We start from the raw sequence: 114,531 nt of genomic DNA, 5'->3' as shown, positions 1-114,531 counted from the left end.
TATCTCTATGGGGATCTAGATACGGAATATAATGAAGGTTCTTGTGGACTTCATTTACCCAAGTCAAGTGGCTCTAGACCACGGAGCGTATTTGCAACGAGGTTGAAATGCTCACTAAAATGACTACTTGATTGGGAAAGGATATGATGAACTATGCCCACGCGTTTCTGTGACAAGTTCCGGATTTGCAATTGTCGCGGTTTATGTTGATAAACATAATTGGAACCCTTGAGAGTTAAGGGAAACCGCTGAACACCTGAAATCCGAGTTTGAGATGAATGACCTTGGGAGAACACGGTTTTGTCTAAATTCAGAACTTGTATACCGTGTCAAGAGACATTTTTGATAAAGTCAAAAATGCACTCCCATGGTCGTCTGTAGTCTTGGCCTTAAAAAGGATCCATTTCGTCCCAGGGATGATGACGAAGACGTGTTAATAGCAGAAGTGCTTACTTATGTACAATAGGCGCATTATTGTACTTAGCACAATACAAGACCGGACACCTCAATTATTATGAACTTGTTGGCTAGACATAGCCCCGCGCCAACGCAACGCCATTAGATTGGTATAAAGACAATCTTTCGATATTTGAGAGGTACGATTGATATGGGCTTGTTCTATCCCTATAGAGAAAACAGATGACGGAAGTGTGGGATCGGACCCCACAAGGAAAAATGTCACCTTCCGTGCTCCTCTCCCCTCCATCAAAATGACAACAAGCACTTCTAAATACTGAAGTGAACCAAATTCGATAAGAGGATAATGTAGCGGACTTATTTACTAAGTCGTTACCAAAATCCATCTTCGAGAAATATGTGAAGAGCATCGGATTGAGTAAGTTATCCGAACTCCCATGATTGTAGCAATCAGGGGGAGATATTGACATCAGGGGGAGGCATGATGTCTACATGTTCGATCTCGAAGAGTGAATGACGTGTTGTGCTCTTTTTGTCCTTCGACCAGGGTTATTTTTATCCCACAGGGTTTTTGTTACCTGGCAAGGTTTTTAACGAGGCAACAATTAAAGCGTCATCACCAAATTTGAGCGGCACAAGGGAGAATGTTGAAGGATATCGACATAATGTGTGCCTCTACAAACTAGGGTTTAGAGTTGTAATAGGAATGTGTTCTAGGTATTCAATTGTAATCAGATTCTATTACCTTTTTGGGTACCTTGTAACTCCCTATTTAAAGGGCTCCTATTATCAATGATAACACACAATTCTATTCTCTTACAACATTTTGAAACTTTTTTGCCCTCTCTTTCTTTCTCACTTAGAGAGAAAAGTCATCCTCCACCTTGCTGTGCTCCGGTGACCAGTGGCCGGCCGCGGACTCTGGAGACCGGAATCCAGCGACCATTCACCGGAATCCGGCAACCATTCACCGGACTGGTGACCGGATTCCGGAATCTGAATTTATTGTCCCCCAGTAATCATATTATTGCCCCCCAATAATTAGTGAAAAATGAAGATATTTTGAATTTTGAAAGCTTTTGGAGGTTTATCCAATAAATAATAAGATTATTGCCCCCCAGTAATCATATTATTGCCTCCCAATAATTAGTGAAAAATGAAGATGTTTTGAATTTTAAAAACTTTCGGAGGTTTATCCAAATAAATAATAAGATTATTGCCCCCCAATAATCTTATTATTGCCCCAAAAAATATTTTATTGCCCCTCAGTAATCTTATTATTGCCCTCCAATAATCATATTATTTCCCTCAAGTGAATTGCATAAACTCCCAAAACCAAAATGAACACACTACAGACACAATTGATCAATTTATATGTTCAATTGTACACGTTCACTTTTTTTTTTTTTTCCCTTCCTCATTCTTGGAGGTCAAAGTATACCAAAAAAAAAAAGCTCTAGGCACCCATCGGAGAACCCCGATCTCCGGCGACCTCATCATCCTTGACCTCAGCAGTTCAAGTACATGACTTGCTACAAAGACTCGTCGAACTGTTGCTGTCTATCCTCACACTTTCCACTTCCCTCCTCCGCCGGAAAAGCCAGACCCTGCTCCGCCAGACAAGGGCAGGAGATCAGACAAGGCGTCCCCGCCTGATCGCCTTCGGCTGAGCTGAAATGAGTTAAGGCCGGAGTTCTATCTGGGGACCTGGTCTGACGGGCCCTACACCGTCGCAACACTCGCCGCCATCCACACGTGATTGGTGGTATTTGGGAAGAGAGACTGTAAGAGCGTTGAAGGGGTGCGGTAAGTCGGTGAGTCGACTCGACCGGGAAGGAAGAGAGAGAGGCCGGAGTTCCATCTGGGGACCTGGTCCGACCGGCACTGCACCGTCGCAACACTCGCCGCCATCCACACGCGATTAGTGGTATTTGGGAAGAGAGACTGTAAGAGCTAGGGCTGGGCACGGGCCGGGCCCAACTATAATTTCACTGGGCCCGGACCCGGCCCGTTTTTTATTGGGCCCGGACCCGGCCCGTTTTAACAAAAACAGGGACCGGCCCGGAACCGGCCCGTTTCATTTCGGGCCGGGCTTGCGGGCCCAAAAACCTGTATTTGACCATTTGCTTATGCCTATATGGCTATATATATATATATATATATATATCCAGATTTCATTCATATATAGTTGCAAATTTCAAGCTGTTGAAGATTTGAATCAAAACACAATATCAAGATACAAAGTTCAAGCTGCAAATTCGAATTCAAAGTGTCCAAATTCAAATACAAATATCCAATGAAATATAAAGTCCTAAAGTCCTAATTCAGATGCAGCAATTTAGCAAGCCATTTTTTTCAGTCTCCTATCCAGCAGCAATGCAGCCATCATCAATTGGCTTCCACAGTTTTCCCTACAATAGCCATCCATCATTAGGCAGAAACCAAAAGCCACAAACCCGAATGCTCGATGGCCAGTAATCTGTCAAATGAAAAACAACAGTGAGATCATTTCAATAGTAACAATAAAACTCTGCTGGGTAGATCAACTTCCTAGCTTATGAAGTACAGACTTTACAGAATCCTTATAGTTCCAAGAGTCATTTAAATGGTTTAGGACTTTTGACATCTATTTGGTTAGACTAGTCCTATTCTGCTGCAGCAGCAAGCTTATGAGAATTTTAAGGGTGTAAAAAGCTGTAAGAAGGCAAACTCAAGCAGTACACATAACATAATTTGAGAAGATATTTTCAGGAGCATGATTAATGCCTACTGGCATCATGTGTAGAACCATCACCTTCGCAATTGTACAATCATGCAATATCAACATTTAAAATCAAATTTAATAGTAGAAAATCAACCTCTATGTCCATTCCATAAATGTAACGTGATATTTTTATTTTTATTTTCCAATTTTTTTTAGAAATACAAACATGTATACCTGGGCACTCAACAACTTCTTTGCTAAAACCATACCTGTGAAACAATAGTGAAAAATTTTCAGAATAAGTATTATGTCTCTCCTTGGGAGGAAATATGTATACATGTATATATAAATATAGGTTGATCGAAAGCTGATGTCTGCAAGTCAGACTCATGAAAATAGTAATACCATTCCATCAGAATCTGCCCTGAATGGTTCTGTGTATGTGTGATATAAAGATAACAATACTACTATCACAGAAGTCATGCATGAAAATAAGAGTAAACTTTAGTTGATTACTTAGTTTGATGGATAGTAAACCACAATAACTTTTTGGTTGCAATTTTAATTGGCGATGCATCTTGTATGTTTGTAAAATAGCCTCAGTTACCTCATGAATTTAGATGTCACTAGTACAGGATACTTTACGAGAAGATGCAATGCCTGATTGAGCTGCTGAGGATGCTAAGACTGATGGCGGGGGTGGTAGATGGTGGGCGTGAGGTAGCGAGCGATGGGGACTGCACGTAATGATTGTTGGAGGCAAAAGTTTGGGTTGATGAGATTCAAACTCCTGAGACTCTCACTGTCCTAACTCCTAAGTGCTACTTCAATACCAATATTCAAGATTATCAACAAGTCAATATACAAAAATACCAGAAACTGCAGATCTCTTAATATATAAACAAATACCAATAACTGCAACTCAACATAATCAACTTTACTCATTCATTTCAGAAACTGCAGGTAGCAAATAAAATAGCAATATGCAGCAAGCAAGCAAAAATTAATGCAGTAGGCAATAAATCAAATACCAGCAGCCATCTTTGATTTTTTAGCTCGACAAGCAGCCTTTTTTGCAAAATACAAAAAGCAATGAACTCAACAAAAACTCAAATCCCAGTTTAGCTACAAACCAAATAAGCACAAAAAGAGATCAAATTTATCAATAAACTAAGGAACCCATGAAGCTAAAACGAGTGGCAGACCTGAAGAACAACGATCTCCTATTCTCTGGCTTCGAGTTGGCAGATGAAGTGAAGAGAGAAAGAGAGAAGGATAGAGCAGTCCTGGGCGGCGTCTCGATCTGAGAGGGAGAGAGGAGGCTTCGTGCAGGTGAAGTGAAGAGAGAGAGAGAGAGAGAGAGAGAGAGAGAGGGACAGAGCTGGGCGCCGTCTCGGGAGCTGTCTCACTCGGTGCGTCGATCTATGAGGGAGAAAGAAGGAGGCGTCGGCAGCGTCGTGCAGGTGCAGTGAAGAGAGAAAGAGAAGGATCGGTGTCTCGACCTAGGCGGCGTCTCGATCGGAGCTCGTTTGGTGTCTCGGCCTCACAGCTATGGCGGAGGAGAATGAGCTCAGTTTCGACTTTGTAGATGGAGGCGCCTCTTGTGTGTTCAGATCGGGTAGAAAATTAGAAATGGAAGATGAAGATTACGTTTAGGTTTTTGAGAGAAGAGTAGAATCTTATGTGTTCAATCCTATGATAAGGATTTTACTCTCTATATTAGTACCAATAATACATGGCCATCTGTCTTTTGATGTCTAATACGGGCCTGACGGGCTTTTTCTATTTTCAAACACAAGGCCCGGCCCGAACCGTTTGTTTGAAAGTCAAGGCCCGGCCCGAACCGTTTCGACAAAAAAAATAATTGGGCCCGACCCGTACGGGCCGGGTTTTGACGGGCCGGTCCGGGTTTGCGGGTTTTCGGGCTTAAATGCCCAGCCCTAGTAAGAGCGTTGAAGGGGTGGGGTAAGTCAGTGAGTCGACTCGGCCTGGAAGGAAGAGAGAGAGAGAGAGAGAGAGAGAGAGAGAGGGCAATACTGTCAAACACTGTTGGATTGGATAAATGGGGTTAAAAAAGTGGAGTAAGTGGGCATTTTTTAGGCTGAATTGAGTAAGCGGTCACGGTTTATGTGTTGTTAAAAGGCTTTCACAAAAAATAAAATGAAACTAATTAAACATGTTTTATCTCTGCTAATGAAGAAAAATGAGTCCACTTACTCTTATGCAATTGCGAACTAAAATAATAAATGAGTTACATCACTATCATGAAGAAGATGACGTAAAAACCATAACAACATGATGGAGTGTCATAATTGAGTTCCCGTGTGTGCATTATAGAACATGCAAGTAGCTAATCGAGTCACATGATGAGCCGTTAAAATCGAACATCAAGTCACATGCACACGCTTGCTACTCTTTTTTCTTTTTTCTTCTTTATTTGACAATAACTAAACTCTGAAAATTAGCATGTACAATAACTTCTTTTGAAATTATGTTCATGTGCCGGTGAGTTGTGACATGTTGGTGAGTTATAATTCTAATATTGTAAAGGTTATAAGTTCGATTCTCACTACCATATATAAAAATGGAGTGGGCTAAATGTTTTTTTTTTTTTAATCTCCTCAACAATGAGTCATCATCTTTGCATAGGCACGCAAGCGGCTACTTGAATATGTTGGAGCAAAGTTATCAAATGAATTTAATTTGTTTTCTTCTTTTGAAAATTTTTTAATTTCAATTTTCATACCAGCCTGTAGTCATGATATGAAACAATCTTATTAGGAAAAAAAAAAAAACCTATGTTGGGAAATAGTCGTCATTGCTTACATCTATATTGCAAAGCGTCATTGCTTACTTCATATCAACAGTAAAGCTTATATTTCATAAATGAAAAACTAAATTTACATGTTATAAGAAAAATGCAATTACAAAATTCAGATCAAACTCCACATGCAGTCCCACAGGTGGGTAATCTGCCACCTAGGTCGGTGGAAGCTTTGGCATTATTGCATGGTCTAAGGTTTGCAGCTCATGTGGGTTTTTCCAATATTGAAATAGAAGGTGATGCTCTCTCCATTATAATTGCTTTGCAAGATAGTTCAGAGGACCTTAGTCTAGAAGGCCATATCATTGATGAAGTGAAAAGTTTAGTTCAGTCTTTATCTATTTGTAGTAGCCATTTTGTGAGACGTGAAGGCAACAAGATTGCTCATCGTTTGGCAAAAGAGGCTTTAAAAGTTAGTTGTCCTTTACTTTATTTGGAGTCGGGGCCTTCATGGCTCCATGAGTTAGTCAGTATAGATTTCCAGGGTGGAGTGTAGTGTGGTCAATCTAGCTTTAGAGTTTCCGGTTGGTTGTCTCTGGCAGATTGTTGCCCCAAAATCATTGTAAGAAGTTCATTATGAATGAAGTTCCTTCTTGATAAAAAATAAAATAAAATAAAAAACTCCATATGCAGTACAGAGATGGAGTTGGCTTGCCACTTGCTCAAAATCTAAGAAGAAATATCCCAACTAATGTATATATAAGTAGCACACTTAATTACTAAAGAACTTGGAATTTCAGCAAACCAGATTAAGGTTCAAAACTTGGAAGGATGGAATTTTCTTTGTATTCACATGATGTAGTGGTTTCTTGATTCCCTCATCTCTTTTGGAAGTTGAATGCCTTGATCGAGAAGGCAAAGGTGAACCCGAAAAGCACTGAAATCCCAACAAGCACAACTGCAACAATACCTACAAAGTCGTGTCTGTAACCAAAGTAGTTCCTCACAAAGTCTTCCACACGTTCACCTGAATCCATTACTTCTTTTATGTCTCCAAACTGTGAAGCAACAAGTCCATACAATGTATATGAGACCGGGCAGATCCAATAGTACCATCTCCACCAAATTGGCATTCTCTGTAAAACAGAAAACAAATTTAGGGTGTAATGGTTTAGTATGATTCATAACTCGGAATTTTAGTAAAAAAAATAATGAACACAGATATTGTAGGGACTTACTGTTCGGGGAACAATGAATCCTGAGAAAAGGTTCCATATTGCATAGAAGGCAGAGGACACTATGGCGGCAATGTTGTGGTTGGGTGTAACAGCCACGGTCATCATCCCATAGAACGTAAAGTATAAGAAAGTGAAGTACATGAAGAAGAGATACCAAAGGAACTTGCTCACTGTCCAGTCAAATCCAATCATGGCGTATACTATAACTCCATATATGACAGTCTGGACAAAGATGTATGGAAGCTCAATCACAACCTGCAAATCATACATTAGGAATTTGGTGAGTACTTAAATTGATTACCATTTGAGAACGTAAACTTTTTGAACTTCTGTACTTCAGATGAGTAAAATACCTGTCCGAAGGCATATGGCAATGCTGAGTACATTCCAGCAGCCCTTTCTCTGTAAAAGACTGTCCTCTCGATAGCCACAACAGGCTGCACCGATGAGGCATTTTGTACTCCAATGAAGAGAACAGCAGCGTACATGGAACCCATAGCATTGAATAGATCTTGTTGGTTTTTCCTGCATTTTCAGGAAAGTTCTTGTCAAATTAAGGCCTAAGAGATTAAGGGCTCCATTTAATTCTCACATAATATGTAATATATTGTGTTTTAAACTTGAGGTGCTACTTACCTTTTGGAGCCAAGATCCCAGAAAATTGTTCCAAACATTAAGGCTATGAAAGTGGTGAATAGGAGTCTCACTGCACTGTATGGTGGGTTTCGCCAGTATGATAGATGCTGTTTCCATAAACAAGCCATACACTGATAGTAGAAAGACTGAGAGTATTTAGTAGAGAAGTACAAGTCTTTTGTGCCTTGCGGAGGAGTACTCAGTTCCTTGATCAGGTCCTTGTTTCTCCTAAACCATTAAAAAGTTAATATTAAGCACCATTGGCTTCAAGTTTAAAGACTAAATTTGCCTATTGAAGTTAGCATTTCAACCCACAAACAACTTCCCATACTAGAACTTGGTTTGCAAAGGCAATCAGTAGCAGGTCAAGATTCTAGACATGCATTTTGAATTACTATTTCAAACATCAAGGGTAACCTACCTATATAGCTCTGAGCTCCTGTATATATCGGTAAAGTTAATACCGAGAACTACTTCCTGTGCTGCTGAAGTAACCTCCAACATCCAAGTTGCTGGATTGTAACCATCCTTGATTTTGGGAACCCCATCAATTTCCTTGAAAAGACATGACTATGTCAGCATCTCTTTTGATGAGAGGGAGAGGGGATATGAGACCTCATCTAAAAATGTCAAACTTATATGAGCAACATATGTTTTAAGCTTTACCTCAAAATACTTGATCAACTGGGAAGAATGTCGGCCTAGAGGGCCAACATATATCTCTTCACCTCCCCTTTTCAATAGAAACAGCTGCAGTAGAACATTGATTTTTCAAGAACTGAAATATCAAGTAGCATATTCAAATTGTCTAGTACTACTAAAGAAAAAGTATCTCACCTCATCAAAAGCATCAAAAATGTCGATGCTTGGCTGGTGGATAGTGCAGACTACAGTTCGCCCTGTGTCCACAGTATTCCTCACTGTTCTCATTACAATAGCTGCTGCCCTTGCATCAAGACCAGAAGTTGGCTCATCCATAAATATTATGGAAGGGTTAGCAACAAGTTCTACAGCAATGGTTAGCCTTTTACGCTGCTCGGTTGAGAGACCATTTACTCCTGGCAATCCCACAAGAGACTCCCTTATCGACGTCAGTTCCACAAGCTCCATGACTTCCTCAACAAACATCTGCAAGCCATTAATCAGATTTATGTTTAACAAACTTGACTGAACAGAGAGCACATAATTCATACACTTATATCAACATCTAAACCCCAATGAAAACAAAAAGATACGTTAGGAACATACCTTTCTAGTTGCGGAATCAACCTCAGGGGGCAACCGGAGCCATGCAGAATAAACCAAAGACTCATATACTGTAACATGAGGAGAGTGTATATCGGTTTGCTCACAATATCCTGATATACGAGCAAATGTTTCTTGCTTTTTTGGATACCCAGAAATGGTTATGTCCCCCTCAATATATCCACCAGTTTTTCTGCCTGCCAAGACATCCATTAGAGTAGTCTTTCCAGCACCACTTATGCCCATTAGAGCTGTTAAAACTCCAGGCCTAAAAGCACCAGTCACGCCCTTTAGAAGTGGTAACCGTTCCTCAGTTATTCCTTGAGTTTTCATTTCCTGCAACCATGCACAAAATTCCGGGTTCAGATGCATTCAGCTCTAGGAATTAGTTCCTGCTTTACAATACTTGTACTGATACTTATGTGTAATGAATTTCATTAACAATCAAACCCAAGGACACTTTCTTCATGGAAATACTCCAGCATAAATTGTTCAGAAATTTTTGTGTCTTACAAAACAAAAACAAAAACAAAAATACCTCGGGCATGTCCACAGAATATTTGATTTCATTAAATGTAATCCAAAGGGGTTCAAAAGGAAGAACCATTCCCCTCTTCCTGTTTTCATTGGCTTCATTAAAGCTGCCCACTCTAGCAGACAGTGTTCTAGATGAGATACTTCTTCGACTATCATTCTTTGCATCTGCATTGTTTACAAAGAAATCATATTATATATTGAACACACAAACAAGAAGGGAGACAAAAGTTTAGGAGCTTTTGGAGCCACGGACACCTGAAGAGTTCTTTCCTCCTGATGATAGCTCTATGTTTCCTCCAGCTCTAGCAGCGTTTTTATCTGCTAAAGCTTCTTTGGAGAGTACAGCCTGAGGTTTCCCAAACGCTGCAGGAATATTGTTCAGAGTATTAAATTTTTTTTATCATTTAGAGTTTTGAAGAGACTAAACACATATTGTAGGTACTTACGATCAAGATAATGCAAGGCCACAGTGTAGAAGAAATTAAACAGAAATATATATCCAATTGTAGCTCCTACTCCAATCCAGTACCAATATGCTTGTACGAAAACCCCACGAGATTTCAAGACCATGATCCCTAACGACTCTGTTGAGTCGGGAGGAATCTGTAATTCAAAAACATCCACAAAAATATCAGTAAAAATGTTTTCTAAGTTAACTCCCCAAATCCTGTAACTTTTATGCTTACATGACTCCAACTGTCTCCAAGAAATTCATTGACAGCTATAGCATTCTGGCCATACATCATTGGTGAGATCCAATAACCCCATAACCACCACGCCTGCACATTCTCTGATGCAAAATAACATATTTTAAGTCATCAGTAATATTTTACATATGATCAGGATGAAATGAAAACTCTTGATTGATCAAACTCATTTATATTCACCTCGGGACAAGATAAAGCCACCCATAACCAGAACTGCAAGTAGAGCAAATGAACCAAATGTGTTGGCAACAATTATATTCCTCCCTAATGCCCCCATAAATCGGAATAATCCGGATGCCATCTGGTTAATGCATAGGAGCAAAAGATATTGCTTGAAAAACCTGCCATTGAGGGGTTGGCATCAAACTCTGAGACCAAAAGTCTGAACTATAAATAGGAAATATGATGTTTTCTTTCTCACCTTCCGGGGTTTGGATCAAAACCAATTACATAGTATGTCATGAACACCCAAATGGCAACTTCTACAAAGGTGATGGGAATCTTAAGGATCCATGCTGGTAAGGAATATGCCCAAGCTGGATAGAACAGAAGGTCTCTTTGCTTGAAAAATACAGGAAGTTTCATGATAGTCAATGCAAGCTCGGAGAACCCATTGAACATAATTATGATGACTGTGAAGAACATAGCACCCATGTAAATCCCACCATCCTCAACTGTATCCCGGTGCATCTTCGTACGGAAAAATAGTGTCATTGATATAAAGGCCAATAGAGTGAGCTGAAACCAAACACCACAAGAAATTATTATGCATACTTCACAGGATTTCATATGTTGAATGTCTAGTGATTTGAAATATTTTCCAACGGATCATGGAAATCCTCACTCACTAAAGGTTTAGTGCTTAAATACCACATACCTGGGTCATTTTGAAAATGTACACAAACGAATTCCTCTTCATCAGCAAATATTCTCTAGCAATGCAGGCTTTGAGCAGTTGCCTCTTGCTAACACCATACTTCTTAGTTGTTAAAGCAGCAGGGTGACCTTTGGACTTGTCAAATGGAGTAGCAAGATCATCACCTAGTTTTCGACCAATATGAAATGACTGAAATGCTTCAGCAAATTCCTTGGAAGATATAAAATTATAAGGCTCTTCTTTCTGTATCCAGTACTGCTCCTGATCCTTCTTTGAAGTCACCTATGGTGCACAAGAAATGAAAGGTTAAAATGAAGTCCAACCTTTCTAAAGAACAATAAATTGGTAAAACAAGAGAGGGGAGTCTCATTTAGAATATTACTTCTTGAAGGAAGTCAGCAACTCCTTTCCTCTCTGGACATTTGAAGCCCATATACTCAAAGAACTCGAGCACATTTTCGCGGGGACCTTGGTATACAATTTGCCCATCTGACAGAAGAATTATGTCATCAAACAGATCATATGTTTCCGGTGCTGGCTGGAGAAGAGATATAAGAGCAGTTCCATTGAGGATGTGGATAGTTTGTCTGAGGGAATTCACTATCTGAAATGTTGTTGAACTGTCTAAACCAGTTGATATCTCATCCATAAAAAGTGCTCTTGCTGGTCCAACCAGCATTTCCCCTGTTGTGACTCGCTTCTTTTGTCCGCCAGATATACCTCGGAACATTTCATCCCCCACCATGGTGTCAGCACAAACTTCAAGTCCCAGAATCTGCAAAAAGTTTCTATTAGCATCTGAAATAAATAATTCAAATATCGTAATATATAGGATCATACAGAACCATACAGAATGATAATGAACCAACCTTGAGTATGTAATCTGTAACTACATTGGCCTCCTGCCCTTCTAAGGATGCAGCCTGCAAAAGTTGAAAAGCAGTTCTAGTTAGATGAAAATGGCTCTTTTAAGAAGGTTTGCATTAGGTGAAAATATATTACATAAAGAAAGTACTAAAAGTATTAATTTTTCTCTTCCAGCCGTTTCATACCTTCATGTAGATATCAAGATCTTTCTCTGGCATAATATTTGCTGCCTTTTCTCTCCTTGATAACTCTGCCAACATTTCTGAAAATTTTCCAGAACAAAATTTAGATTCTTAAATTCTTCAAATTAGAACCCGTAGTTTAAATATCTCAATATTTCAACTAACCATAACGTCCTCCAACCCCTTGACACCTTGCTGAAAAGGCCAGTGTTTCTCTTACTGTCATTTCCCCTATGTGGAGATCATACTGACTAATATAAGCTGATGTCCTCTCCGGTACAAACTCTTCCATCCCATGTCCGTTATATGCAACTCTCCCAGAAGACTGGAAATTCATGAACAAATTTATAACTCATGAGATTAAACAACTCTGAAATTGAGGGATTGTAAGCAAGACTGGAATTTAATATCCTCACCTTTAGATCTTTAGCAAGTTTACCAGCCAAAGCCAAAAGCAATGTGGTTTTTCCAGAGTTTGGGGGGCCTAAAAGCAGTGTCATTCTGCATAAATGAACCAGAAAAATAAGAAATGGACAGTTTAAAGGAGTAGGCATGGTGATTATATCAGTAATTAGCTCTGTCCATTTACCTTTTTGGTTTGATAATTCCACTAACATCATCAAGGATTGGTAATGGATGCTTTCTAGTTGGAATAATGCGACAGAAACTCAGGAATCCCTTCAAATTTGACCAAGAAAAAAATGTCTTACACATTAGGCTCGAGTCATATACAAACGAAATTAACCATTTTCAATTGCATGATTTCAAGAGGAATTACCTCCAAGATATTAACAGAAAAGTTATAGAGTGTAGGCAGCGCCCTCCCTCCTACATAAGCTTCTGCTTCAACATTCAAATGCTCAAACCGGACTTCAATCGTCGGAATATCAAGTCCAACCCTGAAATCAAAAATTGAAAAGACACACTTTTCTCAAACACCATCAAAACACAACTAGAAAAGCTCATTGAAGCATTTCAACCTGCCCATGAAATGCACAAAAGGTATTCAGTTGTTGACTATACAAGCAATTAGCTAATCAAGATTTGAAACTTTACCTATCAATCCGGTCCTTGAGCTTCATCAAGAACCTCTCATTATCTTCATCTGCAACTTTCACCAGCCTCTCCAACACATTCTTCCTTTCCAACAATCCAAGATTCTTGATGTCAATCTCTCTCGCTTCGCCTTCTTCCTCGGTGAGAATGCCTCTCCTTATACGCAAGTAAGTTGGCAGTTTTTCAATGGCTGCCCATTTCAGCGCTTCTTCATCGTCTTCATCGTGTGAAGACTTGGAGAAAACATCCATGGTACTGTTCCTCCAAATGTTTGAACTGCTCAGACGAGCACTGCTCACTCTATATACATCTCCACTACTACTCTCCATATTTACTATTTTTTCCCTTCCCAATACGGTTCAGAAAGAGCTTATAAAACCTTGTTTAATTTTCATGCAAAGAAAAAGCATGTATCCATGGGGTTTAGTGCTGGAGCAGAAAGTGTATCCAGAAGTGGTTTTGAAAATTTATGAAACGGGCAGAAGTTGCATAAATATTGTATGTTTCAGACTGACAGCTGCTGTGGCTCTGTCTCCTCCAATTTTAAAGAAGAAGGGTGTATATATAGCTTTAGGAGTACACAAAACTAACAGATCGCTGGTCAACTTCTATACTCAAATATTTTTTGTTAATCTGTATTTTTGCAAGGTTATAATATATATAACGGCATGTGTCACATATAATACGTAGCTCACATGTTATGTGGATAGAATTAATTAATTTTGGACTAACACATAAGAAAGTGGGATAAACATCATAGCAAAGTGGTATTACCACTCACTAATCACTAATAGTAACGGTCAATCTACAATCACTTGTTCTAATGTCTTTTACTGGAAAAATAGGTAAATTCATAAATTGACTTATTTGGGAGGATTAGTAACAACCCACCGAATTCTAGCCAAAGTTTATGATCAATTAATCAAGAAATTAGACTCTATTCATTTATTTATTTTCAGTATTGTAATTGTATGTCACGATGCATGAAGAATGGGTTTTGCATTCCAAGTCCTCAATGAATCTAGGTAATGCAAAAATCAAAAGTTCTATTCCAATTCATCAATTAATGAATTGCCATATTATTTGAGCTGTCCAATAATCCAAAATCCTAACCATATCCTGCGAATGGCCGACCTAACACATTATAGTAATGGATGAGAACTCTAAGAGCAAAAAATTATAATTAATAAGCCAGGAAGAGGAAAGATTCTGTCGAGAAAAAAAAAAGGGTTCTTGGCCAAAAGCCCCAAAATGAACAAAAATTATCTCACTTACCCCAGCAACAGATTTTTGTTCTCACTTACACATTTTAACAGAAATTGACCATTTTATCCTCAACCCAACTAAAAAATTACAAGCACGCCACAGTGTTCTCTCTCTCTCTTGTTCTCACTTACACATTTTAACAGAAATTGACCATTTTACCCTCAACCCAACTAAAAAATTACAAGCACGCCACAGTGTTCTCTCTCTCTCTCTCTCTCTCTCTCTCTCTCTCTCTCTCTCTCTCTCTCTCTCTCTCTCTCTCTCTCTCTCTCTCTCTCTCTCTCTCTCTCTCTCCGATCACTCTCTCTCACATCCTCTGGCGAGTCCGATGTACTCGCGCCAGTGGAGCGGAGGTTCGAGCAGCCCGGGCTCATCTCCGGCGATGTCGCCGGCGCATCCTCCGTCATGGCTCAATCCTTCCGCTACTGGATTCTCCACCGTCAAGCGGAACCAGAACCTCACCGCCAAAGCCGCCGCGCAGCGGCTTGCGCAGGTCATGGCGTCGCAGACGACGGTTGATGACGACGATCTCTGATTCCGATTCCCTAGCCAGCCGCCTCATGTGCCGTCTTCCCCTCGATTCCTCTTCTCCGCTCGATTCCGTTGTCGACGCCGACTTCAATGCCAACGAAGGCTTCTCCTCGCTCGATTCGTTGTTGCAGTGAGCGTTGGGACTTCGATCTGAACAAGCAACGGCTCGAGATAAAGCAACTCCGGTGAATTGCTCTGGCAATGTGCTCGAGTATGTTGACTTCACTGATCTGTCCAATAACTCATTGGATGGGTTCAGTATTTGATCGGAGTTGGCATTGTGATTTGAAGGTTTTGTTGAATGGGTTTAATTTTACAATGACAAAGAAGTTAGGTTTCTGGTCTGGTCTGCAACTGTCGAAGAAGAGAGAAGAAGAAGATTGGGTGAGCAGCAAATAGAAAGAAGAAGAAGTCGACTCCGACTGCAACAGGAATGGAGAAGAGGACATGGGTGCCCAGAGCTTTTCATTGGGTGACTCAATCAATTTCTCTGTTTTTTTTTTTTTTTGGTAAAATGGTGCAGAATGCCAGGATAGAAAGAAAAAATGAAGAAAAAAAGTTCTATTGGGGCAATAGACATATGTTAAAGCGTCTATTGGGGGGCAATAGATGTTTTGAATTGATATAATCTCCTCTTTTTTTTCTTTAATTAAAGTTTTATTTGTGTAGTTTTAGGAAGATTAATTACCATTTCGGTAATCTAAACGTCTATTGGGGGGCAATAGACTTCTACTGGGGGGCAATATATGGCTGATAGTCGTCTATTGGGGGCCAATAGACGTCTATTAGAGGGCAATAGACTATTGGGGCAATAGTCGTCTATTGGGGGGCAATAGACGTCTATTGCCCCTCTATTAGGGGGCAATAGATGTCTATTGGGGGTAAAAAAACTTTCCGGTGAGATTTTCAGCAAGTTCCTGTGGGTGGCAGCCGGTGACCGGATTCCGGGGAAAGTTGGCCTGATTCCGGCGAAAGTTGGCCGGATTCGGGCGAAAGTTGGCCGGATTCCGGCGGCCGGTGACCGGATTCCGGCGAACGGTGACCGGATTCCCGCGGCCGGTGACGAGCTCCGGTGAAGTCTCCTATGATTTCTCTCTCTTCCATTTTCTCTATCTCTCTCTCTCAGTAACAAAAGGGTGAGAGGGGTAAAATGGTATTAAAAAAAATTAAAAACAAAAAAAAATCTTAATGGGGTATTAGGGAAGACTCCCTTAGAGTGTATTGGGTAAGAGAAAATTAAAAAAACTTAATAGGGTAAGTGGGAAAAAAAATCCCTGAAAATGGGGTAAATGGATAAAACCCCAAAAAAAAAAAAGACCCGATTGAAATAATTGTGTTCTCTATAATCACACTAATTTCAAGGCAGCACCATTAAAGTAGGTAATAATGTCAACTCAATGCTTGATTTGGCTCTGTACAGATCTTGCATAATGATATTGGATATTCACTTTAAAATCAAAGCTTTATACTTCTCAAAAAAAAAATCAAAGCTTTATGATTATATGTCAATACTTAATTCCACCAATAAGATAGAACAGTAAACTAGAAAGAACAGTAAACTAGCACATGCAGTCTAGACAATGATGTAGTTCTTGGTAAGATCTTTTTTGATGCGAAAATATGAAGCAGAAGAATACAACTTTTGATTGGAAAAGCAGTATCTTCTATTCTTTAGTGTTTCTTTCTTGGCAGACAATCAAAGCCTCAGGGTTTATGATCGTGTTGAACGGTTTTAAGGTCTTTTTTGATGTGTCATAAAATTCTTTTTTGATGCGAAAATATGAAGGAGAAGAATAGTAGAATACTGCTTCTCTTTTGCTTGGAAAAGTAGTATCTTGTACTGTTTAGTCTTGCTTTCTTGGCAGACAATCAAAGCCTTAGAGTTAATGCTTGTGTTGAACGGTTTTAATTCTTTTGACTATATAATCGTTTCTACATCATATTCATATTTTTTCTCTTTTTTTCTTTATCGACCCAAAATTGACAATTGCTCATGTGCTATTTCATTAGTTTTACGCCTCCATTACAATTTCAATCATATTATTGGATTTGCGTAATATGAGTTTTGTATGTCATCACTTTTTTAGGTTTCAATTGTTGATTAATGGTTGTTGCATGGTTCTTAGGATTTTTTTTTCCCTTTCTGCAGAGAGGTAAAATTGTATAAAAAAAATGAACGAGCTCTAAATATTAAATTTAGAGGTTTGAATATAACCACCTCTCTGTCTCCCCTTTGTAATATTGAGGTTGTAAGTTTGACTCACGAAAGACTAGTTGTAGCATTTAAGTTATTTATCTGATTAAAAAAAAAAACATTCTCTGAAAAATCAATATATCACATTATCTTTGATTTATTATTTTTATAAAAATAAAAAATAATTTTTCTTTTTCCATGTGAACGTGAAAGGGGAGAGAAATTTCTTGGTAAAGCAAGACCTTGCTTTCTTGTCAAACAATCAAAGCTTATACAAGGAATCCCTCTAACCCTCTTTGAACTTGGTGCAGGAGAAAAAGGGCACAGAAATGTTAGAATCAACATGGACTTGTCACACATTAACATATAGTAAATTGATAATTAGCTTAATGTCAAAACTAGTTCAACATGGACACAAACTGTAAATCAATACTAGAAACTTAATGAAGCAGTGTATCAATTCATTAAGGATAGTAATCCATTGCTTAGTCTACAAGAAAGGCTACAAGATTGTGATACATTAAGAATCTAACTAGGAAACCTAATCCGATAAGGAATGCTTTAATGGGAAGCTTCTTGAGGGTTAAGTCACCTATATAAATAAGATGAATTACTACCGACGTTTTGCATATTGTTCTGTCCATTGAGAAGCAAGTTGGTAAGTAACAGAAGACCATATTCAGTGATCGTGTTTGTAGCTGCAAAGATGGAATCCATGCCTATGATTGCTGAATGTAAGCTTTAGTTCTTTTGTGATTGTTGTCAAACCTTGTATGCATATGTTGTGAGCATGTATATGGTTCTAACAAGAAAGTCAAAAGATAATCAAAACAAATGAATCTCAGTTAATCAAAAAAATAAATAAAAAATAAAACACAAGACAAGGTAATTTCATTGTCAACCCATCTTGGATCAAAATCTAGCTGGAAGTGGGATTTGATTGAGGGTGTAGATCATCCCAGCAAGACAATCCAAATCTGGAAAAAGATACTGCCGTTGCATGCAATTCATGTTTTCATGTGCCTTTCCCACTGACACAAACCAACAAAACAAATACAGTTTTGACTTTGGAACTCTAAAATAGGTTCCTCAAAGATATTTAGCACCAAAAAAGATTTTTACCACCAAATTAAGTTTCTGGGAAGCAGCTAAGGGTCTCCTGCATGTTTGAAAACATAATACTTTGGGGTACATTAAACCGACCCTAATCTTTACGGAAAGCGATCAGAGCCGGATTCGAGTTTCTATTAGCTAGAGTGACAACACCCTTTTGACAATTTGGTTATATTCCACGTTTTATTAGTTAAACGTTTAGCTTCCATCTGCATTCTTTGGTTGCTTATATTCAATTTGAATGTGTTCCTTGAGCGAGAAGCGAAGCAAGAGTTGTACACGTTATTGGTTATATAACTTAATTCAGCGTCATCACTTACTTCACATCTTCCCATGTAGTACGTACCAGGAGCTGTACTATATTTGATTAAACCCTAAAATCTAGTTTATTCGATCTCGATTAGTATCAGTGGTGAGTCGATCGTGAACCACAGAGCCATAAAGGCATAAATGATGATGAATCATATATAAACTAATATATTCGTTGCTGGGTTTATTAATCTTGTGTTTGTAAAAACCTCAATTTGAAATCTCTATATTTTTTTTTAAAAAATACATTTTTCCTCCAAACAATGAATAAACAAATAATTCTTTATATCACCTATTGTTTCAACCCCCCTCTCCTTTTTCTTGTTACATTAATGGAGAAGCAGTAGCACGTTATAAACAGAAACCAGATTACATATATAGCACTAGAGAACAGAGATGAGTACATCAGCAAGCCAACTAGACTACTTCAAACGTGAAATTGCAGCAGTATAAGCGCATGCCTAGCGCCCTAGCTAATTGGTACGCTACCCCATTACACTCGCATAAGACAGGAAAACATAAGACGGAATTAAAATAACGAAATAAAGTCCTAATTAACTTCTTCCGATATAAGATCATTAACAATCAGCCTCTCCAACTAAGAAAATTAACAAGCGGCCTCATTGATCAAAGGAAAATTAAAGAAAAACCTGCCTCTTTAGGGCAACTCCAACCATAGGCTCTATTTGGGGGTGCTATTCTCATTTTAGCATCCCCTTGTTGCACTATTCATATATGACTTAATTCTCATCTCCAACAATGAAGTGCTATTTTCACTATTCTTGATTAAATATAATATGAGTGTAATATTGATGAATATTATATTAAAAGTATGTTAATATAGTTAAATAAGGTAAACAATTGTGAAGGAGATGGAGGATATTTGGTGTGAGGAAATAGAAAAGAATGGGTTGATATTTATAGAATTTCCCACAATTTACTGTTTCAATAGTTATATTTTTTTCCCCCTCAATTTTCTGGTAATTTTTTAAATTTTTTTGGAACAAAATAGAAATAATAACCCTTGATTTAATAAGAGCCATTGATTACTTTTTTTCTCAAATCTGAGCCGTCAGATTAAATATGGTCAATTTGAGTAAAAGTAAATAATAACCCATTTGCTGGGCCTCATGAACAGTATTCGAGTCTTGGTCTTGGAAAAGTCTTAAATATACAACTTGGGATGAGCTCAAGTCCTATAATTTTAGGACCAACTCCCCCTAAAAAGCATTGTTGGAGATGAAAAGTCTTATAATTCAACAAAATATAGTTTTGAACCCTATGGTTGGAGTTGCCCTTAGCACCAGTTGTAGACTACCAAGACAACGATTTATAGTTGGAAATGATGATGTAGATGACAATATCAGCTTAATTGCCATGATCTCTTCCAATTATATATCAAGCATCATGCATGACTTCATGCTTCAATCGTTCACGGGGTTTTGAGCTATTGCTATATATCTATTTTACGGAATTGTCAATGTCATAGAAGCCTTGGTCGTTACACAATGCTAGCTCTTCTGATTTTCTTATTTTGAAAAGAGAGAGGGAGTACGTTCTTTTATTGAGAAAGAGAGAAGTCCAACATATTCTAAATACTCCAAATTCAAATCCTTAGCATATAATATACTTAAGGATGTAAAACACCTCTGAATGCTAGCATTATGGAAATGCAATTAAGCTAGGTCATTTCAGTGTCTGACCCAAGCCGGCCAGGCCAACACAAATTTCTCTATATATTTATTTTTCATTTTTTTTTTTAAGAAATAAGATGTGATTCATATATATTTCCCATGTGTAGAAAATCCTCACGCAGCCGGAGAAGATACGTCGGCCCATGGTCAACCATTTTTTCTTTTTAAATTATTTCACAAAATTATCGATTTATATATATGTGCCTATTTCTTGGGTACATGCATCTAAGTGGATGTGAATCATGTGATTCCCCCCTTTGCTGTTAATTAACAAACCTCGTTTAGTTTTATCAATTAATTAAACGAACCCCAAAAATCTCCTACTTGGTGATTCCCCTTAATCCTCTTCATGTCAGCATGACAATTAAATATATGCAATAATGCAAACACAATTTTCTCAAATGTTGACATTATTTTAAGAGATAAAATCATTTTACAACCCTGAACTTTACACTTAAAATCAGTTGTGCTCCCAAATTTCTAATTAGATCGCATGTGCCCTTGTACTCTCCAATTTGATCAATTATGGTCAATCCTTCACTAATCTATCAATTTATTCATATATTGTTGTCCACTCAAATTAGTTTTTAGCCTTTAATCATGCAAGAAAGACACTATTTACATGATCAAGGCTAAAAATTGACCCTAAGTGGGCATGCATTGTCACTAATTTATGAAGAAATTGAGGAATCTAATGATTATAATTGATCATATTAGAGAGTATAAGGGCATATGTGATTAAATTAAAAGTTCGGGGGCACAAACGATTTTAGACATAAAGTTTAAGGCTGTAAAATGAATTTATCTCTTATTTTAAGCTGTTAAAATTTCACAAGCTGCATAGAAATTGTGGTGCGATTAGATCACTTGCGTTTACTTTTTAGACTTGGTACTTGATGAACGAACTATAGTTGAAGTTAATTATTCTTACATCTTAGTAGTGACTAGGATCGATACCAAGTACTAATTATTAAGTTAACAACCATTTTGTTTACCAGGAAAAAAAAGTATAATAAATATTTTAAGGATGATATATAGCGTTTCTTCAAAGAAAATTGATACATTAATTATTTGAACTTAATTAGGTGTTGATGTTAGTTGACATGATGAGCTCATTTCATATATGTTTATGCCTATTATATATATATATATATATATATATATATATATATATAGAAAGGATCAGAAGCGGACATCCGCAGTGCCGCAAAAGTGTGCGGACGTTCATGCTTCTGCCGTGATTAGGTGCCGACGGCGGTGCAGCTCTTGCAGGACGGAGGCCACAAGTTGATCTTGAGCTTCTTCTTGCCGGTGGACTCGCTGGTTATTAGTTTGCAATCGAATTTGATCGAGCTTGAAGTTTCAGGTGAGGTCGCTGCTCAGAACCTTCGACCTTGATCTCCTTGGCCTTCATCTTCATGTTGAAGCCGTCCAAGATGCCCCTAGCCTCCGTCGGACAAGAGCCGCGCTGCCGCGACGCCTAATAGCTGCAAAAGCATGGACGTCCGCACTTTAATTTGCGGCAGTAGGGATGTCCACCTCAGAACGGGCGTGTGTGTGTGTGTGTGTATATATAAGTTGTTGATGGAGTGTGTTTAACATATATGGGACATCAATCTGAAAGCACCACTACAAGGGAAAACCCCTTTAGAGACAAAACTGTTTTGTCACCAATTCATACAATTTTGTCACTATCCAATATGGGTGACGAAATGATTTCGTCGCTAATTTTGTCTCCAAAACAGCGTGACAGATTCTCATCAGTGACAACAGGTAAATTTTGTCACCCAATCATAAGGGCGACAAAATCCATTTTGTCCCCTATACTCCTGCATTTTGTCACCTAAAATCTTTCACAGTTGCCGGGAAATTCCAAATGGCGGGTAACTAGATTAAGGGTGACAAACAGAATTCGTCACCCATATTTGGAGCCAAGCAATTTTTTTATTCCATTTAGTTTCGTATATTTAATTAATAGATAATATTGCTGATTTTTTATATCACTTTATTTGATATAATAGACAATCTTGAAATGAACTAATAGTCAGATTGAAACACTCACTTTAATTCCAATAAAAGAATAACAATGTAGCATTAATCAACTCTTATCCAGCTTCAAAGTATTCTTTAACAAAGACTAAAATGATACTAAGGTGGCATATAGAAAAACAACAGCTCCTAATACATAATCTACATTCTCATCTTCATGTTCTTCCTCATCTGTATCCCGAGTTCCCGACGCATATCACCATCGCCCAAACAGTGAATGATTCTGCTCTTCATTACGTCGATCTCAACATCATTTGTCAAGATATCTACCTGCATAGGGACAGGAACTTCAAGCTATCTCATCAACATAAACATTTGGAATGCAAAAAATTAGGTGGACTAAGTATAGGTGCTAGCGGTAAGTTACAAGAACGTATCAAAAACCAAGTAACAGAGCTATTCGACACACAATTATTTGGACATAAATATGGTCTGAATAATTTACCACTTTTGATTACAGTTCATTTAGTTCTTCATTTAAGAGACTAGTCTTTCGTTCTAATCGAAGCTTGAAAAGCGTTGTATCAGAGATTAACGCAGAAGAGATATCATTCCCCTAAAAGATCATATGGGCTCAAATTAGTTGAGCAAACAATGGAGTGAAATAAGCAGTTACAAAATAAGAATAATATTGAAATGATGTCAATAAAATATTTTAGCAACTGATGTTCAGTAATCTGAACCCAAAGGTAAAAGAGAAAGAAAAGCAACAGATCATACTAAGCCTTGAAAATTGCAACAGTAACATAAATTGACAACTTGGACTGACAGTACCAACTCAAATGGAAAAAAAGAACAAGAATGTTGCTTATCTCAAGTCACAAAAACAGACTAGTGTATGCAGGCATATAATCTCCACTTCGGCAATGTTGAAGCACTGACAAGTCCAAGTTCTTGAAGTCTGAATACATAAAGAACACCATAAAATTAGATATGTTGGCACGCTCTGTAGCATGGTGAATGACAGGATTGAGAACCTAATGAACACCAAGAACTCAAATATAATACTAAGTGAAAATGCACACGAATAAGTTTCAATAGACAAGAGATGCTCAAAAGAGGCAAATATGCATTGCAAACCTCAAGGCGAAAATGTTTCATTTTCACTTGCACTTATGTTATGAATAAGGTTTATTGCCAATAGCAAAGGCAAATGCATCTAAAAGAAGAGAAAATAATCTCTTTAAATTGGCTTTCGCCAAAGACCCTAGAAACTTCAAGGCCACCCTATAGTTGTCTATTTGAAACCACGCTACCACCAGCCTATAACAAGTTAAAAGCATAAAGGAGTTCACAACATTTTAAGTAGATATAGATAAAAATACTACACAGAAGGTTACAAATGAAATAATATATTAGCAAGATACATTATTTATACTTGAGAAATACCACATCGCAAGGTTAACCTTAAGGGATCTTATCATCAAGTATACTTTCAAACTAAATAGTAGCTACTCCTCCAATACCATCACACAACTCGATCCTAAACCATTACAAAAAGCATAGAACACAAGAGAAGCTAAGAGAATGTAAGTGGACATTAGCTTCATAATATATTTTGAAGAACAAATAAGTCGATCTTGATGACATACTAAATAACAAGATATACTGATGCATCTCTTATAACTATTCCTATTCTATACCAAGAGAATCAAGACTTGTTATCAACAGGTAAGCCACACATACCTTTCCACTTGAAAGAGAGAGAAGTTTTTCTGGACTTATTTGGCTCTTGAATTCATTCACGGTGACTCCGGCTCTCGATTTCAATGACCAAGGAAACCATTATGAACATAAAAGTGCATTGGCAGAAGTGAACCAATTCAATCACCCTTTATAGGTCATGGCCATCCAATTAAACTAATCCCAAAATTATAATTTGAAAAAAGCTAATAAACCAAGAATCAAACACATCAGGACTTCGTGAAGCCAAAAAATCAAATCTAGACTATAGGGTGATGCTGATCTAATTCAATAACTAAACATCGATCCAAAATCCATTCCAAAAGTAAAAAGACTCACAAACACAAACATATAAAACACAAACCTGGTGAGGAATCCCACTTGTCTCTTTGTAATATCGTTATTCCTGAAAAGAAAAGGTAAAACCAAAATTTATATTAGATCATAAATTTTTTGCAGAATTAAAATCATAACACAATGTAAAATTGGCATGTCAGGTTTCAAATATATTTAATCGTTTTTCACCCAATATAAGAGCAGCAACGAACAGAGGTCCAAAAACTGTAACGCTTAGGGTTTACCAGCACCTACAATACTGTGGATCAAAGTAAAATTACCCGTTCAATTTAACAAATTGAAAATACCCAGCATTAAAAGTAAAAGCAAACAACAAAAGCCCTGAAATCGTTTACCCTAAAATACTTGATATGGGACTGTCTGCTGGATGGTACAGAAAGGATAGAGGAGATGATACGGAGGTGGAGGTCAGAGTCGGTGGTTGCAAGTTCGTGTGTGAAGGTTGTGCTGTGAGAAAGGGAGATCGTGAATGTGTCAACTGGAGAATGAACCCTTATTCACATCTTACCCTACTTTTCCTTAAACTACGCCGTTGAAGGAGGTTTAGATCTACTTCAAGTCCCGCTGAATTAGTTTAATTTTTCCGCCAATGCTTTTCCAAAATTTTTACCTCTTTTTTTTTCTTTCACGAGGGAAAATTCCCCGCTCTTGACCGCCCAATATTCAGTGACAAAATTGGTGTGTCACCTATTTTAATTATTTTGTCTCTCAAGCATGTCGCACATGTAAGCAAGAATGACGACTTTTAGGTGACAAAATAAATTTTTTTGATGCTAATAACAAGAATTAGTGACGCAAATTTGCTTTGTCTCCTATACTTTTGTCTCTAAAGGGGTTTTCTCTTGTAGTGCACGAGCATATAGATTTGTAGTGTTCGTTCGGAGATTCCACTACACCCTTTTAATTTGAGAAAACAACTCTAGCCTATATTCTTTGTCTTGAATCACTGAGCTTGCACCATTAGTAGTTGGATGTGTTTACAACTTTACAAATAACGTGCATGTTTTACCGCCTACTAAACATAAGCGGTAATTAAGTTATCAACAATATCAATAGTATGTGATGGTGGTGTAATTTAAATATAGTTGATACATGTAAAAATGAAAATACCTAGCGCTCTGCTAGGGTTGGGAGAGCGATGCTCTTGGCCTCTCTGTACCTTACTCCATCAACGATGGAGCAAAATTTTGGCATCATTCTCGGCGTCGATACCTTGGCGCACGGCTCATACCATGTTGCCTGATAGGTCGTGGTTCTCCATCTTGCCGACGACGACCTCTTTTTCTCAGACGCTATTTGATCATGCTGGTTCTTCTCTGAGGAGGGAAGCGGCTGCTGTGCATACCTGGAATGGGATGGCACCAAGAGTTCGTCATCTTCGTCAAATCCGAGCTCGATTGAAATCGGAGGAAAGTGGTTCAGATCTGGTAGCGCTGTGGCAGAAGTTGGTGGCTCGATTTTGGCCTGTGGCAATTTCTTCCCTTCAGACCCATTATGATCATGTCTCTGTTCAATTGGAAGAAGCAATGGCTACGTTGCCTTCTCTGATCAGGAAGGCCCCGAGAGTCAGGTGTCTTCGGACATCTCGGGCACGGCTCAAGTCGACGGTGTGCGGCCCTGGACTGGTGGCGAGTGAGGGGCTCGTGAGAGGATATTTTTCGATCCAGTTTCCCAGTGTGTTGCAGCGGCGATCGAAGTGGAGCTGCTCATGGGCTTTGGGCTGGACCTGCGCTACATCTGGTGGAGGCGGGTGGAGTTGCGTTAGTGGGACCGGGTTGTGCCTTCTCAGACGACGGGTGGTGGAGCAGCTGTCGGAGCCGCGATCAAGGTTAGTGTTCAGAGAGGCGTTGGGTGCCCAAAGTAGACCTTGGTGGGCCTGGGCCTCTATTCTGTTGGGTTGGTCAAGTAGGGCTTTGGGCTGGGTCTTCCTTCTTGGGGCTTGGCAGCTGGTGAATGAGCCCGAAGCTGTTAGGGTTCGCATTTGGGATCCGGGAGACTTTTTTTGGCTCCTAAATTTATCTGCATGTTGGAATTGCTTCTTTGGTTACTTAGGTAGAAGATTGCCCTCTATTCAGTGCATTATTTTGCGTGGAGTAGGCAAGGTCGGTCACACTACCGGCGGTTACCTTGATAGAAGGTTACCCTCTATTCGACGTATTTCTTTGCGTGGAAGTATGGCCGACCATACTATTGGTACCGTTTTACATAGCCCGGACTCTGTCTGGTGCCACATCAAATGCTTAATTGCATCCCTTCGTACCCTTGCTAGGTTTTATTTCCAATGCTTTATTGCATCTAGTATTTCTTTTGCTATTTTATATTTTGATGTAGTTTCTACATTTATAAGTTGTAATTTTTCTTATATGAACGAGTGGCGGTGGCTAACAACATACTCATACATGCATAATTTTCACATGCATGCTAATCCGTTGCCTAACAACATACTCATACATTAATCGAAAATTAATACATTAATCGAAAGCATTTCGGAGCTAGCGTGGTACTGTAAATTCGCTTAAACAAAATATATGGGTTTTAGTGTTAAAAGAAGAAATGCGCTTTCATATACTTACCTGCCGTAAGCAAAGTCAAAATTTTAAAACTTGGAATTGGTATTTTTCTATCTTAATTGCTTAAGATAATAACTCGATCAACTCTTTGTATGTTGCTTTCAACACACAGATTGTAGTTCTATACCTCATATCTATATTAAATAAATGGCTTCAAATTGAAGAGAACTTGAGAGTTTTGTTGGTTAATGACTGGCAAACTTAAGTTTCATGTTCGTAATCAATTGCAGAATCATTCGACACAACTTGTATAATTTTCTAATCAAACCTGGAGTTGCACATTTATATATGAAGAAATTCTTTGGACCCTTCTTCCTTCTTTTTCTTGTAAACTAAACCGGAATCTTTCCCTCATGAATAGAATGGTTGATTTACAAGTAACAACATTATGCTGGTTTCTGTCATGATATAAATTTCTTGATTAGTGTTGTTGTTTATAATTTAAGGTTTTGTTTTGCTCGTTAGGTAATTAATTTGTTTAATTCTTGAGGAATAAGTACAGATTAATTGGCTAGGAAACTGGTTTAATAAGGAGTGCTTAGCCAGTTAGAGGTTATTATAATCTGGCACTTGCAATGGAATTTTTGTGATTCCATTTTCAATGATGCGCGCTAAGCTGTCATTGAATATGAGATATAATCACTAATCAGTATATGTTTAGTGTTTTAACTAAGCGTTGTTTCGGCCGCAGAAATAGACTGTTCAACTTCTAAATGACGTTGCTTTGACAAAATTTGCCCACCATTTTAATCAAGCGTTGACATAGTTGGTTAATTGAAGTGATAATTATTCAGATTATCTTCCTATACATTTCACTTTCAGCTTATTCATTTTGCAGGCTGGATATATTATGAAATTAGGGTTAGGATAGATGTCTAGCTAGTATTTTTTTTTTTTCTTTTTCACTTTGACTGCTTTGGAGTTTAGGGTACTGTTACTTTCATTTCTTCTTTGGGTAATTAAGTTGCTAATTTCTTTTTCAATATATGTAAAAATTGATCGAATAAGCGTCTTACTATTTGTAATTATGTTTATGTGAGGTGCAAGTACGATGAACAAATAAAACATAACCTTCATATATTAGAACATTAAAGTAGGTACAGGTCGTTCTCCTTGTGATAATACCATTCAGGGTTTATAGACTACAGTTAGCACAACCGGCCGGCCTGCTTCTCTTTACAGAGCTCGTCAACCTAGAAAACACTTTCTTTCAAGTCAAAGTCATTCATTTCTGTCTGGAAATTTGTATGTAAGGGAATTGATTAAGCTCATAAAATTTGGAGAAGAAGGCATATTCAAACTTATTCCAAGATGTAGATGATCCATCATCAACTACTGCAAGTCTGCAACAACAACCGATACTATGCAGTATTTGACTGTTACTTTAGAGAAACGGCACATCATATATTACATGTGCGCGCGTGTAGTTTGCAGTCTGTATGCGTTAAGCTTATACTAATCACACACATGTAGTTTGCAGTCTGTATTAGTTTGCAGTCTGTATGCGTTAAGCTTATACTAATCACACACATGTAGTTTGCAGTCTGTATGCGTTAAGCTTATACTAATCCATTTCGCTTTCATTCATCAGATGATTTAGCTCAGGGGTACGTATATTCATAGTTTATTCTTTGTGTAGAGTGAACAAAGTCTATAGATCACATTTCCTGATCCTAAAAAAGATGTTTAATTATATGGGCGGTTTTCGTGAAACTCAATGCGTCTGAGTTTTTAACCTCCATTTAACTAAGTTTATTCTTCAATTGATTTACAAATACATTACCCACTGTTTGAATAATCAGGTAACATGGATCAAAAAGTGAGCTTGACATAAAATTGATTAAACAAAAAACAAAATTAAAAGAATCCCGTAATAGAATGGCCATCCTATACTACATATAGGCTATAATGTTGATTGCATGTGGCCTGCTGTGATTGAAATTTATATATACGTCATTGTGGGAGCTCTTGCGAATTAAAGATCAGATACAATCGTCTTTGGAAATATGGAAGAGAACAAATCATTCTAAAGATGCTCTATCTTCTAATTCGCGCTAACATGCATCATGCGTATGGAAACAAATAAATTGGTAGAGGATTTTCAATACAATAATAAATGCATGTATTCTTTTTCTACAATTATATATCTCAGAGTTGGAACATGTTAGGTGGTGACGAGATGTGTCAATTTTCCATGGGTTACTTAGACGGCTTGTCACGATTATGATGATCAAGAGCACCCCAATACAGGGTACAAACTCAAATTATTAATAAGAACTAAATTGATACACAAAAATAACTAATTGATTGGATTGCCACAACCATTAATTTTGTTTTGTTAAACCATTTGATACTCATGAGTGTACCATGAGTCCATGACAAATACACAAGTACAAAATTAGCTTGTTCTAAGCTGGTTTTGAAAATTTAAATTTTTCTTTAGCATACACAAAATTGTACAGAAACTCACTCTAACGTAGTAAATTTTAACTAGCTAGTTTTTATTTACGTTCATAAAGATATTCGGAGACAGGTGTAAAATAAGATCGTCTTCACATAACTTGACCATCACGTCATGTGAAGGTGTAATTATTACCACCCAACTCAATTCACCGTCTTCCGACTTTGCCGGAAAAATTCGAACCTGCCCTAACCCCAGCACCGGCTCTACATAATACGACACGCGAATGGGTGCATTAATCCCATCTTCGAAAACTGTCGAAAACGGGTCTACAGCCTCTAAGCTAGCACAAATGAGATCTGAATCGTTCATCAGCGAAGGACATTGGTCATCGGTACATTCGAGCCACTCGATCAAATCCATGATACCCTCGTTGTCCATTTTTGCTACCAACTCACCTATAGAACTCACAGCTTCTGATAAGTTGTTTTGTGGGATTCCATCTTGATGTACCTTGTTATATACCATGCAATTTCCAAAGAAGCCTTGAGTTTGTCCAAACCTAAAACCTTTCTCATATCCATGCATTATAGACGAGCTTATCATATTTCTCATCCCTTTCACCTTGCTAATGCAGACCCAAAATAGCCCAGCTAGGGCCTAGAAGGGTGACGGGTTGGATCTGTTGGTTGCACCAATGGGCTGGGCCATGGCAATGCAGGCCCGAACCATGGATTCCGAGAAGGCAAAGGCAACGGTTGTGTGCTTTTTGTTTGCGGGATGCATAGACTTCTTGATGGAGTATTTGTAGTGATTGATCAAGGAGGTATAGGGCCTGTGATCGGGTGTTCTGTTTCCGGGTCTACGCGGTGGCAGTGGGTGGAAAAGCGGAGGCTGCAACATTTGTCCGGGGAAGCTTGTGTCAGCCCAGGCCTTAAGGAACACGGTTGCCGAAGTGAGATCTGCCAGGAGATGAGTGCCGCTTAGCCCAATTGCTAAACCACCATCCTCAAATTCAGTAAGCTGAGAAGGAAACAAAACGCATCATATATTATTAATGATGATTAATGTGACAACGTAATATATTAGACAAATTCTAAATATTTTGGTCGCTGAAAGAGTTATGCCTGAACATAAAATGTAGACCAAAATAAGGGATGGTGGTCCATTTCCTCCCAATAGACAAGCATAAGCTCCTTCTCCCTATCCACATTTCTAAGCCACTCCTCCAAAGTCCCTTCAGCCCTAGCTTCCACCATTCTCACTCCAGCGTCATTGTACTTCGCCGACCACTGCCCCCTCTCATTCCTCTCCAATCGGCCTGTCATTATTGGAAAACTTATAAGCTCTCCCGAAATAGACTCTCTACGCCTCCTGGTGACTTCACCGGGCTCTGTCACACCCATTGATGGGTAATACAACACCATTCTTAGGTGTTTCTTCTCCATTATCCGGTCAAGAACCGATAAGGCGTGGCATTTTCCGACTTGGACTGGCCTCGTACTCACAACTGTGCGTGTGCAAATGATTCTGACCTCGGCCATTAAAATTAGGATGGATATTGGAGTTCGTTGGGTCGGGTGTTTTATGGGTTTGTTTAGCTAGTGTGTCTCTAGTTCTCTACTGTAACAGATGAAGGCTGAAGGGTCCATGTTTAAGGGTACCAGAAAAAACCAACTCTTGATTCCCAATTGAACTTCATAATCACACAAACAACATGCAACAAAGTTGTTTTCTGCATCTTTCTTACTGTTATAGTATGTGTTTGATCTCATCTCTATTTGCCATTCAATTTAAGTATCAGGAACCTCGTTGTGCAAAGAAAATTAAACAAAATAGTGTTCCACATTACAAAGGATAGTATGTTGAATTCTCTTGCTATAACACATTTCATTTTTTTAGAATAATTAACACAATTTCATGACAAATTTATTGTTTTATTTTCTTTATCTTTTGTTTAGAGCTTTTAGTCTTTTACATAGATGTGATACGATGTAAATAAATTTATAGATCAGCTTTTGAAATTTGAGACGCATGGTTGTAATATGCAAAATTTAATTTTAAAGCATTGCAATTTAATGTTCTAGTATCAACTATTTAAACTTCTTCAAAATTACAAAATTTTTGTCCAAATCTTTATAATTTAATATTATCGATATTTAAGTAATATTTAAATTTTTGAAAGTAATTTTTCCGGACCATTAAGACTGATGTTAATAAGTATTTCAATAGCCATGATTCAATCATCCTCTTCAGCATAAGATTCGCGAAGGATTAAATGACAGCAAACAGTTTGCTATTCTGCATCTTATTTCGCCAAATACTGTAGGCCTTGATCAAACTTGATCCAGCCAGCGAAGTGGCTCCAACACCTACATTTGAGAAAATCAACAGAGAGCCAGCGAACAAGGCAGATACTTACTGCTATACACATGGCTAAGCTACCACCAAGGAAGAGAAGGATCCTCATTCGCGATCAAAAGCAGTCTCCTTCGCATGGGGGCCATGCTAAAGTTCTGATCTCCTACAACCTGCCCAAGTTTCGCCAATTCACTGCATACCAGACATCAGATACATGGGGGCCAATAAAGTTGGCAAAGAAAGTGTCAATTCATGACAAAGGCAATTCAGATTGTGGCATTCAAGCTTTATGGCCTATTTAGAGGCCTATATGGATTTTAGTCAAGAAATTTCAGTCAAGCCAATACAAGTGACTTTGGAGCAACGACATTATAAGAGCAGTGCTGATTCAAAATCTCTTCGGTCAAGACGAAGACCTTTGACTTCGAGGTATGGGGGGCAATGTTTGAACCCAAAATGAGCATTTTTGGCCTGACAAGGCGTGTCTTGAAGAAATTGAGCCAATGTCAGTGGCTCAAGCTATATATTGTCGACAAGTTCGAAATATATTATTCAGAGGCTAAATAAAGCCTACCTGCAGAATTATGGAAGATTATGCAAGTTGCAAAAAAAGGCACGCCCATGCGAATAGTCATACTCCATTCAATTAAGGAATATGGCATGCAAGTGGGTAATCATTCAACTACATTTCATGATAGTCTTAATTGGAAAACCTACCATGATTCCATTAGTGTTCCATCATGATTTGTTTAAGGCCAACCACTTTGGCCTAGCAGCCTATATATAGAGGCTACAACGAAGTAACAACACACACAATTCATCAATTAATCTCTACGATTATATAAGCCTCTCTAGAGCAACCAATCTCCTTCTCTTACTGGTGACCACACTCCAGTCCCAGAATCCTCAGGAGTCGACTGTCAGTGCCACCAAACCCTCTGTTAACGTGCTTTGGTTCTAGTCTCCTCCGGAGCCGACTATAGTACCGCGACCACAAAAGTTACGGAACCAGCCAAGCAAGGGTAACGCCCTCGCAAACCAGCCAAGCTAAAGTCACACTTTAGCAAGTTCTCCCCACTTCCCAGTGATTTTTGCTTTGCTCGATCTACGACGTCGAGTATCGATTGTGTGATTTTGAAGAAGCTTAGCAAAAGTCCTCACCACGAGGCACAAAGAATCCCGCGACGAGGTTGGTGCTCTCCTCGTCCATAATCGCTCAAAAGAAGTCAGGTCAAGGGGACACTCCCGACGACCATACCAGAACGGTGCTGGCACGCCTGCGCAGAAAAGAGACTGTTGACCAGCTGCAACAAAACTGGAGCCAAACAGAATGGGTGACGGTGAAGCCCGGGTGACATCTCGGACTTGGGCTCGGATTGTACAGGGACGGCGAGTTTAGTCATGGGCTTCCAAGACCTGCGGTAGTATCTTCGTTGTGGGATTTCCAGGACTAGTGGCGACGGTGGCTATAGCAGTTTCTGGGCAAATTGTTTGTGAAGGTGTGGCTTTGGTGGTCTGGGTGGATCGCTGTGGCGACGTGGCTCGGTGGTTCTGGGCGGTATCGTGGGGGTGGTCGCAGCGGTTGGGCTCTGGACGGTGGCGTTGCATCGAAGTTGTGCGTGTGGCTTGTGGGTTTGGTGATGGTGTTTTGAGCTTGAGTCAACCCTTCTTTATTGGGCCTTGAGCTGGACCCCTTCTCTTGGGGCTGCCCTCTTGGGTTTTTAATTTAGGCTGGGGTGTTTTGCCCTAGGCCCATCCCTATGTTTTTAGTTTATCTAATTACAATAATTTTCTTGTAGTAGGAAGCTATTCATTTTTGTGCACTATATGTACCTCTACCGCCTCTAGAGTAGTACCAAAAGAGGATTCTCTCTATGTCTAAATATTTAATTGTCTAATGAGTGAGTCTATGGCTATGTACCACTGCGGGTACTACTACTATCTTCTTATCTACTACGGAAAAGTATGTAACGGCTTATTCTGGCTTGTGTTGTAACATATTGGCACCCGATTTGGGTTTGATTCAAAAAATTGTGTATTGTTTTGAAGATGCATATACTAAATAAAAAAGACATAGAAAAATCTTGGGTGGTTCTATTTGAACCCAGCAAATATCTAAGTGCACCCAGCACTTAAAAAATTATCCAATAGTTCCTACTTTACCCTTATATATACCCAGCAATATAATACAAACCCAGCAAATGTTCACAATGCAAACCCTAATCTCTTGATGAATTCATCACATCTGAAGATACTATCAACCTGAAATCAATCTTGAAGAGGAAGAATGATCAGTAGTTAGGTTTGACTTAGAGTAAAGATGATTGCGATGAAGAGCCTGATGGATCTAAAGATATACTTGTGAAAAGCCTTTAAGGTGGAGATCATGTGTCTGCAGTTCCAAATTACATTGGGAATCCATCAAGATATACACATTATACATATAATGAATTGACATGGATGAGGAAGCTAACATGCAATCTTATATGGATTTCTGTGTTCTTTTGGGAAAGTCAAATACTATGGAAGCAGAACCACCCAGGGATTTTTCAAAACCCGTCATATTCACACCAAACAAAGAAATCAACGGTTGCGACAATGCTAGAAATTGATAGGTAGGAGAAACTAGTGGGGATCACGATTCATGAAGACAGTGATGTGCAGTGGGCGAAGATGAACCGGAGACAGAAAGCAGTGGAAGAACAAGTTTATAGAGGATTGGCCGCCAGTTTCGCACAAGAACTAGTTAAAGTTGGATGAGTGATTGTCAAAATCTGTTTTTGAAGTTGATCTTGTATTTGTTAAAAAAGCTATTTGCATGCATATCATGTTGCTGCTCCCCACTTAAATCCCTCTATCTCATTGGTATGTAGATTGCAATGCCTTTTGATCAAGGATGCAATTGAATCTGGTGTACATGTTTGCTCCTCTGTCTCAAAATGAAACCTTCTTTACATGATGAATTACTCTGGTCAATTGCTCTCACATAATCATCCCTTAATCGCGCTCAAGATTAAGTGGGCAAAATCACTATCGTAGAAATAAGATGGAAGAAAATGGTGATGACAGAAAAAGATGATCGTCGGTGAAAGGATATCAAATGTAAATGGACATGTTTCGAAATATAAAAAAACCAATCCTCTTTTGCCTGATCTCAATTTTGATGATGAGGAAAACGTTTGTGAGCTGGGTATGCACTGTTGATGGGTATAATCAAACAAGGGTACAATTGGAAATATACAGGACAATTTTTTAGTGCTGGGTGTAGTTAGATATTTGCTGGGTACATTTAGAAAGACCCAAAATCTTTCATTCTTAAAAAATTTCAACGAGACGAGTGACACTATCGGAGCGTAATTAATAATAATAAGGTTTTCATACCAAAAAAAGAAAAAAGAAAAAAAAATGAAGTGGATCACGCGCGCATTGAGGACGTGTAAGCACAGCTCCATCCACCCCTCCCTTTCTCAGTTTGTCTCGTAATATCTTACCCTCCCGAATCAGATCAGAAACCTCTTTCCTCTCATACTCTCCCTCCCAATCTTACCCCCCACAAGAAGAAGAAGAAGAAGAAGAAGATGTCAGGGGCGGCAATTGCGGTGGGTTACTCAAGCTCGTGGGCCCGCGCCCTCGTCCAGATCTCTCCCTACACTTTCTCCGCCGTCGGTATTGCCATATCTATCGGCGTCTCTGTCCTCGGCGCCGCCTGGTTTGATTTCTCTGCTTTCTTCTAATTTCATCGATCAAGTTTGCATCTTTGAATTATTGAATGATTCTTTTGAGTATTATTTGGATGATTAGGGGGATTTACATCACCGGGAGTAGTTTGATCGGCGCAGCAATCAAGGCTCCTCGCATCACTTCCAAGAATCTCATCAGGTGATTAGTTCTTTGCCTGTTTCTAGTTTCTTATGGTTTTAGATTTGGAATTATATACACCAAGCTTGTGATGAGTTGCTTACCAGAAATTTGGATTGCCATGATGATATTGCATATCTCTGTGATTGAATTGGATAGTGGATATGATTAGGCTGCTTTTTTGGTTTATGGAGAATGGTGCTGTTGTTTGAAAATTTGAAATCATATTCGAGCAGATGTTAGTGTTTTGTTTTGTTTTTCAACTCCAAGCTATCTGCACTTGTGGTTAGACATTGGCCGTTTAGTTAAGTTGTGCCTTGATTTTTTGCTTCAACTAGCTCTGTGAAGTGCGGTCGTCTAGTTGAAGGAATCTCGTATTCCTGATGTCCCATAGGGCAGGAGGGTATTAGAGCAATATTGGGCAGGAGAGCTATTTGTGAATTTCTTATTCTTTGATGCTATGGATGGAAGGGCATAGTATAGGACCTATGAACTCTAATATTGGAAGCTGAGCAGCCATGCAGAGAAGGAAGCTATGATAGTTATAAGGCTTTGAAAGTAGGATAGTCATAACTGCCGTTTACGGAATAACAGATTTTTAGTAATAGATATTCAGGATACTTGATCCCTTTTCAGGTAGCTTATAAACCCTAAACCTTTCTGGTATGAATTCTGATAATTCATCTGTTGCTTGACTGTGTTTGCTGGTAAAACCTACACTACATTATCCTATTATTGGCCATTCATACATATGCCTCCAAAAAAAAAAGTTTGACCATGTTGCATCTGGAAACTAACTTGGAAGCGGTACATCTATTGTCTCAGTGTGATCTTTTGTGAAGCTGTTGCTATATATGGTGTTATTGTTGCAATCATTTTACAAACAAAGCTCGAGAGTGTTCCTGCTTCAAGGATATATGAACCTGAATCTCTTAGAGCTGGATATGCAATCTTTGCGTCCGGGATCATTGTGGGATTTGCGAACCTTTTCTGCGGGTCGGCACCTTCACCTTCCTTGTTACATTTTTATGGAGTTTTATTAAAAATTCACCAGATCGTACAGTATGAATGATTTTGCTGATTTCTCTTTCGGTGACAGGTTATGCGTGGGAATTATTGGAAGCAGCTGTGCATTGTCCGATGCCCAAAACTCCACACTTTTTGTGAAGATCCTTGTGATTGAGATCTTTGGCAGCGCCCTTGGATTGTTTGGAGTAATTGTTGGAATCATAATGTCAGCTCAAGCAACATGGCCTACAAAATGAAATTGATTTGTTGCTCTCTGAAACTTGGCAAGACATTAAGACAGCGTTATGCGCCCACATGAATCTGTATTTCGCTGGTTACTTCATTAGTGATAGGAATGTTAAAACTGCTGTGGAAATATTAATTTTTTTTTTTCCCTATTGTATCAATCTTAGGCTGTATTTAATCGGATGGGAATGAAATGTTGGAGAGCTGGTTCTATCTTGTATAAGAATGAGTAGTATTACCTCATTCTTGGTCGCAGACAATATTATTTAGTGTTTCAATGAATAACATGAATTTTTTTTTTTTTTGAGACCTCCTTCCTCAACTTTAAGCTTGAGTAGTATTTCCCATTTATATGAATGTTCTATAATTGGTATGCAGTTTCTATTTGAATCTTCATTATTGTTTGCAGAAGTCCCATACCAGATGATACTAATTCTTTTTCTGCAGAGTAGTTGCACAACAATAATATTTACATATGCATCGGACATGGCGAAAGTGATACACTGCTCATATAGAGATCATGCCTTATTGGCTGCATCAAATCATTTTGAATATAAAAGGTGAGAACATCGGAGAAAATCAGGAGCAGATGCCATTCTTCGGTTGAAGCCCTTAATTGGCATCAGAAGTGGAATGAAATCTGTCTTGACGATTCCCCGGGTCATAATATTCAAATCACACTAAAATGGAAGGAACGTCAGAGAAAAAAGGCATGAGTTTCTGTTGAAGCTCTTGGCACTCCTCTCGATCAGCCTTCTTGGGGTCAAAAGACTGTCGGTCAGGAAGAACTAGACCTTGTTTAATCCTCCCCATTCTCCTTGCATGAAGGACTTGCTTCGTTACGACTGGTAACCGAATGGACTGATATTCTTCAAGAGCTGATTGCAAGTTTTCTGCACCCCACTTCTTCAGGCACTGGCCTAACACCGCAGCATCCAAGACCGACATGTTTGTGCTTCTTACTGCATGAGGAGTTGTGGGGTGAGCTGCATCTCCAACCAATACCACATTGTCCCAATAGATTTGATCCAAGGGTTCACTGTCATATATGGCATTGATGAAAGGGTGGCTCGTTTCTTTGATGACTCCCACGAACTCAGGAAGCCACATCTTCTCTGCTTCTTTGTGCATTGCCTGGATCACGTCGCTGCTTGCCTTCGTGGTCATTGAATTACCCTTCAGATCAGGCTCTGGTTGATGGACATACCAAATCCAATTCAGCCTATTGTTTAGAAGCTCGTATAGCACAGTGTGAGTCCCAGAACCTAAGCCGAAGTACAAGCATTTCCCGAGTTCAGGGTATGCCGTTCGGATCCCCATTATGGTTTCGGAATTCTCATTTCCTGAAAAATCAAGAACCCCTCTCCATGCACAATAACCTGAATACCTGCAAAATCATAATATCATAGTACCCCCCATAAACTTGGCAGATGTTCAGAAATAGACCAACAATGTATATGGAGTTAGCTAACAACACTACACACACCTCAGCTTATGATCAGGCACAAAGCTTTGGCGGATTTTAGAGAGACACCCATCTGCCGCAACAAGCAAATCCCCAACGATTTCAATGATCTCGTTACTTTGAAGGGATAAAGCCTTCACTTGAACTGATCTCTTGTCACTAGAAATGGAGAAAGATTGGAAATGGTGACCCCAAAGAAACAAGTTAGGTGGCAAAGCATGATATAAAAGAGCATGTAGGTCAGCCCAATGTGCTGCTCTGCAGTTAAACTTCTCATCTCTGGTTACTGTCCACTTAACCTTCTTCTCACCATCCACAGCATCATTCTACACAGAAACAAGTATTCATTAGATAGTTGTGAAATTACAAATTGAAAATGATTGAATTGGGGGGTTTAGTTTGTACCTGATCAATTGTGAGGGGCAAGGTGGTCCTGTTGAGAAGCTCAGGGTCTTTGATCCAAGACTGAATGAGTTGCAGGGAGAGAGGGTCAAGTCCTAGTCCTGCACCAGTTGGGCTTCCAGTTGGGACTTGACATGATTTCTCAAGCACCACAACATCCCACCCTGCTAATATGAGCGTGTGTGCGCATGATACCCCTGCTATGCTCCCTCCTACTATTACTGCCTTGGGCTTCTTTTCCAGAGTCATCTCTCTTCCTTGAGACAGACTAGAGAGTCCTCTCTGGTTTGTCTTTGTTAATGTTTTTGCTAGCAACTAAAGGACAATGTGACCAGAAAGAAAAGAGCAAGACAAATACGATAATCAGGGGAAAAAATGAAAGGATAATAACTTATTATAAGATCACCACTAGTTATAAGGGAATCATATGTCATCACATGGCGGTTTACTGGTTTACCATCGCTGGACTGATATTTGAAAGCTATGCTGTTTCTTTCCTTTTGTCTCACAACATGATTTCTCATAAATTTGTTGGGTAGTGATTTTTGTACTCCATGATTCAACATAATTCATCAATCCCACTTCAATTTCAAATAAGAAAAAGTAGAGTGCAAGTATGAAATTGGAGCATCAAAATTACTCTCCATTTTTTTCTATCATACCCATCTTTTTTTTATTTTACTTTATAGTTAGTAATTTAATTCGTTTAACATCAACTTAATCAATTCATGAAATCAGATTAGACTGATTTCTACTCAATTTGGTTAATTATTTTTAGACATAAGAATTGAATCACAACTTTCTCGATGGGCTTGAACCAAACATTGCACACCCCTGCTCAACTCCGGTGTGCCAATTCTACCTCTTGCCAATGAAAATCAAATTTGTGAAAGAAAAAAAAAAAAAAAAAGAGTTTGGAATTTTATGTTAATGGGCCTCAGTCTGATCGTTTTAGAAGAAGGGTCCAGAGAGTTGGCCTGCACCGACCCCTACTTAAACCCAAAGATACAATTGTCTGTAGAGCAAGTCCTTCTCTCCCCTGCAAAACCCTCCCTCAACTCTCTCTCTCTCTCTCTCTCTCTCTCTCTCTCTCATAAGAAAGAAGAAGAAATGGGGGCTGGGAAGCGTGAGATCCAAACCTCACTGGACGGACTGAGGGACAAGAACTTGATGCAGCTCAAGAAGCTCAACACCGCTCTCTTCCCGGTTCGCTACAACGACAGATACTACGCCGACGCCCTCGCCGCCGGCGACTTCTCTAAACTAGGTGACCCTCGCTTCTGGGTTTCGCTTATTTTTTCCTAATATTTTCTGGGTTCTGCTTGTTTTGTGTGGCAACTATAGCTTTTTCAATCAAATGCTTGTTCATATTCTGTATTTTTGTTTGAGAGAAGTAATTGTTCAAATGTTGTTCCTGTAGTGGACTCTGCTTTTTTCATTGCTTTTGGGGTATTGTTTGATTCGTATGCGGTGGTATTTTGTTGATTGTGCATATGTTGTAATCTTTATTGTTGTTTTGTTTGCTTCTGTTTAATGGAAGATTGCGTCTGGTTTGTGCTGGACAATGCAGGGAGTTTGAATAGATTATGTGTACTGAGGCTTGGTTTGATATATTGATGACTCTGAATCAGATTGTTGATTCTTGCTGATTTTCTCAAACAACCGTGAGGAACTCACTTTTTGTTTTATATTTTGAATTATAAAAAAAAAAAATGAATGATGAGACTCTGGTGCATCGGATCAGATGAGGTAGTTGAGACTCTAATGATAAGAGGAGTTGCTCTGAAAAATTAAGTTACAATGTTTTGACCATACATTATGCATAATCGATTTCTAAAATAAATTTGTAGGAGTTGTTTCTTAATATGTTTGGGCTTGATGTTAGGAAGGACTGCTGTTTTATGTCCTCTTACTATTAGACTTGCCAAGAAGGTCATTGTCTATTCTACACTAGTCAGAACTCATGAATGAAGAAGTGGGTGGGGCAATGGCTTGAGCGTTTTCAAAGGTATCCTGTTGTGAATTATATGTGTAGTATGTGGACCATGACTTGTTTATTTGAGGAGTCTAAGGACCTATAACTGAGCTCTCAAGGTGAATTTGTTATAGTTACTTGATGAAGGTGCATATATGATTTACTAAACTAGACTGATAAGTAGATGTGGTATATAAATACAGAAATACAAACCTACTATGTATTGGTATGTCCTGAAATCATCATTCTGGGGAGTTTATATGTTGAGCTCTGCTGTTTGTGTTGAATTTTGCTCTTCATGGCACGTTGACAATTATTCTGGTTATTAAGCATTTGTTCTTACTATTATTTTCCACAGCATATTACAGTGATATATGTGTTGGTTCAATTGCTTGCCGGCTTGAGAAGAAGGAGGGTGGGGTTGTCCGTGTGTACATCATGACACTGGGAGTTTTGGCACCATATCGTGGGATAGGCATTGGTAAGCATGTACAAGCTTTCTTATAAATTTTGTAGGGAAATCTTACTTTGGTTGAAATGCATGGTGCATTCTTCGTTAAATTTGCCTGCTGGATATAATCTGTAATGCTGTGGAGTGCCCTTTTCAATATCTGATTGATTTGGTGTTAGGTTGTCCAGAAAGAGCCCTCATACTTTCTGGTGTGCAGTAAAAGTTTCTTGGATTCAAGTATGATCTGTGCAGGTTTTCTGATATTAGCTCTGCAATTTCTGCAGGTAAAAAGCTGTTGAACCATGCTTTTGCACTCTGCGCAAAGGAAAACATTTCTGAAATTTACTTGCACGTTCAGACTAACAATGATGATGCCATAAGCTTCTATAAGAAATTTGGGTTTGAAATCACGGAAACTATCCAGAACTATTACACAAACATCACCCCTCCGGACTGCTACGTTCTTACCAAGTATATTACCCAACCTCAGACAAAGAAGTAACATGTCAAGCCGTCAAACGGGAAGTTCGTTACATTAATTTTTGATCTCTGTCACTTCCCAATTATGCTTGATTTGTCTAGTTATAGACTTGTTAAATCATTGGAAGGCCGAGTCATGTGAGAGTTCATCTGCTATGTTTCTGCAGACATGACTGCCTCTTTATCTTTTTTGTACCAAGACATAATGTCATTTTGAAAATTTTGTAATTTATTGGCACCAGGTAAAGGGGTTTTCATCTTTTTCAGTAAGGTATGCATGTGTGACACAGTGGCAGTAAGGGAAGTATGCTTTAGTGGCGGAGTGCCATTATCTGAGTATGATGCTTTAAAACACATAATTAGCCTGTCCTACTACATGAGCTGTAGTACCAAATTTTGATTCTCCTTTACATGGTGTAGAAACAAGTAAAATGTGAGGGTTGCAAGAGCACACTGCCAAGCCTTCTATATATAGCTAGGAGTCATCCAAAACAAGTTCTCTGCAAGTTTTTATCAGCCAAATCTGTGTCTAATTATTAGCTCTAGTCTTTCTGACATTCTTTTTTCCAAGTAACTTGATAAAATCATACAGATATAAAACATAATCTACTCGAACTGCTAGATGCAATTTAAAATCTAGCGCTTGCTGTCGTTGGGAGAGGGATATATCTAATTTCTGAAGATACGGAGCTGGATATACAAGACTGCATTTACAAAGTTCCCCTACAATATTGAATACATGATGATTCTTCCATATACAGATTCTAAGGTAGACAGTAGGTGAGCAAATGCCGTGTATAAACAACAGAGATCGCGGAATTCCAGAGTTCCATCATACAAATGATACAGTAGCTGCTGTCAATACTGTTCAGTATGCTAAACCGCCAGAAAAAGCATCTCCGTCATGAAGTACACTCTCTGTCAACCAATAACCATCCCAAGAGCCACCAACCCTCTGTCAAGAACAAAGTACAGATCAAATCCTCTAGCCTATATTTACGTAAGCATTAGAGATTGAACTCATAAATCACAAAGTACAAGACCCGTATATGGCTACCCTAATTTACGAATTCATAAAGAAATAGTTATCCTTTGGAATTCAAATAACTCTTTAAAAGGTCTACAATGGTCAGTAACTAGCAGTCTACTGACTGTGTCAGTTCCACTGAGCATGCGTGCAATGAAGCATCGATTATGATAACACAAAAGTACTGGAATCACCTACCTGAACCATTGTGAACTGGAATGTTTCTTCTTCCTCTGGCCGACTTCCTCGTATCCAAATCCGCTGCTTATATCGATTCTAGATCACAATCAATTAAACCATGATAGATGATTAGAAACACATAGTTAACTACTAACACCATGGTAACACTGACACCACAGAAATGAGTTGGTTCAAACTTTGCATCACATATATGCATGTTAGTGGCCTCACTAAAACTCAAAATAGGCACACTGAACAATAATAACCCATACCTCCTCTACAAACAAACTGCTCAATATCTCCCTCTCCTTGTGAGCTAGTAACACCCTATAGGTCGAATGGTGAAAAATCCGCCTGAACCGTTCAAACTGCAGTAGCAGTGGAGCAGCCAACCAAGAGAATATCACCAACTACATATTAATCACTAATCGTAGAACCGCACACAGTTGAAAATTCAAAATAAACCAACCTGCCCCAAATCAAAGAATGGCCCAAAGTAGGTGGACCTCTCAAAAGGATCAAACCCGGCAAACTGTCAAAACAGGAAAGAAAATGTTAGTGTCTGAAACATAAAATAAAAGCCACGTACAACCCAGAAAACAGAAAGCTAGAAACTTTACCCTGTACATGACCTCAATGCCATAATCTGGGCGGGGTTGGTCATTGTACTTCAACGCATCTAGCTGGTGCTGAACAGCTTCTTCTGCGCTAAACTAGAGCACAAGTCATACATATATACAGAACATATAGAAATATGAAAAACCGGTGATACTATTTTGTGAATTAATAATATGATTACATTTAATCTCGGCCCAAACGGTCTCTTCTTGCGAGATTCCAGCCTGCACCGGAAACAAAAATCATCAAACCCTAACAAAGACGAGAAATTGATTTGAATAATCAACCGAGAGGAGTACGGAGTACCAATTGGCCGAGAGGAAATCAGGAACTTCAGCAGAAGCTCTGAACCGAGAGCTGAAGGAGACGGTTGGAGGACTCAGAGTTCTGTTATCAGCAGCGGCGACAGCCTTGGATTTGGAGAAGAGAAACAGAGAGGAGTTGGCAGATGACAGAGACGAGCTAAACGACATCGTTTCGAGCCTGAGAGAGAAAATATGGTCTCTCCCAGAGTGGCGCGCGATGGTGGGAATTGTGAATGGTGCTTTGAGGATGAGGTTGAAAATTACGTAGCAGCCAACTCAATATCCACCGTCTAAAATGAGAACGAGTGTACCAACGGCCTTGATCCCACTAACAGCGTACTACTCTGTACACGACCACACTGAATCAAAGTCAGTAAAAGAGTAATATTTACTGGGCCCACGTGCGGGCCCCGCCGGTTAAAGTGACGACGGACTGGGGGGGCAGGCGGTGCCTCGGGAACTAGCTTTAAGCTAGTAGAGAACATGAAGCGCCCTCCTCCTCCTCTTCAATACGTCGTCGTTTTAGCCACACGCGCCACCGCAATGTCTTCTCGCCCTCCCGTAATTTCTCTCTCTCTCTCTCTCTCCCCCCCCCCCCCCCCTATCTTCTTCAAATAGCTCAACACTAATCGGTTCGCTCTTTTTCAACAGTTTCGAGGCGGACGGAACCAATGGAAGAGAGGCTACTCGAATCGTCCGTTTTCCGGCGGCGACAGAGCTCAGTACGTCACCGGAGACTCGCACATCCGGTCGGTCCAGGACGCCAATCTCGGATTCCGGCAAGGCGACGCCGGAATCTTCACCAACCAACCCGGTCATCACCGTCCGTTTAGTCAGAACAATCAGTTCCGCCGACCTCCGCCGGCGGATCACAGCCAACACTACCGGCCTCACCAGCAATTCCGGCCACCTCAGCAGTCGCGACAGCGGCATCAGAAGCCGTTGGATTATCGGAATTGGGAGCATGCCAAAACCACACTGCCCCCTAATTCTGGTAAATGGAGTCTAATTCTTATGAAGAAAATGAATGAATCATAGTCTTAACTCTTAAGCATAAGAGAGTTTGAAGCTTTGTGTTTTGGCTTGACAGAGAAGTTTATAGTGCTTTCTTATAATATACTGGCTGATTACTTGGCCAATGGCCACCGGAGTAAGCTTTACTATCACATTCCCCGGCATATGATGGACTGGCAATGGAGGAAGAAGAATTTGATTTTCGAGCTTGGCTTGTGGTCAGCTGACATAATGTGCCTTCAGGTTAGATGACATCTTTACAGTTCCAGTTTTCGTGTACTAGTAGAGATGGTGAATGTTCAAAACATCTTTGTTTTAGACCTTTGCTTTGCTATGGGAGTGACAGGGTTTTGTGGTTTCAATTGCAGGAGGTTGATAGATTTCAGGAACTTCAGGACGAGTTGAGGCCTCGGGGGTACAGTGGCATATGGAAGGTGTGCTTAGAAATGATTATGCTAAGGTTTTATTGATAAAAGAACATTTATTCGTTAATGTTTCTCTATCTACATGTTTAGTTTAAATAAAGCCATGGAATACCTTCTTAGCCTTGATGCACTTTAAATCAATATGTTTGAGTTTGGTTAGAATGGTAGGTTAGAATCAATGATTGAATTACTTGAGCGGTCCTGCAGAAATAAGGGCTTGAGGAGATTGATAAATAATCTAACATCCATAAATATTTATTGGTTTGTAAATAATCAATATAGCTGAGCGAGTATCATGTTGTTCACCCTTTAGTTCTTTAGAAAAGACCAGGAAGTAAAATTTTCGACTCTATTTAATCAATCTGTTAGTCCACAAGTTATTTATGGTTAGAGAAAAAAAAAATCTAAAAATGATGGTTTATAACTGTCTTGGTTTCTACAGATGCGAACTGGCAATCCAGTAGATGGCTGTGCGGTTTTTTGGCGGTCATCAAGGTAGATCTTGTTTCCAGTGTCTAGATTTCTTATTCATTTCTTTGCTTAGTTGTCATCTCCTTGTGTCGTAAATTTGTTGATATCATGATATGTGAGATCCTATGTTCATTTGATTGGATTCCTACATGCATCTCTACATTTATCTTACTGGATCTCCCAATTGGGGTTGGCTTTGTAGGACAATATTATAGAGGGATGTGAAACTTAATGGAAACTTTAAGGTGTAGAATGATGAATTGAAACTCCCTCATTTGGATGAAATTCCCTCCCCTTAGAAGTAAGAACTCATATGTCCCAATTATCATTTTTCTGTATAGGGTCTGATTGTCATTTCGTATCTTATCGTAGTCATTGATTTAAGTCGTTTATTGACACTGCTTTTTTAATAGCTTGTTTTTCTTTTCTTTATTACTACTTTGTTAACAAAGATATTCATCTTGACAGCATTTATCTGCTGGTACCGCATGCTAATGTTGACAAAACCTGATTTATATATTACTTCAATTATCTTTATAGGTTTAAGCTGCTTCATGAGGAATGCATTGAGTTCAATAAGCTTGGTCTTCGGGATAATGTTGCTCAGATATGTGTGCTGGAGGTATTAAATATTTGGTTATTTATACCTTGAACTTACATGTAATCACCAGCATTTATTCCGGATATTCATTATTCTTTTTTTTTTTTTTTGGTTATCTCAAACTGTCAATTTCCTTTTTGTTTAGTTTGAAATGGTTTTATGCAAATACTGTTAGTTTCTTTGTTAAACAGTCGTTGCGTCAAACTTCCAAGGAAAATAATGCAGCTCTACCAACAAGGTAATTTAAGTTTCTTTGGATAACATGCGCACATGTTTTGGTTTTGGAATTTTCTCATTTTTTGGTACATCCCAGGCATCTAGTTTTGAAGTGGTTTTGGTTGTAAAATTAAGCTAAAACATTTATTTTGAAAATGGGAATCTCTCTTAGATGATGGGATGCACATGAACGTAATGAAATCTTGTATTTTCCTTGTGACTGATACTGTATGCTGACATTGTTTTGCATCTGCAGCTCACCAGATTCTAATAAAGTTGTTATTTGTAACATTCATGTTCTTTATAATCCTGGACGAGGAGAAATTAAGCTTGGGCAGGTAATTACTATTATTTGAGTAGGCCATACAAGTTGATCTGTGTCTTGCACCTTCACCATTTATTGCATCATTAGTGCACGACTACCACTTACATAAATGTCACCTTCCATCTTCTCATCAACTATACAGAACTATTGATTAGCAATACCTTCCTCATAAGTATGGGTGGAAAAACTACACGAGTTCCACTACTATCCATTCTTAAAAGTGATCTGATTGTTTGCTGCAAGACTTGGTGACTAACTGCCTGAAAAAAGGGCAAGTACACAGCACTCACAGAAGCTGATGCACACTTTATTGCTATACTAAGATCTTTCATTCCCAACGACTGCAACTTTAGGTTATAATATGTGCTATACTAGGTGATTTAGTATTTTTGAATCATGAATAGCTCTCAGGTTCTCGACCCTATCTTATTTAAAAGTTTTTTGTTTGCATTCTTCTATCAAAGTTGAAATGAGTAGCTATGGTGAGGAAATCCATCACAAACACTTCAACTCCTGTGCTGCTAAAGTTTCCATTCAGTTTTTTAGTTTTCAAATCAAGTTTTCCTGCAATGTCCTTCAAACAGGTCAGGGTGCTCCTGGATAAGGCTTGTGCTGTTTCCAAATTCTGGAATGATGCTCCCATTGTTCTCTGTGGGGATTTCAATTGTACTCCAAAGGTGTGTTTCTTTACTCCTGAAGGTTATATTTGCAATGTGAAATGTTATGGATAATTTTTTGCATCTTCTGAGTTGGTTTTTTTTTTTTTTGCTTTATTCTGATACTAATACTTTTTTTTTTTTGGTCTTTTTTGCAGAGTCCATTATATAACTTTATTTTAGAGCAGAAGGTAGTTCTCCTTTCCTTCTCCATTTCTAACCTCCATTCAATTTGTAATTGGAAATGTGGTTTACATCATAACTTGTGCAGTTAGATTTGTCTGAAGTGGACAGAGATAAGGTATCAGGGCAAGCTTCAGCTGAAATTGGTCCACCTAGGTCATTTAATCCTAATTATAGGTATGGTTTGTAGAAGCCAAATACTGAATATTGTTAGTGATTGGAATTTTTATCTTTGAATGCCTCTTATATCTTGAACTGAAAGCTTGACAAAAATATTGCAGGGGTCAGCATGCTAGTAATTTCGTTCAAGGTTCACCAATGGTAGAATGGAAGGAAGCTAACATAAACGTGAATGATTTAACCTTGGATCCACAGAACCTGAATAATCCAGAGAGCAGTGTGGAGGATGCCGGTAGGCATGATGCTGAAGCAAACCTGGAATCTAAGCAGAATGCTGTGGATGTCTGTAAGGTTGAAACTGGATCAGCTTTCCATGTTCAGGGTGATGGATTTGAGGAACATCCAAGTGATGGTGACTTGTCTGTAAATTTGAGTGATGAGTTTCATAATTGTTCTCCTGCAGTATCTTCCAATTCTGAAAAGGTTAACTCTGATGTGACTGACATTAGATACAAAGACAGTGTGGAGTACACCTCTAATTCAAATGATGACTCAAATGTTTGTGTAGAAAGAGAAAGCATGAACTGTAGTATCCTTAAACTTTCCTCTACAAAGGACAATGTAACTACTGGCGGGGGTTGTGATACAAATTATGTGGATCCTTTCAGCTCTAAAACTCCTTCGTCTGAGGTCTCTGGTCAGACTTCGTTTGCTGATGCTACTGAAGGCCCCCGATTGGGGAACTTGAGACATTTGCCATCCAAAGAAATTTCTGTTGTTGAGAAGTCAGCCCAACATGAAGCCAATATCACAAGTGCATCTACTAGTGTTGACTTTGAAGTGCAGAAAAATTTGGAAAAAATGTCTCTTACTGAGCTTGATGAAGCCATACTAGAAGGTGGAAACACAGTTGAAGATGATAGTACATTTTTATCTGCATTACACAACACTGGAGATGGCTTCGCATCTGATTTTGCTTCTGATCCTCCTAAGTACATGTTGCCTGCATCAACCGATAGGATTGAGGATGAATTATCTCCAGGATTGGATTCAGAGACAATTGGTGTGGAGAAAACTACCTATGATCCATCACTATGGACTCCAATGGAGATAGAAACTGCTACAGGCAATGGGGAGTGCACTGTTTTAGAACATCCTTTGAAGCTTAAGAGCACATATACTGAAGTTGAGGTAGTCTTGTCATTCAAGATTCTTTCCACCTACATGTAGTCTACAATCTTGCAGTTTGATATGCACAGTAATCACAAATGTGTCAGAAAAATTATAATTATTACATATTGTACACTGGTAAGGATCTGAAATTGTAAGCTTACATTTGTTTCATCTTTGCAGGATTGTACTGGGACTAGGGACTCAAATGGAGAGCCCCTGGTGACCAGTTATAATAGGTGTTTCTTCGGGACAGTTGATTACATCTGGTAAATTCTCTATGGTTCTGCTGTTCCTAGTGCCATTTCTGTTCACTTAAATTCTACCTATTAGATTTGGTGGAGTGAAAACTTCATTTATATCAGTGCTTTTGTCAATATCTTTATTTCTTATTTTGAGAGAAATATGATTGCTTATGATTGTTGTTCTATTTAAATATTAGGCGATCTGAAGGTCTGCAAACTGTCAGGGTCCTTGCTCCAATTCCAAAACATGCTATGCAATGGACTTCAGGATTCCCAACCAGGGTGGGTTACTTGATGCTAAACTAATAGAAAAATTTCCCTAAATATTGAACAAATTTCTTTTCATTTCATATTTTCAGTAAAAGCAAAGGAATGATTTAAAATATGACAGTATTTATAGTTTAGTTTAGTTTCTTGGATTCCCAACATCCACAAATCTGTGTTTCATTGTTTCTATTACAAACGAACAAAGACCTTTCAAAAACAAAAAAACAAAAACAAAAACCTGTCCTGCTTACATCATCTTCTTGTGGTTGCTTATTTTTTCCTCACTTTGCTAATAGTATATTTTTGTGGACTGGTTTTCAGAAATGGGGTAGCGATCACATTGCCTTGGCTACTGAGTTGGTGTTAATGAAGTGCTCTGACCAATCATAAGTAATTAAGTATAACTCCGAACTCTGCCAGCAGTATGGTCAATAGTCTAGAAAATTGAAGCTTGCAGGAGAGCTTCAATTCTCTCCGCATCTCGTAATACTTTTAGTTTTACCCCTGCTTCTTGTTTTAGGCTCTGGGAGAATCTCAGTCAGCGTTCTCTTCGAATGATTTGAGGTAGAGTATAGTCTTGCAGCAACTGGTGCATATTACATTTTTGGTGTTACTCCTGTACATAATTTTGGTCTTCTGAGATCTGATCTAGTGATCTGGTCCTAAACATGGTGTTACTTGTATTACACCATTTAAGTTAATTATCAGGTTATAGTACATTTCACCGAGTTCATGGTAATAGAACTCAATTGGAGCTACTTAGAAAGTTACTATTCCATTAGTTGTTTGGTAAGTTGACACTGCATTCAGTGTCTGAGCTTGCAGGCTTTTGTGAGGCTCGAAATGCTTTTACTGGTAGCACTTTTATCAGAAGCACGTATGCGTATATTTTCTCAAATCTCGTGTGAAGTTGCTTTCACAGCGAGTACTTTCCAGAAATTAGTAAAAGGGTCTAAACAACCCAAAAGGCCAAAAGCATATCGTTTTGATAATTAAAAAGCGAGTTCAGCAATTCTAAATTTCTAATTCTAAAGCACCCTCAACCGGATTCTTCGCTTTTACCCGAACTAAATCTGATTCGGATTTCTATTTGGATCAGTAAACCGAGATGTGTGACTTCAATTTTCAGAAAATGGATCTATAATCCCATGTCCTTTTCTCAATCAAGGCCTTAAAAATGGCACAGATTGTTTGTCCTAATACTGAAATCAACTTGTATGGTAGAGCATCAAAGTTCAAAAGAACTTCGAGGAGCATCTTTCAACAAAAAATTTCTAAAAGCATCTCCATTGCGCAGGCCCTTTGTAGTTTGGAGCAAGCAAGTTGATATTCACGTTGATATCATCTTCATTTTCTCCATTTCTATTGGAGTATTGGACAAAGAATATGAATTGAAACTTTGAGCCGACCAAACTCTAAACCTGAATTTAACTCGAATTTGGATGGTAGATGTCACTTCTTGACCTAAGTGGCTTATCTTGTGTCTTTATTGAGGCGTAATTTTAGTTGTTAAGATTCATCTTTACATCTCGACATTCTATTCGAGTAGACGTAATTTTCTGTCCATTTTATATTTTTTATGGGTAGCTTTTGCCTACAGAAAATTCTGGCACTTATTATGGGAGATGTCTGTAGTCGACTTCTTCATCGGCACATGTATGCTCTTTTTTATTTTATTTCTTAATAAAAGACTTTAAGAGAAGAATGATTTTTTGACAAAGATATAAATTTAAATTTTAAATATTTATAAGAGACGTATGTGCATCATTTTTCATTTTACTTTTTATGAGAGACTTTTAGCAGCGAACACTTTCGGCCAAAAAAATGTATGTATTCTTTTTATGAGAGAAATTTGACCAACAAATAATCATATAAATTCTTGTGGTATTCATAGGTCGGGAACTTGGTAACCAGAGGTCCTCGCCTTGGCCCGGGGCCCGTCCTGCATATAGAACTCGTAATTACTCAATTTACTTGTCTCACGTCCTCATCATCTTCAAGAATTCACATGAAAACTTTATGATTTGTACCATAGGGTATTGGAACTCTGAACCTGCCTGTCTCCTCTTTGATTAGATTATGTCTTTCTTTTCTGAAACATGGTCCATGAAGTCTGTATTTTGAAGAAGACAAGACACTGAGAATTGGCAAAAGCATTTACTCATAAAGTCATAACTGCAGTACTACTGTAAAAAGTACCCTATGACTCTTTCACCATAAACTCTACCTTCATTCAGACCTATAGAATAGAAATCTAATTATACTTGGGTGAAATGCTATGAAACTAAAAAACATGGTTTGGTTTTTCTTTTCTTTAGCTAAAGAATTCTGGTTTTTGTTTTGTTCTACCACACAAGAAGGAATTTGCTAATTTGGTTTAGTTTTACGGAATCATAGAGTTTGATCATGATTTGGTTACCTTCTGAAAATAAATAAAGAATTAGGGAAATTTTAGATGCCTGCTGTCCTGCATTTCCAACCATTAAGAACAAGTTGATAAATGAGTTCCCAGATCACGAGATAGAAATCCTTTTTCTTCTCTTCTCCATTGTTTTACACAACTACAAGACTTAAAAACACCAACACTAGGTGTGAAATCCATATTGATCTCATCTATATTTCCTTCAAAAACAAGAGGAGCTAGCTTGAGATTTTCCTGTGACCATTTTCTGAGCAATCTGCATTCCTGGTTCTTCCTCCAAGGTTTGTTGACGTGTCAAAGTAGTAGTAACTGCATTTTGCAACTCGTGACTGATCATCATCTTGTTTAATTTTTAATTCCAATATATTCCCAGAACAATCTCACACTGCAATAGTACATAAATGGTAACATTTTTACAGCTCAGCCCAACACAAGACATTCATTGCTACCAAAATTCATTTGAAAATCATTTCTGTTTACTCTGCCACACACTCACCTTCTCCCTCATAATAAAGTCACAAGAACCGTTATTAGTGCCTGTAGCTCTCAGGCAGAGAAGGAAGAACTTCTGGTCAGATTTGCATTCAAGGTCAGTTTTCTCATCTGGGTCTATCTCAGAACACAATTTTCTCATCTGGGTTTCTTGCAATGCTGGTATTTTGATTTTTTTTATTGCATGCATTAACTTGGACTCTTGGTTTTTCCAAATCTTGTAAAAGTGAGAAACTTAACCTATGATCGTTTTCAGGAAATAATTAGAGATTCTATGTTTTTGTATGTTAGCATAGAAGGTGTGTTTCTTTTAGTTAGTGATGTGATTGTGGGTCATTCATTTTGCAGGGATGGTTAGAGCTGCATTTGCTTTTCTCTATTGTTGAGAGTTCTTTTCTAAAATTCCTTTTCTATTAAAATTCAATATCGTTTTCTTGGATTATCTTAAGGAAATACAATCCAACCCTAAAGCCATACTATTTTACTGACCACCCAAATGTTGTTGAAACTCTTTTTGGAGGAGAAAAGATTCACGCTTCTTTAACATAACTGTTCCGCTTTATTTCACCCAAAGACGTCTCTTTAGTTTTGTGTAATTTAGATCCAAAACCCATCAACCCATCTCTTAAAATTTTCTGAGAAAAAATGTCAAGGTCCAATTTAAATACACCTTTAATATCTCCATCACTATCATCACCAAAGCTCCCTGATTTCAAACAATCTGTGAAATTGAAGTATGTAAAGCTTGGTTACCATTACCTCATCACTCATGGAATGTACTTGTTCCTAACCCCTCTTTTTGTTCTCACTGCTGCACAACTCTCCACATTCTCACTCCAAGACCTCCATGACCTTTGGGATCATTTGAGGTTCAATCTCATATCCGTTCTGCTCTGCTCAACTCTCTTGGTCTTCTTGTCCACCCTCTACTTCCTCACTCGTCCCCGCCCCGTTTACCTTGTTGATTTCTCATGCTACAAGCCCGAAGATGCTCGAAAAACCACTAGGCACGTGTTCATGAATTGCTCACATTCCATAGGAACATTCACTGGGCAGAATCTTGAGTTTCAGCGCAAAATTATTGAGAGGTCAGGTCTTGGGGAGTCTACATATCTCCCTGAAGCTGTTATAAGGGTGCCTCCTAATCCATGTATGGCAGAGGCAAGAAAAGAAGCTGAGATGGTAATGTATGGTGCCCTTGATCAGCTGTTTGAGAAAACTTTTATAAAACCAAAGGACATTGGCATTTTGATTGTGAATTGTAGCTTGTTCAATCCAACACCATCTTTGTCAGCTATGGTGATCAATCATTATAAGCTACGAGGGAATGTTATTAGTTACAATCTTGGTGGGATGGGATGTAGTGCTGGTTTGATCTCGATTGATCTTGCTAAAGATCTTCTTCAAGTCCACCCGAATACCTATGCTTTGGTGATTAGTATGGAGAACATCACTTTGAATTGGTATTTTGGGAATGACAGGTCAATGCTTGTGTCAAACTGCTTGTTTCGAATGGGGGGAGCTGCAATTTTGCTTTCGAACAATAGGTCTGATAGGCGTCAATCCAAGTACCAGTTAGTCCATACTGTTCGAACACATAAAGGTGCCGATGACAAGTGTTTCTCTTGTGTTACTCAAAAAGAGGATCCTGCAGGGAAAATCGGTGTTTCTTTGTCAAAGGATCTTATGGCAGTAGCTGGGGATGCTTTGAAGACCAACATTACAACTTTGGGTCCTTTGGTGTTACCTATGTCTGAACAGTTGCTCTTCTTTGCTACACTTATTGGAAGAAAGCTTTTCAAGATGAAGGTGAAGCCTTACATCCCGGATTTCAAATTGGCTTTTGAACATTTCTGCATTCATGCTGGAGGAAGAGCTGTGCTGGATGAATTGGAAAAGAATTTGCAGCTTTCGGACAGACATATGGAGCCTTCAAGGATGACCCTATACAGATTTGGCAACACCTCAAGCAGCTCTCTTTGGTATGAACTGGCTTATACAGAAGCCAAGGGAAGGATGAAGAAAGGTGACAGAACGTGGCAGATAGCTTTCGGGTCTGGCTTCAAGTGTAATAGCGCGGTTTGGAAGGCTTTGAGGACTGTGAATCCAGTAAAGGAGAAGAACCCGTGGATGGATGAGATCGACATGTTCCCGGTGCATGTTCCAAAGGTCTCAGCCCTCTAAACTCATATGGCAGTTTCCCATTTCTTCTAGGTGTGTTGGGGAAAGTTGGTTTTCTCTTCTAGTCGTAAATCTTCTTGTTTGTGCTTGAATAGTCTCCGTAGTGTTTTATTTACAATCTGTCATGGCTAGTTCTTTTGACAATGTCAGAGTGGTTTATGTTGTTATTTCCTGGGTGATCCATGATTCACAATCAATCATTAGCAATCGGTGTTTCTTGGACTCTCTTTTTTCTTCTGCTACTGAGCTTAGTATGTTCAAAACTTCAAATAGGTGAAGCTTGATATATTAGACAACTGTTTTGAAAGGATTCAAAACTCTCGTGACATTTTTTTGTGTTTTTCGTAAGAGTGTGAAACTTTTAAATAATAAACATATTTAACTTGGTTTTGTTTTTTTCTGTTCGGAAAAGATGAAGAAGATAAGCATATATTGGTCTGATACTCTGATATTAGAAAATTATACTTAACCCTTACACACCAAGCAATACGCCTCTAGACTAATAAAAGTATATTACAAAGATGTACAGAGGTTCCATTTTCCCACGAGGGTTGACAATACAGGGAACCCACACCAATCCAATCCTATTCTTTAGAGGACTTGTTGATGAGAGACTTGTGAATGTGAGGGATCACGCCACCGCCGGCTATTGTACCTTTGATCAGGGTGTCCAGTTCTTCATCACCACGAATGGCAAGCTGCAGATGCCTGGGTGTTATACGCTTCACCTTTAGATCTTTGCTTGCATTACCTGCCAACTCCAACACTTCTGCAGTCAGATACTCCAAGATAGCAGCCGCGTACACAGCAGCTGTAGCCCCAACTCTTCCGCTAGATTGAACCCTTGTCTTCAAAAGACGGTGAATTCGACCAACTGGGAACTGCAGGAATATTTATTCACACATGAGCGAAAGAAGAACAATGATCTATATTACATGAGCATAATGGTTAAAAGCACCAATTTATCTACTCATTGAGAAGAGCATGATACCCTCATGCCTCCAAACTCATAGAATAAGAAACCAAAATTTTCACTTATAGGGTAGATGATAGCTCACAGATTAGATCAATTCATTATTAAAAAGATAGAAAGCAAATAGCCATTTCACATTGCTGATGCGAGAAACAAGAGCCGTCCCAACTGACTATATGCATTGACCAGAACAATGAAAGATTAAAACAGACAAATAAACCAGCAGTAAGATATCCCAAGAAAAAATCATTTGGCCCGAAAAACATGTTCAATCTTCTACAAAATAAGACTGCAGTTATACAGTGGCCAGGAAGTGATCTCTTAAGCCAACTGTGTTCCTCCTTTGACAGAAACTATGTATGTCCCTAGCAGGTATTCATAATTTTTATTAGGTGCTGCATTCAATGTGACATAATGGTTACAAGTGAGTTACAAAAATCAGGCATCGAAGGTTAAACAAGGGCTATGGACATCATCATAGTTCACAAACAATACACACAGGGAACTTTATATGTCCTGATCCTCAATGTGATTGGAATAGGATAACCAGTAGAACACCAAGTTGGGATTCAGTAGCAATGTCTTGTTTTTACTTACTCCTACTCCCATCTAATTTGTGTCAGTAAATCCTTGATGAGTCTAGATCACTTTTCTTGGAAGAGGACAACCTCCAGTTATCGTTGCACCAAAATTTAACTGCAATAGATAGATTCCTAATCTCTCTGACCAACTCCAACCTTAAGAATCAGAGACCCCATTGTAAAGATTTAAGGCTATTAATTGGGCTCTAAAATCTCCATGACCCACAATTAAATTTCTCATCTTGTTCACAATCAGATTCCCAGCAAATATCCTAAAGACATGCATAAGACTGGTCTTCTGAGCAATCCGATGAATAAAAATTACAAAAAGATGGAAACTTTACCACAAATCAAATGCCCAATTAGCCTTGAAATATACAAGTAGTACCTGAAGGCCAGCTCGAGAAGAACGAGAGGTGGGTTTCTTCTTGTTGTCTTTGTCCTTGTTGGTCGCTGGGGATTTCCCCATTAACAAACCCTTTGCTCCTTTACCAGACATGACTCACCAAATTCAAACGTAAAACGCACAAGAGTGAATCTTTGTTTGGTTTCAGACCAAAGTCGGATTATTTATAAGTGGGGAAAGTTGCCGCTGAAATACCCACCGCCTTTTCTTTTATATATTATCACCAACCACATCTGGATTTGGATTTGTATTTGTATTTGGAGACGGATTTACGGTCCAAAAGGAATCACACCCTTTGGGCTTCTGTCAACGACAAGGTCTTCCGGTCCAGACCTAGGTTGACCCATTCAATCTGCTGGCCCAAGTATCCATGTAGTCCGGAACCAAAAAAGGTGATATGGTTTTGGTTCGGTAATTGGTTGGTGTTTAGGTCTAAGCACCAACGGAAAACCGAAAAATAATTAAGGCCGAATCTAGCCAGATTTGTTGATTTTTTGGTCAATCTCATTGCAAATTTTTCATTTTTTTAAATAGTAAAACGGTTCATTGAATAAATCAAATTAACAAAAAAAAGTTTTGTTTGCGTGGTAAATATTTTATCGAAACCCCAATTATTACCTGTTGACCGTTGCAGATGAACTACGAATTTGTGCCAACAGCCCAGAGGTCACCAGCTAACATGAAAAAAGAGAACAACAACAACAACTTTGTTGATTCAACTTATGGCATGTAATTAGCTACAGCGTACATAAATTACCGTGTTCCCCGACTTAAGTGCGTAGTTGATGACTCAGTTGCTTAGAAGCCACAGAACGCTGTTGAGTAACATGCGTCGTAATCATCTAGAAAGAACATTAATCAAATCCCTTTGTAAATTGGTATTTCTTATTGGTTAATAATAATTTAAAATGACCTATCGGTTGTGCATATCATTAGCAAATACACCCAAACATAGTATTAAAAAACAGAGACGGGGCTTACTCACCTACATAACAGTTTTTAAGGGACTGTGAGGAATAAATAAAAATCTTACGACTAAAAATAAATACAAAGTCTTAAGTTTTTATAGTTTAAGCTTTTAAACTTAATATATGTGATTGGTATACATTTGTTTTCCACAGTCCCTTAAAACTGTACCTTAAATGAGCAGACCAGCTTGCTAAAAGATAATCATTTTAGGTTTTAGACTTGCATTCTATATATATATATATGTGTGTGTGCGTGTATGCAGAATTTGACTTCTCTTTTGTATGATATTTTGGTCCGAAGTTCAAATCGAAACATATGTTAGAATGATGTATTAACCTGTAGTCAAAGCAATTCGTTGAAAATTAATATTAATCAGGTGGTTCTTATATATGGCTAGCTGCTCAAAGATCTGGAAGACCGCGTAATTCTAGTACTCTTCTGGAAGAGAGATTGAAGCTCTAGATACTAATTCCAAATGAATGTTAAACAAATTAGTAAATTATGAATTAGGTACGTGCTCGACCATGCAAATTAAGGCTGAAATAATCTAAGTCATACAATATAATTAAAACAAAAAAGTAGCGCGGATTTTGGAAGTAGTACCGTTTGAGAGTAACATGGATTCATTGAATTTCAGGCATGCATATATGCGATGATTGCGATCACCATGCGTTTATTAGAAAATAATCATAATTTGTTGCTTGAATCATGCCTTAATTCATTAATCTCATCTCTCCGATCTCATCACCTACTATTTCTTTCTTATTATACATCAATTTTTTTTTCTCTTTAATTTGATATACATTGTTAACTTTCTCGACACATAGTTTAAGCTTTAATTTGGAGGATATACTCGTGCATCTTCTAATGTATGTGTCAGCTGGAGGATTGATCTTCGATCAATTCGATCAATCTGTACGCATTAAATAAATTTTTATAATTTCCAAGGTTTCTAGAAATTAAAGATCAACATGCAGTATAATTTCAACTGCATACCAACCATGCAGAAAAAAACATACATAAAAATCAATACTGCGCACAGGTTAGCTAGCTATCCGCTAACCAATAACCAAATAAGTTGACGTACAACAAGTAATTCTAGAAATTTAAAGGGGCCCAATTTGCACGTTGACTTTGGTTCAAACCCTGGGGAATTATTAGGTGGTTCTAACCAATAATATCACTAGAATGTAGTGGGGTACATGCAAGAGTGAAAAAATAAAAGAAAAATTAATTTAAGAGACCAATCAGAAATCACTACAAGTCACCACGTGTACTATAGTTCAGGACCATGTAATAATTTCCCTTCAAACCCTGCATAATAATGATGAAAAATGTTTCAATTAACACTGTCAAGAAGAAGCTTTTAAGAAATTAAGATCGAGAGGGTTTTATATATGTTCTGTATATATCGATCACCACTTACTGTTGAAATTCAACGTTAACAAATGAAGCAGAAGAGTTGGCGATGGCGGCAAATGCAGTTGTGGAAAGCACCATGGTAGCATCATTCCTCGAAGGCCTAGACTTAGAAGAAAGCGCGCGATCCACAATCTTGATCTGAATCGTCTGCCCCGGAATGCAAGTTTTCGGGACAGCGGCGCTTATGCACCTCACCAGATACTGCCTGCCACAGGCTGCTCCGTTGTCCCATATTCCTTCTCCGGCTGACCCAAACAGGTTGCTTGAAGGAAACTGCGACGGATCGCTACCAAAGCAGGACGTAGCTGTAGGTATTGTACATAAACTCCTCATTAGAATCGTGGTAGAGTACAAAACAATCACAAACTTGCATTTCCAAAACTGAAGCAGCAGCTAGGAAATGAGCGATCTAAAACTAGCTTCAAGTATATGCTTGAGCGCAGGGAGTGATAATACTTACGCAGATACGGTGGGCTGTAGTGGGCAGCGGTGCCAACATCGGCCTGAGAGGGACCGAAGAGAGTTGCGAGAACGAAGAAGAGCAGGAATGGAAGGAGCCGAAGAGGACTAGACATACTTTCTTCGCAAATAAGAAATTTGATTAACTATCAGATCGACTGCATATATATAATTAATAATGCTAATGAGACATAATTGAGAAATGGAAGATCAAGTCAACCGTTATTAATTTATGTTTAAATAAATCCTAATTTGTGTTTCGTCCAAACTCTAGGTTACTTGACCTAGTGGTAATAGGGTTAAATTAGAAGGATCTAGATTACAATTCAACGTACAATTACTTTCCTTGTATGATTGAGATTCTATACATTGTAATCCTCTATATAAAGAGGCCCCTATTATCAATGAGAATACACAGCGATTTCCTCTCAAATATCGTTTCTCTAAAACACGTTATCAGCACGAGCCCTAACCCTAGCCCTAAAAAAAAAAACCCGAAAACTCTTCTCACCAAAACTGCCGCAAGCTCCTAGCCCTTGTTAGCCATGCCCTATGCTTCCCCTGCAGCCCTTGCGCACCCGTGTGCCGCCTACTGCGCCTGCCCCCTGCAACACAGCAGCACACTCATTTCTGTGCAGATCAGTCTGCTTTCACGCGCCGAAACGTCTTGTTCGAAACCTCTGATCAAAATACTTTATTCATCAAATCTGTTCATCTCTGTCTCTTCTATATGACCTCCAAATTTCAGCCCTATTGGAGTCGTTTTGAGACATGTACAGCATTCGAGGTGGGAGCTGTTCAGCATGCTCGTTTCTGTGCATATCAGTCAGTTTGCAAGCCCCGAAACGCCTAGTTCAGAACTTCAGATCAAAATTCTTCCTTTATCAAAGTTGTTCACGTCTGTCTCTTCTATCTAACCTTCAAATTTAAGCCCTATTGGAGTCGTTTTGAGACTTGTACACCAATCGGAGTGGGAGCTGTTCAGAAGTGAATTTGCTCCGAATTTCAACAAGTTTGATTCGCCTAGGACTGAAGCTCGTCTGCAATCCTACAACGAGGATTGAATACGCTCTGCATTCCTAAGAGGTATGGTTTACTAAAAGTTCTCGTTTTTGAAGTTTATTATTCTTTTTCGCTTCTTTTTCTCGGGGACTTGCAACCTTCCTTCTTCTACCCCCCTTTCTTTATTAGAACTGTGGGGGTTCGTGCTCACTCCAAGCTTGGAGCTTGTAGAGTTCTCCAAACTTAGAGTTTGTTGAGATAAAACGATCGACCGCAAACATCATTGTTTCGATCTAATCCAACCCCTCTTGGAATTGAATTTCTTAGAAGCGACTGCGCTCGGAAATTCCTAATTTCTTGGAAGCGACTACGCTCAGAAATTTTATTTGTTTTCGTGGTAGCCTTTTTCCACTCTGAAACTAACCCTAATTTCTTGTTCTCTTCCAGGATGAGTAACCTGAACAAATTGGACTTTGCTCCATTGGGAACAACTGACTCCGAATATCACAGGTAGGTTCGTGATATCCGCCAGCAACTCAAGGCCGATGGAATCTTAGATACGATTCTTGAGCCTAGCCAGGACGTGCTAACTGTTGAGCAAGCTCAAGCTTTGGAAGCAAATAGAGTAGCCTTAGAGGCAAATAAGGCGAAAGCCATCATCCTAATGACTCGTCATATGGATGATTCGCTCCAGTACGAGTGTATGAATGAAGAAGACCCCAGAAGGCTGTGGGTCTCACTCGAAGATAGATTTGGCAACGTCCGTGACTCCCTGCTTCCTGACCTAGAAGTGAGATGGCATAACCTCTGCTTCTGTGATTTCAAGTCAGTTCTTGACTACAACTCGGAAGCACTTCGCATTAAATCCTTAATGGAATTCTGTGGTAAAGAGATCACAAATGCGATGTTGATTGAGAAGACTCTCTCTACTTTCCCCATCTCTGCATTGATGGTTGCTAAGAACTATCGAATCGATGTTACTGCAAGACGAATCACAAGGTTTCATGAGCTCATTGGAGCTATGAATGTCATTGAAAAGCATGACAACATCCTTGTGAAGAACTATAATTCGAGATAAGTGGGAACAGAGCATATTCCGGAATCCAATTATAGTCGCGCCCCAAAGAGAGGGCGCCAAGAGCGAAACCCTAATCTTAGAAATATATTTGGACGTTCTGGTCCATATAATCGCTCTACTTGGGAAGGTAATCGCTAAAATAGGCGAACACGGAACTGAAGAGGTAAACGTGGAAAGAGAGAGGGAGGCAACACCTCTGGCCATGTTGGTGGCGCCACCAACACTAAGAGCTATCTAAATGACGCTTTCAAAGCGCCTCAATCAATGAAGTTTGAGCAAAGAGATGTATGTTCTCGATGTGGAGTGTCTGATCATTGGGCACACATTTGTAGAGCTCGTGAAGAAATTGTCACCGCCTACAAAGCATATTGTGAAGCAAGGGAAGCTCACTATATGGAACAAAAAGATCAAGAAGATGATCTAGAGTGAAGGGTTAAAGACTACAAATCTGGCTGGGATCAATAGATCGCCAGTTCTGTTTAAGTCTTTATTTTTCCAAGAGATGTAATAGGCAATTGCCATATATTTTTGTAGTAAATGCCAATGGTTTAGCTTTTCTTCAAAGTAGGCTCACTCAAAGTAAGTGTGATGACTAGGAAGGTTCTGAGATTAGTGGTACTTAAGCGAGCCTTGCTCCACCGATCTCTCTCTACTCACCTGGTCACATTTATTTTGGAATTACCGAAAGAAGTTAGATGACTACCACTGTTTTGCATTAGCTATCATTTTGAATTAGATTTTGTTTAGTCAAAGAGACAATGATGTAACTCCGTTGGATTATGAATAAAACTTCGAGTTCTTTATGACTCCATTTTGATTCTGAGCATATGACTTTTGTGACTACGATGGCTGGGCCATCAGTATTAATTCAAGGACATGGAATAGCCCAAGTTTCACTTGCCAAATGACACCTTAATTACTGTCACAGAAACTCTCTACGTTTCTAGGGCGAATCACACTATGAATAGCAGACGGATTCCATGCAAAAACTCATGTAGAGAACGGAAATGAGTTCCTTTGCAATACCTCTAATGATTGCGAATAAAGGCGCATCTTAGAGAAGTTTATGTGTCTCTCTAGTGGATTTTATGTCACTATTCAAGTTATTAAATCCAATAAAGTTACGAGAGAAGATCTCTTGGATTTAGACACATATTGGCTTTGTCACGACAGGATATGTCATTCTGGTCATAATATGATGATCCGTCTACTAAAGACTTCACATGGACATCATTTCCTTCAAGAGAAACGAAGCATGAATCAAAAGTTGATTTTCTGGACTAAGTGTGACCGACGCAGTTGCCTAGGGCACCGCCTCCGTCCACCACCAGCCTAGTGCTGGCGCATTCCCTATCCATAACGCCATGGATAGTGTACATCAGGGTGATGACGCCCCAGGTGATGTTGCAATCACCAACTTTGCTTCAAATAGCGTTTCAAACACTTAGGCCCAGCCAAAATCCTCATTGGTTGATTATAAAGCCTCTCGCTCGTTTTACAAAGCCCATTCCTTAGGGAAATTAGGACTGAGACCGTCCTATGCAAAGGATATGACAATACTCATTATGTTCTTACATAGAATCCATGGGGATTCTGTGGATTGATTCAACCAACTTGCGGACGCTTAAATATTTCATGATGTTGATTGACACGCAAACACACTGGTCACGTGTTGTGCCATTATCCACCTATAAATGCTGCTTATGCTACACTCCTAGCACATATCATATGACAACGGGCTCACTCCCCAGATCATCTTATTCAGTCAATTGGATTTGACTATGCTAGAGAGTTTACATCGAAAGACTTTCAATGGATATTGCAATGGGACTGATGTTGGACATCATATTCCCATGTACAAACCCAAATGGTCTTGCGGAAACGACTACGATGATAGTCCGGACATTGGTAATGCGCACCAATCTCCTTATATCCGCTTGGGGTGATGCAATATCGCATACAGCTATGCTAATTCGTCTACGACCCACCGCCACTCAATGTACCTCTGCGTTACAGCTAGTGACTGGGTACAAGTATCGCACTTACGCATATTTGAGTGAGCCATTTATGTGCCAATTGCGCCACAGCGCTCTATGATGGGTCCTTACAGACGAATGGACAACTACGTTGGATTTGAGACTCCAACAATCGTCTGCCACTTAATGCCCTTGCACGACCCACCGCCACTCAATGTACCTCTGCGTTACAGCTAGTGACTGGGTACAAGTATCGCACTTACGCATATTTGAGTGAGCCATTTATGTGCCAATTGCGCCGCCACAGCGCTCTATGATGGGTCCTTACAGAAGAATGGGCAACTACGTTGGATTTGAGACTCCAACAATCGTCTGCCACTTAATGCCCTTGCAAGGCGATCTCATTATCGCTAGATTTGCTAGTTGTCACTATGATGAGACAGTCTTCCCGTCGTTAGGGGGAGATAAGAACACGGATGTTCAGCAGGAACGACAGGAATTGTCGTGGCCTGTCCCCACTATGTCTCATCTCGATCCCTGTTAAAGTGACGAGATCACACAAATATGCTGCAAACAAGCCTGCAAGGAAAGACGTCCCTATGAGAGGACGTAGCGCCACCCTACACGGAGGTAGGCATGGCGCCAACGCCAAAGAGAGTGGCACTCTGGCGTTACAGGCCATGGCCCCAGCTAGGATGCGTGGGAGGCCCGTAGGTTCGAAGGACACTTTGGCACATTCCAATCCTTTGATCATCAAGACTCAAAATCCATCTCATGAGAATCTTCTGGGTTAGGGTTATTGTTAGGGGACGCCTCAACGTCAGAACCTATTCCCGATAACATAGAGCTCTATGAAACTTATACTAGTGTACATGAGACGCGGGATAGAAACTCCATCATAATTGATGATGTAGTTGCGCATTTCGTTGCGCATAAGTTTGTTGAGTCAGATGATATCGAACCATGCTTTTGATGAATGAATGCCAACGTAGAGAAATTTGACCTAAATGGAAAGATGTGATCCGGTTAAGATGGATTCTCTAATGAAGAGGAAGGTTTTCGAGCTAATGATGCCAACACCTCCTAACATAAAACCTGTTGACTAATGGGTCTTCGTTAGAAAGCGCAGTGAGAAAAAGATATGGTAATCTCGCCTCATGGCGCAAGGCTTCTCATAAAACGCCCTGAAATCGACTACGATGAGACATATTCTCTCGTAATGGATGTCATTGCACTCCATTACCCTGTCAGTTTGGTAGTTTCCGAATAACTAAACATGCAGCTTATAAATGTGGTCACTACGTATCTCTATAGAGATCTAGATATGAAATATACATGAAGGTTCATGGTGAACTTCATTTACCCAAGTCAAGTGGCTCTAGACCACGGAGCGCGTTTACAAAGAGGTTGAAACGCTCGCTAAAATGACCACTTGATTGGGAAGGGATATGCCCACGCGTTTCCATAACAAGTTTCGGATTCCATCGTTGTTCATGTTGGACATGATCTTCATTAGAAGCCCTTAAAGAGTTAAGGGAAACTGCTGAACACTTGAAATCCGATTTTGAGATGAAGGATTATGGGAGAACACGATTATGTCTCAGTTTGGAACTTGAGCATCGTGTCGATAGATGCTTAGGCATTTTGACAAGGTCAAACCCTCAAGCACCCCCATGATCGTCCGTAGTCTTGATCCTGAAAATGATCCTCTTCGTCTGAAGGATGATGACGAAGATGTGCTAGAGGCAGAAGTGCCTTACTTGAGTACAATAGGCGCATTATTGAATTAGCTCAATGCACAGGACCAGACATCTCGTTTGCAGTGAACTTGTTAGCTAAGGTATAGCTTTGCGCCAACGCGACGCCATTGTGATTGGTGTAAAAGATATCTTTCAGTACTTGAGATGTACGATTGATATGGGCTTGTTCTATCCCTACAGAGAGAAAATGGATTCGGACCCATCACACACCAGAAACGCCGCCAACGCTGGCCTGCGTTCTCTATCCCCATCCCAAAATGATATAAGTGTTTTGGAAGGTTTTGCTGATACTGGGTACCTCCCTGACCCACACAAAGGTTGCTCCCAAACTAGTTAAGTGTTCACTATGGGAAAAGACTGTGATATCTTGGAGGTCTACAAAACAGACTGTAGTCGCTATATCTTCGAACCATGCAGAGATTATTGCTCTTCACGAAATGGTTCGTGAATGTTTATGGATTGGATCCATAATCACGTATGTTCGAACAATTGTGATTTGAAGTCTACCACAAGATGAGCCTACGAGCATTTAGGATAATGTTGTTCGTTTTGAACAAATGAAGCAAGGCTACATCAAAAGCGACAACATGCACCAAGCATAATCAGCGACAACAGACTCTCCTTAAATACCAAAGTGAACTAGATTCTATCTGAGGAAAATGTGGCAGACTTGTTTACTAAGTCATTGCTCAAATCCATGTTCGAGAAACATGTAGCAAGAATTGGCTTGCGGAAATTATCTGAACTCCCATGATCGTAGTCATCAGGGGGAGACGCAGATATTAGGGGGAGATGTCTACATGTTCACCTCGAAACGTGAAGGGTGTGTTGTACTCTTTTTCCCCTTCAACCGAGGTTATTTTTGTCCCACTGGGTTTTTGTTACTCGGCAAGGTTTTTAACGAGGCAACGAGAGAAGCACCGCGTTTGGGCAACACAAGGGGGAGTGTTTAAGTAAATCCTAATTTGTGTTTGGCCCAAACTCTAGGTTACTTTACCTAGTGGTAATAGGGTTAAATTAGAAGGATCTAGATTCCTATTCAATGTACGATTACTTTCCTTGTATGATTGAGATTCTATACATTGTAATCCTCTATATAAAGAGGCCCTTATTATCAATGAGAATACACAGCGATTTCCTCTCAAATATCGTTTCCCTAAAACAGTTAGCTAATATTAGGACAACAGTAAGGGTTCAAATTTAAGTTTGAAAGACTGTAATCCCGCTAATCAAGTGAAAACAGCAGAGAAAGCAGATAGAAACAAAAACAAGAGTAAAAACAACAAAGCATGCAGCAGAAACTAACAAAAAATAAGCAAGAGATACCTGATCCCAATATGATAGTGGAATGGTTACAACTAAATAACTAATGCATGTACCTGCTAGCTAGATTTGAGGAGATCGATGGTTGAGCTAGGTTCAATGGTTTTGGTATTATCGTAACAAAGTTCCAAACAGATGCAATTCTCCTCTGCTCATTCGTGTTGTAGTTCATGATATCATGAATCCGTCAACCAACACTTTCTGTCTACAATACTTGCACTTTATGTGAAGCCAACTTCTTTGTCGATATATTCTTGCATGTATCGACCTATCAAGTTAAGAATCAAACTCTTCTTCTTCACGAAAAAAAATCTAAAAAGGGAAATATATGACCCAAAATATAAGAGTAATTTTGAACAAGATGGTGACTGATTGACCCTCTTGATTAAGCTAGGCGAGGAGGAAAAACCCTTGTTTAGCCTTTTATTTTCAATTAGACTTATTTCATCCAGCCTTTTGATATCATAAAAAAACAAAGATTTTTATCATCGATCAATGATTCAATAAGATTGATCCTTGTTCCTTAAACGGCTTTTAAGTTACCTGGCTAGTTAGCTATATCTAGCTGTCTTCTTAATTAGTTAAATTTCATGATCTTCGGCTCAAAAATAAACTATATACTAGAAACAAGGGATATATACTGGTGAAGAAGAAACAATTGGTTTTCGTATCTAGTTAGCCAAAAACAAAAAGTTGGCGGCAGCCCCAGGATCGAACTGATATAAGTTGAAGAATAATCCAAGAACTGAGACAAGATATACAGCTAGCAGAACCTGAAATATTGTCTTGAGTGCATATATATCTTACGTACGTACGAATCTCAGCCGCCCATTGCATGCCTAGAGTTCAGTTACAGAACAGAATTGAACTATGAAGTTCCATGTGGCCGGTACAAGGACGACAAAGCTAAATGTTGCCGTCTCCATCTCATCTGTGCTACAAAGTCTTCACAGAGTGTCATGAGCAGACTCCGCACCCTTAATATGATGTCAAGCCAGCTCACACAACACATGTTGGGTTTATTAAACCGCGAATTAGGATTTAGGGTTTAGCAGGATATACATGACCCGGCCATTAGTCCTTAACAAGTAATGAAATGTCTAAAATTTAAAAAGCTGCCTCTGCAACTATTATCAGGTCTGCTACATATATGGCTGATCGTTGCTTAAAAGTTGTGTAATCTCTAGCCCCTTCATTTTAACATTCAATTGAACAAAGTAGTTTTATCTCAAAATGCCTTGGATGCTATTATTAGTGAATATCCAGTACAATTTTGAAGTCTTATGTCATGGAGGTGTATAGCTTCTTTCTTCAAAAACTTGTAATATTTTTGTTTCATTTTTGTTTTTAAATGATCTCATTCATCAAAAATTTATGCAGTACTCATTGATCACTTGAAAAGAAATAAAATAAAATTATGCATTACTCTATACACCAGTTGAGATTAACCCATATGCATATACAGAAGATTAAATGGTTTGACGGAAGTTTTCCCCAACCAACCTTAAACTCTTAAAAGAGGAAAAGCTCATCAAAATTGAGAATCCACTATGGTCTAGATCGACTTTACATGTCCAAAAATATATGTATTGATTCAGACAAGATCTATGTTTTACTTGCTATATATATGACGATTGACGAACAAATATGAAATGCCATCCAAGATCTAAAATCACAGTCAGTGCGACCATACATAACATGCGCTTTAAGTCGTAACATTAAATTTGCGTATTAGTGAAGGCCAGGGGAGATAAACATACCTGCTAAGTGCAGAACTGATTATCAGCTAGCGCCTGAAGAATTAACAGATCGAGCCTTGCACTGAAGGCTGCAAGTGCTGACGGACAAATTCAAATTAACGAAACTGAAGCTCCGGACAATATTATTGTCGATGGAAGGAGAAAGATATAAAAGAAAATGAAATCTCAACAAGATATATTAGGCAATGCAATAACTGATTATTGAATCAATTCCTCAGCAAACGATTCCTTGCAAGGGATATACTCCTCAAATGTACGTTACGCTGTGGTCAATTCAAACGTAACATACTTATCTTCATCACAAGATAATTGTTTAAATGATAATGCAGCAAGATGCATGTGAAGTAACTCAGTGGTCAATAGAAAAATGGAAGGATATTAACTAAAATTGACATGATTGATATCACACACATATACCGATATTAACAAAAAAAAAATGTTACCGAAAAATGACTCAGATTTAATTTTTTTTGGTTGATAAAATTCTTCTTGATCTATGAGAACGGAGAAATGGCAAGTATAAATAGAACAAAATAATATATTCTAAAAAAAAAAAAAAAAAAAAAAAAAAAAAAAAGAGAACAAAATAATTATTGCCGTATTGGTCTATTGGAGAGCAGGGGGACAGCCGGAGCCAAAGTGTGTGGCCGGTTACCCGGATTATGCTCATCCCTTCATTTCCTTTTGTACTATTTGCGAATAGATACTCTCCCACTTATTCTCTCTCTCTCTGTCTCCACTCAACCTCTCTGTTCATTTCTGGTTCGTCTTTACTTCCCAACATCCTTCTCTAGTCTCTACTCTCCTCTACAACTCTTCTTCTGTCTCATCACATGCACTAGGACATTATTACCCTCCACACTTGTGGATTATTACAAGCTCAAGGCTTAAATGCTTTGGTTCTTATCTCCCTGACATTAGTTCTTCATCGTTTTCTGCACCTGAGCTCTCAAATTGTGCTCCTGTTCTCAAATTCATTGATTTGGGAGTGTTGGGCATCTGGTTGTTGTTATGGGTGCTGCTTCTGCTGGAGTTGCTTCTCATTGCTATGGAAAGATTGGGGCTTTTTCTCATAAAGTCCAGTTATTTGGAGCTAATTTTCCACCTCGTGTGGAATTTCCAAGAACCAACTTGTACCCAAGTCCTGCTTCCTCCATATCATCCAAGGTAATCACTTTCACTTCCATGTCTCTCTTATTTAATGTTACGGTCATCTGCATGATTGCCCAGAAACTGAGAATCAGAGAGAAAATTGGGAATATAATTTTGTAATTATGAGGCACAAGTGTTGTAAAATCATGAATCAGTTTATTCACATTGGTGGGTGAGTGGCAATGTGTATGTTTGTCATTAGCTTTACTATGTCTTTTAGGGTATTCGTTTCTAAGATGAAAAATCTTTTTTTTTTTAGGATGTTCAGAAACATAAAAGGTAGAGTCTTCCATAAGGAAGATGAGAATTGAAATTAACATTAATACAATTATGTCATTTCTTCTCATAAATGAAAGGTTTCAAATGGTCCTGTAAATTCTTGCTCCCATTAGATATGTTGTTTTTAAGCCTGGATCATATTTTAAAATGATTTGAAATGGATGCAGAAGCACGGCCTTATTGGTTGATCTGGATCCATAAAAGTATGACACCCTTAAAATCGTGGAATATTTGTATTATTCGCTGTAACATAGGTAGTTGATATCTTCCTCTCCTCGATGCAGGAAATAGTCACTCAAATATGTTCTCTACCTGATAGTGGTGAATTCTTCCCAGAAGAAGTCTCGACACCCATTCTCGATTCAGTTGAAAATCCTATGCACCTGAAGAACTTGTCCCTTAAAGTTAGTTTTGAGGCATTCAGATACTTTGCTTCTTGTGCTTAGACTTAAATGCATAGCTTTTACTCACCACAGAATGATCAGTGCAGGAACTGAAGCAATTATCTGATGAAATCCGTTTAGAGTTATCATCTATAATGATGAAAACACGGAAGTCTTTTAAAGCCAGTTTGGCAGTAGCGGAGTTGACAATTGCAATACACCATGTTTTCCATGCACCGGTTGATAAGATACTATGGGATGCTATAGAACAAGTAAGACCATAACACATTTAGCTCTCTCTTTGTATGAATGCTTAGTTCATAGAGAGACATGCAAGTTATGGATTACTTTTAAATCAATCATTGTTTATTCTTATATAGCTGGCTCTTCTAGGTACTTGAATATTTCCCAGCTGTTCCGGTTCATTTACTGTTAGTGCGCTTCTATTTTTTTATTTTTCTAGTGATTGTATGAATAGAAATTGAAACATGTCTCTTGTGGTGGCAGACATATGCTCATAAAATTCTAACAGGACGGCGGGCCCTCATACATACTCTGCAAAGAAATGGTCTTTCTGGTTCTACATCACATCCTGAGAGTGAATATGATCCATTTGGGGCAGGGCATGGGTGCAACAGTGTTTCAGCTGGACTTGGTAGGACTTAATTCTCATATGTTTCCTGTTTGTGATAATTAACTGTCTTCCAAGAAAGTTCACGCTTGTATTCAATGTAACTTGAATAGCGTGCTTCTCTATCTAGATGTTCTGGTAATCATATGTTCTTTCCATATCAGTGTTGTTTTATGTGCAGATATTATTATCCTTTCAAGTTTAATCAGTGAACTTTGTTTTTTATCCTTATTTTTTTAACTGCACTGCAAAAATTGAACTGCAGTAGTACTGGTTTGTTTTTCAAAATCATACTCAGAATTTTAACCTGATACAAAATGGTTTTACTACAGGGATGGCAATTGCACGGGATTTAAAAGGGAAACGAGAGCGTATTGTTACAGTCATCAGCAATGGTACAACTATGGCTGGTCAAGTCTATGAGGCGATGGGTAATGCAGGGTATTTTGACTCGAATATGGTAGTTATTTTAAATGACAGTAGGCATTCTTTACACCCAAAGATTGAAGAGGGCCCCAAGACATCTATTACTGCTCTATCCAGTACCCTAAGCAAGCTCCAGTCAAGTAAATCCTTTCGGAAATTTAGAGAAGTTGCTAAGGTACTTCGAGCTTTCTGTAGTTTTATTCTAATCAATTCTTCTGCTAGGAATAGAAGATTATTGAATAACTTGAGGACTTCCATATATATATATATATATATATATATATATATATATATATGTATGTATGTATTTTCAGATATATCAAAATGCTTGAAATCGAGAGATATCTTGACCAAAAGAAAAATTCAAACCTTGGCAGAATTTAGCTATCTGAGCATGCAGAAGTTATTTGGTTTTAATTGGCCTACATATGAGAAAGAATGTATTTTTCTTGGTATATTTTGAGATGTGAAATATATCCTGTTACTGCACTTAGCTTTATGCCTTATGCTTTTCATTCTGTGAAATGACTCCCGCTTTTTTTTTTTTTATCTCAGGATGTTACTAAAAGAATCGGTATGCATGAATTGGCAGCTAAAGTTGATGAGTATGCACGTGGTATGGTGGGTCCACCAGGAGCAACTCTTTTTGAAGAGCTTGGATTGTATTACATTGGTCCTGTTGATGGACACAACATTGAAGACCTGATTTGTGTTCTACAACAAGTGGCATCTTTGAATTCAATGGGTCCTGTTTTGGTTCATGTTATAACAGAAGAAAATCGGGGAGTGGAAAACAACCCGAAGCTTGAGGGGGCATACAAGCAGCATGAAGGTATTTCGTTGCCTCTCTTGTTTCCTCTCTGATGTTCGTTTCTTATTCTCTACAAAATGCTGTGGCAACATTGGGATTCGTGAGTTGATTTAGGTCTACTGTAGCTACACTCAATCCTGTTTAATGTGGTTTTATATTTCTTACCTGAGGCTTGGCCCTGGTTCAGCCCCTTTAGTGATTCTCATTTTCTATCTGGTTTTCTGGCTCTTCTGATCTTCTATGTACAGAATTAAAAGACATGTTTAATTTGATCTGACATATATATCATTTTACACTTCCCAAACCTCGCAGGTTTAAGTAGTTCTGATGATTTAGCGTCCAGAATGCACCGTAGAACTTATAGCGACTGCTTTGTGGAGGCTTTAGTTATAGAGGCAGAGCAGGACAAAGATATCGTGACTGTTCACGCTGGAATGCACATGGAAGCATCATTTGAACTATTCCGTGACCGATTTCCTGATAAGTTTTTCGATGTGGGAATGGCTGAGCAACATGCAGTTACTTTTTCTGCTGGTTTGTCACGTGGAGGGCTGAAGCCATTTTGCATAATCCCTTCTGCATTTCTACAAAGAGCTTATGATCAGGTTTTTCAATTTCTCACATCTGCTGGTTTTATAGTAATTACATTTATAACAATGTGAAAGAATAAGGACACTAATGTCCCTGAAGCTCATTTTCTCATGGCCTTTTTTAGGTAGTTCATGATGTAGATCGGCAAAGAATTCCAGTGCGTTTTGCCATAACAAGTGCAGGCTTGGTAGGATCCGATGGTCCCATGCAGTGTGGGGCATTTGATATAACATTTATGTCATGCTTACCCAACATGATTGTCATGGCACCATCCAATGAGGATGAGCTTGCCAACATGGTGGCCACTGCGGCCCGCATTGATGATCGTCCAGTTTGCTTCCGATACCCTAGGGGTGCCATTGTTGGGATGGATCATTCAATTTGCAGTGGGATGCCCATCGAGGTACTTGTTCCTTTTTAGCTTCATCGCTTAGAAAGAACTATAGTTCTATGCCACTCTTTACCAACACTAATATCTAAAAACTTGGTGGTACATTTTCATAATGGTTTGTTTTAACCAAGTAATATTAGACAATGTAACTTCTTCTCATGCCTCTGTTTTAATTCGTTTTCCCTTCTGAGCAGATTGGAAAAGGGAAAGTTCTTGCAGAAGGTAAAGATGTGGCTTTGCTTGGATATGGATCGATGGTTCAGAACTGCCTTAAGGCTCGGTCTCTTCTTTCGAAGCTTGGTATTGAGGTAACCGTTGCTGATGCGAGGTTCTGCAAGCCCTTAGATATTAAGCTTCTTAGGCAGCTTTGTGAAAACCATTCATTTCTGATCACGGTTGAGGAAGGGTCTATTGGAGGATTTGGATCCCATGTTGCACAGTTCTTTGCGCTCGATGGACAGCTTGATGGAAAAATTAAGGTAATATTTATAGCAACATGGTTCTGGTACTCTAATTCTCCTTATGTATCTGATCCTGCTTCAGTCATTGAGCATGCATCAATCAGATACATACCTTAACTTTTAACACATCATCACTTATATCTTTGTTTTCTCTGTTTCATTTAACTTTCCAGTGGCGACCGATTGTTTTACCAGACAACTACATTGAGCAGGCATCCCCAAGTGAACAACTAGCTATTGCTGGGCTGACTGGACACCACATAGCTGCAACAGCGTTAAGTCTGCTTGGCCGAAATCGTGAAGCCCTCCACTTAATGTGCTAGTCTGCTAGAGGCCTGCTTTTTCTTTCCTTAGAGAAAATGCTGCTTAGCAGAAGAAAGGAAAATGCAGATTGAAGCTCAAGCAGCATATACTCTACTGAAGTATAGGTAACCTGTACATGTACCTATTTGTATATAGGTTAGAAGCTAAAAGTCTTCAGCCCAAAGTCCCAAACTTCCAATTGCTGATGTCAAATATACTATATTGTGCAGCTATATCCTCAATAATAAACATGAAATTTCATCATAGGTGTCTCTCTGAACCTTGTCACATTGTGTCTCGGATAAACTAGTTGGTTATTGGCAAGATAGGCCTATAAAATGACAATAATGCCTGGTCTCCCAGAAAATCACAACTATGAAACATATCATGTTCTTATAGTAAAATGAATTGAAGATCTTGAATTGTAATTCAACAAAGCTAAGAACAAAGTCAAGACATACCATCAAATATGTTAACCCATTTCTAGTAACAATGAGCAAAGGTCAAAGGTGAGTCATGGCAATGCATGATGAAACTGCCTCAAAAGTAGCTTTAGGCGTTTGTTACAGATACTAGACAAAATGAGGAATTCAGTTTTGCTTTATGAATCATATGCAGTGTGTGAGATTAGGTCTCCCATTATGTATATGCTATTTGCTAGAGGTAGAGCTAGAACTAACAAAGTATATATGTAGCACAGGGGTATATGCTTGTGCATAGCTATAATTTTCTATTAGTCTATTACCATTGTCTAGTCCATTGGTTGGAGTTACATCCTTGATCTAACAAAACCGAACTAATAAACGTTAATTACCTAAATAAAGTATGCTATACAAGCTCTAACGCAAAGTATATTTTCTCCAAAAATTAGGTAAAACTCGACTCGATCAGACTCCACCGATTGATTCCACTACGACAGTACCTGAAAATCTGGAAGGATTGAAATAAACTTTACACCTAAACGCACTAAATGTGGATCCCAGATGGTACTACTAGCTAGCTAGAGCCTAGAGGCACAAGGCTCGAGCAGATGTTTTGTTTTTGAGCACGGTTAGATATCTATTTCATAAACAAATCAATTGATGATAGATAGAGATCGAAATGTATCGTGTAAAATCTTTATATATTTATTTTTTTTCAATATGGAACAATACTTGACGTACGTTACCATTTCAAAAGTTGCAAAATGAGGACGTATGGCAGTAGGGCAATGCAATAAACATGAGGACCCAAAGGACGTGGACTCCAACAGATCGAGTCGGTGTCACACTGATATGAAGATCTGTGCATGCAGATCAATTGTCATGCAGATCAATTCTCATGCATGCATACACAGTCAAGCTGCGAAAGCTAAAACCTACCTGTGCTCAGCTAGGATTTTCTGTACGTATCTGCACGAAAGCTGTGTCTTCATTGCTAGACAGAATAACATGCTGTCTATCTCTTTTCTTCTGCTCTAAATTACTAAATTTTGAAAGAGAAGAGGATGTCATCAGGCTTCAAATTGATGGGTAGGTGGGTAGGTATATAGCAAACAAAAATGACAGAGAAATCCTAGAAGAGAAAGAACAGTACTCGATCATATCTAATCCACGCGGAGTTGGGGGGAGAGGTTTAAGGCTTCCAGATGAGTACATATTATGTTCCGTAAGGTTAGCTAGCTGATGATCGTGACCTCAAAATTATTCCATTTTGTGTCTATTATAACAGCAACCAATACATGGTATTTAACAAATCAATTTGATATGAAAAAACAGTTATGCCCTTATAATAAATGATGTTACAAGTACTATATTGAGTTAATAACAAAAAAAAATTATAAAATTTGAAATCTTGTACCGAGCAGTTCACAATGTTCACGTAACAACATCATTTCTTCCAACAAAAACCTGGAACCCAAATTTCACTTTTCATTATAATTGTTTCATCTCTTAGGTTTAATATGCATAGTATCGACAAAGTTGTGAATGCAATCATGATTTCGAAGACTTCTAATAAAGTATGTATAATTTTATTTATTATTTAACATTAAAAAGTTTGCAACTGCATATTAGTTCAATTGCACTTCACTCGGTAGTAAACGGCTAGAGGAACATTATTTGTTCGGTCAACAAGCACCGAATAAAACTACTTATTTATTCGGCAAGATACCACCAAATATGTCAACACGAAGGGCTTCTTTAAAATCAAAGAAAAGAAAAAACTTCTGGATGTCGTTAAATGTTATCGTGAAGAAATTTTGGTCCATATAGATTTTGCTAGATGTTTGAGTTTTGCTGGGTTTTATTAAAGAAATGATGTTAAGAAATTTTATAATTTTCTAGGTGTAAAAGATTTGCTGAGTATAGTTAGATATTTGCTGGATACATTTAAAAAGACGTTTCTTATATAGTGTAGTTGTGTTGCAAATTTGCAATATTATTTAACAAAATAAAGTATATACTCATTTATGTTTTCAATGGTGGCTATGAGAAAAGAAGAAGAAAAGTTTAGGCTGGGTTTCCGGAACTTTTTGTTAGTTGCATAAGTCATTCACGGATGACTAGTTGTAAACTTCCCGTCGTTCTATAATAAAATGAGAAAAAAAAAATTGCTAGAGAAAATTATGGCTTTTTTCTCGCAAAGTTATGGAAGTTTCGGGTGAAGGTGTTTCAAAATTTTTGACATCTGTAGCACTTTAGTGTGATATTTATTAGTGAATCTCATACTAAAAAAAAATTTATCAAAATAGAAAAAAGATAAATTTCAGAATCTATGCAATCTTCAGGAGAGTAAAAATCATAACTTCCCAATCAAATTAAGAAAAATAGTAGATCATGCATGGATATTCTGTCAGAATTGTATTTCAGTTTCATGGTTGAGCCCTAATCTAAATAGCAATGAAGATGACAGACATCCTCCCACCTAAAAAACACAGAAAAGAACAAAACACATGCACAAAACAAACTTTACAAACCCTCAGTTACGCGCTCTCCAATCTCGTCTCTCCTCCCCAATCCCTTCCCTCCACGTCAGCTTGTCTCCTCCCCGGGTCCCGCGAAACCCGGTTGAACTCGGATCCTTCTGCATATGTCTCCTCGTCTGTATTTATCTCCGAAACTTTCTCGAAAACCAAACATTTTGAGAAGGAAGCCAGCCAGATACAGAGAGTCGGATACACATTGCTAATAAAAGAAAATTTAAGGAGAGAGGGACAGGGAAGGGAGGCCTTTGTCCCTGCACCCTCTGGTTTAGAGTGTCTGAGACCTCCGGCGACCCTCCCCCGGCCGGAAATATACTCTCTCTCTCTCCCTTCTTCATCCGCCGCCGCCGGTCACATCCCACATTCTTCATTATCAACCAAACCAACTCTCTGCATTAAGGTAACATGATCTAATAAAAAAACATGCGAACCCATGTTCTGTTTTGTGTTTTGGTGAAAATTTGTTTCACATTTGTGTCATGAGGCCTCTCTCTCTCTCTCTCACACACTATGGCACTGTTCATATTGTTTATTGGGTTTTTGAGTCCTGTTTTTCACCTAATGCTAATGGGATTAACATGGACTTGGCTTTAAATTTGTTGATACCAATTGTGATTTTTAATCCACTCTGTTTTTTTTTTTTTTTTTTTGCAAAACAGGAATGGACAGCATCAAAAGTCCATTCAAGGGTATAGTCAATGATTTTAAAGGAAGAACAGCATGCTATAGACAGGACTGGATTGGTGGACTTTGTTCTGGCGTTAGGTAAATTAAGTCTTATGATCTTACTTTTGTGCGATTGATTCGATTTTAATTCATGGTGTTTTGAATCCATTTCAGGATATTAGCTCCAACCTTCTATATTTTCTTTGCTTCTGCGCTTCCGGTGATCGCCTTTGGGGAGCAATTGAGTAGAGATACAGGTACAGCATGTGCTCCTTATGGACATCATGCTAAAAAAGTAGAAACCTTTAACAAAAATCTACTCTCTGCCTACCTAACATTATGTTTTAGTTACTAGCTAGTTTTGTGTTTTTAGTTGAGACTTTTAATGGAGGAGCCTGAAATTTATGTTTGTATGATGGTAGATGGAAGATTGAGCACAGTGGAGACATTAGCTTCTACAGCAATATGTGGTACCATCCAATCATTATTCGGCGGACAGCCTTTGCTGGTTTTAGGAGTTGCTGAACCAACCGTTATTATGTACAATTATATGTACACTTTCAGCAAAAAAAGGCCGGAGTTGGGGACCAAGCTATTTCTAGCTTGGACTGGTTGGTACGAATATCGTTGTCTTTTTCAATTTTCAGGTTGCCAAGGTAGCTCAGAAAATGATGTTAATGTTTGTCCAATAAACTTATGTTACAGGGTTTGTGTCTGGACATCACTGTTGCTGATTCTTCTTGCAATTTTCAATGCATGTAACATCATATCCAGATTTACGAGGATTGCAGGAGAGCTTTTCGGCATGTTGATTTCAGTGCTCTTCATCCAAGAGGCCATCAAGGTACTGAGCTTTTTAACAAGAAACAAAACAAGTTTCGAGTCTAGTGCATTGACCAACTCTCGTACATGCTTATTGGCAGGGAGTAATCTCTGAATTTAGTATTCCACAAGCTGAGAGTCCAGATAAGGAGGAGTTCCTATTTGAATGGCTCTACGCCAATGGGTTGCTCGCAGTTATTTTCTGTTTTGGTTTGCTTTTGACTGCCCTTAAGAGCAGAAAAGCAAGATCATGGTGGTATGGCACAGGTAATAAATTGATATTATGAAATTTTTCTACCAAAACTGGCTTTCGTTATTCTAAATAGCTGTTGTTGGGTGACTAACACAGGCTGGCTGAGAAGCTTTACCGCCGACTATGGGGTTCCCCTTATGGTCTTAACATGGACAGCAATGTCTTATGCTTTACCCAGTGAAGTTCCACATGCAGTTCCTAGGCGGCTCGTCTGTCCATTTCCATGGGACAAAGAATCACTGTACCACTGGACAGTCATAATGGTATCAGTTTTCTTCATTAAGTGACTTCTTGAGGAATTACGATGGTTCATATTTGGTCCCTATAAAGGCCATATTGCCTAAGACACTAATCAGAGGCTTGACATTTTAATTGCAGGACATGGGGAAGGTCCCAATCGTTTACATCTTTGCTGCCTTTATACCAGCCATTATGATAGCAGGTCTATACTTTTTCGACCACAGTGTAGCTTCACAGCTGGCACAACAGAAGGAGTTTAATCTTCAAAAACCATCTGCATACCATTATGACTTGTTACTGCTGGGAATAATGGTGTGTTTTGGGAGCTTAATCTATTTTTCCTGTTCTTTTGTAATATCTGTTCTGATACTGCTGATTTATTTTGATTGTTACAGACATTGATTTGTGGGTTGCTTGGACTTCCGCCATCAAATGGGGTCCTTCCACAGTCCCCCATGCACACTAAGAGTCTTGCTACACTAAGGAGGCAGGTGATCCGAAAGAAGATGGTGAAGAGTGCCAAGGATTGCATGAAAGAAAATGCAAGCAACTCTGAGATTTATGGAAGGATGGAGGCTGTGTTTATAGAAATGGAAGGCGGCTCTCCTCCAAATCCCAAGGAGTTGGCAAACTTGAAGGAGGCTGTGATGAAAGCTGATAATGGGGGAGATTTGAAGGGAAAATTTGATCCTGACAAACACATTGATGCTCATTTGCCTGTTCGGGTCAATGAGCAAAGAGTGAGCAACCTCTTGCAGTCGCTTCTTGTGGGAGTCTCAATATTGGGAATAGCCGCAATCAAAATGATACCTACCTCAGTTTTGTGGGGATACTTTGCCTATATGGCAATTGATAGTCTCCCAGGTAGTCAGTTCTTTGAGAGGATTTTGCTGCTCTTCATCAGCCCTAGTCGCCGTTACAAGTGAGTCATTGTTTTAAGTGGTTTAGAAGTTTTCGTTAAAGAATTTTAGCCAACTTTCATATGGAGGCACACCAACACCTCTTAATTTGGAACAGTTTTAGTTTGTTTTTCATCAACATTGGACTTCAATCCAGATTCACAAACAGCGATAATATTAGAGACCCCATGAGAATCTTTTAATGTGTTGCAGATAGTTTTCATTCAAATACACCATGTGATGGTGCTTTAGAATTTAGATCATAGGCTTGAGTTTCATGTTCTCATTGTCTCATTGTCTTGGACAGGGTCTTGGAAGGTTCTCATGCTTCATTCGTGGAGTTAGTACCATACAAGTACATTGTTGGGTTTACGCTCTTCCAAGTGGTTTACTTTTTGATGTGTTTCGGGGTGACATGGATACCTATAGCCGGAATATTGTTCCCATTGCCATTCTTCCTTCTTATCAGCATAAGGCAACATGTGCTACCCAGGTTCTTTCACCCTGCCCATCTTCAAGAACTTGATTCTTGTGAGTGGGAAGAATGTCCTGGTGCTCCACAAGTAAGTCCTTTTAGCTTGCATCTAATTATTATCCACAAATAAAATATATTGCAATGTTTATGATGATGAAATAAAAAAAAAAAATCTGGTGTTCTGTGTGAGCAGGAAAAACCACATGAAGCTGGCGGTGACGAGGAGGGTACAGAATCGTTCTTTGATGCTGAGATATTGGATGAGATGACAACCAGCAGAGGCGAGTTGAAGCTTAGGACCAGCTTCAGTAGTACTGAAGACAGGTTTTCTCAGGCAAGTTAAACAAGACAATTTGTTTATCCTTTCTTGTGATTTACTACTACAATCAACAACTGATGTCATGCCACATTGCCTTTAAATATTTGTGCAGGTGCATCCCGACGATGCTCCCCGAATATGACAAGACAGTGGATTCTGATTAGAAATTAAGAAAATAGATTGATTGATTGAGCTTCTGTTTTGTGCCTTGTGATGAGACGATGATGATCAGTATGCTCCTCATCCGAGGATTGCTGACAAATGCGTCTGTCTGTCTGTTGTGCCACTCAATTATAGCAGAAGATATTAACAAAATACAGAAAAGGGAAGGATAGGAAGGTCTAGTTTGAAAGACAAAGTTATAAAGAAAAGCACAAGTGGAAGGTCGACATTGATTTTTCAAGCAAAATTAGAACAAGGATGGGGTAGTGAACAGAGGGATACAAGGTTAAATGGAAGTGTAAGGGGATTCAGGAATACTGTACTTATATGCAAAATTGAACAAAGGGTGTAAATCCTTTTTTGATAAGAACCAAGTGGTTTATTAGAATTTCACTTTAGTTGGTTCAATGTACTTACAAAAGTTAGTGGCTAAATCACAATTAGATTAGATCCCAGCATTCATTTAGTATATCCTTGTTTCTTTTTTGTTCAATTTGCCTTTTAGTGTTTCCAATGGATACAACTAAATCATCGATAATGATAGACATGAGCCGAGCGAGCCAACTTGTTGGGAAAGAACTGTGTGAATCAGGCCGAGCTTTGCACGAAGAAATTCAAACGGACCTTTGGAGAGAGTATTCGTAAAGATGCATGTCTGCAACATTCTCACTTGTCACCTCCTTCTTGTTAATTGTTCCATCTATAACCTTCTCTCGAATAAAATGATGCTCAATCTCAATGTGTTTAGTTGTAGCATGACAGACCGGATTATAAGCAAGCTTGATGGCACTTTGATTATCACCAAAAAGAGCAGTAGGCTTGTGAATTGGATGATAAACATCCTTAATAAGTCTTCCAAGCCAAATTTCGCTTTTGTTATTTTGTTGATTATTTATTGTTTGCTTGCTTTGCTTTTGTGGGGTTCGACTTCTATCACCCCAAACTTGGTGAATTGTTAGCTAAATAGTCACCCTCAAGTATAAGAGCCAAGTTATAGTGTAGGGATTATGAGTAGGGGATATTGTACCCAAGGGATTGGAAAACCCACTCTAGCTAAGGAAAACCTAAAGGATGCTAGATGAATATGCAAATATACAAATTACAAATAAGGGCTCACAAGTGAACCAAAGTTCATGGTGATTATATGTAAGATGGGATAGTGTTTTGATTTTAGTTTTGGAGATGCATGATTTGATTCGGAAATAGCTAAATGAATACTTGAAATGTAAACTAGCCTAAGCTAAATTAGATGTAATAAAATGGATGAGACTTAGGACTTAAGGTTTTCACCTCTAGCCTTTCTCGCAAACAATGATGCTTCTATAATGAATGATGCCATTTTAATTAGCTAATTTCTTTCCTTGCATCCCTCTCGGGTATGACAAAGGACATGCTCCTTTGATGATATCAAGCAACCCCTCTCAGGTGTAGTACTTAACTACTTAAGTCATGCATTTCAATCCGGTTAGGTATCTAATGCATTTACCTAAGTGCATAAAGTTTGGAGATGAAGAAATTATGCAAACCAACCAAGCTTATCTCTAAGTGATTGTAGTTCACAATCCTAACATGCACATATGATATGCTATCATGCTTCAAACAACCAAGGTTAATCAAGCCTTAATTATTTCTCATGTCATGGCAAATATTCATACCCAAATTGATTAAGTTTAAGCATAAACATTTAACTCTTGAACAAACATGTTAAGGTGCTAAGAAAAGTGCATCAAACATAATATTTACATCAAAGTCATACAAAATTGGCTAGGGCTTTCAACTCTAGCCCCAACAAACTAACTACTCACTCATAATCAAATACATAAGCTTCAACATGTTTATGAACATCAAACTAAAAAATAGGGATAGAGAAGTGACTAGTGATGATCAAAATGAGGATAGTGTAGATGAACTCATGGAAGTTTTGTCATGGTGATGATGATTCCTCAAGTGATGCTAGACTCCTCTCATTCTTCTTCAAAGATTGGTGATGGAATATGAGATGTAGAAATAATCAAGTGGTGAAATAGTAGAATTGTGAAGCTTTATGTATATGAAATAGAATGGTTAGATGGAAAAGATGATGAATTTGGTGGTGGTGATAGTGGAGGTTATGAATATATGGTGGTGGTGATGGAGGTTTTGTGGAGGAGATGATAGTGAATTGTGTAGAGAATATAGAGAGAAAAACATGTAATGGAGTGGTATGGGTGATGCCTTCAGAGTTTGATGAAGGGATGCTTATATAGAGAAGAGAGAGAGAAGTAAAATGATGAATGGAAGCAAAAGGGAGCAGCTCAAGCAACAAAGAAGCATGGAGGTAGAGTATGACAGTGGTAATAGATCCTAAAAATAAGGGAAAGAGGTATGGAAGAGATAGAGTAAAAAGAGGGAAGTAATGATGAGCTATTAGAGTGTAGAGTAGAAAAAGATGACTTAGGAAGTTAGGAGAAAAGAGGAGCAGCTAGCTCTCTTTATTGTGCATGGGAATGATGAATTTGAAGAGTGTTAGGGTGGTTTTGGGTCACCAAAGTCAATGACAAAGATGGAGAGAACCCTATGCACCATGTTTATTATCCAAATGATAATATGATGGATTAATCTTGTCATAATCTTGTAGGATTCTTCTAGAACTCTCCTTGAGAATTGTAGCAACATAACCCTTCCAAAAATGCACAATAAATCCGTCCAAAATGGATTCTCTGCCAAGTTACCCTTATTCGATCAACTAGGATTCATTTTCTGCTTCTGAAACTTCGTTCAATTGAATCTTCACCGAAATGTAGGAATTGGCCTTCGACGTTCCTTGATAAGTATAGATCATGATGGTAAAATTTCAGATCTTATTTCACCGTATTTTGGCGGGAAATGCTACCGGAATCCTTACAGGTCCGGTGTTGCCGTTTTAGTCTTTTAGTCAGAAACTTGGACCAATCTTTTGAAGGCCTTTCACTCTGAAATAACTCTTGAACTCTTCATAAGAAATTATTCTTAGGATGTCTATAATATATCTGGAAAGTTTCAACTCATTTGGAGTTCGTTTGATTAGGCTGCCGACCCTCCTTCCTTGTCTAAGTCTAAGTGTCTAACTCGCTTTCTCCTAGCCGGAGTAAGAAAATGTGCTAAGGTTGACTTTTTAATTCATTTTCATACTTCTCCATCATTTCCTAGCATGATAAGGAAAACATAATAAATATATATAAACAAACACAAAGGTTAAGCAAAAATACAAGATCAGGAGAATAATGAAATTGGATTAGTCAACATTAAATTGGACTTTGGAACAAGTAATTTCCATGTTTTAGGGCGTAAATATGTATATGAATTATGATCCAACATGTATCCTTTTATTTTTTCTAATAAATAGGTGGTCGGATCTTTCGATCTCCGTTTCAACGCAAAAAATAATGTATATGGATAAAACTCGGTCTTTCATAATGCTTCTTTCTCTATGTTGTGCCACTCAATTATATCAAAAGAGAAGGATAGGGAGGCCTAGTTTGAAAGAAAGTTATAAAGAAAAGCACATGTGGAAGGACATTGTTTTTGACTTTTTCAAGCAAAATTAGAACAAGGATGGAGTAGTGAAGAGAGGGATACAAGGTTAAATGGCAGTGTAAGAGGGTTTCTTTGGCATTTTTGTACCTCTTTAGAATTTTGTAATTTTTTTAAGTTTTTAGTAAATCAAATAGAGGGATGGGCGGTGCGTTCTCAAACTAGGACAGACTGTTCATCCTTGGTTTTAAGAGGGTTTGAGGGTGGGATATGTTCCCTACATTGTCTACGTCCGTAAAGCTAATATCGCCTAATCCTTTATTCCTTAAAAAAAGTGTAAGGGGATTTAGGAACACTGTACTTATGTGCAAAATTGACCAAAAGTGTGCAACTCCTTTTTTGATTAAAACCAAGTGGTTTATTAGAATTTCACTTTAACTGGTTCAATGTTCTTACAAAGTTTGTAGCTATATTACAATCAGATTAGATCCCAGCATTCATTTAGTGTTCCAATGCTTTTGAGATAAGTGAACTTTGTTCAATTTGAAGCTTCTGCGCATACTTTGTAAGAGTCTCCAGTGTTTAGTATTTAGGATAGAAGATTGTATATTTACAATTCCTTTTTCCTTAGTATTGTTCTGTTCAACAGCAGATTATAATAAATATATGAGTACCTGAGATCACATGGAGAAAAACATTTATGATTGAATATATTACTTTAGGTTTAGGCTTTTCCATCATCAAATCTCACCATCACCAACAAGAACAAGATGATCACCATCCCTAACAAGCTCTATATCTTCAACTTCAGCTCCTTCTGTGGTTAAAACTTTAGTGGGACAAAACTGAAATTTTTTGGCACCGATGTCAAGTAATTGTTGAAGGGACTCTGGCACAACCACAAGCTTTGCAGCAGTTCCACTTTTTTCTGGGCAACTAAGAGTAACTCTGGCTGGATATTTGCTCTTACTACGGATACCACGGACAAAATTGGCTGCCGGTTTGATGAGGTCTTTGTCTCTCTCACCTGCGTCATTAGAAATTGAACAATGCATTCGTGCATTGTTACTTGCTGGTAAGACAACTCATGATATTGTGACTCCATGTCGAATACTAAGTCAGGAAAAAATAATGGAAAACACAACATTTCTAAGGAATCGACAGGAAGTGAGTAATATAATCACCGGTATTGGCAGCTGACATGATCCCAAAAAGCGAATTGGGAAAGTTGTTGAACCTTCTTATCCGAGTATCATCCAACCACCGTGTTTCTGAGTTTGGCCTGCCATCCCGGACATAGGGTGGTATAATGGGCTCACTCTGGAACTTCACAAGGCGTGGTAGCTGAGGATCGTTTGGCAGAGGAACAGTAGTTGGTTTCTTAACTCCAGATTTGTGCTGAAATAGCTCCATTATTTCTTCATGTCCCTGATGCTCTGCCAAAGCCCTCGGACTCCATCCATAGCTATCCCTATTGTCAGCATCAGCTCCTTGTTCTAAGAGGAACTTAACTATCTCAGCATTTCCTTCACTCACTGCTGTATGGAGTGCTGTAGTCCCATCGGTCTTGGGCAATGTAACATCACCACCATATCGGACAATGTCTTTGAGCAGCTCTAAGTTGTTTTGCTCAACAGCAGCACAAGCATAATGGCCCACATTGCCAGAACTAATCTCAGCTCCATTTTCTAAGAGAAGTTTAATCAAAGATTCATGTTTGCCCATTATTGCTTCCCATAGAGGAACATTTTCTTCACAATCTGCATCCAAAGTATTAATATGTCATTACTTGTAATACAAGCAATGTAAGGAAACATCACTTTTAAGAGGTTTGTTTCCTGCTTACGCGCCACACCATACCTTTGATGTTAGGATCACCTCCATACTCTAGAAGTAAAGTCGCACAATGCTGACTTCCATTTGATGCTGCAATGTGCTGTTAAAGAAGGAAAGGAAACACATACACAAAGTAAGTGAAAGTCTCAAATTGAAAGGCTATTTGAGGAAAAGAGTGACTGTGTGTTCTCAAATGAAGACAGAATTTGCGCACCATAGCTGTCCGGCCTGTATGATCTGTCTCATTCGGATCTGCACCCCTTCTTAGCAATTGATGTAGCAACAAATCATCACTCCTCTTTGCAGCAAACCCTAAACTAAGAGGCATATCCATCTTTCCCCTAGCCAGCATATGTTCTACATCTGTTAGAATTCCTTCCATTATAGGATCCTTCATTTCTCTCAAATGCTGCATCAACGACATATATATGCATCACCATATATAACATCATTAACATGCATGAAAGGACAGATTGTATATTCTTCTTCCCAAAGATTTTCTTCCTCATATTAAAACTAAAAAACCAAATAAATGACATACTTGAAGAAAATTGCTCATGATAATTGTCCCATCTCCAACATTTGCCTGAACAATATTCAAGAAAGCTGTCCTATTCAAACGCAGCAGCTGACAGAGTCCCTTCGTCCGAACTGTGAACAGTTGTGGCCTGTAACACAGCACACCTATGGCACCAAAAACATCTCCAGTCTTTGCTTCACTAAATACCTGCAATCTTTGCAATTTCAGATTACTAACATTGTGCTCTACAGAACGAAGAAGGACAAGTACGTGATGAAAAGGCATTAAAGATTAAACTTGCCAGTTCTACTCCATTCTTTTGGAATATAAGTTCCTGTCAGAAAGTTTGAAGAATCAGAAGCTATTTGTCAGACTAAAAGAGCAAATGAAAGATGAAGATACATGGCCTTGATTCAAATGCAATGGAATTTTTATGCATATGCTGTGTTTCTCATCCTTACCAGAGAACCAGTAACCACTATATACATGTCAGTGGGCGCTTCATTCTGCAAGATGACATCTTCTTTCGGAGGAAAATACTCGGCCTTCATCTCCGCGACCTTGGATTCGAACAAACAAAGACACAGAAGTAATTAAAATGAAGTGTATCATTTACATGTACACAAATTTGCAGGAAATATAAAGTAGTGTGCGCACGATTACCAGTTGGAAAAGCATGTCTCTCGATACCCCCTGAAAAAGGTAAACACTGTCAACAAGTGAATTGAAGAGATAGTGTGAGATACTTGATCTGATGGCGTGAGGGAGTGCATCAAGAGTCTCTTGCTGCTGCAGCCCTTCTGAATTAGTTCTGTACTTCAAACACAAATGCGCAAGCATCTGTTCATGCAGACGATCAGGTATTTGGTTCCTTAAAGCAAAACTCGAGGCAGCGTGAATGGTATCTCTCTGTTCCAGGCACACGAGTCCAAGGTGAGGAAAAAAAATATATAGGATTTAGGTTGAAAAACAAAGATGTATGCTACTTGCAGAACATGAAAATAATCTTCAAAAGTGTAAAATATAGTTTCAGAGTAAACATAGAGGTAGTAAGAGACTATTTACTCACAAATTGTCTAGTTCGAGCAGTCCCATGGACGATTAAGTTGGTCATGTTTCCAATCAGGTAAGCTTGCAGCCCAACATTAAAGAGCATATAGAAGATATCGAAAATCATTTCTTGAGAATTTACAGGATGCAAATCACCATAGCCGGTGGTCGTGAGCGTGATTATGGACCAGTACATTGATGTCACATACCGGTTCCACAAACTTATATCGTTAAAGTTATCTGTGATAAGCCCAAGCCATGTCCTTTTAGGATCACGATAATTCGCAGCAAGGAAGTAGAAGATGCAGCCCCCACAATGAACTGTAAACAGAGTAACCTACAATCATAGGCAGAGCATGATGATCATCATATACACCATTGCTATTAGTCAAAATCCTTTTCTTTCTTTTTTTATAAGAATCCTTCTTTTCCAAATATATATATTCAACGTGGTTATGTTATCAATTCGGCATCACCTAGTCATAATCCTTCTTTTTCCAAAAATTGAGAATCTTGCAACATAACAACGCATAGTCTAGTCCCACAACATAACTTGTCGACAATATTGCAACAAAACATATTAGGCTACAAACAGTTTTACAGTTCATTTTTAGTACTCACAAAGATAAGCTTGCAGCATCGAACCCAGAAGTAGCTATAATTCCGATCTTTTTCCAATCTACAAAAACAGAATAATGAAGAAAGTGAAACAAATAAAAAATGTGATAATCTAATGATCAATTTCTTGTAAATGAAGACTAACACCACCCTATATAATTTGCACCTGGCAAACATTCCACTGACTCTTCGGAGACGCCATAGCCGAAGAATATTGAAGTATCCATAATTCGCAAGAGGATGAGGCAAAACCGCTTGAGCAAATTCTGAAGGGATAATGGAGATGATGTCAAAGGCCAACCAGGTCTTGGCATATCTCAGAGCAATTAGCTCTGGGGCATCAATGAGCAAATAAGAAGTTTTATCAAGGAAAGCCACAAAGAACGTCAAGATAATATCAATGCCAAAAAAGGCATTGACAACATTATCAGTAATAGCCAGAGGCCCTTTTGGACTGTCCAGGAACCCAAATTCAAAGGGACACACCCATGCCGTGTAGAACACCAACAATATGAGAAACGACTGCCAAAACCTGCAAGTTCAAAACCCAAAAACAAAGAAAATTCATCAACCCATTTCAGAAAACAGATTGATGTACAAAACTCTCAGAAGCCGGGATTCGAAAACAGAGAGAGAGAGAGAGAGAGAGAGAGAGACAGACTTGTAATGGGGATTGAAGGGGGAGATGATGAAACGACGTAGTTTCGGTCTGCGGTGGTTACGAGAGGCAGCACCAAGAGAAGGCAAAATGCCATCGGAGAGGCTATACTGACTGCCCTGATCGACACTGGACATTTGCTCCAGCTCTTGGCCACACATTGCCGTTGAACCTCCCAACATTTTGTTCTCCACCTAATTTCTGGCCTGTGACTGTGACGCTAGCACCGACGGTCATCTTCTTCATGATTGTGATTATTTTCTCCTGTAGGTTTTTGGCTCTGTTTCTCTCTGTTTGGTAAGATTGGATGGTGCATGGTAATAGTAATATATTTCTGCTTTTCTCTCATGTTATTAGCTAGGTTATGGACTCGCCACTCTGACACTCATGGTAAGAATGAAGGAGTGCGGGACAAGTTTAACTGCTTGGGTCTCATCACATTTATCAACCTACCTTCGTGGAAATGAGATTCCTACTTTGGAGGTGATTGAATCAACAATATTCCACACGTTGCGTGTTTCTGTGATCCAAGTCAATGATATATACATGATCATCTACTATATGGCCTAGTCAAACTAAACAACCAAAAACGAGTGCTTCTTTAAATCGATCTAAAGGTCAATAATCTTTTATTAATTTGTGAACTACAATGAGAATAATGAGAATGCTAAGGATAAATTTCGTTGTGGATTCCATGCGCATCTACGGTTAAAAATCACCCATGTGGAGATGGGAAACTTGAATTGATCTGATCTCTCTTTTGAGAGTTCTAACTGGTCTGTGACTCTGCTTTCCGTTAGGGCCTGTGATGCAAGCAAATCGTGATACATGTGCAAAAATCTCACCTTAAACTGTGTGACAACAGTGAAGATAGGTATGAAACTATGAATGAGCATGCAGATGAAGCCATGCATTTGTCATTCCCATAACCACAACTCTTCTTAATAAATTAAATGAGTGAGACGAGTAACTAATATGAAACACATAACACGTAAATTTAATATGAATCGATAATAACATTTTGACACATTTCATCAAATATCTTATTTTCTTTTATAAATAAAAGTTTTAAAATAATGGATTCAATAAGGGTGAGGCTATTTCCATCCTACTAAATACTTTGTTCACCCTATAATTAAATTTTTATTATGAAATTTCCAATTTCACCCTCAAATAATTTTAAAAATTAAAAAAAAGATATTACAATTGAAAATGTGAAATCAGAAAAGAAAAAAGAAAAAGAAAATTAGCACACCATCAACCCCATGCCTTCGTTTCTTTTTACTCTTTTTTTTTTCTCTTGTCTATTTTCTCCCTTCATCAACTATTATGACATAGAATCAAACTTGAGTCACATGAAGTAGAATAAAATAATATTAACTAACAATTCTTTTCACTTGTTGCTATAGTTTGAAAATTTTGTCTAATTATTTGTTTGATCAGCTAGCGATGATAATTTTTTTTTTTTTGGGTATAGAAAGCTGTTCTGATAACTCGTAATTAGGATGTCTGATGGGTAAAGTTTTAATTAAAACAAAATTGATTTCTCATTTTCATTGTTTTCTGTTAATAATTGTTGTTAAGGACAATTTTGAGATTTTAAAGAAAAAATTTGGTTATAAGGTGAACAAAGTATTTAGTACGGTGAAAATAGACGCATCCTTCAATAATGACCCTATTTTCTCATTACCGCACAACACATAATTTCGAGCATCTTAAGGAAAGATTTTCTGGGGGAAAAAAAAAGCATCTTAAGGAAAGCAGTAGTAAAGGAGGTACTACCAAGGACAAGATGTGAAAATAAAGGAACAAGCTAGGTACTATCTTTTGAAAAGAGATTTGAATGGGACACTGTAAAGTATAAGAATGATCACTTTTCTATGATTCGGGATATTATGTTAACTGAAGTAGGAACATAATGAGAGGAAGCTACGCAAGAAAAATTGAGAATCAGAATCTTTACCAAAGCAAGATTGGGATATCAGTACTGTTTGTACTGATGGTGAGTTTCGATCGGTTCTTTTTTTCTTAAAGATCACTCTGTTTTTGTACATAGGCTATGTTCTGCATGTGCAGAGCTCGGTTATCTTTAATTAGTTACCTTCCATCTTATGTGAGGCAGGATTGCATCGAATATATTTGACCATTTTTGAAGGCCAATCAGACACGTACGTACTCGATCGGATGCATATCTTGTCTTGTCTGCATCAAGCTAATGCTTGAGATTGAGGCTTTGATCTAGTAAAGGAAATGTAGGGCTCGTCTTGGAATCGATTAAGAGGGAGGGAAAATTCGTTATTTGAAATGGAAAAAATTATGTGTATATAAAATTTGGGAGCTGAAATTTGCACTCTCATTTTTAGCTTGTCTCCAGTAAAGAGCCAACACCCACATTTTGGCATCTTTATACAAGCATTAGAGTTTCATGTTTCCCAGAGATACATGGGAGTGTCCTTCCAGATTTGGTGGGCATCGATGGATTGGAATAAAACCAAGAAAACATAGACGGTGAAACTAGTACCATTTTCCCATAACAGAAATATGGCGATATAACCCCATCCAAAATGAATTCAACCACTACATCGAAATCCAACCCCAAATTATCCTCACACCATTAATTAAATTAGAAGAATCAATCTGTTGAACAACATATAAATCCAATTTCTTTGAATCAAAGTGGAACTCTTTAGAAATAGAATGAATCTTTTTCCTCTACAAACGAAGAAATGAAAACGGATGGGCAAAGAAAAGAGGCGTCTGAAGACGAGTGGTAAAAGGCCGAGGAAGAGAATAGGTCGAAGTTGAAGAAACCAACGTCGGCATGCTCCACCAAGAGCTCAGCTTCCTACGTGGCCTCAAAGTCTCCCAATCTCTCTGGGGCCACCCCTTTGATCTTTGAAATGCAAGCCCCGATCACCACCGGCACCGGAACACAAAGTGGATGGAGAGGATGTGCCAAGCTTTGGAACCGGAGATGGTTGAGGCATGAGGGTTGAGTCGAGTGGGCTAGTTGCCATTACTGTGGGGGTAGTCTGAGATTTGGATCGGAGGAAGAGAGAGTTTTAGGCCCAGTTTGGGATAGATTTTGGAGGTGCTTTTGGACCTGCTTCTGCTTTTGGGCTTATGCTATGTTGTTTGGTAAATTGTCTAGAAGTGACTTTTGGTCCAACTTGCTTCTCCTAGAATCTGAAATTGAGAAGCAACCAAGTACCAGCTTTGGAAAGCTGCTTCTGTGGAAACACGGAGTGAACAGGGATTGATTAAATAAAATTTACTCTGTTTTCCTATTATGTCCTCATCTTTTCTAACACTACCTTGACCCAGATAGCTGTCTCTTTCACCTTTTTCTTATCTGAAAACCTTAACCCTTATCGCCACTGCCACCGCCACGGTGTGTCGTCGGAGCCGCGACACCTTCATCTGATTGCTTTCTCAGATTCAGTGAAGAAAAGGGTACGTCGATCAACTTCTGGATTTGTGCAGGAAGAGGTAAAATTGTTAAAAATTGTATCTTTCTTTTGCCCAGATATCTTTCTACTATCTACTACTTAAAAGCTGCATCTTTTTTTTTCTTTGCCCAGATATCTAGTAATTAAATATCAAAGTGAATTTTTGTTTGATTCCTTATGTTTGCTTCTCTGCTGTTAATCGTTAAAATAGTTAAGCTTTATGGAAGTAAATGAATTAATTATTGAAGAAATAGTGAAAGGTAGGAGATTTATAGGTACTACTGAATTACTAATAACTTGTAAGTTGCAGCATTAAAAGCTAGAGTTGCTGACCTTTGTTTTTTTGTTGCGTTAATTATCTCAATAGGGTGTTTAACACATGAGGAAGAGAAAGAAAAACAATGATATTGGAAATAACTTGGTGAACAGAATTAGTGTGTTGCCTGATGAAATTTTAGCAAGTATACTCTCTCTATTGGCCCTGAAGGAAGCACAAGCTACTAGTGTTCTTTCTAGGCGATGGCGCCATATGTGGGCGTCTACTGTTACTCTTAACTTTGATAGTGCCCCAACGATGTGGAGTTTCGTACACAGCTCTACATCTTCCAAGTCCTACAACCTCAAATCGAAAGTAGAAGGCAAAATCAGTAGGTTCGTCCCTTGGATTAATAGTGTGGTGAAACAGCATAATGTCCCGTGCATTGAACTGTTCAGGGTTCGTTCTCATCAATCAAGAATTCGCAGGTTCCATTGATAAATGGATCCAATTTGCAATGGAAAAGGGTGTTCAAACACTGGAGTTGGACTTTTTAGTCTTTGGATGTATTCCTCCAATGTATACTTTCCCCCATGATCTTACCAAGCACTTGTGTGATGGTCATATTCCAATTCAAGGCCCTTCTGCATGCATTGGTTTGAAGTCCCTCAAAGTTCTTAATTTCCATTGTGTTGATGTCGCTGGAGAAGTTCTTGAGTACTACTTATCTAATTGTCCAATTCTTGAACGACTATTAGTGCGTGATTCTCCATCTTTGAGTAATCTAAGAGTTGTTGGTTCATCAGTTGCATTGAAGTATCTACTCATAGAATACTGTAGAAACATCAAAAGCATTGAGATTTGTGACACAAACCTCGTTTCATTTATATATGATGGAGATTGTAGAAATTTGCTTCTTAGAAATGTACTGCTGCTTGTTGAGGTATCAGTTAGTATGCCTTCCTGTAAGGGGTTGCCTTCACTCAACTCTCATGCCGTCTTTCTCAGTTAAAGATTCTAAAACTGAATCACCTCGGGGTTAGTCCATCCAATTGTTATGTTTTCGTTTCCTTTATTTTTATGGGATTATATTAGTGCCTTACTCCTTGTTTGGTTTTCAGAAATACACAAGCAAGTCTCAAACATTTGGAATTATGTACACAGAAGATGATTGTATTCTTCTTCAATTAACTTCCTTCCTTAAAGCCACTCCTAACTTGGAGGGTCTTCTACTTGTGGTATGTTTTTATAATGCAGCATATACTCACTGGTATATTTTCATTCATGTTGCGTGTACACTAACTTGTATCCTCCGTGCAGTTGAATCCAGCATTTCCTTGGATAAGAGAAATTAAATATAAAGCTGCCAAATGCTCCCATCAATGTCTCCAGGTAGTGCAACTAGTAGCATATGATGCAGTACATGGTTCTAGCGCATATCATCTCGAAGTTGTAAAGTACCTGATAAAGAGTGCTGTTGAACCTACAAATCAGAAGTAGAAGATGCAATAAGTAGGTTTGTTCCTTGGATCAATGGTGAGGTGGACGAGCATAATGTCCCACGCATTGAATAATTCAGGGTTCCTTCTTATCTAAATCAAGAATTCTCAGGTTCTATTGATAAATGGATCCAATTGGCAATGGAGCAGGGACTGGTTTAAATGCTGGAATTGGACTTTTCAGTCTTGGGATATCGTGATCCAAGGTATACTTTCCCCCATGATCTTTCGAAGCACTTGTGTGATGGTCATATTCCAATTCAAGGCCCTTCTGCATGCATTGGTTTGAAGAACCTCAAAGTTCTTAATTTCAATTGTATTGATTTGGCAGGAGAAGTTCTAGAGGACTTCTTGTCTAATGGCCCGGTTCTTGAAAGACTATTAGTATGTGATTCCCCACCTTTGAATATTCAATCATGCACATTCTTCACTTAGGGGTGTTATTGAGCACACTTTTTGGGGTATGGAAGAAGAAATGAAATATTTTACATGATATGTCTCACTTTCCTTATGAAAAACAAGTTAAGATAGTTATTGCTACTATAGCTCTTCATAACTACGTACGAAGATATGCTCAACCAGATATTGATTTTGATAGAAGTGGAAATTACTCAAGTGAAGAGATTAGTGAAGGGATGGAGGATAATGAACATGATGGAGATGGTCCAGGAAGACAAGAAATGGAGGTGTTAAGAAATGCAATTGCACAAAGTCTAATGAATGCATCTACTTTAGCATTTAATTGCAAATTTCAAGTGACTTTAATTTATTTTGTATAATGGTTCCCGTTGAACTATGGTCGGGAAATTAATCCAAATATTCTAGATTTATTTTGTGTAATAGTAAAACATAATATGCATATTGAAGAGTTTAAAGTAAATCTTTTATTCGGTCCAACCAAGGGTACAAGAATAATCTATGAGATTTTTTTTTATTTGGTATAGTTACATAATCAAAAAAATAAAATTATGTATTTTAGTAACATATCTTAGCGTGTATGTCCATTTTGGTAATTATACCCAACCAAAGCATTTTTGCCTTGCAACTTACCAAACACCTATGAATTGCTTTTCATTCTCACAGCACTTTTAAAAACAGTTTACCAAACACCTCATTTTCTTCTTCTCACAGCAAGTTCGGAAGTGATTTCTCTCACAGTAAGTTCGGAAGTGCTTCCTCTCACAGCACAGCAATCCCAAACTAAGTCTTAATTTTAAACTTTTACGCGCACTGTAAAAGGGAGAGGATGGGACAAATAAGGATGATTTGGTAAAAAACCTCACAAGGGGAGTTCAGAATGTAAAAATTGGAATGCAAATTTCAGCTCCCCCAGATCACAAGGAAATTTCTCTAACAGCACCCAAAATGTGTGTGAAATCATCATTCATGTTTGTTTTGCCCACCACCTTTGGATTTGTAATAATCTCAGCCATTCAAAATCTAAGTCCAGTTCACAATTGGGCCCAAGGTTGGAGGCCGATATTGATCAATTATTGGGTCCAACACATACATTCTTTGGGCCCGACCATAGCCCAAAACGACGTCGTGCAAGCATATTTTCGAAGTCGTCATAGCCATAGCCTCCACAACCAGGCTTTTGCCCTCAGAAAACTCACCGATCCTTCGAGAAAGGCTCAGCCTTTGAAGTCTCGTGAAGCAGCGAACGAAGAAAGACCAGCAAAACGCGAAGAATGGCGTCGTTTTTGCAGTCGTTCATAGATCCAAGGAAGAACTGGTTCGCCCGCCAGCACATGAAGGCAATCTCCACGCGCCTCCGTCATTACGGTTCGTTCTTCTCTCTCTCAGAAAACCCTATGTTTTTGTTTTGATTTTGTGCTGAATCGATTTGGAAAATTAGGGCTTCGATACGACGATCTGTACGATCCCTACTACGATTTGGATATCAAGGAGGCTCTGCATCGGCTGCCCAGAGAGATAGTCGACGCGCGCAACCAGCGTTTGAAGCGCGCCATGGACCTCTCCATGAAGCACGAGTACCTCCCCGAAGATCTTCAGGTTCGTTTCGCTTAGTTTGCTGTTGTATTCATTTCCAAGTTTTAATCCCTAGAGCTGAGAAATTTGATTTCAATTTTGATTGTGTGATCCGAGTTAGTATGATTATTGATTTAATCGAAACAAGGGGTGTGCGTTTTTCAGTGCTTATGGTCATAAGATAGCTGTAATTATTCTTGTACGAGTCTGGATTGGGTTAGAATGGTTTAAGACATGATCATGAATCAAAGTTTATCAATTCGACACGAAAGGGTCTGCATTTCTGATGCTTGTGATAGCAGTTGCCTATGATTAAGTTGCAGGATTGCATTAGGGTGCCAAGTGTTGCATATCTTTAGAATCATGAATCAGAGTGTATCAATTGGAAGCAAAAGGGTCTGCGTTTCTAATCCTTAACAGTTGTGTAAGATAAGTTGAAGGATTCTCTGTCAGGGTGTGGAGTGTGAAGTTTCTGTTGCATATTGTTAAATGCCATCTTTAGCATATTTTCTCTTGCTTTGTAAAGGTCTGTAAACACTCTTTCTTTGCTCTTTGGCAGGCTATGCAAACTCCATTCAGAAGCTACCTTCAAGAAATGCTGGCTCTGGTGAGCTCCTATTTTTTGCTCCGTCACTGTTATTCTCTTGGGTTTTTCATGTGTACATGTGTGTCACTTTGATCGGCTATAAACCTCCTTTTTAGGAACAAATGTCTAGCTGAAGTATAAAGAATGACAGGGGCTCTTTTCCTTATACAAACTGCATGGAAAAAAGTATATAGTTTCCCATTTTTATTGTTCACATACAAAGGTTTTCAGCATTTGTTTAGTGCTTATATACTTGATGCATACTAATGTCAGTTCCCTTTTTCATGATAATTTTGTTCTCGTTATATGACGAGACAGAAGATATACAAATAATAGTAGATATTAAGAAAGGTTTTAATTATTTAGTTCATTTTTGACATGTTCTATGCGAATGTTGTCTTTTAATGTTAAATTGTTGTTCTGTCTTGCAGGTGAAGAGGGAAAGGGCAGAGCGTGAGGCTTTGGGAGCTCTGCCACTCTATCAGCGCACCATTCCATAAGCATGCTATTGCTTCTTGTAGCTAATTTTTATTGGAATGAATCTTTGGATGAAATTATAGCAGTGTTTCTGGTAGATGCTTCCATACCTTAAGGGGATTCTTTTCCTGTTCTAGAAGTTTTTCCCAATTATTGGGCACTTGAGGACCAGAATTAAAACTTCCTGGATTTGCTGTCATGTTCCGGAAGAGTACTTTGTTTTTCAATAATAATGTATGATCCAACTTTTGACTTCTTCAATATTCTTGATTGCAATAAGCTCATTTGTCTATTGGGTGCAAAGATTATTTTCTATACTGCGATGGTGCATTCTGTTTATGTTCTATTGTACTTTGTAAATGTATCTGGTTTTGCTATTTGATTCAGTAATTGTGTTTGCTGCGGAAGGGTGGCAGTCTTTCCATTACGCTTTTAATCCCTGATCTTTTCCTGCAAGATTTTTTTATGCCCTGTTAAATGGGGTGGAAGGATTCTGGTGGAGCCAGATTTGTTTTCTGGTGAATCACTCACTGCTTGTCTTAAAAGGATTAGCCAACTCCCAAGTTGCTGCTTCTTTTGCACTGAAGAACCTGCAAATCAAATCCATAAAACAAATTGCAGTGGTCCGGCAGGGTAGGTTGTAACTTAAAACCCCATCCACGTGATTTAGCCTCTGGAAGACATGCTATTAATTTGTTAATTTGAAACCACACTCCTTTCTTTACATCTATGCAAATTTTCCATTTGCCCTTATCTCCCCATCATCATCCTGATTTGTCTAATCCCTTTTCTCTTCTCTTCTGAGTTTTGACCCCATTAACCCCTCTGCATCTAACTGCATCCTAACCTATTCTTCTAGATTTTCAACTCGTTTTTTGTGCTTCTTTTTTTTTTGTGTGTGTCAAAGAACAGAGTTTGATTCATCAAACTGCATAATGTAAAAGATTAACCAATTTTTCTGTTTTTGTTCTATACTCTTCACAAAATGCCTTATTGGCTGGAATTGCAAGAACAAGGAGACGGTTTATATGAAACATTTGATTTTAAAGGCTGGACTTGTAAAATCGTGGCAAGCTTTACTTTACATGTTGAATTCTAAAACAAAACACAAGAACTGCCAATGATCTATAAAGATTCTATACCTGCCACCTCCTGCAATTGATCAATTCATTAATTTGTACATCTAACATAGACCAAATGCAATGGAAACTGCATTCCTAGTATAATAATTATAATATGTGCAAACACACCCTTAATTTAAATCTCTCTCAAAATTTTCGACCAGATCTTCTTCTCAATCTGTTCATTTGCTGTTAATACTATTGACAGTAGGTGTACAGTGTATTTTGAAATGCACATTATATACACCATCTGCACCAATACTTTGTTTCATTGTATAAATAGATCTTTAAATTGAGCTGTTTTGCAGGCCATGCGAATGCCATTCAGGAGCTACCTTCAAGACAAGCTTGGCTCTGGTAACAAAGTAACCGGCAATTTTATGATCCTATGCTACCTTTAACTATATAGCTCGTTTTAACAAGCCATGTTTGAGTGTCTAACTAATGTTAGTATGTTACCGCTTTTGTTTTTATTTCTGAAACAGAACTGGATAATATATATATGTCTGATCTTATATTCTTTTTTTGTTTTCTTACCATGAGTGAAACAGAAGAATCAGGATTATGCTGAGATCGGTTAGAATGTGATGAAGCTCAGTCCTAGACATTCTCGGTTTCTCTCATAAACTTTCTATTTACGTAGAATAACTTATTCCTATTGTACACAAGATTAAGCTACTCTAAGTTCTACATGGAAACAGATTACTTATTCCTATTGCACATAAGTCTCAAGTCTCTACTCTATGTTCTACCAGCTTAATTACTCCGAGTGTAGAGAGGAAACCTGTTTGTTTTTACTTTTTTCTCTGGAGAAGTAGATGGTAGCTGTTTCCCAATGATCTAGGTACGTGTATGCTCAACTGACACCAAAGGAATAGTGTTGAGGCTTAACCTGAATATCATTACATCACTCAAAAGGTGACAGATATTAAGAGGTGGAATTGACTGCTTGCACTGCAAGTAAACAGTCACTCTCAGCTATAGCCTTGTCAATCTGCAAAGCTTGAAGTAGATCAATGCCTGACCTTGGCTCATAGCTAACAATTCCACCTGAGTTTTGCTGAAGTAACATGATCAACAGGATGAGCAAAAACAGCTATAAATTGACCATTGCAGTCGCGCCAATTCCACCTATGGTCATTGAAGGGAGAAAAGCTCGTTCTGTTGTTCTTGCTTTGAATCATAATTTCTAGCAGAATGGAATTCATCATACCGTTTGGGAGTGTTTGACCAAATCATTTCATTCATGTTTTCCACAAAGCCAAATGATCATTAATAAACGGTCAAACAAACCTGCAAACATGTTCACTTCTTGTTCAAGCATCAACTTTTTTTGGATTAATTTCAGTTTACCCCCCTGAAGTTTGGGGGTGTCATCATTTCACCCCCTCTACTTTCCAATTTCAATCAGCCGTGTCCAATTTCTACTATTCCGTCCAAATTGGACGTTAAGTTTGACTTTTGAGGGCTAAAATGGTCATTTCAACATAAAAAAAATTAAAAATAATTTTTTTTTATCTGTTTTTTTTTTTTTTGTCTTCAATCTATACACCACAAGTTATAATAGGTTTATAAAAATAAAAAAATACTCTAGGTAGTTGAAAGCCTCTCGCTGGTCTACGTTATTTGTGACATATCTCCGATAAAGTGAAGAATTTAGGATATATCCCCAATAAAGTGAAGAAATATCTGTAAAAAATAATTTTACACTTTATCTGTAAATAAATATCTGTAAAAAATGATTTTACACAGATATTTCTTCACTTTATTGGGGATATACAGATATTTACAGATAAAGTGTAAAATCATTTTTTACAGATATTTCTTCACTTTATTGGGGATATATCCTAAAATTCTTTAATTTATTGGAGATATATCACAAATATCGTAGACTAAAAATGATTTTACACATATATTTTTTCACTTTATTGGGGATATACAGATATTTATTTACAGATAAAGTGTAAAATTCTTTTTTACAAATATTTCTTCACTTTATTGGGGATATATCCTAAAATTCTTCACTTTATCGGAGATAAATCACAAATATCGTAGACCAGCGAGCGGCTTTCAACCACCTAGAGTTTTTTTTTTTGTTTTTATAAACTTATTATAACTTGTGGTGTATAGGTTGAAGACAAAATAAATAAAAAAATTAAAAAAAAAAACTAAAAAACTAAAAAACAAAAAGAAAAAAAAAATAAATTTTTTTAAATTTTTTTATGTTGAAATGACCATTTTAGCCCTCAAAAGTCAAACTTAACGTCCAATTTGGACGGAATAGTAAAAATTAGACACGGCTGATTGAAATTAGAAAGTTTAGGGGGTAAAAAGTCAAAATTGAAAGTAGAGGGAGTGAAATGATGACACCCTCAAACCTCAAGGGGGTAAACTGAAATTAATCCACTTTTTTTTTTAAATAAAGAAAACAGTGAGGATAATCCATTGTGGAGTCAAATGTAGTGATAGTGCATATAACAAGTAAAGTGCAAATAATGGAAAGCGATTTGATTATGAAACATACTTGTTTCTGAAAAATAGAGGTGAATTCACTGAATTGTGTATTGGGAGTTTGGAACCAAATAGGAAAGAATAACCGAAGCGAAAAAAAATATATAGGAAAGAATAACAAGAAAAGTCTGAAAATTCCACTAAATGTTTAATTGAAGCTGAACGTACAAAACAGTATTTTAAGAATATGAAAAATTGGTGCCTAAAGATTTAACCAATTCTGGATACATATAAAGACATCCTTTCTTAGTAACCTGTGTGGTATAGTGAGTCACTTAGACCCTCCCTATACAAGGACGGGATATCAGGAATTGGCCCGGGAATTACAATATTCTCTGGCATGAAATTATCTTCCTCTTCCCGCTGCTTTTCTTCTTTTGAACTCCTCCTTTTGCCATTATTGCTTCTTCTCTTAGGCACATTGCGATGGTCTTTATACAAGTCCACCAAGTCTGGAATGTCCCCAGGAATTTCAAATAAACATTCAGAAGGATATCCTTCAACAAAATTTGAATTAGATTTCCAGTTTCCAGGTTTTTTGTTGCTGTCCTTCTGCATATTTTTGTTGGAGGAGTCACCTGCGTAGTAATTAATTGACCCGCCTTTCGAATACTTTCGTTGTGCTTTCGTGTCACTGATCACCGGATAATCCATAATATCCTCCTTGTCTTTACCAACTCGATTGATCGATTTGCAGCTTGTAATTACTTAGATTGTTTTACAACTTGGCTTTGCTATTGGATTCTTAGGGGATATATAGCTAGGTACCCTTTATATAAGGTATAAATAAGTTTAAAGTTTTTACTCCAAGTTTTCTTATTCCTATTGCGCACATAAATCATGAGTCTCTGCACTCAGTTCTGTTAGGAAATTATTAATGTAATACGAACATACGATCCTGTTTTGTTTTTTAGGAAAGTGAAAATTAGCTAATATGGTAATTTTGTAATTCTAGTTGCATGCGAGTCCTAAACTTTCTCAATTTATCTTTGGTCATATAAACTTTAGTCAAGTTAATTTTTACTCAAAATGGGCAAACTTTTGGTACAAGGAATAGGAATTCGGTCTAGAACATTAGGCAAGTTGTAACTTAGAACCTAGCTTTTGGTTCACGATTCTACTTATCTTTTCACTAATTTGATTCCTAATTAATACTTGAAAACAAAATATCCCGATTCCAATTATTATATTTGTTTTAGACTTTTAGTGTAGATTTTTTTGGAAATACTGGCTTTTGACGTTTATACTTTTAATCTTGATCCCTATCATATGTTTGATTTTTTTTCTCTTTCTTTTTTTAAAAGAAGATCAAAGGGTTTCACTCCTATCCCCATTGTGACTCTAACCCATGACTTCGTACATAGGTAGTGGGTGCTCTAACCACTGAGCTAACACCACTTCGTCAAAATGTCTGATATACCTATCATATGTTTGATTGAAATAAGCTGGTCTCTTGCTACTGACAATTGTATTTTCTGCTGACGTCTCGATGATCTCAAATGTCTGATATACCTATCATATGTTTGATTGAAATAAGCTGGTCTCTTACTACTGACAATTGTGTTTTCTGCTGACGTCTCGATGATCTAATTCAGTAATTTGGATGGGAGATATGAGTATATGATGAATGCATGTATTGTGATTCAGTAATTATGTGTTTACGATCGTTAATTAGCAGAGAAGAATGGCTGGATGGCATAGTTTATTATTATTATTATTTTTTGGTGGAAAATGCAGTAGCCTAGTTGATACATCTAAGGGAAGTAAGTTGGGTCACTTTTTGGCCAGTCGGGCTTATGTTATTGTGCTCTCTTCCGGACGGGGTAATGCTGCGAATGCATGATGACATAATCGACAGAAGATTGTTTTCTTTCCAGCCCTTAGGCCTTTGGCTCCCTTATAAAGCGCACACATATTCAGTCGACAAGCGTACCAAACGTGGCCTATATATGTGTGCGGGCGCCCTCTAATGTTATCAGTGACATTATATGATGCATAGATATATAAGTGATGCAGAAAATGCTTGTAAACTAGCTAGTACGTGCGAAATGCATCGAAAGACAGACTGTAAGAAAGCAAAGGAAGAAGCATAGTTGACTCATCTAAGTTTGAATGTAACATAAACATGACCAAATGCCAAAAGGCATCAAACATGAGTTCCCGTTTTATTTGTAAGAAAAACAAATACAAACAAAAGAAAAAACTATCTGAAAAACAACGTTTTGCCCTTCAATGTGCACATCCATGTTGCATTACTATCAATCAAATTGCATTCATTTCATGATTAAGCTGGATTGAAATCCGAAAAGTAAAAGAGGATCTTCCATGTGGGTGTTGAGTATCCACTGACGATAAAATGAAGGGAAGGAAGCTAATTTCCTAGAAGTTTCTTCGTCCAAGTCTAAATGATCCATCTGATACACATTAGTTTCATCATTTCTGGCTATTTGAATTTGACCATAATATCCCAACCCTAATTCGTCCAACTGTAAATTCCACTTCTTCTCTTGTAGACCACCTCAATTGCATGACTTGCATAAAAATGATTTAGTTATTAAACTGAGTTTATTAAAGGCAAGCAGATTTAAGGCACATGCAGTACGTGATTGGTAGGTAGTGTAAGATCAAATATGGACATAACACATATCATCATAAAGTAATTGATGATTAGCTTAATATCAATCCTAGTTTAACATGGATACAAACAGTAAATCAATACTTGTAACTTAATGAAGCAGTGTATCTATTCATTAAGGTAAGTAATCCTATTCTTAGTCTGCAAGAAAGACTACAATGAAGTGTTACATTAAGAATCTAACTAGGAAACCTAAACCGATATGGATAGCTTTAATGGGAAGCTTCTTGAGGGTTAAGTCTCCTATATATACAGATGAATTGGTCCCTGATTACTACCGACGTTTTGCATATTGTTCTGTCCATTGAGAAGCAAGTTGGTAAGTAACAGAAGGCCATATTCAGTGTTCGTGTTTGTAGCATAAGATGGAATCCATGCCATTGATTGCTGAAGGTAAGCCTTAATCCCTTTTATGATTGTGTGCATATGTTGTGAGCATGTATATGGTTATTTTACAATTGGTATCAGAGCATAGGCTCACAAATATGAATGAAGTTTTTGCTTGGCTTCAAGATCGTTTTAGGGTTTTGCAAAACAAACACAAAAAAAAAAAAAAAAAAAAAAAAAAAAAAAAAAGGGTTTTTGCTTTACGGATCAAGTAACTGGTCAGGTAACTGACCAAGTCACTGATCAGGTAACTGACCATGTAACTGGTCATGTAACTGATCAAGGTAAGTTACTTAAGTCAATTGCTGCATCTGGTTAAATATCAAATTCATGCTTCCGCTGTGATTTTTAGCAGCAAATTGGGGAAAAAGCAAAAACAGGTTTTTCTGTGAAATTGATTTCGATTCATAGCATGATAATTGAATTTTGATTGTGCTCAAGAACACTAGTTGCATTCCCGGCGTGCGTTAGGTTAGAGTAGATGGTGACCGGATGAAATTTACAATTTCTTGATTGTTCTGTGGTTTCTTGGAATCGAAACAATTTTGATTGTGCTTGAATATGCATGATGAATTAATTGATGATATGGTATTGTATCTGTGATTGTGTAAAAATTGCATGAAGAACAAAAATCTCCCAGATTTTGTTTACACATTATTAAAATTGACAGATACGAGAGCTTAATTTTCTTACAAGGATGAATCTGGGTAGAATATAAAGTTAAAAGCTCATGGGTTTTGTGGTTTTCTGTTGGCATAAGTGATTATGATGCACAAAGCATTCTTCATTGATGTTGGCAGAAAACGATGATCAGGTAACTGACCAACTAGTCAGGTCACTGACCATGTAACTGGTCGGGTCACTGACCAAGTAACTGGTCAGGTCACTGACCATGTAACTGGTCAGGTCACTGACCATGTAACTGGCCAGGTCACTGACCATGTAACTGGCCAGGTCACTGACCATGTAACTGGCCAGGTCACTGACCAAGTAACTGGTCAGGTAACTAATCAAGTAACTGATCGAATAACAAAACTGAAATTGTGTTTTGTGTTTTAAAACTATGCCTCAGTTTTATCTTCCAAAGAAGTGGTCAAGTATGGTTTTAGAATACAAAACAGCAATATGCGTGCTTGATGAAAATAAATACGGATACTTAGAAATTTTTCTTCTGTCTAAAGATGTGGATAAATTTCTTTGGATAACTTGTTTTCATTGAACATGGTATATTGATAAAGAACTCCAGGATGTTATGCTTCTGCTCAAAAGTGTTGCTTAACATTATTTTTGGTTATGGACTGATATGAATGCAAGTATGGATTGTTTAGGTTTTCTGTATGTTCTTGTTTTGGTTGCTTAAAGCTAAATAAAACACAGAAAACTTAAAGTTATTTTCTTTACAAATTGAGAACTCACACGAATTTTTGTTTTGCTCCTTAGGTAACTCTTACATGAACTTGAACAGTGTCTTGATGCTAACTGGAACCAACTATAGAGCTTGGCTAGATTCTGTAGAGAACTATATGGGAATGCATGAGAACATAGACTATTGCTTTACTAAGGATAAGCCTATAGAGTTGAATGAAAAGAGCACCAAGAAAGAAACAGACCTTTACAAGAAGTGGCATAGATCCAATAGAATGGCTAAGAACCTCATTCGTACCTCTATGTCCAAGACTGTCAGAGGAAGTATAGAAGAGCCTGAGCTAGCATCAGATTTTCTAGAACTCATAGGTGCTAAGTTTAAAGAAAGTGAAAAGGCAGAAGCAGCTAGACTAACCAAGGAGTTTCATGATTTGAAGTACATGGGTTCAGGGGGAGTTAGAGAACATATTATGAAGATGATCAATATAAATGGCAGACTCAGGGAGCTCTTGATGGGGGTTAGGGATGAGCAGGTAGTGCATTATGCACTACATTCCTTGCCTAACAGTTTTAGTCATCTTAGGACCAGTTACAACTCTCAAAAGGGAAACTGGACTCTAGATGAACTTATATCCATCTGTGTGGATGAAGAATCTAGGATCAAGGAAGAAAAGGAACCTGCTACAACCATCAACCTCATTGAGAAGCCTAAAAGGAAAAAGCCCCAAAATAAGCTCAAGCCTATTAAAGCCATAACTAAGAGTTCAACAGCTGTAGTGGCCAAGGAAAATAGGCCATTTAGGTTCAAGTGCTACTTTTGCAAAAGAGTAGGACACATGAAAAAGGACTGCACTGGCTATAAAAATTGGTTAGCCAAAAAGGGTAAGATTTTTCTAATACAGTTTTTTCTTTAGAAATTAATCTTATAAATGTTGAACCACAGTCTTGGTGGATAGATTCAGGCTCACCTATTCATATTACTAATTCTTTGCAGGGATTCATAAGGAGGAGAATCCCAAAAAGTGATGAAGTGAACCTGTGTGTAGGCAATGGCATGAGAGTGGCAGTCAAGGCTATTGGAACCTTAAAGCTCGATTTAGGATTAGGAAAATTGTTAGTTTTGGACAATGTTTTTTATGTACCTTCCATGAGAAGGAATTTGGTTTCGGTTTCTCTTTTAGTAAAATCTGGTTGTAGACTTGTTATGGATAGTAATGGAATTCTTATTTCTAAAAATTCTGTTCAAATTGGTTCTGGTGTTATTATGAATGATTATTTACAGTTAAATTGTTCAATGGCTCAACAAGAAATTTTACTTGTTGAAAATAACACAAACAGTACTAACACTTTAACAGGTGTTAAAAGAACCAAACTAAATGAAAAGTCTGCATTTTTATGGCATAGAAGACTCGGCCATGTTTCAAAAGAGAGATTGAAAATTTTGGTGAAAAACAACATCCTAAATGAACTTGATTTTTCTGATCTAACAGATTGTGTTGAATGCTTTAAGGGAAAAATAACTAATACTAGAAAGAAGACTGCATATAGAAGCCAAAATTTATTAGAACTCATACACACTGATATATGTGGACCATTTAGGCATCAAACTATCTGTGGGAATGTGTATTTTATCACATTCATTGATGACTATAAATTATATTCTGCTCATCATTCACCTAGAATTTTTGAAACACATCAAGTAAAGTTTCTAAGTGAAAAAGTTCACAATACAAACCTTGAGGATTTAACCTCAGATTTTGAGGAAATTGTGTCAGATGAGAATATAAGTGTAGCATTGCCTTTAGAACAAGATGTAACTGATCATGTCACTGGTCACGTAACTGACCATGTCACTGACCAAGTAACTATACCTGGTCGAGTAACTGGCCAAGTAACTGACCATGTCACTGACCAAGTCACTGACCATGTCACTGACCATGTCACTGACCATGTCACTGACCAAGTCACTGACCATGTCACTGACCATGTAACTGACCAAGTAACTGTGCCTGGTCAAGTCATTGCTCATGTCACTGACCAAGTAACTGTGCTTGGTCAAGTCACTGCCCATGTCACTGACCATGTAACTGACCAAGTAACTGTCCCTGGTCAAGTAACTGACCACGTAACTGGTCAAGTAACTGAACCTCACCATCCTCCAGTGGCTCAGCCTAGAAGATCACAGAGAGCAAGAAAACCAACTTATGGGGGGAAGAGAGTGACTACATTGTTTATCTGCAAGAAGCAGAAATTGAAATGGACTGTGCAGAGGACAATGATCCAACTACATTTAATCAGGCCATTGAAAGTAGTGAATCTCATCAATGGCAGCAAGCAATGGAAGCAGAAATTAATTCCATGAGTCAAAATGCAGTTTGGGAATTAGTTGAACCTGACCCCAACCAGAAGCCTATAGGTTGTAAATGTTTTTTTTTCAAAACCAAAAGAGATGCAAATGGCAACGTAGAGAGACATAAAGCAAGATTAGTTTCCAAAGGTTTTACACAGAAGGAGGGCATTGATTTTACTGAGACTTTTTCTCCAGTTTCTACAAAAGACTCGTTTAGGATAATCATGGCTTTGGTGGCTCATTTTGATATGGAGCTGCACCAGATGGATGTTAAAACAGCTTTCTTGAATGGTGAACTAGATGAAGTGATTTATATGAGGCAGCCAGAAGGGTTTGTACAAGCTGGAAGTGAAAACTTAGTGTGTAAGTTAAGAAAATCAATTTATGGCCTAAAACAAGCTTCTAGATAGTGGTACAAGAAATTTGATTATGTGATTTCTACTTTTGAATTTACAGAAAATCTTGTTGATGAGTGTGTTTATTTGAAGACTGTTGGGAACAATTTTATTTTTCTGGTACTCTATGTGGATGATATACTTTTGGCTAGCAGTAACATTAAATTGCTTAAAGATACCAAGAGTTTTCTGTCAAGGAATTTTGACATGAAAGACTTAGGAGAAGCATCCTATGTTCTAGGTATTGAGATTAAAAGAGATAGGGCACAGAGACTACTTGGTTTGTCTCAACAGAATTATGTTACCAAAATTTTAAAGAGATTTGGTATGGAGAAGTGTGCAGCTGGAGAAGTTCCCATGTCCAAAGGAGATAAGTTAACCAAGAAGCAAAGTCCCAATAGTGATGTTGAGAAAGAAAATATGGAGTCAAAGCCTTATGCCAGACTTGTAGGAAGTCTCATGTATGCACAAGTCTGCACTAGGCCGGATTTGTCTTTTGCAGTAGGGATTTTGTCTAGATTCCAATCTAATCCAGGCCATGAACATTGGGTAGCTGGGAAGAAAGTGTTGAGATACCTGCAGAGAACTAAAAGCCACATGCTAGTTTATAGGCAAGTGGAGGATCTGAAACTCATTGGATTCTCAGACTCGGATTTTGCAGGGAATTATCCAGACTCCAAGAAGTCCACTTGTGGATATGTGTTCATGCTTTCAGGAGGTGCTATTGCTTGGAAAACCATGAAACAAACACTTGTTTCAACTTCTACTATGCAAGCCGAATTTATTGCAGTATATGAAACTGTGTGTGAAGGACTTTGGATTAGGAATTTTCTCATGCAGACCAAAGTATTGAGTCACATTGTGGCTGGAACACTTGTGATTTATTGTGACAATGAGGCTGCAGTTTTCTTTAGCAAGAACAGTAAAAGGTCAAATAATTCCAAGCATATTGATCTAAAGTATTACAGTGTTAGAGAAAGAGTAAAGCATGGTGAAATAGCTGTTTTGAGTATTGACACAAATTCACAGCTAGCAGATCCTTTCACCAAGGCCTTGTCAGTAGCAGCATTCCAGAAGCATACAACAAGCATTGGAGTTTTAGCTAATCTAGATGCTTAGGCTCAGTAGAGAGTTAGAGCAGTTGGAGCAATTTAAAATTTTAAGGTTCTTGAGTTCTTGTATTTTCAGTTGTGATATTTTTGACTTTTGTTTATCACAACTTATTTGTAATGGCAGTTTGTTATTATCAATAAAATTTCGAGGTATTTCCAGTTATGATTTTGCTGCAGCTTTATTGTTTTGTTTTGGAAATTATCATCTTGTTTTGAATATCATACTTGCTATCAGATGGCTTAAATCATGTATAGCATGATGCTAAGGTTCAAGCAATAATTTTAAGCCATCAGTGTTCAGTAAATTTGCTTGAGTTTCTGGTTTTAGAAACATAAAGTAGGACCTAATATATGTTTACTTGTTGATACACATTAACATATATTGTATCACTTCTGGTTTGACATATGTGGATTGCAGGAGCTTATGTTTGTGGTTTTGAAACTCTGCATTTTTGTTAAAATGTATATTGTTTCTTGCTCTGCATAAGTAACTGTGATCTGACCATGTTGGAATGGATTTTCGATTTGAGTTTGTTATCTGGCGCGCACTTCAGTAAGTTAAGTAGGTTTTGATGTTCTTTGGTGCAAATCATCGAGCATGATATGTGTGAGTCCAAGGGGGAGATTGTAAGATCAAATATGGACATAACACATATCATCATAAAGTAATTGATGATTAGCTTAATATCAATCCTAGTTTAACATGGATACAAACAGTAAATCAATACTTGTAACTTAATGAAGCAGTGTATCTATTCATTAAGGTAAGTAATCCTATTCTTAGTCTGCAAGAAAGACTACAATGAAGTGTTACATTAAGAATCTAACTAGGAAACCTAAACCGATATGGATAGCTTTAATGGGAAGCTTCTTGAGGGTTAAGTCTCCTATATATACAGATGAATTGGTCCCTGATTACTACCGACGTTTTGCATATTGTTCTGTCCATTGAGAAGCAAGTTGGTAAGTAACAGAAGGCCATATTCAGTGTTCGTGTTTGTAGCATAAGATGGAATCCATGCCATTGATTGCTGAAGGTAAGCCTTAATCCCTTTTATGATTGTGTGCATATGTTGTGAGCATGTATATGGTTTTTAACAGGTAGGTTATCTCCCATTCTCAGTCAATTTATTCGATCTTTACAAGAAAAATCAGTTAACCTTTTCTAAACAGTTCAAACCTTACTTTCAAATCGTACGTGCGGGATAAGTGACGCTGCTGTCTCGTGCTTGATAAGTTTTTTTGCGTACAACTGCACAGGTTTCATTTTGATGGTATAACTAATATTGTTAGAGATGCTCTTTAGTGTGAGACTAAGATTTAATTATTCCTTGCAACGTAGCATCAGCCTAAAATTGTTTATGACGGTTTACTTTGTAGACAAAGAGTGACGTAATTGTTGTAGACAAGAAGCGAGAAAGTGAGTAGTTGGGCAGGGCGACCCCGTAAGGGCAACTCAATCAGAAGACGTAGGCAACATCGAACTAAACAGAATTGTCTATCTCCGAAGTTGAGCTTTATTGGCAAAATGGCCAAGTACGTAGTTGGACATTTTTGCCTCGATGATCATCCTTACATTACTCTCCTTAGTCCTATGTATACATCTTTGCCTCAATTGGTATACGTACGAGTCCATACGCACTCTCTCACATACTTGTGTCAGTTAGAGTAATACAATTTCTTCTTGGGTGGCGCTATTTACACACTTTTTTTATCTATTCATACACCCCTTCTAATTTTCTATTACTTTAATTCAATTTTTTTTATAAATTACCCTAACTACCCTCCCTTGTAAATCTGTTTCTTTTTCTTTTTTCTTTTTTCTATTTGGCAATTCAATCATGAATCAAACATCATTATACAATAATTTTTTTTTTTTACCTATAAATGAAGGAAAAATAATATGTTTATTAATTATAATGACCTATATTATTAGATAAAGCATATGTTTCCCAGTTAATCCACCTTAACCGAACTGAATCTAAATTGTAAAGTTTATCCTCATACTTTGCAAAGTACCAAACTTAATGCTTGTTTGTTTATGACTCTTAATCCAGGTGCATCATCCTCAAATAATATATATATATATATAATCAGTGTTTTATCCACTTCAGCCACAAGCTTCCACAATACAGTTGATGATGTGTGTGTGTGTGTGTGTGTATGGAATCAGCGTTTTATCCACTTCAGCCACAAGCTTCCACACTGTAGTTGATGATGTACACAAAATTTGGAGATGCACTGCATAATATTGAATGCAATGAGTTGCAATTTTCGTGTGGGGACAATATTATGTTCTACTAGCATAATATAGTAGAACAAATCATGTTTGTAATCATAAGACCATCATTATTAGGCTGTTGTAAAGTTTTGATAAAAAAAAAAAAAAGGGAATCGAAAAGAGTTTTGAAGCCCTTGTGTTTGCGGGAAAATAAGGATTTGAAGATGATTGACTTGCCAAATAGAAAAAAAAAAAAAAAACATAATTATAAGGGTAGTTAGGGTAATTTTTAAAATAAAATTGAATTAAAGTAATAGAAAAATGAAGGGAGTGTGTAAATCGAGAAAAAAAGTGTGTGAATAGCACCACCCTTTCTTCTTTTTTCTTCCTATTTTCCAGTTTATAATCTTTTGCGGAAACTGAGAAAATCTATCAGGTTTCATATGCTATGAGTTGCATTTATGCATGTAATGATTTATACAGAATTCGGCCTGATCTTTACTTTCCTAAACAGGGCCCAATTACTGGCCCAGGACCAGTCCTCCTGGATGCTCTCTATCGGTTTCTATATATGTATAAATATCAATTTTAGTTGGTCGCTGATTCCACAAAATCGGACCCTTATGAATCCCTAGCAGGCCTGGAATTTTTGCCTTACCAAACAAGAAAAGTTAACATTAAATTAATGTTAATCTTTTAACACAGAATGTACGTTTCTACCAAGACCTAATTTGTACATTGATATTTCTCTCCATTACAGTGAATGAGGTTTCAAAGATGAAATCTTTTGACCCTAAACAAGCTACAGTTCCCCGTGTGCCACCACCAAAGCGCTAATAGCCCTTTATGCATAGCCATCGTTTTACCATCAGCGTATGGTATGTTTCCTTCTCATCTTGTGGTGCGTTTATTGACTTATTCTCCCCAAATGAGGGAGAAGGCGCTGGAGAAATCCATTATTTGAAAACAGACAAATATATAATTAAACATATATAGATGGTAAACATTTAGCTAAATATTTCTTTCAATGGAGCTGTTTAGAAAAGACAGTTGCTGCCCACTTACATGCATAAACTGGTGGCTCAGACTTCGCTTTCATGTATACTAGCTAGTCAATCCGAATTCTCATCCCTTTCAACAGAATCCTCGATCGATCTGCATCCACAAAGCCCCTAGCTCAATTATACATTATTATGTCTTCATAAATATGTGCATGTGCCCACGCCCCTCCTTGTTTCTTCTCCAAACAATTGAGTACCAACTTTACTCCGCTGTCTTAACCAATAGTATTGTATTCACAAATCCATCGAAAAGTCAGTCGATCCATGATGTGATGGTGGTGCTGGAACCGACGATGATGGAACCGAAAGCGAGATTCAGCTAATGACCTATATACCTTCCTTGATATACAGACCTTGATCATATCAGTCCTGTAATATTACGATTCCAGATGTTCACCTTATGGATAGCACCGGGTCAGAATTAAAAGTCCGTATTTTATCACAAATTCTCGAGGGATAACGAAAGATCAATAGGATCTACTGAAAATTCTATCAACTGTTCAACATTCCATGTGATAGCATGAGCCCCTGCATGCTTTGATTGAACACTGATATTGCTATATTAATAATCTATCCTCCTCATTGTCCCCAGCTAGGGTTATCTTCACCAGGGTTTTTCCCTATCTGATCTCTCTCTTTTGTCAATATCACCATGAGCTGCCTTTTGTAGACAATGCGGCGAAAACCGATTTTTCCCTCTTGCTAAAAGTCTTATTTAAAAAAAAAAAAAAAAAAAGTCTTAATTATATTAGCATGTATTGGATCAATTATATTAATTTATGGTGTGATGAAAACATTTTGGCAGGTCCAATATTTCAAGTCATTGATCAAAAGTGGGGTTGTGTCGCATCTGCATCGTTGTAGATTAAAAACAACCTGGCGGCTAGCTAGCTTAGATTTGATGTGATCCATTGCAGATTCACTTCATATGTGAAGTTGCTTAATTTTATGAAAAATTAAATTCAGAATCGATGTACAAGATCCTTGTCTCTGTCTTCAATATATTGATAGCTTTTTTTTTTTCCCTTCTTCTTACCCAATTAAACCCAAGATCGACCGCTAACTGTTTTGACATCCCCACATATTAAACACAGAGGGCTCCGAGAATAGAAGGAAGAAACTAGGTTTTGGAAAAAGCACAGAAGCGGTGACTGTCTGTCTGGCAGCTCCCCAGCGTCGATCATAGGTCTAGGCCTCATTGACTAGGGGCGGGTGTTGCCAGACGGGATTGTGGGGTCTCGAGGATCTAGTTTTGGTCTCCGATTCGTCCTTCTTGGTCATGTATGACTTTTCGTTCCTCTCAGGCGGCGGTGCAGGTGGGCAGGATGGACGGTTGGCGATCAACGCAGGCTTGGAGCAGGTGGTCAGTGGCCAGATTGTGGCGCCAGTATGTCATGGATTGTATGGAGCTGGCTATCTCTCTGAGTTTGGTCGATAGGCGGAGAGTGCCAGGGTGTCAGACTTTCAAGCGAATGGATGAAGCCGGGAGACAAGGCATGGCGAGGTTCTTACTGATACTCGGTGTGGGCTTGTCGAGATCTGGCTTTATGCCCGGATCTGGCCGACAAAAATTGAGGTTGGTGTGGCTTGCTGCGTGGATTGCGTGTCTCCGGCGTTGCGAGTTCGACGGGACAGATTTATGGTGGTGGTCTGCTGGCGGGTCATCTGAGGAGGAGGAAGAGGTTTGTGGTGGCTGGTCTATGTCTTTGTTTAAAGTAGTTTTCTTGGTTAAGGTTTCGATTAAGGTCTTGGTTAGGTTTTTCTGGTTTTTAGCATGTCTCTACTTTGTTGAGGTAGGGTTAGGTCAAATTGAGGTGCCATGGATGTGGTGTTTTTCCTGGGGACGAATTGGTTTATTGTCGGTTTTACCTTATGGTTAATGTGCTGATGAGCAATCCTTGCACGTGTTCTGGCATCTTTGGGACACGGTGTGGAAGAGAGCGTTGATTTTTTAGCAGTTGTCTATGAGGTGGTATCGATATTCTCGGGATTCTCGGTAGCCCAAGTCGTTGGGCGGTATAGGTGGTTAGGGGTTGGGCCCCTTCGGCTCATGGAAGTCACTTATGGTGACGGACCCATAACTGGTTTAGGTTTTAGGGAGGAGAGTGGGGAATTCTTGTCCACCACCGGTCATTCCTGTGTTATGTAACTTTGTTTCATTCAATAAAGGATCTTATTCTCAAAAAAAAAAAAAAAAATTAAACCCAAGATCAGTTTTGCATATGTATTTTTTTATTATTTTTTTATAGAGGAAATGACAACTCTATCAATAATAAGAAAGATTACAGTGGACAGATGTAGAACCTACATCAAGAATGAGAAAGACAAAAATAAAACACGATACCAAAAGGTATTGAAAAAAAACCCTAACAAAGATACATCTGATAATGCACTGGATGTAAACCAGGCTATTTAAAAAGTTATTAATGGTATGCAAGGGCGGA

At 38.2% G+C, this 114,531-nt stretch overlaps 13 protein-coding genes, 2 long non-coding RNA genes and 1 pseudogene across 22 annotated transcripts; 7 read left to right on the top strand and 9 right to left on the bottom strand.

The window, feature by feature from the left end:
• Positions 1-2,600: 2,600 nt before the first annotated feature.
• Positions 2,601-4,049, bottom strand: LOC121050165. The gene is made up of 3 exons (XR_005802216.1): positions 3,729-4,049; positions 3,356-3,390; positions 2,601-2,896 (listed from the first exon to the last, which is right to left on the bottom strand). It is a non-coding gene; the product is annotated as an uncharacterized LOC121050165 (long non-coding RNA).
• Positions 4,050-6,097: 2,048 nt separating this feature from the next.
• Positions 6,098-13,752, bottom strand: LOC112170458 (pleiotropic drug resistance protein 1). The gene is made up of 23 exons (XM_024307752.2): positions 13,231-13,752; positions 12,953-13,073; positions 12,764-12,852; positions 12,591-12,675; positions 12,340-12,499; positions 12,178-12,254; positions 11,995-12,048; positions 11,508-11,900; positions 11,126-11,407; positions 10,670-10,986; positions 10,429-10,589; positions 10,228-10,331; positions 9,988-10,144; positions 9,797-9,904; positions 9,543-9,706; positions 9,008-9,340; positions 8,597-8,887; positions 8,426-8,509; positions 8,181-8,314; positions 7,760-7,987; positions 7,477-7,648; positions 7,124-7,378; positions 6,098-7,021 (listed from the first exon to the last, which is right to left on the bottom strand). Exons 1-23 carry the CDS (start codon positions 13,557-13,559, stop codon positions 6,764-6,766), a joined length of 4,356 nt encoding a protein of 1,451 aa, XP_024163520.1. The 5' UTR covers positions 13,560-13,752; the 3' UTR covers positions 6,098-6,763.
• An 8,623-nt stretch (positions 13,753-22,375) lies between these two features.
• On the bottom strand, positions 22,376-24,905 carry LOC121050214. Of its 4 annotated transcripts, none has more exons than XR_005802380.1 (4): positions 24,762-24,905; positions 24,595-24,664; positions 22,832-24,475; positions 22,376-22,656 (listed from the first exon to the last, which is right to left on the bottom strand). It is a non-coding gene; the product is annotated as an uncharacterized LOC121050214 (long non-coding RNA). The 4 variants fall into 4 exon arrangements; XR_005802381.1 differs by having other exon boundaries at positions 22,376-23,287; positions 24,073-24,475; XR_005802378.1 differs by having other exon boundaries at positions 22,376-24,475.
• A 631-nt stretch (positions 24,906-25,536) lies between these two features.
• Positions 25,537-30,941, bottom strand: LOC112171703 (annotated as a pseudogene).
• Positions 30,942-35,237: 4,296 nt separating this feature from the next.
• On the top strand, positions 35,238-37,152 carry LOC112172065 (V-type proton ATPase subunit c''2). The gene is made up of 4 exons (XM_024309237.2): positions 35,238-35,467; positions 35,560-35,637; positions 36,442-36,612; positions 36,716-37,152. The coding sequence occupies exons 1-4, from the start codon at positions 35,337-35,339 to the stop codon at positions 36,879-36,881; spliced, it is 546 nt and encodes a 181-aa protein (XP_024165005.1). The 5' UTR covers positions 35,238-35,336; the 3' UTR covers positions 36,882-37,152.
• Positions 37,153-37,357: 205 nt separating this feature from the next.
• LOC112172064 (6-hydroxynicotinate 3-monooxygenase) lies at positions 37,358-39,110 on the bottom strand. The gene is made up of 3 exons (XM_024309236.2): positions 38,741-39,110; positions 38,357-38,661; positions 37,358-38,257 (listed from the first exon to the last, which is right to left on the bottom strand). Exons 1-3 carry the CDS (start codon positions 38,984-38,986, stop codon positions 37,546-37,548), a joined length of 1,263 nt encoding a protein of 420 aa, XP_024165004.1. The 5' UTR covers positions 38,987-39,110; the 3' UTR covers positions 37,358-37,545.
• A 651-nt stretch (positions 39,111-39,761) lies between these two features.
• On the top strand, positions 39,762-41,913 carry LOC112174329 (N-alpha-acetyltransferase 50). The gene is made up of 3 exons (XM_024312070.2): positions 39,762-40,004; positions 41,071-41,193; positions 41,448-41,913. The coding sequence occupies exons 1-3, from the start codon at positions 39,848-39,850 to the stop codon at positions 41,663-41,665; spliced, it is 498 nt and encodes a 165-aa protein (XP_024167838.1). The 5' UTR covers positions 39,762-39,847; the 3' UTR covers positions 41,666-41,913.
• A 337-nt stretch (positions 41,914-42,250) lies between these two features.
• Positions 42,251-44,008, bottom strand: LOC112174327. The gene is made up of 7 exons (XM_024312069.2): positions 43,775-44,008; positions 43,650-43,692; positions 43,471-43,563; positions 43,320-43,382; positions 43,123-43,218; positions 42,869-42,946; positions 42,251-42,598 (listed from the first exon to the last, which is right to left on the bottom strand). The coding sequence occupies exons 1-7, from the start codon at positions 43,939-43,941 to the stop codon at positions 42,512-42,514; spliced, it is 627 nt and encodes a 208-aa protein (XP_024167837.1). The 5' UTR covers positions 43,942-44,008; the 3' UTR covers positions 42,251-42,511.
• A 168-nt stretch (positions 44,009-44,176) lies between these two features.
• LOC112172717 (carbon catabolite repressor protein 4 homolog 6) lies at positions 44,177-50,190 on the top strand. Its single transcript, XM_024310181.2, has 15 exons — positions 44,177-44,334; positions 44,425-44,767; positions 44,864-45,030; positions 45,156-45,221; positions 45,655-45,707; positions 46,224-46,305; positions 46,476-46,522; positions 46,757-46,838; positions 47,410-47,502; positions 47,640-47,672; positions 47,753-47,841; positions 47,946-48,975; positions 49,138-49,223; positions 49,397-49,481; positions 49,788-50,190. Exons 1-15 carry the CDS (start codon positions 44,257-44,259, stop codon positions 49,854-49,856), a joined length of 2,403 nt encoding a protein of 800 aa, XP_024165949.1. The 5' UTR covers positions 44,177-44,256; the 3' UTR covers positions 49,857-50,190.
• Positions 50,191-51,724: 1,534 nt separating this feature from the next.
• LOC112169542 (3-ketoacyl-CoA synthase 11) lies at positions 51,725-54,783 on the top strand. The gene is made up of 2 exons (XM_024306579.2): positions 51,725-52,477; positions 52,729-54,783. The coding sequence occupies exon 2, from the start codon at positions 53,026-53,028 to the stop codon at positions 54,562-54,564; it is 1,539 nt and encodes a 512-aa protein (XP_024162347.1). The 5' UTR covers positions 51,725-52,477; positions 52,729-53,025; the 3' UTR covers positions 54,565-54,783.
• Positions 54,784-54,974: 191 nt separating this feature from the next.
• Positions 54,975-56,700, bottom strand: LOC112172956 (probable histone H2A variant 3). The gene is made up of 2 exons (XM_024310479.2): positions 56,504-56,700; positions 54,975-55,442 (listed from the first exon to the last, which is right to left on the bottom strand). The coding sequence occupies exons 1-2, from the start codon at positions 56,612-56,614 to the stop codon at positions 55,146-55,148; spliced, it is 408 nt and encodes a 135-aa protein (XP_024166247.1). The 5' UTR covers positions 56,615-56,700; the 3' UTR covers positions 54,975-55,145.
• Positions 56,701-58,404: 1,704 nt separating this feature from the next.
• On the bottom strand, positions 58,405-68,489 carry LOC112174092 (EG45-like domain containing protein). 4 transcript variants are annotated; one of them, XM_040509363.1, is made up of 5 exons: positions 68,271-68,489; positions 66,567-66,778; positions 59,373-59,488; positions 58,917-59,217; positions 58,645-58,804 (listed from the first exon to the last, which is right to left on the bottom strand). In XM_040509363.1, the coding sequence occupies exons 2-5, from the start codon at positions 66,680-66,682 to the stop codon at positions 58,798-58,800; spliced, it is 540 nt and encodes a 179-aa protein (XP_040365297.1). In that variant the 5' UTR covers positions 66,683-66,778; positions 68,271-68,489; the 3' UTR covers positions 58,645-58,797. The 4 variants fall into 4 exon arrangements, with proteins under 4 accessions (XP_024167560.1, XP_024167562.1, XP_024167561.1 ...); XM_024311792.2 differs by lacking the exons at positions 58,645-58,804; positions 66,567-66,778 and adding an exon at positions 58,405-58,636 and having other exon boundaries at positions 59,373-59,529; positions 68,271-68,475; XM_024311794.2 differs by lacking the exons at positions 58,645-58,804; positions 66,567-66,778 and adding an exon at positions 58,405-58,636 and having other exon boundaries at positions 59,373-59,492; positions 68,271-68,475.
• A 399-nt stretch (positions 68,490-68,888) lies between these two features.
• LOC112173543 (probable 1-deoxy-D-xylulose-5-phosphate synthase, chloroplastic) lies at positions 68,889-73,964 on the top strand. Of its 2 annotated transcripts, XM_024311178.2 has the most exons (10): positions 68,889-69,437; positions 69,986-70,105; positions 70,192-70,356; positions 70,592-70,739; positions 71,048-71,316; positions 71,697-71,973; positions 72,265-72,557; positions 72,668-72,946; positions 73,129-73,413; positions 73,569-73,964. In XM_024311178.2, the coding sequence occupies exons 1-10, from the start codon at positions 69,282-69,284 to the stop codon at positions 73,716-73,718; spliced, it is 2,142 nt and encodes a 713-aa protein (XP_024166946.1). In that variant the 5' UTR covers positions 68,889-69,281; the 3' UTR covers positions 73,719-73,964. The 2 variants fall into 2 exon arrangements, with proteins under 2 accessions (XP_024166946.1, XP_024166947.1); XM_024311179.2 differs by lacking the exon at positions 68,889-69,437 and having other exon boundaries at positions 70,005-70,105; positions 70,187-70,356.
• Positions 73,965-76,805: 2,841 nt separating this feature from the next.
• Positions 76,806-80,962, top strand: LOC112174035 (probable boron transporter 6). Its single transcript, XM_024311729.2, has 12 exons — positions 76,806-77,060; positions 77,320-77,425; positions 77,501-77,583; positions 77,749-77,941; positions 78,032-78,170; positions 78,250-78,415; positions 78,498-78,664; positions 78,780-78,953; positions 79,037-79,563; positions 79,848-80,103; positions 80,209-80,349; positions 80,447-80,962. Exons 2-12 carry the CDS (start codon positions 77,322-77,324, stop codon positions 80,474-80,476), a joined length of 1,980 nt encoding a protein of 659 aa, XP_024167497.1. The 5' UTR covers positions 76,806-77,060; positions 77,320-77,321; the 3' UTR covers positions 80,477-80,962.
• A 3,635-nt stretch (positions 80,963-84,597) lies between these two features.
• LOC112174033 (potassium channel AKT1) lies at positions 84,598-89,088 on the bottom strand. The gene is made up of 12 exons (XM_024311727.2): positions 88,674-89,088; positions 88,179-88,544; positions 88,016-88,073; positions 87,414-87,731; positions 87,008-87,253; positions 86,806-86,904; positions 86,646-86,678; positions 86,366-86,551; positions 86,039-86,233; positions 85,849-85,924; positions 85,173-85,748; positions 84,598-85,015 (listed from the first exon to the last, which is right to left on the bottom strand). Exons 1-12 carry the CDS (start codon positions 88,850-88,852, stop codon positions 84,729-84,731), a joined length of 2,619 nt encoding a protein of 872 aa, XP_024167495.1. The 5' UTR covers positions 88,853-89,088; the 3' UTR covers positions 84,598-84,728.
• Positions 89,089-95,456: 6,368 nt separating this feature from the next.
• On the top strand, positions 95,457-97,273 carry LOC112174390 (cytochrome b-c1 complex subunit 7-2, mitochondrial). The gene is made up of 4 exons (XM_024312157.2): positions 95,457-95,659; positions 95,733-95,890; positions 96,426-96,473; positions 96,884-97,273. Exons 1-4 carry the CDS (start codon positions 95,566-95,568, stop codon positions 96,950-96,952), a joined length of 369 nt encoding a protein of 122 aa, XP_024167925.1. The 5' UTR covers positions 95,457-95,565; the 3' UTR covers positions 96,953-97,273.
• The last annotated feature ends 17,258 nt before the right edge of the window (positions 97,274-114,531 follow it).

The sequence above is a fragment of the Rosa chinensis genome, chromosome 6, assembly GCF_002994745.2.
Source record: "Rosa chinensis cultivar Old Blush chromosome 6, RchiOBHm-V2, whole genome shotgun sequence".
NCBI lineage: Eukaryota > Viridiplantae > Streptophyta > Magnoliopsida > Rosales > Rosaceae > Rosa > Rosa chinensis.
Note: the sequence above shows the minus strand (reverse complement) of the source record. Positions and strands in the feature narration are given on the sequence as shown.

What these genes read in the sequence shown, in the direction of transcription:
- LOC112172064 (XM_024309236.2), bottom strand. Translation starts at nt 38,986, where the DNA reads ATGACTCTGGAAAAGAAGCCCAAGGCAGTAATAGTAGGAGGGAGCATA. An exon ending in TGCCCCTCACAATTGATCAG is followed by an intron (nt 38,662 to 38,740) that starts GTACAAACTAAA and finishes GTTTCTGTGTAG; the next exon opens with AATGATGCTGTGGATGGTGA. An exon ending in GTGCCTGATCATAAGCTGAG is followed by an intron (nt 38,258 to 38,356) that starts GTGTGTGTAGTG and finishes ATGATTTTGCAG; the next exon opens with GTATTCAGGTTATTGTGCAT.
- LOC112174035 (XM_024311729.2), top strand. Translation starts at nt 77,322, where the DNA reads ATGGACAGCATCAAAAGTCCATTCAAGGGTATAGTCAATGATTTTAAA. An exon ending in TCATCCAAGAGGCCATCAAG is followed by an intron (nt 78,171 to 78,249) that starts GTACTGAGCTTT and finishes GCTTATTGGCAG; the next exon opens with GGAGTAATCTCTGAATTTAG. An exon ending in AATGTCCTGGTGCTCCACAA is followed by an intron (nt 80,104 to 80,208) that starts GTAAGTCCTTTT and finishes CTGTGTGAGCAG; the next exon opens with GAAAAACCACATGAAGCTGG.
- LOC112174327 (XM_024312069.2), bottom strand. Translation starts at nt 43,941, where the DNA reads ATGTCGTTTAGCTCGTCTCTGTCATCTGCCAACTCCTCTCTGTTTCTC. An exon ending in CATTCTTTGATTTGGGGCAG is followed by an intron (nt 43,219 to 43,319) that starts GTTGGTTTATTT and finishes CTGCTACTGCAG; the next exon opens with TTTGAACGGTTCAGGCGGAT. An exon ending in TCCAGTTCACAATGGTTCAG is followed by an intron (nt 42,599 to 42,868) that starts GTAGGTGATTCC and finishes TGTTCTTGACAG; the next exon opens with AGGGTTGGTGGCTCTTGGGA.
- LOC112172065 (XM_024309237.2), top strand. Translation starts at nt 35,337, where the DNA reads ATGTCAGGGGCGGCAATTGCGGTGGGTTACTCAAGCTCGTGGGCCCGC. An exon ending in TCTGTCCTCGGCGCCGCCTG is followed by an intron (nt 35,468 to 35,559) that starts GTTTGATTTCTC and finishes TTGGATGATTAG; the next exon opens with GGGGATTTACATCACCGGGA. An exon ending in ACTTCCAAGAATCTCATCAG is followed by an intron (nt 35,638 to 36,441) that starts GTGATTAGTTCT and finishes CTATTGTCTCAG; the next exon opens with TGTGATCTTTTGTGAAGCTG.
- LOC112174390 (XM_024312157.2), top strand. Translation starts at nt 95,566, where the DNA reads ATGGCGTCGTTTTTGCAGTCGTTCATAGATCCAAGGAAGAACTGGTTC. An exon ending in ACCTCCCCGAAGATCTTCAG is followed by an intron (nt 95,891 to 96,425) that starts GTTCGTTTCGCT and finishes GCTCTTTGGCAG; the next exon opens with GCTATGCAAACTCCATTCAG. An exon ending in TTCAAGAAATGCTGGCTCTG is followed by an intron (nt 96,474 to 96,883) that starts GTGAGCTCCTAT and finishes TCTGTCTTGCAG; the next exon opens with GTGAAGAGGGAAAGGGCAGA.
- LOC112172956 (XM_024310479.2), bottom strand. Translation starts at nt 56,614, where the DNA reads ATGTCTGGTAAAGGAGCAAAGGGTTTGTTAATGGGGAAATCCCCAGCG. An exon ending in CTTCTCGAGCTGGCCTTCAG is followed by an intron (nt 55,443 to 56,503) that starts GTACTACTTGTA and finishes ATATTCCTGCAG; the next exon opens with TTCCCAGTTGGTCGAATTCA.
- LOC112174033 (XM_024311727.2), bottom strand. Translation starts at nt 88,852, where the DNA reads ATGTTGGGAGGTTCAACGGCAATGTGTGGCCAAGAGCTGGAGCAAATG. An exon ending in CCCTTCAATCCCCATTACAA is followed by an intron (nt 88,545 to 88,673) that starts GTCTGTCTCTCT and finishes TTGAACTTGCAG; the next exon opens with GTTTTGGCAGTCGTTTCTCA. An exon ending in CTGCTCGAACTAGACAATTT is followed by an intron (nt 87,254 to 87,413) that starts GTGAGTAAATAG and finishes TGCCTGGAACAG; the next exon opens with AGAGATACCATTCACGCTGC.
- LOC112173543 (XM_024311178.2), top strand. Translation starts at nt 69,282, where the DNA reads ATGGGTGCTGCTTCTGCTGGAGTTGCTTCTCATTGCTATGGAAAGATT. An exon ending in CTTCCTCCATATCATCCAAG is followed by an intron (nt 69,438 to 69,985) that starts GTAATCACTTTC and finishes TCCTCGATGCAG; the next exon opens with GAAATAGTCACTCAAATATG. An exon ending in CAGTGTTTCAGCTGGACTTG is followed by an intron (nt 70,740 to 71,047) that starts GTAGGACTTAAT and finishes GTTTTACTACAG; the next exon opens with GGATGGCAATTGCACGGGAT.
- LOC112169542 (XM_024306579.2), top strand. Translation starts at nt 53,026, where the DNA reads ATGTCAAGGTCCAATTTAAATACACCTTTAATATCTCCATCACTATCA.
- LOC112170458 (XM_024307752.2), bottom strand. Translation starts at nt 13,559, where the DNA reads ATGGAGAGTAGTAGTGGAGATGTATATAGAGTGAGCAGTGCTCGTCTG. An exon ending in TTTCTGTTAATATCTTGGAG is followed by an intron (nt 12,853 to 12,952) that starts GTAATTCCTCTT and finishes TCAAATTTGAAG; the next exon opens with GGATTCCTGAGTTTCTGTCG. An exon ending in TGGGATCTTGGCTCCAAAAG is followed by an intron (nt 7,649 to 7,759) that starts GTAAGTAGCACC and finishes CTGAAAATGCAG; the next exon opens with GAAAAACCAACAAGATCTAT.
- LOC112174329 (XM_024312070.2), top strand. Translation starts at nt 39,848, where the DNA reads ATGGGGGCTGGGAAGCGTGAGATCCAAACCTCACTGGACGGACTGAGG. An exon ending in CGGCGACTTCTCTAAACTAG is followed by an intron (nt 40,005 to 41,070) that starts GTGACCCTCGCT and finishes TATTTTCCACAG; the next exon opens with CATATTACAGTGATATATGT. An exon ending in ATATCGTGGGATAGGCATTG is followed by an intron (nt 41,194 to 41,447) that starts GTAAGCATGTAC and finishes CAATTTCTGCAG; the next exon opens with GTAAAAAGCTGTTGAACCAT.
- LOC112172717 (XM_024310181.2), top strand. Translation starts at nt 44,257, where the DNA reads ATGAAGCGCCCTCCTCCTCCTCTTCAATACGTCGTCGTTTTAGCCACA. An exon ending in CACACTGCCCCCTAATTCTG is followed by an intron (nt 44,768 to 44,863) that starts GTAAATGGAGTC and finishes TTGGCTTGACAG; the next exon opens with AGAAGTTTATAGTGCTTTCT. An exon ending in ATTTCAATTGTACTCCAAAG is followed by an intron (nt 47,503 to 47,639) that starts GTGTGTTTCTTT and finishes TCTTTTTTGCAG; the next exon opens with AGTCCATTATATAACTTTAT.
- LOC112174092 (XM_040509363.1), bottom strand. Translation starts at nt 66,682, where the DNA reads ATGAACTACAACACGAATGAGCAGAGGAGAATTGCATCTGTTTGGAAC. An exon ending in TCCTCAAATCTAGCTAGCAG is followed by an intron (nt 59,489 to 66,566) that starts GTACATGCATTA and finishes TTGCGAAGAAAG; the next exon opens with TATGTCTAGTCCTCTTCGGC. An exon ending in CTACAGCCCACCGTATCTGC is followed by an intron (nt 59,218 to 59,372) that starts GTAAGTATTATC and finishes CAATACCTACAG; the next exon opens with CTACGTCCTGCTTTGGTAGC.